The sequence below is a fragment of the Puccinia triticina genome, chromosome 18A (genome assembly GCF_026914185.1).
Source record: "Puccinia triticina chromosome 18A, complete sequence".
Taxonomy (NCBI): domain Eukaryota; kingdom Fungi; phylum Basidiomycota; class Pucciniomycetes; order Pucciniales; family Pucciniaceae; genus Puccinia; species Puccinia triticina.
The window spans coordinates 4,032,955-4,174,343 of NC_070575.1; the positions used below are offsets into that span (position 1 = coordinate 4,032,955).

The 141,389-nt window shown below is 46.9% G+C and overlaps 19 protein-coding genes across 19 annotated transcripts in view; 13 read left to right on the forward strand and 6 right to left on the reverse strand.

Moving 5' to 3' along the window:
* Positions 1-803, forward strand: part of PtA15_18A441 (uncharacterized protein) — a gene marked incomplete at both ends in the record, with an annotated part of 2,634 nt that extends 1,831 nt beyond the window's left edge. The window contains one exon of the mRNA XM_053164979.1: positions 751-803. Coding sequence (XP_053028935.1) covers positions 751-803 — 53 coding nt within the window. The remainder of the gene's footprint in view (positions 1-750) is intronic.
* A 9,926-nt stretch (positions 804-10,729) lies between these two features.
* Positions 10,730-13,733, forward strand: PtA15_18A442 (uncharacterized protein; the record flags this gene model as incomplete). Its single annotated transcript, XM_053164980.1, has 4 exons — positions 10,730-10,797; positions 10,883-11,916; positions 13,156-13,540; positions 13,667-13,733. 4 exons carry the CDS (start codon positions 10,730-10,732, stop codon positions 13,731-13,733), a joined length of 1,554 nt encoding a protein of 517 aa, XP_053028936.1.
* Positions 13,734-28,919: 15,186 nt separating this feature from the next.
* On the forward strand, positions 28,920-30,033 carry PtA15_18A443 (uncharacterized protein; the record flags this gene model as incomplete). The annotated part of the gene is made up of 3 exons (XM_053164981.1): positions 28,920-29,013; positions 29,605-29,897; positions 29,947-30,033. The coding sequence occupies 3 exons, from the start codon at positions 28,920-28,922 to the stop codon at positions 30,031-30,033; spliced, it is 474 nt and encodes a 157-aa protein (XP_053028937.1).
* Positions 30,034-37,554: 7,521 nt separating this feature from the next.
* Positions 37,555-38,143, forward strand: PtA15_18A444 (uncharacterized protein; the record flags this gene model as incomplete). The annotated part of the gene is made up of 3 exons (XM_053164982.1): positions 37,555-37,684; positions 37,786-37,907; positions 38,018-38,143. 3 exons carry the CDS (start codon positions 37,555-37,557, stop codon positions 38,141-38,143), a joined length of 378 nt encoding a protein of 125 aa, XP_053028938.1.
* Positions 38,144-43,747: 5,604 nt separating this feature from the next.
* Positions 43,748-49,809, forward strand: PtA15_18A445 (uncharacterized protein; the record flags this gene model as incomplete). The annotated part of the gene is made up of 13 exons (XM_053164983.1): positions 43,748-43,847; positions 43,934-44,592; positions 44,724-45,018; positions 45,088-45,280; positions 45,364-45,548; positions 45,621-45,778; positions 48,042-48,359; positions 48,453-48,708; positions 48,772-48,986; positions 49,060-49,239; positions 49,309-49,362; positions 49,437-49,493; positions 49,576-49,809. The coding sequence occupies 13 exons, from the start codon at positions 43,748-43,750 to the stop codon at positions 49,807-49,809; spliced, it is 2,904 nt and encodes a 967-aa protein (XP_053028939.1).
* A 2,397-nt stretch (positions 49,810-52,206) lies between these two features.
* PtA15_18A446 (uncharacterized protein) lies at positions 52,207-53,839 on the forward strand (the record flags this gene model as incomplete). Its single annotated transcript, XM_053164984.1, has 6 exons — positions 52,207-52,281; positions 52,353-52,388; positions 52,543-52,626; positions 52,749-53,322; positions 53,392-53,667; positions 53,733-53,839. The coding sequence occupies 6 exons, from the start codon at positions 52,207-52,209 to the stop codon at positions 53,837-53,839; spliced, it is 1,152 nt and encodes a 383-aa protein (XP_053028940.1).
* Positions 53,840-66,576: 12,737 nt separating this feature from the next.
* PtA15_18A447 (uncharacterized protein) lies at positions 66,577-67,242 on the reverse strand (the record flags this gene model as incomplete). The annotated part of the gene is made up of 2 exons (XM_053164985.1): positions 66,577-66,987; positions 67,057-67,242. 2 exons carry the CDS (start codon positions 67,240-67,242, stop codon positions 66,577-66,579), a joined length of 597 nt encoding a protein of 198 aa, XP_053028941.1.
* A 1,534-nt stretch (positions 67,243-68,776) lies between these two features.
* On the forward strand, positions 68,777-69,616 carry PtA15_18A448 (uncharacterized protein; the record flags this gene model as incomplete). The annotated part of the gene is made up of 3 exons (XM_053164986.1): positions 68,777-68,800; positions 68,895-69,134; positions 69,224-69,616. The coding sequence occupies 3 exons, from the start codon at positions 68,777-68,779 to the stop codon at positions 69,614-69,616; spliced, it is 657 nt and encodes a 218-aa protein (XP_053028942.1).
* A 430-nt stretch (positions 69,617-70,046) lies between these two features.
* Positions 70,047-72,011, forward strand: PtA15_18A449 (uncharacterized protein; the record flags this gene model as incomplete). Its single annotated transcript, XM_053164987.1, has 1 exon — positions 70,047-72,011. One exon carries the CDS (start codon positions 70,047-70,049, stop codon positions 72,009-72,011), a length of 1,965 nt encoding a protein of 654 aa, XP_053028943.1.
* A 5,966-nt stretch (positions 72,012-77,977) lies between these two features.
* Positions 77,978-79,938, forward strand: PtA15_18A450 (uncharacterized protein; the record flags this gene model as incomplete). The annotated part of the gene is made up of 5 exons (XM_053164989.1): positions 77,978-78,000; positions 78,100-78,469; positions 78,555-79,515; positions 79,609-79,715; positions 79,843-79,938. 5 exons carry the CDS (start codon positions 77,978-77,980, stop codon positions 79,936-79,938), a joined length of 1,557 nt encoding a protein of 518 aa, XP_053028944.1.
* A 6,465-nt stretch (positions 79,939-86,403) lies between these two features.
* PtA15_18A451 (uncharacterized protein) lies at positions 86,404-89,846 on the reverse strand (the record flags this gene model as incomplete). The annotated part of the gene is made up of 9 exons (XM_053164990.1): positions 86,404-86,512; positions 86,671-86,863; positions 86,929-87,127; positions 87,190-87,264; positions 87,349-87,411; positions 87,476-87,708; positions 87,789-88,410; positions 88,635-89,638; positions 89,705-89,846. 9 exons carry the CDS (start codon positions 89,844-89,846, stop codon positions 86,404-86,406), a joined length of 2,640 nt encoding a protein of 879 aa, XP_053028945.1.
* A 464-nt stretch (positions 89,847-90,310) lies between these two features.
* PtA15_18A452 (uncharacterized protein) lies at positions 90,311-90,978 on the reverse strand (the record flags this gene model as incomplete). The annotated part of the gene is made up of 4 exons (XM_053164991.1): positions 90,311-90,458; positions 90,529-90,617; positions 90,697-90,894; positions 90,955-90,978. The coding sequence occupies 4 exons, from the start codon at positions 90,976-90,978 to the stop codon at positions 90,311-90,313; spliced, it is 459 nt and encodes a 152-aa protein (XP_053028946.1).
* A 9,199-nt stretch (positions 90,979-100,177) lies between these two features.
* On the reverse strand, positions 100,178-101,291 carry PtA15_18A453 (uncharacterized protein; the record flags this gene model as incomplete). Its single annotated transcript, XM_053164992.1, has 6 exons — positions 100,178-100,260; positions 100,340-100,460; positions 100,571-100,676; positions 100,744-100,835; positions 100,925-101,069; positions 101,161-101,291. 6 exons carry the CDS (start codon positions 101,289-101,291, stop codon positions 100,178-100,180), a joined length of 678 nt encoding a protein of 225 aa, XP_053028947.1.
* Positions 101,292-101,622: 331 nt separating this feature from the next.
* On the forward strand, positions 101,623-103,282 carry PtA15_18A454 (uncharacterized protein; the record flags this gene model as incomplete). The annotated part of the gene is made up of 7 exons (XM_053164993.1): positions 101,623-101,648; positions 101,718-101,816; positions 101,985-102,537; positions 102,632-102,691; positions 102,763-102,860; positions 102,930-103,059; positions 103,124-103,282. 7 exons carry the CDS (start codon positions 101,623-101,625, stop codon positions 103,280-103,282), a joined length of 1,125 nt encoding a protein of 374 aa, XP_053028948.1.
* A 237-nt stretch (positions 103,283-103,519) lies between these two features.
* PtA15_18A455 (uncharacterized protein) lies at positions 103,520-105,211 on the reverse strand (the record flags this gene model as incomplete). Its single annotated transcript, XM_053164994.1, has 5 exons — positions 103,520-103,618; positions 103,647-103,880; positions 104,398-104,484; positions 104,902-105,003; positions 105,176-105,211. The coding sequence occupies 5 exons, from the start codon at positions 105,209-105,211 to the stop codon at positions 103,520-103,522; spliced, it is 558 nt and encodes a 185-aa protein (XP_053028949.1).
* Positions 105,212-120,410: 15,199 nt separating this feature from the next.
* PtA15_18A456 (uncharacterized protein) lies at positions 120,411-122,893 on the forward strand (the record flags this gene model as incomplete). The annotated part of the gene is made up of 5 exons (XM_053164995.1): positions 120,411-120,454; positions 121,090-121,156; positions 121,416-122,296; positions 122,387-122,737; positions 122,821-122,893. The coding sequence occupies 5 exons, from the start codon at positions 120,411-120,413 to the stop codon at positions 122,891-122,893; spliced, it is 1,416 nt and encodes a 471-aa protein (XP_053028950.1).
* An 8,841-nt stretch (positions 122,894-131,734) lies between these two features.
* On the reverse strand, positions 131,735-133,608 carry PtA15_18A457 (uncharacterized protein; the record flags this gene model as incomplete). Its single annotated transcript, XM_053164996.1, has 4 exons — positions 131,735-131,779; positions 131,895-132,159; positions 132,484-132,562; positions 132,639-133,608. The coding sequence occupies 4 exons, from the start codon at positions 133,606-133,608 to the stop codon at positions 131,735-131,737; spliced, it is 1,359 nt and encodes a 452-aa protein (XP_053028951.1).
* A 3,782-nt stretch (positions 133,609-137,390) lies between these two features.
* On the forward strand, positions 137,391-138,262 carry PtA15_18A458 (uncharacterized protein; the record flags this gene model as incomplete). Its single annotated transcript, XM_053164997.1, has 3 exons — positions 137,391-137,461; positions 137,863-138,039; positions 138,109-138,262. 3 exons carry the CDS (start codon positions 137,391-137,393, stop codon positions 138,260-138,262), a joined length of 402 nt encoding a protein of 133 aa, XP_053028952.1.
* Positions 138,263-138,375: 113 nt separating this feature from the next.
* Positions 138,376-141,389, forward strand: part of PtA15_18A459 (uncharacterized protein) — a gene marked incomplete at both ends in the record, with an annotated part of 5,392 nt that continues 2,378 nt past the window's right edge. Inside the window, 6 exons of the mRNA XM_053164998.1 lie at positions 138,376-138,444; positions 138,527-138,641; positions 138,703-140,357; positions 140,523-140,658; positions 140,707-140,789; positions 140,955-141,257. Of these exons, the coding sequence (XP_053028953.1) occupies positions 138,376-138,444; positions 138,527-138,641; positions 138,703-140,357; positions 140,523-140,658; positions 140,707-140,789; positions 140,955-141,257 (2,361 nt within the window). The remainder of the gene's footprint in view (positions 138,445-138,526; positions 138,642-138,702; positions 140,358-140,522; positions 140,659-140,706; positions 140,790-140,954; positions 141,258-141,389) is intronic.

The following is a 141,389-nucleotide window of genomic DNA, read 5'->3' on the forward strand; positions in this document are numbered from 1 at the left end:
CCACGGTTGCATTGAATAAATAGTTGAGGCATGCGGCTGTATTTTGCAGAATTTCCCGGTTTATAAGTTGACTTTGCGACGCAACACGGATCTACTTACCAGTGGCAAAGAGGACTAAAGTTCATTGGGGCATTTGTTAGTTTGTTTTTACAGCCGACCTGACTCGTAAACCATTATCGACGCGGGTTATTTTGTCCATTAAGTTGTATCGTAGAGATATTAAAAGTGAACTCAATTGATCTCCTACTAAGTACAACCATTAACAAAAAAAGTCTTTGTGATACTCTCTAATTCAACTTGTGAGATTCTTATAGACAAGACAACATGGCAATTCATCAATGTGGCTTTCCATTGATCAACACAACTTTTTTGACTCAAATGGCCCCACACTTGGCTGCCAGAAGATGCACATGGATTTATCATCTGGATGAAGTCTCAGCGAAACAGCTGGCCAAAGCCAACTATGAACAGCATCTTCACAAGTTGTCATTTGGAACTTAACCCTCACTTGCAATGGTCTCCAAAGAAAAGGGTGTGAAATTTTTCATTTCTAGCAGGAAAAAAAGGTATTGTGCACTTTTATTGTGGAGATAGATTCACTCCTGTCGTCATCGGCTTCCAATGCATTCCTTTGCTCCCCGCCCTCTGCATAAGGTCAAGGGGTAGAGGTAGACAAATTGGTGTTGCTCGGTGTTGCGATTGCGTCCGAAGGCGGAGAAGAGGGTTTGCTCATTGGGCTACCACACTTAGGCGTAATCGACATGGGCTCCCAAGAATGGCCAAAGCCACATCCCGGAGATTGAACTCTAGCCATGGGTAGCGGATGTAGATCTGAAGAGCAAAGATTCAGATGCTGTGTTACTGAGTTATCCGGCCTCAAATACGTATGATCAGAAGATGGTCCACATGAATCATCAACCTGGAATGCCCAACGTATCAGTTACAGTCAGCAAGACAGCCAATGTTTGATGCTCAAGGCTTTTCTGATAGCTAGAGGAAAACCTTGACGCAGTAAAAAGAACTGACATAAACGTCATGACGAGGTGAATGGCAGTTGATAGGAGAGTTGTAAGCCGTCTTCGAGATGTGGAGTGAAGGGTTAAGTGCACAAATGGCTTCTAATAAGAGGTGCAATTCGGCGGTCTGGAAATTCTGAAAGGTGAAATAATGGCAAACAAGAATGGGTAAATCTTTCGAAGCCTGAAGAATGACAAGAGATTTGAAATATACCAAAAGCTCGGTTTCAGGACTTGATGCCTGTTTCGTCGGCCACATAGACTGGACTGAGGGGTGAAGTGACTGAAACCGTGTGGATGACAATGCAAGTGGGGAAAACAAGCTCTACAGCTTGTTTCCCAGCTAATAGCCGGTCTCTAGGGCGGGCAAGTGTCACAGATTGTGACCTACTGTGTCAGGTCACAACAAGGGGTTCGCCCGGGCTTGTTGTTTGAGTGGAATCATGATACTCGGAAAGCCATCAACAGACATGCTAGCGTCAGGCTGTTTTGAATACAATCGTGGGCGAGGTCGATGGGGCCCAGCTGGGAGATGTGGATGATGATATATCCGCCGTCCAGCGAATAGAGGATGATAAGAGCGTCTGAGGCCGTGAGGAGAGGGGCGAGGAGCCTGAAGGTATGTATAGTTCCAATCTGCTTGCCAGAGGATGTCTGCAGATTGAAAACTGATCCGTGGAGCGTTTGTGTCTGGAGACTCGGGTAACAACGCACTTCAAGAAATCACAAAGAAGACGGGGAATACCATTGGTACAATTGAATTTGGTTCAGTGCTCTTACACTAGCTTATTTCCGATCAATCTCTCATTTGCTTACATTCTCTGGGGACGGAGTTTTTGGACTTTTGGGGCCAAACAACCACTTGTGAATTTTTTCTAATGATCCGCTTTGCTCGATGAGACTGGAATAGTCTGAATAAGAAAAAAAAAACCCATGATTAGTAAATGGAACAGATCAAAGATAATAAGAGAAAAGAATGAAATTACATACCATTTTCCATGGTGGTAGCCTGTAGGCAACCCAAAATTTTTGTTTGGCGGGATTGATGGTTTGCGGCCGGGATTGTTGGTGAGCTGAGAAGGCCCGACTGAGTCGGGGTTGACCAGGGCTTTCGCGCCGGGGGGAAAAATTTTCGGGGGTGAATATAAAGGGTCTTGGAAAAACGACTCCCAACTTTTGGGAAAACGACTCCCATACGTTGGCGCGACCATTTTTCGACCAGCGCTCGACGTCGACCTAGACCCTTTTTTTGGGTACGGGCTTTTTGGGAGTCATCAACCCAAAATAAATTTTTTTTGGGAGTCGTTGCGCTAATTTTTTGTATTATTTTTTATTATTTTTAATATGTATAACTTTTTTGTTCCACGTACTAGAGACATAAAAAATTGAGAGCACAGAGATTCATGCATAACTTGTACCCCCTGAATTTCTGAGCAATAGTGTGTCATCAGAACATGAGATATAAAGGGTGCGCGTAGGGCTTAGTAGGAAAATGACCGCCAACCACATAACTTTTTTGTTACACACCCAAACAGTCCAAAAATTTCAGGAAACTTTCCATGATACATATAGTCTGTGCTATCAAATTATTAGCAATAGTGTGCCATTGTAGAATGATGTATAAGGGGTGCGCGGAGGGCTTAGTAGGAAAATGACCGCCAACCATATACCTTTTTTGTTACACACCCAAACAGTCCAAAAATTTCATGAAACTTTCCATGATGCATATATTTTTTGCTATAAAATTATTAGCAATAGTGTGCCATTGTAGAATGACGTACAAGGGGTGCGCGGAGGGCTTACTAGGAAAATGACCGCCAACCATATAACTCTTTTGTTACACACCCAAACAGTCCAAGAATTTCAGGAAATCTTTCATTTAGCATATCATTTGTGATATGATATTCATAGCAACTCAATGTGATAAAAATAGGAGATATGGGGTGTGCACAGCGGGCTTTATCCGCGCACACCTTATATATCCTATTTTTATTACACCCCATGGCTAAGAATTTCATAGCAAGCCTGATATGCTACATTGAAAGTTTCCTGAAATTTTTAGACTGTTTGGGTATGTAACAAAAAAGATATAAGGTTGGAGGTCATTTTCCTACTAAGACCTCCGCGCACCCCTTATACGTCATTCTACAATGGCACACTATTGCTAATAATTTGATAGCACAAAATATATGAATCATGGAAAGTTTAATGAAATTTTTGGACTGTTTGGGTGTGTAACAAAAAAGTTATATGGTTGGCGGTCATTTCCCTAGTAAGCCCTCCGCGCACCCCTTATACGTCATTCTAAAATGGCACACTATTGCTAATAATTTGATAGCACAGACTATATGTATCATGGAAAGTTTCCTGAAATTTTTGGACTGTTTGGGTGTGTAACAAAAAAGTTATGTGGTTGGTGGTCATTTTCCTACTAAGCCCTACGCGCACCCTTTATATCTCATGTTCTGATGACACACTATTGCTAAGAAATTCAGGGGGTACAAGTTATGCATGAATCTCTGTGCTCTCAATTTTTTATGTCTCTAGTACGTGGAACAAAAAAGTTATACATATTAAAAATAATAAAAAATAATACAAAAAATTAGCGCGACGACTCCCAAAAAAAAATTATTTTGGGTTGACGACTCCCAAAAAGCCCGTACCCAAAAAAAGGGTCTAGGTCGACGTCGAGCGCTGGTCGAAAAATGGTCGCGCCGACGTATGGGAGTCGTTTTCCCAAAAGTTGGGAGTCGTTTTTCCAAGACCCAAAAAAAAATCTGGGTCGGAAAAAAAAATCAAAAAGCGTGGAAAACAGCAAGCTTTTACACATCAGCTGTATCTGCTGTGTGGACACACACGGGCGGTGTTAGTTGATGCCTGGGCCGGCCGTGCGACTATGACCTCTTCCTTATTTATTCTCCGTTGATCCGCGGGGACGCCCTCTGGGATAGCTCACCTGTGGTCAACTGTATGTACTATAGTCTACCATACCTCTGCAGACCCGCGCATACTACATAGACCGTACCACTACCACTGAAATAAAAACCCTGAGGGACCCAGGAGCACTACAGACCCTGGGAGCCTCAGATGAGATAAAAATTTGACCAGCGTTATCCTCCCCTCATCCATGTACAACGGGTGTCCTACCTCATTACGGTGACCGTGTCCCGGGCTGGCCGCAGCTGAATCACCTCCAGCCATAATGCATCACATCCGGCCATAGCTACATCACACTTGGTCCGACAACGCTAAACCGGCGCATGTGTATGCTCATCACACCCAGTTGTTGTCATACTGAACAGCTTGTCAAGACCAAACTCATCACACAGGATGCACACCCCTGGTGTGTGTGCTTCCCTCTACAACTTGATCTCAGTGCTCATTTGCTGGGTGCTCCTCCGTTCACACCTAAATTTACATTTTTTTTGTTTTTATTGTTATTTTTCTTGTCTTTTGTAATTGTAAAGGAGATAACAAACAAAGCAGATGGCAAAATTTATATGTCCTCCCAGCCCTCCTCACCATTTTCCGGAACAGCACCATTACCCCTTTCTTCTACATTAGGATCTTGTGATGTACTGTTTCCCCCTTCACCATCATCGACATGCACTCCCAGCACAGCATCCTCCTCCAGAATCTCCACAACGCCCGTAGCTTGATGTGTGGCGCGACGACTCGTATGAATATGTTGATCCACCACAATCTGGTCAAGTAAAGCCACCCATCGATTGAGTAGATCGCCACCGTCGCCGTTTTCCATTTTCTCGCACTGATTCCACAGCCAGGCTATGTCTAGGGACCAATCCTGAATGAGCAGACCGTGATCGTATAGAAGAGATTGCAATTCGCGGTTGATTAGCCTGAGCTTTTCTTCTCGGGAACAATTTCCAAGGTCCAAGCCATCTATGTGATCCAGCTCAACATCCGACTCCCCTTCCTGTAATTGATTTGCACCTGGCAATAAATAATTGCACAATAAATTCAGCACCGGACTCATGATGGAGATTATTATCAGGATGCAGGTAGTCAACTCACGTGTTCGGATGTATGTGATATAATTTCTCAGGTGGTCATACAACGCTAAGGCCCAGGCCATTGCTCGAAAAAGCTCTTGAGCAATCAGTTCAAACTCCTCTCGGATCCGATCAAGAAGTAAAACACCGTGTATCCCGCTTTGCACGTCACTGTCAATGGCCCAGGGAGCGTCTGAACGATAGTATAACCCATCATTCCAAAACCTGTCATCCAGTGGCATTTTCGAAAAAGCCTCATAAGTCAAGGGATAACTGGATTGATCGGCAACACGCTGTTGGGGATATTTGGTGATGTATTTCTCAAATGTTGTGTTGAAAGTTGCAATCAACTTGTTTACCGCAGCTCGCCGTCCTTGGATTGCTTTCAAAATCTTCTGTTGTAGTTTTGTTCCTAGATGCCGTCCCATAGTCCGCGACTCAACAATAGGCTGTCTTTCAGCACGTAACTCCACAGCTTCGGCAAAAAGGTTGGCCTTTGCGCTCCACAAAAGCAGGAGTAATTTTTTCTCTTCACCTGCGAAGTAGGGGGTTTAGTACAATATAACACAGTGTCAGAAATGTTCGGAACATACTCTCTGGTGCAGGATGGCCCCCCTCCGTTAAATCAATCCACTCCTGCTCTAGTTTTTCCGCCTCGCTCCGAATCTTATCAAAGAGCTCGTTGACTTCCTCTGCATTTGTCAAGTATTGGTATGACTCACTAAGACGCTTTCTAGAAAGGTATAGGAGTCATTACCATCAACAATATACCCACTAGAACAGTGACAATACATTACCTCATTGCCTCGATTGCAGCTTCTCTTTTACAAAGTGATACTAGTTTCTCATTACGATCTTCATGATCTGCAGTCGATTCATTTTTGAATTTCCTTTGATGCTCCCATTGTTTCCTGAAGAATCGACGAGTGTAACACCTTCTAGACGAAGAATGTGGGTTTGGCTTTCCTAGGAGCTCGGACAAATCCTTCTGAACCAGACGACGGCGCTTAAGAGCATTGTTGAACTTCCGTTTGAGCCAACAAGCTATCAAAAGAAACTCAGAAGTTAGCAATCAGCTTGATCCAACACACAAAGAACATACATACGCAGGCAATTAATTGATCGGAAGTTATGGTGCTTCAACAGGTGCGCAAGTGAACCAAGTCGATGGTTCCGAGTAGAATATCGTAAAGGGCCTATTAGTCGGGACAGGAATGACCACATGCGCTCAAGCCCCTCTCCATCCGACATTCCCCAACCAGTGTTTAGGCGAGGATTGTAATCAACCTGGCATGACCACTCATGTGCATAGGAGTGGAAAATGGATGTTGCGAACTGGATACGTTGCCGGTGCTCTTTCATGAGATCACGCTGGGGAGATTATCAATTCAGAGCCGATTTTGGTACATTGCAAATCATTGAAATAAGTTAGTAAACTCACAATACGCATGAATTTGTCAAGTGAGCACCCAATATCGTAGAGGATGCCTACCGGTCGATCTGGCTCAATATCATTGAGAACCCTATCGATTAGTGCAAGAGGGAAACATCTCTGCTCCCCTGATTTGCTTATGTTTGCCATGTAGATGGCATTATCGTGGCGACAGCAGCAGCCCATGAGGCCTGTGTCATCACAGCCTTTCCAAGTCGATTGGTTTCGCTTGTCGTCAGCAGCTTTATGGGATTCTGTACAGCGATCCTTCTGGGAAAAAGGGAGCAACTTCAGACGGCTGGAACAAGCAATAACATCAAATACGCTACCAACCTTCTCATCTGGCTTTTTTTGGCATTCGAGTTCCCTGATTTTGGCCGTCATGTCTTGGATGTTGGATGGTGGCAGGAAAATGCTTGGAGTTTGTATTCGATCATAGTCACGGCTCGCCTTTGAATGGTGCCGGTGTTGGAAATTCCCATCGAGGCAGATGATCAGTCGATTCTTGGTTGAAGAAGGGTATACTTTATGGTTGGTGGGCTCGGGTCCAAAGCAGGCTGGACAGCTTTGGCAAGCTAAGATTTGCTGGGGTGTGAGACGGAGTACTGAAAACATCAAACGGACTGTCCTATCTTCGAGCTCCCGATAAATGTCCACGGCAGCCGAGAAAGGTTTCCGTAGTTCACGAGCCTGCCCAAATTGTTTGATGAGTCCGCCGGAAGTGTAGCACAAGATTGTAAGTGACATACATTGTTGCTGTTTCGGACTTTCAGCCGCTGCGATCTTGGTTCCAAGTATTCCCTGAGGGCATTCATGAACGGAAGTGCACCAACATTGCAATGGTTCCATAATGAATTGTGTAAAATTAACAGCGGCAGAGAAAAGGCAGTAACTGGTCGGATAGGCGATCCAGGAAGATAACCGCTTTGGAGCAGGCGGATGGCATCACTAGTGCACGAACAAAAAGCAAAGTCCTCACGGCGTTGTCCTGAGGAAGGCATTGTTTCAGTGAATTGGTTCAACATATTGGTTCAACATTGAGAGGCAAAAATTTAACCAACTCACCATAAACATCAATTAGATCAATGGTTCTCCGCTGGGGCACGCATTCACATGAGTTAAATGTGTCGTATGATTCAGGTGTGGTCCAGTTTTTTGTCCGCATTTTCTGAGTCATGTAAGTCGCGTGCAAGCTGTCGAGAAGTGAGTCCCAATTAACTTGCAAGGCCTCCTGTCGTAGCCTCTCGAGGTTCGATTGGATTGCCTTGTCGATCTCGTCCGGCTCTTCGGGCCGCAAAAGATTCACCCAGTCACCCTCCTCTTTCTCGTCGGCTGAAGATTGTTGTTCATGGTTCTCAAAACTTTCTGCGTCACCCGGTCTATCGTAAAAGTTCGCTGTTGGGTCTTCTTGTGCCTGGCGAACTGCAGCTTCGTGGCCACGCAATCGTTGAAGAGCTCCAATATCTCGGTGATGGTTGGCCAGGCGGCGAAGAGCATCACCTCTCCTGACTGGGACGCGCAGTGTCATTCGTCGCTTGGTCATTTTTTTTTTGAATGGTGCTTAACAATTTAAGTGGCAAAAGGAAATAAGGAGAAAAACAACAGCACTCAGATGAACCAGTAGGTACAGAACATGAAATATTTAGAGTAGACTAACAAGAATGAGATTAGGAGTAATAAAAAGACCCAAAGGGTATTTGATCCGATTCGATAGACTTGGTGACTACCTGCTGGTCAAAAATAGGAATACAATGTGGTTAATTGGAGGTTCAAGCTACAGCGCGCAAAACGGTAGCATAGCATGATGGCTGGAACTTTACCCGGCAGCCAGTTGAACACAGACCGAAGATGATATGTTGGTAGCAATTGAGTCTGTCCAAAAGTTGTTGATATCGGCGGCAAGCGAGGCAAAAAACCAAGATCAGAGAGCGGACGCAATCGACTGTCTCCAGTTGTAGATATCAGTGAAGAGTGATCGTTAATAGCGATTGAGTAGCCGAAAGAGGATTTTGGCGAGGCGTAAACCGGATAACGAGTGATCTTGAACGGTGGGAGAAGTAGACTGCTGCTTGCTAGATGGAAATATCGCAGAGAAGAAGATAACCTCGTCTTCGTTAGATTTATCTGGGTTGGAAAACAGATGAGTGAGTCGGCAAGCGGGTTTAACGTCGGCAACGAGGCATCGAAAACTTGATGAGTGATCGGCAAAGGGTTTGGTAAATGTCGACTATGCGGTCGGGGACGAAGAGTGAATGGTGGACAAAACTGAAAATCGAAAAAACCACCCAAAGTATTTTGTCAACAATTGACGCTTCTGCACTCACCCATTCACCTGTTAAGAATGACCACTAGCTAGTTTAGGCTATAGTTCAGATAATCAGATGATTCCAAAGCTGGGAATACTTTTCTTATTTGTTATAAAAATGATTCCCAGCTTTCGAATCATCTAATTATCTCTACCATAGCCCCAACGAGCTGGTGTTCAGTGTTAAAGTACTTTTTGAAAAACATGTGATTATTCAAGGACCACTAGCCATGTAGGGCTACAGTAGAGATAATAAGATAATTCCAAAGCTGGGAATACTTTTCTAATTTGTTATAAAAGTGATTGCCAGCTTTTGAATCATCTAATTATCTCTACCATAGCCCCAACTAGCTGGTGTTCAGTGTTAAAGTGTATACTTTTTGAAAAACATGTGATTTTTCAAGGACCACTGGCCATGTAGGGCTACAGTAGAGATAATAAGATGATTCCAAAGCTGGGTATACTTTTCTAATTTGCTAAAAAAGTGATTCACACCTTTTGAATCATCTAATTATCTCTACCATAGCCCCAACTAGCTGGTGTTCAGTGTTAAAGTGTATACTTTTTGAAAAACATGTAATTTTCCAAGGACCACTGGCCACGTAGGGCTACAGTAGAGATAATCAGATGATTCCAAATCTGGGAGAAATTTTATTATTTTTATAAAAATGATTCCAAGCTTTTGAATCATCTAATTATCTCTACCATAGCCCCAACTAGCTGGTGTTCAGTGTTGAAATGCATACTTCTGGAAAAACATGTGATTCATCAAGTACCACTAGCTGGTTGGGGCTACAGAAGGGATAATTAGATGATTTAAAAGCTGGGATTTGTTTTTTTCATAACTTCTGTAAAAAATATTTCCAGCTTTGGGATCTTCTAATTATCTCTACTGTAGCCCTACAGGGCTAGTGGTCCTTGAAAAATCACTTTTTTTTTTCCGAAAAATATACACTTTAACACTGAAAACCAGCTAGTTGGGGCTATGGTAGAGATAATTAGATGATCCAAAATCTGGGAATGATTTTTATAACAAATAAGACAATTGTTAGCTTTGGGATTACACCTCCTTGTACATATAACAATCCAACCTTCCACTCCTCCCACTCTGACTTGGACCCAAAGTATATCATACCTTTTCAAGCAATGAGAATTCTGGAAATTTGACTTGAGAATAAAATCATAAACACATCAAAGTAAAAACTCCCAGCTGATCAGCTTTGGAAAATAAATAAAAATCCTCCTACAGTCTCTACACATTTTTTTCTACTGGCGCCCAATAGACCAACATAAAGCTCAATAACCTCTGACCTTTGAAGCAATTGGAAGTCTTCAAATTTTATTTCAGGTTAATAAATATGGCTCAGAACCCTTCAAATTGCCCAGTGGTCATCAGGGCGGGTACCTGCTGTGTACTGGTGGTACACCTGCTGTTAAAACCCACAAGTTAACACTGCCAATCTGACCTGCAAGTTGAATGTCAGATTCTCAGCTTGGTTGGCCACATGTGACATCAAAGTTGTGGATGCACGTTATGGCCCCCAAAAAAAGTCTGCTGGCAAGTGGAGGCCGTTGTGATCGTAATGGAGTGAGGTGCTATGTAATGAGACGGAAGAAAGCTGGCCGGGCCTGCTGGGATGTGGACGGGCCAGCCATCCAATGGCCAGCCCGAGGCCCTCGACCCCCCGAAGCCGTGGGTCTGGCGCGCCGCAGCTGTACTGTCCGATTGCACGTAATCGGACAGTACAACTGCGGCGCGTATCACACACCTTCGAGAGAGCGTATATAGCACCGCTGTCGTGAGCCAGTGCGCTGCGGCCGTACTGTCGGATTGCACGTAATCCGACAACACAACTGCGGCGCGTATCAGACCTGGTGTGCCAGGGGGCTTAAAGCCGCCTGGTGGGTCTTGTGGCGGCACCTCCGGAGAACTTCTTTGGCTTCGGTAACCTTGAACGCGTTCATGCGGCTGCAATCACGGGTCGTCCATCATCCCAATCCAGACAAGAGATTTCCACTCTTCTCCTCAAAGTGAGTTCCTTTTTTTTTATCTCATAACTCTACTTGGCTCGGACTGACTCATTGTTTGGCCAGTAAACCAGCCTGTTGCTTAAAGGAAGACCGGTCACCGATTCATCCGTTGCAGCCCTTTGATTCGTCTCCTCCTGGATCTCCGCCTGAAAATGCGACCACCCACTTTTGCACAAGGTCACGCCTTTAGTCACACTTGCCCCCAACCTTTGTACAGCACTCCAACCACCGGTTCTCAGCAAACAAGCCACAACGGTGGCAAATATCAGCATTCAAGTACTAATGCTGGCTACCAGAATTCAAACCACAGTTCCTTGTATCAGTCAACCGGTCAGCTCACCTCTAATCAGCAAACCGGTACACCCACCGGCTATCCCCCACGCCCAACTGTCAATAATTTCTCAACGGATCCAACCACCACCTATCAGCATACTTGCACCTGCCTGCCACACCCAAATTCCAATCATCGGCCAACAGATCTACCCGCCCCAACCTACAATTACAACCAGGGAAGCTCAGCGGGGCCGCACTTGAAACCGACACCCCCCAACCACATTGACCTTTCTAATGATTCTCCATCTCCCGAGAATACCACCCGGACTGGATACTATGTCTTTCCTGATTACCCGTCTATCGATTATATCGACAATTTATTGCGCAATCCCAACCTATCATATGCCGATCGCTTCCTTTTAGAAGCCGCTCAAAAGGGGAAGGAAATGCGTCAGGAAAACTTGAGTAATCTTTCTTTTGATGGATCCAGCCAACGTACCCAAGAAATAGATACTACTATTCAAGTCTCGCCTCCAGTAAACCAATCGTCCAAGTCTGCTCTTTCGCAGCCACCAATCACATCTTCCTTCGACCAGCCAGCCAGGTTTCAGACCTCCCCTCTGGTAAACCAATTCTCACAAAGCACTCGAACAACCCCATTGTCATCTGCAGCTACCTCTTGCAAGCCAACGGCCAAAAAGAATCGAATTGAAGACTCTTTGACTGCTCTCCCGACAAGCAAACAGCCGTCGAAATCTCGAATACCAGCGCTCAACCTTCCTGCCGAGAAACCTGCCACAATATCCGCGGTGTCAGACCTTCCTGCAAACAGATCAATAGCGTCGAGTGTGCCTGACTTTCCTCCTACTCAATCTTGCTCGTCTTCACCTTGTTCCAAAAACCACAACTCGCATACCAACAAGGACAAAAAAAATCTCACCAGAAAGAGAGATCGTCTCGACCCCGAACTTGTTGATTCTTTGAAGACCTTAGAGTTGGACCAATTACGCAAGAAGGTAACAACACACTCAAAGTATAAGCGACTGGTTCAAGACGATTGCATTGCACTTAGCTCAGCGTATCACGAATATCTGAAGACAGTCCATCGGATTGCAGTTGAGCGACTTCTCTGTCTGTCGCCTGTTTTGAAGTATTTGGGAAGCAAGAGTCGATTTAGAGGCTCGACCAACTTCAATAACTTCTGTGAATATGATGTCGAAGCTCGGAAGGCATTCTTCAACTGTAAGTATTTGGTATTCTTTCCCTCTTCTCTGGGAAGGATGATATCTGAAGATCAAATTCTCTCTACCAAAAAAGATAATGTCCCCCTATCCGAGCGTAAAAAAGCCTGTGGTCGCCTCTGGGAGGCAGTTGACCCTGACACCAAGGAGAAATACAAAGACACCGATTTCTTGGCTTCACTTCCCAACCCGTTTGGACGAGACGAGGAGACTGGAGCACCTCCTACCACTAAAGAAACCAAGAAGAGGGCCAAAAGATTCCGTGCTGCCGAAACCGAGCGCTGGAGCAGAAAAGTTATCCTTGATGTGAGATTTTGCTCGAAATCTGTAATGATAAACATTTGCCTATGCTGATTATCCTCATTTATTTGCAGCTAAGAAACCTAGGAGCTGCACACGAAGTGGAGGGATTGTTGATGGTGGTAAAGCCGGGCGCTAACAGCAGCCCACCAAAACTCATTTGTGGTGGAAGCCATCTTGGCGTCCAATTCCTGGACATGTTTTCCAAGGAGATGGATCCTTGCGCAAGCTTCCTGTCGTTTGTCAGCGGGCAGGAAGTCATAAGGAAGGCATTGGGTCAAACTGCTTCTGTAGTTCCATCAAGAAAGCGACGGAATGGTAAGGATGATATGCCTGATTGTGAATACGACTTAGGTATGTTTTTATTTTGCTATCAGCACACATTATTTCTGTCATGGCTCACAGAAGGGGATAATTTGCAGGCAGCAAGGAAAATAACTATCAGGCGGTGAAAGCAAAGCTAAATGCACTCATTGGTCAGTCTTCTCTTTTGGACCAAGCACAAACGTACCTACAGACTCATTTATTCTTCCCAAATCAACAGCAAACGCAACCTTCAATTCAATCCAGGCATGGCCAGGGAAAACTGCTGTTGGCCTAGAAGCTGCCGGTTTGACCCTTCGATTGAAGCTCGACCACCCTGATATCTCTGTGCTTGATTTCTGCGGGAAACCTTCGGACATGAAAAATGGCCAATTGCAACGCATTTTGACTGCATTCGGTGCTGGTGAGGTGGAACTGATCAACACCAATCCAAAGGAGGCTCCACCTGCAACTTTGGGTGCTGATTTAACCTCATCAAAGAGGGTCAAGCAATCAGCAAAGACGGTCAAGTCAAATCCAACCACCAAACAAACTCCAAAATCCTCAAAAGCCACGAGATCAAAATCGGCTAATGTCAAGCTGCGATCAAAACCAACTTCGAAACTGTCAACCAACCAAGCCCCTCCCAAGAAAAAGCGAAAAATGGCTGTGAATGCCTCCGACTCCGAAGAGGAAGAAGAAGAGGACGAAGATGATGATGATGATGACAGTGAAGACATCTTTGACAACAGTGATGACGACATCTTTGAAACCGATGATGAGGATGAAGAGGATGAAGAGGATGAAGATGGCAAATAAATTTTGTTTCCTTGGTTTTATTTCTTTTTGTTCTTGTGTTTTTATTGCTTGCTCCATATAAAAAGAGACGAAAAAATTGATGTGTAACAGTACCTTTCATGTAAATAACTCCCAGCTCCCATATCTACAATATAAGTACAAAACTTGTACATGGATTAAAAACAATGAACGATCACATACACAACCAAATCAAATTAACCCTCCGCTGGAGTGATGAGCATCATGCTGATTGTGATGCGGGTATTCCTCCCTAACTGTTTAGTATATAGTGAAACTGGCAGTGTTGTGTATGATGTAGCTATGGCCAGATGTGATACATTACGGCTGGAGGTGATTCAGCTATGGGTTGGTGATTTTTGTTTGGTGAGGCTGTGAGGCGGCCAGCCCGGGACACGGTCACCGTAATGAGGACTAGGACACCCGTTCACCAGGGGGGATTTGGTGGCACTCTCTGGAGAGTGCCAAGCTGTAATTTTATCATGTGTGATGTCTGAATTGAGTTTGATGTCAAGTGGTAATTGAGCGCCAAGTGAATTTGAACTCTTCTCTAAGTGTGCTTGAGCTCATGATGGACTAATGCATATCCACGACTGAACTGATTTTTGACTGGTCATGATCGGAAGTCAAATCTGGAAGCAACTACATTATGATTATCTGATTTGGAAATCTCACACACATTCCCAGGCAATAGTGCCCAATAGGAACTTCTAGAACACATCCATTGATTTCACTCGATGGGATTGGTTTGAATATGTTTATCTCCCCATCAGCAGCTATGTGAAAGGATAAACTTGAGTTCTTCACCCTTGCAGGGAAGAGTCTTGCTGCAAGGGATTGATAAATGTTTTGAAAAAAAATGAATGGTCAACCTTGTGTTGGCTATTTCCGGAGCTCAGAGTAATGTAAGGAGAGTGCACCAGGTCAACCAGCCAAGTGTGTGAATTTCCCTCCCAAAACAACATTTCCAGTTTGCAAGCTGGCATCAGACGTGCGTTGTTGGCACAAGCCCAAGAGCTGCATTGAAAACACAGCCATTCCAGCTGCTCTCTGAGTAGATGATGTAGTGTCAAACAAATATGGGGACTGCCCATGCTGCAAAATGGGCAATGGATGAGATGATGATTTCTTTCACCAGTTTGGTGCGCTCCGTGATTGGTCCTGGGAAAGAGAATTGAAGATGGATGGTCGCAGCTGGGTGAGACAACTCTGCTCGGAGAAGCTGATCATTGTTTCATGGATCTCCACCCTCATTCAGTACTGGGGGATGTACAAACAGATTCTATCATCCGGTTCCTTGGCCTTTTCGGATGTAATTAAGGTCTGGCCATGCCCTAGTTGAGATCACCATTGTAGTCAATGTTAGAGATGCTCCTGGCAGTTGTGTTTGGGCTGGCCTGAGCTTGCAGGAACTGTGACACAACCTGTTTCCAAAGAAGGGAAAGTTGTGGATACATACTTGCATGGAAGAGCAAATCCACTCCAGGATCTCGCAACAATACCGGCTATGCATCAGTAGAATGCAACTGTGAATATCCGACTGGATGCACCTACCTTACATATCAGGGAATCACTGTTTGGCAGTCTGCTTCAAAGGAAGTGTACTATGTAACATGTGTGGTCCCATAAACATGCTCGGGTAGGTGGCGGGGTGATTGCGAGATTTTTGAGGAGAGGTGTGATTTTGGCATCACCCATACACACTGACAACCTCACTGGAGTCCACAGTAAACCGGTCCGATCATCAGTCTGCGATTCGAACGATCCACTCTTTTCCGGAAATGAAGAGCACCTTCTGTCTTGGGCAATTCATCACTCCAATCGCCGATGCATCTCCGCCCCCCTGGAACAGTGATGTACCACAGATCGGCTTCCTTCAACGCGGTCGACTGCGAGTTCATGTATACTGCGCACCAAAACATCACATAGGAGATTTGAGCCAGACGGCAAGCGAGCACCTGGGCCCTTTGCTTGGACCAATATCCACCTGCTCTGCTCCCGTCAGCTGTAACGAGATTCCACCAAGCGATATTGGTCTTATCAAGCTGCGCGCATTCATAGTCACCAATAGCGGTTTCGAGGCTGAGCTGCGCGGTTGCGTCTTCAGCCGTTCAGAAAACATCACGCGGGTTCAACTAGCTTTTGCAGCCGCGCAGATTGAGCTGACCCCTATTTGGAACTACAACCCGGCGGTATTCTTTGAAATTCCCCATGTGGTTATCGACCAGCCTTCGGAGGATGTGACACGAAGAGCATGGGCCGAAGCAGCACTTCGACGATGTCGAACGCAGTTGAAGCCACATCAGCTCGATGCACTCGATTTCATCAGGAACAATGAATACTGCGAAACCGACCCGTTATCGCTGTGGAATGACTCTGCAAATGCCTGGCTTCGGGCCTTCATGTATCAATGTGGCTGTGAGGTAACAGGGGGGGACTTGCGAGAACGCAGCTCCCGAGGATCAATCCTAGCAGACGACATGGGTCTCGGAAAGACGTTGACTACTCTAACTTATGTGCTGGCGACGAGCGATTTGGCGATCGAGTTTCTCTGGGACGATTGGGAAAAGCAATCATCTGCTACCCTTGTTGTTTGCCCTGTTGCAACCCTATCTAACTGGGAGAACGAAATCAAAATGCACTTTGAGGAATCAGCAATAGCTTATCGGGTTTTCCATGGCCCCGAGCGGAAGAAGTTGTGTAGGAAGGACCTACAGACATCTTTGGTGGTTCTGACAACTTACGAGATGATCAGTGGTAGCGGGAATCAGGACCAGCTCACGATTGAGTCCCTCAATCTCTGCTGGTTTAGAATTGTATTGGATGAAGCACAGTGCGTAAAACGTTCCACTGTAACGGTGGGGACAAAACTGATGGCCTTGAACGATGCCAGCCTGATTAGGAATCCGAGTGCACGCCGGACCCAAAATATTCAGCAACTCCAGGCAAAGTTTGTACTACTTTTAACCGGGACGCCGATACAAAACCGCCTGACCGACCTTCAAAGCTTAATCGCAATTTTGAGGATTTCACCGTGGGACGAAGAAGCAATCTGGAAACGATGCCTGATACCTCAAATTACGGTAGGGGCACCCGAGGCGATCAGAAGCTTGAACAAATTGATGCAAGCCATTTGTTTGAGGAGAACCAAGGCCTTCCTGCTGAACCTGCCGGAGAAGGTAGAAAAGGGCATCCTGGTGCAGAACAGTCCCAAATGGGCGCAGGTTTCAGACCAACTACATCAAAGTTTCATTCGCGCTTTTGGAAGGCTGCGTACTTCTCAGGAGCGGTGGGACCCTGCCGAATTTTTCCGCCAATTGACGATGATTCGCCAATTCTGCAATCATCCCATCTTCGCCCGAGAAGATATGCTAATCCAACCAAATTGGCATTGGCAAGATTCGGCAAAGATTGTCCACCTCGTGGACAGCCTGCAAACATTCCTGAGGGGAGACCGCGGGATACGACGTCCCAAAGCTGTAGTATTTTCCAGCTTTGTGGCGTTTCTCGAGATGTGAGAGAAGATTCACTCAACCATCTGTTGTATCACATGCTGATTTCCCGAATTTGAAGCATCGGACGGGCTCTTGAAGAGAAGCACATCCAATCGGCTTGGCTCAGAGGTGACTTTACTCTCCAACAACGCGACAACAACCTGGAAAGATTTCGATCAGATGACAGCTGCAACATCTTACTTGGATCGCTGCAAGCAGCAGGCGTGGGAATTGATCTGCGGTGTGCGCAGAATGTGTATCTGATGGTAAGTCACCAGTAACTTGATTCAAAGGGCACCAAGCTGATATACATGAGGGTTGCAGGAACCCAGCTGGAATCCAGCAATCGAATTTCAGGCAATTGATCGTCTATATCGTTTGGGACAGATCAACTCGGTTTACGTGTATCGTTATTATGTACAGGGGAGCCTAGAAATGAACATATTTCAGGTACAACGGCGGAAGGGGGAACTGGCGTTGTAAGCTCTGTTATTTGCCTATTTTCCTATAAATTTTAAGGGGTTGGGGACTGATTGGCAGTGTGTTTGCAGGTTGAGCGTACCGACAGGAGGGAATGAACAGTATGAATGTGCTCAGATGCTGATGACTAACCTCCTGGGTTAAGAACTTGCAAATGTTAAACTCACTAGGGCCGTTAGAATTTACCCAACTGTTTCTAAGTGAGGCCATTCGAGCGGAGCCTGTGGATCGAGGAGTTGTCTGTCCGATTCAGAAAGTGTAGACCAGTACGTTGTAGAGTAGCAGTTTGCCGGGAGGTTGCGTGGTACATCTTTGACGTTGCAGGACGAAGATGGGCCAGATTCCTGTCTTCGAGCCTCCAGGTGGCCCCCATGTACAAACAACCGTCCATTCGTGTGGATCTTCTTCTGTGTGTAGATCACATCCAACGTGTGGGCCAAGCGAGCAAATTCCTCTGATCGCCAAGGGAGCGGCACCTTGACGAGGGTTTTCGGGGGGGTGTCTTCGGTCTCAGAAGTGGCTTTGATGTTGTCAAAGACATTTTTGACTGCGGGGAGTACCGGAAGTGTCCGAAGTGTTTCTTGTCGGTGTTGTTGGAGCTGGGGTGATGAAGAGCGGGGGTTACTTTGCGGAGGAACTTGAGTGGGCAGAAAGACGTACCTGCATTCGCATTTTAGACTTCTGCTCAGAGTGCCTCTTCCTCAATTTCCTTTCGGGAGAAAATTTGCCAAGCCTGAAGCCATCTTGCCGCCCAACGAACCAACGATGAAGGAGACCAAGTAGGATGGACGGGTTTGTGGCGTGAGCTGGATCAACGAAGAATTGCCTGAATGCGCCTGCCTTATAAGCATTCTGCCAGTGCTTGAGGATGAATCGAGCGAACAGCTGGTTCCAGTGTACATCCCAAGGGTGATCCCAAACAAAGGAAGTAGCAGGGAAGTTGGATCTGGAAAGGTCTTGACGGAAAAGTGTTTGAAAGGCCGGGTGAACTGTCTGGTTTTTGCAATGAAGAGCTTCTGGTGGAATAGGGTCTATTTGATGGACGAGGATTGAGTCGGGCAAGTGAGAGCCGACGTGGAAGTTATGAGAGGAGGGACGGAGCTGCCAATCATTTGAGGGTGTTTTGGTAGGCAAGGTGACCAGGTTAAGCAGAGTTCGGACAAAAGCTGACATGCTCCTAGCGCATGGTGAGTTGGAGGTTGGGAGGATGGTTGAATAATTGGCGTTGAGTTTTGCAACGCCGCGGGCGTGCTTTCCGCCTGGAAAGTTGGTTTTGGATGGTGGCATTCAGGGGAGGAAGGAGATGGAGTCAGTTAGGTGTGGGAAGGCGGAGGGAGGAACGAAGGCAGGTCACATTTAACATTGTGTTGTGAAGACACGGGGGTGTCGTGGGAACAATGGGCGGTGAGCCATTTCCACTCAAAGGATCTGGACAATGGGAAGAGGTGATTGTTATTTGGCCGGTGGAGCACACTGGTGTGGGTGTGGGGTCGATGTCCACCCTCATGTTCGGCCGAACGTCAGGGTGGACACAAGCCCACGGCGCGTCCAGATTTTACCACGAATGTGACAGTTGACTAACTAAACTTAGTATGACCGTAGGTGGTCTGTTAAGTGAGTGTCACACGCTGAATCGTGTCCACCGCGACGTTCGGCCGAACGTGAGGGTGGACACAAAACTGACCTACACGCGGGGCCTCTCCCAGCCCTCCGTTTATCATGTGTGTGTTTGTGGGCAGCCGATGCATTAAGCATCTGTACACTAGTGCACATGCAGGAAGGACTCTGGCATGCAGCAGCTTGTTTCCGCATCTCTGCTGGTGTTCCCTTGCGGAAGGCCGCTGCCATCTGAAATTCTTCAACACGGTCCGCCCGGGCATGCGTCACACTCAGCCCTGGTTCAGCCAACTCGACAACATATTTGTGACAATCCCAGGTTGGTGGGACATCAAGGCATGTGGGACATTGCGGTTCACCGAGTTGTGTTCTGCAGGACCTGTGGTGATTAGTTGGCGACAAGTGAATATGATTCTGCCCCATCTGAAAGCAGGCAACCTTACATGGTGGGACCAACTGACCTTTCACCGAAACCTATATAAGTCATCTTGGTGCATGGGGCTGGTTGGTGATCTGTGCCAACACATTTAACTCACTCGTCAGGGCAGACAAGCCACCTTATGCCTGCTGGCCGGTGTGTAGACCACTTTTGGGGAACGCACATTGACGGCATAGGACATAATCGAGCAGGGGTGTTATCATGTCCCACATAGATATTCACTTCAGGCAGACCACAGCAGTAGAGAAGGGGACATGAGGAGATCAGAGGATGCATGTGCCACCCTCTATCAGGCCACATGTTGGCACTGCTTGCCAGCGGGCCAAAAAACCAAGAACACCATGGATCCGGCATCTCTAGAGAGAGACCTCACTGCCATGAAGATGTTTCAGATTTGAATCTGTATCACTTGGGAACAGGATACATATTCACTTGGGAGTAATGGGATTACGTGGCTGACGGGCAGATTTGCAAGGGAATTCTGAGACAATACAGGGGATTCCCAGCAGGGGTTTTTTTTGACAGCTGATAGCTCTGGATCCTGTGGCAAATGATTGATCACATGGGGTTGTGCACTGTGTGGTGGGATCCATGTGGTCAGCACGGCAGGACTTTGCTGGGTGATAGAACAATCCAAACCTCACCCTAGTGTTCCGTTTGTCTATGGCCCTCCAAGTCGATGTCTGATTCATTCGTGGACTGGGAATTTGTCCTGGAAGCTAACAGGTCCTAGAGGAGGCGGGTTGAAGGTCAAAAATTCAGTCAATGAGAGGGAGCGGCTTGCCTCCTGCACATACCCTTTCCCGCTCGATTCCTGATTGCGTTCCATGTCGCGGTCACATTTGGAACTGCGGATTGAGGTATCTTCATGCTTTGCGCATCTGCGTACAACTTGGCCTGAAACCCATAAGCAAGGTTCCAATTGGTCCAGTCGTTATGATTGCCAGCCGTTTCCCTTTCGATCCTCTCCATTTCTGAATCAACAAGTTTCTGCTTCTCTTGCAGCCACCGAAGCTGGGAAGGGTTGAATTCAAAAGTGTTCTTCATCTCTGGTGTTTGGTCGAATGAGTAGATATTATCAGATGTTCGAATGGTGTTGGCAGTGAGACTGTGGTCCAATCGCTTCACCTGTGGGTGTGCAGAAAAGCATGAGAGGCTTTTGCCCTCCAACGCTAACCACTTCATCACTAACATCAAAAGGGGTCCGGCCCTCTTACACACGTCGGAAGGACCCCAGGAGGTCAATTTCCATACAGCAAGCGGATGAGTTAAGGTGGGTGTAACTTCATCAATTACATTTGTGCGCCCGCAATGGAATGGTGGAGTTAAGGGTGAGAGCTCATGAGATGTGTAGCAGTCGTGCTACACAGCTCGACTTGACATCTAATCGGACATACTTAAATATATCCTGTTTGATACAGCAGTACAATCACATGCGAGGCATCAAAGGGCATTTGCATGTGTCACATAGGAGTCGTCTTGGCTGTGTGTTATGTACAGGGTAGCATGATGGACCAAGGGTAGGGCCACGCGGTGCATCACAGAACTGTGTATGCAGCGGCCAAGTAACACCGCATGCCGAGTGGCTCTGTAGAGCCACTTGGCATGCTGTTACTTCACACCAACCATCCGCACCGACCTGATTCGTGCAACAGATAACATTGGTTGTGCAGGAAACTCCCCGTTCCATTAGTAGCTCATCTTGATCTATTTCAAAGCAAAAGTACCGACAAACTACTATAGTATAGCACGGTCTGATCTTCAGTATGGTGAACAAACCCGCCTACGTCTGCCTTTGTGAACCCGCGGGGTGCAAGTTCATGCAACACGAGGAGGAGGGCAGAGGAATTGTCCAGGGCAGGGTTGTGACGAAAAGGGTTTTCGAGAAGCACCAGAGTCGAGCGGCTCTAGAGTTGGCCAACTCAGTGGTTCAATCAACTGATTCAGCAGGATACCTGAACACAAGGCTCGTGAGTAGCATTCCACACCAGAATTATTGTTTCTCTGAGGTTGAGAAGCGCGCTGCTGAAATACCATCATTTGACGGATCTCCGCAGGCCTCAACTTCTGTCTCAGCAGCCACCACCGATGCCACAAAGGTGTATCTGGAGGAGGGCTTTTGCAAGCAGGTGATGATGCAAATGGTGAAGTTGGTATTTTCGAACAAACTCAGTAAACGCGGGGCAGTGGATTTCTTGAATGCTGCACGGGAGAATGTCGTGTTGCTTGGTAATATATGGAGCTCAACACTTCCGAGAAGGATCGATACCTCAGCTATCGTCGAACAAATCCCCAAGACCCAAGAGGCCGTCTTCCATCGGCTCCGCTTGAACCCCGAATTGACCAGTCAGGTATGTTGCACCAGATGCTTCAAACTGTACCCGATGGCCGCTGTACATGGCCGTGAGAAAAGATGTACGGAGCCCTTCTTATCGCCTAAACAAGGGTATTGCAAGTGGGCTGAGTCACAGCAACTCGCCCCAACGTGTGACCGGATGCTTTACAAGGTCAATTCCCGCGGACGAGAGACCCCTGATCGAACATTCACCTACGTAACTCTGAAGTCTTGGTTACAAAGACGCCTCTTGCAACCGTGTTTTGAGGCCTTGTTGGAGTGCAGTCTGGCAGCTAGCAACTGGCAGGAAGATCAACCTATGGAAGACGTCTGGCATGGTCATACCTGGCGGAATTTTCCCAACTCAGACGATGGCACAGGAAAGTATACGCATTATTCTGGAAACCTTGTCTTCAGCTTGTATCTCGACTGGTTTGGCCCCGAAGGAAGCTCAAATCTCGGCAAGCACACATCCGTTGGGGCAATAATCTTAGTATGCCTGAACCTCCCGCCAGCTCATCGGTACAAGCTGGAGAATGTTTTCCTGTTTGGGATAATTCCCGGCCCCAAGGAACCAAGACTTGAGGAAATAAACCACGTCTTGGAGCCTCTTGTTGTAGAGCTGAAAGAATTCTGGACCGGTGTCTTCTTTCAATCTACGAGTCTCCATACCTCTGGGAGGAAGATTCGTGCTGCCATCTTCCCACTAATTGCGGACTTACCAGCGCTTCGAAAGACTGCCGGATTTGGGAGTCACGCGGCAAGCCTGTTCTGTTCTTTTTGTCTGCTTACAAAGGACAACATAGATGAGACCGATACCGGCAACTTTCCTGTCCGCACGGATGAGGAGCACTTGCGCAACGCGTCTGACTGGAAGGCAATCCAAAACTTCACGGAGCGTAAAAAATTCGCCAAACGGACGGGTGCGCGATGGAGTGTCCTGAACGAGTTGCCTTATTGGCGACCCATCCAGCACTGTTCCATTGAGCTGATGCACGCGTTGGTTCTTGGGGATTTGAAAGACCACAGCATCCGATTCCTGTCTCTGCCTGCTGCTGGGGCACTTTTGTCGTCAATGCAGGAGCTTGATGAAGCATGGCAGAACGACCAGTCGTATACGGAGGCGCCTTTCAACGAGCGGGTTCGATCATCAAGAAAATCGAAGGGTAAAAGGAAACTGGAGGACTCAACCACAGAAACCGCCGCTGTCAATCGACCTAGCAAAAGGAGCCGTCGATTGACATCTGCTGTCGGTGATGCAAGTAACCTCGAGTCCTTGCAAGCGTCCCCATCCGGTGCTCACGCAAGGTCAGACTCGTCGTCCACGTCTACGCATTCCTACGCGCTTCGACTAAGGAAGAAAACACTCTACAATAAGTATTCTGAGGAGGATTTGACCAATTCTGGGGAGGATACTGGCAGTGAACACACGGTCACGGGGCGTCAACGGAACATTCAAAGAACATGTGCCCCGGTTGAAGACGAGAAGCGCCCCAAGCTCTTGCCAGAGGAATTGGATGTTGTGCGACGCACCATTATGCATACTATTCTTCCATCCTGGATTGATAGAGTCCCTCGGAACTTGGGCTCGGCAAGCCACGGCTCACTGAAGGCGGCCGAGTGGTTGATCCTGTACAAAGTCTACTATCCCATGGCTCTCATCCCACTTTGGGTAAAATCAATCAAGGAAGCTGGCACCCAGGAAAGCGAAACCAGAATCTCGGCGCTGTTAGATTCAACCTCCACATTGTCGCAGATCGCCCATTTCCTCACTCTGCCAAAGATATTGGGCAAGGACCTAAAAGAACTTGATAATTTGATCTTGGGTTATCGAAGTTGCCTGCAGAAAGGCTGGCCTGGAGAGCCCAGCAAGCCGAATTTGCATCTCACCCAACACTTCTCCGATGTTATTAGGCGGTTTGGGCCTCCACGATCAACAGCAGCATGGGCGCAAGAGCGGATCAATGGCTTGTTGCAGAGGTTATCCACAAACCACCACCCCGGTTTGTGTTTGTTTTCCTGGCTGTGACTACTCGCTACATCTACTGACATGCTTGAGTTGCTGTGCTTTCCTCAGACGATATTCCCAAGACTTTGTTGCACAAGTGGCATGTCAATTCAAACTTTGGTTTGGTACTCAACAACACACCAGCCATCAACAGCTCGTTGGAAGAGGCCAATGCGGACACGGGAACACGGGGAAGATTGATACTAGATCCGCCCATGTTACAGAAGTGGAGACGGGCGGTCTCCGGAGTAGAGGGCACACGAACCAAGCTTGTGTTGACTCAAGCTCTGCTCAACTTAAATCCAGCCGTGGAAGTCATCCGAAGCAGTCAGATTGACCGCAAAACTTTCACGGCCAGGCAGCATCACGAAGGGAACAGCCTAGTGGAGTTTCATCTGGGCAAGGATCAGCGATTTGGTCAGATAGAGCAGATATTCCAATCTGACCAAACACCTCAGCGGAGTTGGTTGGTTGTGAACCCATTCAAAGAACTACAAAGGATCGAAGATCCGTATGGGGAATATCCGGATCTCAATTGTCGGCTGGTCAAGGCCGATCACGATGCGTCGGTTGTAATAGGGGAGAATCGGGTCATCGGGCATGTGGCTATTATGCGGAACGTTGCGGGAACATTCGGGGTTGCCTCAACTACAATAAGTGCGGTTGGATTGGGGACCTCCGTCAGTGTCCTTTCTATTCAATTGTGTTTGTTTTGTGTCCCATATCTGACGGGGATTCTTTGTGCGTGTGTGTGTGCATCAGGGCTGGGAGAGCCTAGTGGAAGATTTTTATTAGCGATGGATCAAAGGGAGCCGTTGGATATTCTAGGAAGATTGTCGGGCCAGCCGGGGTGGGCTTGATCAGCATGTCTGGATTCTTGTGCAAAGTCACCCCGTAGTCCTTCCAGGTTTTGATTGCATGGGAATCTCCTTTGTCCCTATGTTGTATGCCAGCTGCAACTGTGTCCTGATCTCGAAATTACCCAGATATTTCACTCTTCTGCCTGAGTTGCAACACAATTCATACCTCTTTTTGCCGCAGTCTCACTTCTGAGGTGCCTTGTTAAACATCTACCTTACACCGCCCGACTCTTTCCCCCCACCCGAGCAACCACTTACTCTGCTACGAGGCCATTGAGCTGGCACCTGTCGATCATTACTATTAGTGCGAGCGTCATCTATGAGTCACACGACACCTGCAGATAATCAGCAGGGCAATGTACCCCCCCCTCCTGGTCCAGACGAGGAATGGATTTCTGCTCTTGTGGATCGCCTTGTGCCAGCGTTCCAGGCAGGCGGAGCCGGTTCTGCGGGTGAGTCTGGTATGCACACCGATACGGAGGGCAAGTAAAATTCTACTATTCTGTATGACCACTACAACTCCGGACACATGACAAGGTAGCTGATGGATTTTACCCGTCCAGGCAATCGTCCTGCGGAGGCACCAAAGTCGCCAGCCGAGGTTGCTGATGTGTCACAGTTAGACCCAAAGTTTGTGGTGGAGAACGCAAGGAAAGCTAGGAACGAAGCGGAGGAGACGGACGGCAAAAAACGGAGTGGACGACGTGCCAATCGAATCGCGGAGAAGGGGGCGCTAACTGAGCACTGCGACAAGTACTCACGAAGTATCCAAGGATTCATTAAGTTCTTCCTTGGCTATCCGGAGAAGCCTCAAGAGTATCCCCGCACTCCGACTGAGAAAGAGCTAGCCGATCAGTATTGGGTTGACAATAGAAGTCAGGTCATACTCACCCAGCTGGACCGAGTTCGTGAAGCTCTATCCGGCAGGAGCGCTGCCGAAATTGACCACTACGTTACGCTCGCCGAAAAAGAGATCCGACGAAACATAGTCTTACCGCCATTCACGTCAGCTGTTGTCAAACGTTCTGCAAAGGGCTGCAAGCCGGTCAGTCAGCAAACACAGGCCGATGTTGAGAGAGCCCTAGCGTTGTCGGGAATATCTAGGGCGACCTTCCAATGGGAAAAGGGGCCAGGTGATGCGTCTGGGTGGAATTCGGCCGTCGTTGACTTACTTGCAATCAAGGCGGTGGAGTGGATTCGCCGAACGACTCCTGTCAGCGACAAGCAAGCGGGCGAAGCGCCTGCGATCATCCACAGGTGGCTCCAAACAAAATCCCGAGAGCTGCGAGAATTTCAAGACATGCCTCTCGATGAGTACGACCGGATCAAGAGTGAACGAGCGGCGAAGGACCAATACCAACGATGGCGCAAGAAGGTAAGCAACGGATTCATAAAGAAATTCTGCGCAGCAGCCTCAAAGAGTGTGACACTGACCAATGTTCTGCGTCCGAATGATTACCCAGATTAAGGACAACAGATGCTCAATGGTAGACAAGATCTTCGCACAGAATTTTGCACTGGCACATATCGTGGAGCAGAAGGGCTGCGGCTCGGACATCGAAGACGGCGGGGCAGAAAACCTGCCGATTTCCGTCGTCCCTGAATGGAGAAGCGACGACCTCACCACCATTCTCCACTCCATTGACAAGATGGTCCAGGCTCAGGCGCACCACCGGCAAACCGTTGCGACCCACGCCAAGATCTATTCTCGCTCGAAACGCAACATCAAAAGGTCCAAGGGGATTGTTGGGGTCCCGCGAGGCCTGCCGCGTGATTGCTATCGAAACACCTACTGGAGTCTCCTCAGTAGGTACGAGCAGGATACTTTGTCGAAGGTTGAACCGATAGGTCTTGACGTGATCGCCGGGAAGCTGAAAGAGATCTGCTCGCCCGCCGGAACGTTGGGATCAAACTCGTCCAATCAAGGGCCAACATCAAGCCACACAGCGCCCGCTGGGCCCAGTGGAAGCGCGGGGGGCAATCCTGGATCGGGACCTGGCGCGTCAATGCAGGTAGACAGTTGAAGGGTTGTGTCTTTGGGAATGATGGGATATGTCTGTAATTCTAGTTCCGAAGAGGGGTTGGTTATACGTGACCATAAGAAATGACAAGACTTGAGTCACCTTAGTGATACGGTGGGGAAGCTGTCGTGTGTCTACCCAGCGCGGGATTCAATTTGCCTGTGGAAAATCACCCGCGGTTCCCTGTACTTGTCCACCCTCACGTTCGGCCGAACGTAGCGGTGGACATTGTGGCTGGCTGCTTGACGCCCAATTGGCGCGTGGCCTGATGGAGGCTGTCCACCCTGACGTTCGGCCGAACATCAGGGTGGACAAGCAGTGAGTACCACATCTGCCCTGAACAACCTATCCCACACACTGTTCACATGCTGCAACACGTCTCGTGGGTGACAAGACAATCAAGCACCTCGATCACACAAGGACGCAGGGGAGAGGCGACCAGCCCACCTGGTGGTTGAGCTGCACATCCGCAGCCCGGTCCATCCGCATGGATTCGTCAGTTTGCCTACACTTTTGAATGTACGCCGATGCTACATAAGTACCGTGAAACATGAATTCAGCCGCTCACGGCTGCCGTTTACTCCTGCGCGGAAGGCTGGAGATACTCTGATTTTTGGAGCCACCCAAACAGCCGCATTCCATGTGGTCAGTGAAATCCACAACACCCTCAGGTGTCCTACTGCTCAAATGCCCGTATTATCTGCTAACCTGCCACTCGTACCTTGTCATCTGGTAAGGGTGGGTCCCTGTGCGGTACCAAGCACGGGGTGCTAAATGCCCGCTGCGCGTCTTCTCCTCCACCTTCGTGGTTTCTTCTGGCTGGGTTGTTTCACATGTATGTGTCGGCATGATCCACATGCGCATATCACTTCATACTTGTTTGCCTGCATCTGATGCCTCACAGTCCACTTTGCATCAGTTGACGTACCGTGACTTAAGTAGAGGTTTAAAAGCGCGTGACAGTTCCTCGCCAGCTGCCCACCATAGCCGATGTCCACCATGACGTTCGGCCGAACATCACGGTGGACAGGGGCTGAGTAACATGGCCTTATCGGTGGCTGCAGCCCCGTGCAACTGGAACCCCATCGTCCCACATTGATCCAACTGTGAGCCCTTTAGTTGGGCATCGGGGCTATAACATCTCCTGATCGGCGCTCTGCACTTTCTACCAGTTCAAAGGATCTCATTAACAACACTGCTACCGCTCTTAGCAGTGTGCAATGCTCCATGTACCACCAAACTTGACGGCGTCAGTCCTCTCCCCCTAAGAAAGATAGCAGTCGGTCACCCTCCTACGGTCCTGCACAATCACCATGCAACATCTGAGATCCTCGCATATCAGTGTCCACCGTGACGTTCGGCCGAACGTCACGGTGGACATCTCCAGATCATGATATCCCGTTCGCCCAGGACTGTCTGAGGTGCAATGGTGTCACACGCTCGCTTATTTCACTTCGCCTGCGCAGCCATCAACCATGCCATCTGACCCATCCACCATGGGTGTTTGGCCCAATCCACCGTCCACCAAACCTCAGCACACACACGCTAGTGGTCAGCTAGTGGCCTGCGGATTAGGTTGAGGTTGGGCAGCAGGCCAGCCAGTCTTTGAGTAATATGCAGGTGCTCTCAGCATCTACAAGCGCAGAAAATTGATTAGATCCTCATTCATGAGCCGCGCGGTGCTCGGTCACCAGAATGATTCGCCAGCGCACATCCTCTCAAAGGCAGAAGTTGAATGTCACCTACAAAGGCCTCACACACTCCGGCCCCACAAAGGCCAATCGCCCGCCTTGGCTACAACCCATATATACCCGCCACTCCTCGTTCACGCCCCATTCCTCCCAGGACGGCTTCTCCTCTTCCTTCCTCCCTCCCTCAAACTCACATCCAAAACTCACTTTCTGCTGCCGCCAAGTCTAGTCTCCCCTGAAAAAGATGAGTACTCCCGATGTGTCCCACCTATCCACCCAGCCTGCCCCTGCCCCACTCCATGTTCATCGGATAGGCTTGTCTTCCACACCACCTCCCAGTATGTCGTTTCTCGCTCATGCTTACCCAACTTTTGCAACAAAGCTAATCCGCCATCGTTACAGCTGACCAGGACCTGGAACAAAATTGTCCCAAAGCACCACTCCCGGCACCTTCTTTCACCGAGTTTGCCCTTCAGAACCTCCCGCTGCCGCCCCCCACCACTCTGAATCCTGAAGAATCGGTCCTCCCAACTGAAATCCAGGAAATTACTGGAGAGGAGTTCAATCGATGCATTGAAGCTGCCGAGCGATCAGCTCAAGCAATTCTTGCCCTCAAGCTACCGCGCAGCTGCAAACGCAAGGCTCAAGACTTAGCCTCTTCCCTCACTCGAAGCAAGCGCAGTGAGTCCCTCCTTCTCCCTCCCGATTACCACCACCCCTAGTTGGTCACTGACATTCTGGACGCTCTCCAACAGCGTGGGAGGAAACCGGCGCTGTCCCCGATGATGAGGATCTCAAGATCGCGCAACCAAACAGCCCCTTGACCACACCAGTTTCATTGGGGAAGCCTACGCGGAAGAGGACAACCACCAAACGAGTAAAACATAAATCATCTGTCAAACCAGTTGATCTGCTTGCCAAGACCCCAGCAGCTTCCAGCACTCCCCCAGCGCCAATTCCGCCTGCGACTCTGACCGCCCAAGCAGGTCTCCTCACCACAACCACTACTAACCATCAGCCATCTCTTTGGGAAGATCCGCCACAGGAGACTGGCAGCGGTGGATCAGCCCCCGGCATACCCCCGCTAAACGCAAAAGAAACCGTCGAGCCACCAACACCCGGCAGCCGCTCAGAGACCGACGGTACACCTCTCTCGCCACTTACTAGAACTGCCGCCGACACATCCGGCTCTACTGCCTCAAACCTCACTCCAGACGTGGGAGTCCCCCTTATAGCACACAGCCACCTACCACTCCCAACTCATGACCAAGCCTCAGCAGATAACACACGATCTGGTGAACCCAAATCACCCGTGCCGCTTCACCTTAGCTCCTCGGCTCCTGCCAGCGGTCCATTGAATCCTACCACAACCGATCCTCATCAGCCTCAAACTCAAGGATCCGCACCGGCTTCCAGCGCACCACTTCCCCACCTGACTATCATCAAGTCCGACGCAATCCGAACACAGGTAATTGATGTTAGTCAAGAGGTTGCTGGATCCAAACCATCCTGGTCTAAGTATGTCGCGACTTGGAAATCAATGTCGCCCTTACTCCAACACTGCGCCCAAGCATTTCAGCAAACACCTCCCCCTTCCGCCTCCTTCCACTTGGGACGCACGTCATGCTCCTACACTTCGTGGATCCAGACAATTATATCTCTTGGTGAGTTTGAATGTGCATTGCTTATGCAATATTCTGTGGGTCAACTGACCATCTTCCTGCTTCTTATCCCCAGCGGACGAATTTCTCAGTCCTTCGAAAAATGAGCAATGGTATTGTCCAGATTTACTCGACTTTCCACTACTCACCCACTTTGGTGACCAGGATCACACCCTCCCACCCGGCTCATTCATTCCCACTACCAGAAGGACCCAACATCCCGAGTCCATCCTTGTCCGTTGCTTGTACCGCCTACATCACCCACCTCAACATGTCACCACCGACTGGGCCAAGATCGTCGCCGCATCGGTGGAAATGACCGCCGATAACATCTTCAACCCCGCACCGGCCAGCTCCAACCCCACGGATAATCACCTCACTACAGGTGTTCGAGCACTTGCTTACCTCGAGACTTTAAAACATTCATCATCCACTTTTGATCCGCCTGCAGACCCGAGCAACAGTTCCGTTCCGCCAACCCAACGCATGCACTCGGTTGATGTTCTTCACGACTTTCGCAACATTATCATAGACGTCATGATGGCCTACATCATTTTGCAAACACACTCCCTCAGCGAGGCGCCCTTGACAGCAGCGCAAAAGAAGGCAAACAACCGTGCCAATAGAGTTCCCACCAACAACCCCGATGACACAGTATCCCGGATTGAGCCAGCTTCATCTGCTTTGGCTCCCTTCCCGGCAGACGCAGCTCGACACCTCCAAAGTTATCAGAAGAAGCAAAACTTCCAGCCACTAGTTTATTTCATCCTTGGTGGCGTTCGCGGGCTGTTTATCACTTCGAGGGACCATCGGATAGCCGGGGCCTCGACCTGCATGACATTTATCCAAGCAATGTCCATCATCAAGCAGCACTCCGCAACAACACACAACTGCGAAGAACCCATTTGGAAATGTGTTTCGGCATACCTAGTCAAGATGTTCGCTCCTGTCTTCCGATCTCCAGACAAGATTTGCTCTCTCGCATCTGTAAAAGTCCCGACTCGATATGAGCTCGCAGAAGCCATAACGACCGACTTCCTTAATCATTGGAAGACTTTGAAACCCACTTCACCTTTCCTTATGCCACATACGGCCACTACAATTACAGGTACCTGACACTCACTGCAGATTAGACTGATCCTACCCATTTTGGGCAATTAGATACATACACGATATGATTGTCCGGTGAAAAGGTCCGCGCCTGAGTTGTAAATAGTGCTACGATTCTGCTGTGTTTGGCCTTTCGTGTTCCTCACCCAACTGTACCTCCTTAGTCTCTTGCGAATATGATCCAGAAATCTTTACCCCCATCTCACGGGCTGCGTCTCTGCCCTCAGGAGGCTTGTGTTTCCGCCAGCGCCAGGTCATCAGTGCAACATCGGATCAAAATTGGATCCTACAATCCAGCAGACCACTGATGAAGCTGCCAAACCATGCTCAATTTTCTACAACACGGAGTGGCATCGTATTTGCCAACTTCTACCACACAACACCATACAATCATGGTTCTCAGGCTTTGAGTAAAGCAGGCACATATACAAGTGTAATCATGATCGGGATGGTTTTATTGCTGGAATACAATCGCTCCATGGCACACCATTTCACCTCTGCAAGCCAACGACTAGAAGTAATCACGGTGAATCTTCTTCCTCTGGTCTCGTCTCGTCTTTCTGGAAGGGTTTTTCCAATCGCGAACTCGGAGGTCAAAACGCCTCTTTGGGTTGGCTCTCAATTGATAGGCCGTCTTCTCACGCCTATCGAGTTTCGAGGCATACTCAACCTGCAGACAACATCAAGTCAGACATCGAAGACCTTGAATACATGGGGCTCAACCACGCACCCCTATGGCAAGCATCCTGCTCCCGTTACCTGACAACTTTGTTGTGGTCCCACCAAACCTGATCGTATCCCCTCGGCGAAGAGCTTGAAAGCACTCGTGTGCTTGGGCCCGCTTAGCAGAGAACCTGATGTGACCACGCTTGGCCTACATTTCCCAGTCAGTGTTGACAACCAGCAAATCACAACTACGCAAGTGAGAGCAAACACAGAGGGTCTTGAATGACCCACACTGGAGGAATAAACTTACCACATTCATTTTGGTATCAACTACTTCAACACAGCGCACACAACTCAAAATCGGACATAATTCAACCTTAACTACATAGGCCGTCCCGAACGTGTGGGTCTCCTCGAATTCGTGTGCCAACGGGAAGTGTCCACGGTGTACCTGCCAGTTGGAACGCTCAACGAGGATAGTTGGGGGCTTCGAATCGGGATGAGTGATCAATTGGCCGCTGAAAAAAACTTGTGTGCAGGAATCATATAGTATGGCCGGCACGTGTGCCGAAGTTGACTTAAGAACTATGTTGTACTGTTGGTGGGCTGAACTGGAGACATCGTCCGGTAACTGATACGACACTATGCAAGTCTTTATATGTATCTCGTCTGCTGCACCATATATATCTTCCGGACTTGTGTTGGACATATGAACATTTCCAGTTACTTCGATCATGCTGAGGAGATCGATTGACAGCAAAACGTGACAGAAAGCAACCAAGTGAGGCAGATGAGGATGCAGATGAGCAGAAATCCCGCTCCAGTCTGCAGATTCGTCCCCCCAGGATATATCAACCTAGGTAGGCAATGGTGTGTGAAACTGCAACAAAGGGGAGGCATCCGACCTCGCTGCTTGCCTGTGTACGTCATTCAGCAGATGGTTCCCCTTTCAGGTTTTCAAGCATTGAGGATCTTCTCCACTACCCTTTCACTTACTCACTCAAACCGTGCCAAACTGCACAAGTCTCATGTTTGACAGTGTTTGGTTATTGCACTACAGGGTGCCCCATTGGCCCCGCAATCCTTTCACGGTCCAACTTCTGCTGGTGCTTCCTATGCACCGGCCCCCAACAAACACTTGCCGATTAGTAGGTGGCCTCGGCTCTGTCCACCGTCAGGTACGGCCGTACGTTACGGTGGACATCTGCGTCTCCTTGTCCTTGTCGGACTCTTCTCTTTCCACTCAGTTAAGGATGTTGCCCCACCCAGTTCAAGCACAGCCAACCTACCGACTAAGCACAGCTTCCCCACACCTTTATCACCACCCAAGCCAGAAAGTTCCCAACTTGTCATGATTAACTATCACCGCTCTCACATGCGGCCATGTACCCGCTGGCAGAAATTGCCACATCACCAAACTTAGTGGCGCTGACATGCAGGAGGCCATGATCGGTTGACAATCTTCATGCACGCCTCCAGCGGCACTTCCAGAAAGGCAACCACAAGTAATTGCACATTCTGAACAGACGCACATGTCCATTTGTCACAGAGCATCTCACCCCCTCTCCAGCAAACTCAGGTGCCAAGAAGGTCACTCACAGTCTATGGGACTGGTTCTCACCCCTTATTGCATGAGAATAGGAGCGGCCATGCACTCCACTTCTGTGGAAGCCAGCATTCTCCACCCTGCAATGAGCTTTGCACGCTGGTCAAAAGGTGCAAGTGGTGCACCTTTGATCCTTTCCAAACCAAATCTACCGGTGCTGAATGAGCACCACTCACTCCCCCGCCAGGCATATCTTGCCAGGACAACTGCCTGAATCACAAAGGCTGGTCCTGTGCTGGATGATATACTGCCAGTGCCAAGCAACCCCTCTTGCCATGCCTCGCCAAGTTGAGAATCATAATTTTGAAGTACTCCTAGTAAGACCTTGAATTCTGTTCTGTGCGTGTATCATTCTGCCAGTGAGCGCGCATGTCCCTTGACGACAAAGGAGGATGGAATGTACTTAATTTAGCTCTAGTCCAAAGAACTAGGAGCTGCCTCTCTACCATATCATTTCACCTGCAATCAAGCCAGTCACAGGATTAGCATTGCTCCAGGTGTGACTAATAGGACATGCACCTCATGCAGTCAAGCTCCATTCACAGTGTGAGCAATTCCAGATTAGTCAGAAATGTGACCCCAGACCCTTGTACCTCTGTTCATTAAGAGGTATGAAACAACCAAATTATAAAGTTCTCCTTCAGGTGAATTCTTTCGGGCCAATAACCCCTATACATGAGAGGAAAACAGCTCCCACAATGTTGTGGCAGCCGCTGAAGAAGGCACACATAGTGTTTGTTCCACCCTTGCAATTCCATTACTAGCGGATGTAAACTCAGATTCCTCCTTAAAGTCGCCTTATCATTCCATCATCACTGCATTCACCATGCTATCCTGACTTGTGTCAGGTTGGATAGATGCACGTCATACCAGGATGAGCGGTTGTCAGATAATTACTCATTACCAGGTACATTTTTCCGTTGGTTTATCAAACCTACCCCAGTTTCTGTTACTTGGCATATCAATAGACATTGGATGGTTCTGCGCTGGCTTGTTGGGTGGGCAGCTTGTAGCCGGGGGATCAGTCTGGATAATATCTCTTTTGGTAGGTACAGGATGACAGTCAAATTCTTGCTGTGTGAGTGGTTCTCAGTTCCTTCCTTTCCTCATGTTCTTTACATGGCCTTGATGAACTAACCTCACAAATGAGATGAATGTCGAACTGCCAAGCCAAATTTATATGCAACATTCATTACAGTTCTGCAGGTATAACAGCGATGGTGAAAAAGGAGAATTATGCCGTGCTGCCTTTTTTCACTTGTAAATGGATGTCTCGCGTGCGGGGTGGAAGGACCTTGAGATTGGAGGTGAGAGTGACATTGACTTTATGAAGGCAAGAGTACCGCGGTGAGATGGTATTAAGGCTTCTATTCACAGGTAACTAGGAAAATCACCAGGCAATAATTTTGGTCGGCTGTTCTTCAGCTACACTGTTGTGGGGAAGTGTTAATCTACTGTTGCATTGATCAGTCAAGGGTGAATTAGGTTTGAATGTAAATTCCTGAACAGGAACAACTGTAGGTCAGAGGGGTGCCATGAGGCGTGGATGGCAGCCATTTTGACCTGCATGTACGGAAGCCAGGCAGTTGTTGAGAGTGTTGGTGGAGTACTGCATGTCGACTGACCCGCTTCAAGGAAGGACAACCAACATACTTCAGATCTTCAATCCATGTAAATCATTTCCTTCAGCTTGAGTGGCTCACGGGTTCCTCATGCTTCAGATCAGTCTTGCCTTCTGTATCTCCACCCTCTTTCTCTGTGACACCAATCTTCCACATGAAAAGGGTTGTCCTGATCTCAAGAAATGACACCAGCAACCACTTCCGGAGTTGATTCTCCGTTTGCACTTCCCACATGCTTATCCACTGGAGATGGGTGTGGCACATGGCCATTCCACTCTCCCGATGTGCTTGGCTAAATTTGTTGCAAAAAAACTGATTTCTGCTTCATCTCATTGAAATCTGATATGTGGGAAACAATAGCTCAATTGCTTCTGTGAATTTAATTGGTTGGGATTAACTACTGCAAAACTTGAAAAGGGAGCCCATGTGGGCTTTGGCCAGGCAGCTAAATTGGTGAGGATTGAAATCTAGGCCATAAATGACCATCCGTAGATTTCAATTACCAGATGCCAGAAGATTCCAGATTACATACTGTTCATAGTTTAAGTTGCACGCAAACATACGGCTGAATCATGACTGAATTACCCATCAGGCCATTGGTTACATATGGCAGACTTCCCAACAGAAATTACAGCTTGGCACTCTCCAGAGAGTGCCACCAAATCCCCCCTGGTGGTTGTACATGGATGAGAGGAGGACGGGGACACGGTCACCGTAATGAGGTAGGACACCCGTTGTACATGGATGAGGGGAGGATAACGCTGGTCAAATTTTTATCTCATCTGAGGCTCCCAGGGTCTGTAGTGCTCCTGGGTCCCTCAGGGTTTTTATTTCAGTGGTAGTGGTACGGTCTATGTAGTATGCGCGGGTCTGCAGAGGTATGGTAGACTATAGTACATACAGTTGACCACAGGTGGGATAGCTAGGTTCATTGTTCGTTGCTTGGCTATTGTCCTTGTACAGTGGAGGACTTCCCGTCGCAATCTGGGAGCAATCTGAGAGCCTCCCAGAGTCTCAAAGCCTAAATTTCCCTGCGAAATTTGGCTCAGATCTGGGTCTGGAAGGGGTTCCCAGATTGACGGGAAGTCCTCCAGTATCGCCCTTTTTTCTTCCCCGCCCTGCAGGCCCTTCCTCCTCTTTTTCGGGGGCAGGCTTGAGGGAGGACGGTCTCCAGTGTTGTATGTACGTTTTTGTACGGCTTCCGTGTACTTAGTCCAGTCAATGTTGTTGTTTTTCTAGTGGATATCCTGGCAGCAGAGATGGTGATCATACGCGAAGGGGTTTTCTCGTTGGTGCAGTCGGTGATTGTGGTGGGTGGGCAGGCCTGTCTGGGTGGGATACTCCTGCACCTGTCAATGAGCCCATTTCAAGCTACCACAGCTTCATGCTTTGTGTCCAACACTGCTGGCCACCAACCAAAAGAAAAAAAAATTATTATCTCCAGCCCAAACAAAACATACATGGATCTAGCCAACTCCGCTAGCTCCCGGACCCTGACGAAAACGGAGGGCGGAAACGCTAGCACCCTCCTGAATCCCGGGTGCGCAAGATCCATGGGCAGATTCAGATCTCAGCCCAAGAAGGCATCTTCGGCAAACATCCCCCGGCCTGAAAAATTCAAGGACCAAGTCCCTGTGGGGCCTTTTTTCCTCTTTGAGGGACTTGTTAGAGCCTGTTATACCATGGTATGAAAATACGATGTTTCAGAACTGGATGTGTAGTTCTCTCAAAACTGCTTCTGAGGACCGTAAGTGATGGGGACCAAGACGCAGCGGCGAGCCTGATCAAAGTGATGAATCGCAACCTTTCAACCCATCCCCGGTTTTCATTGTCGGGTTCAGGTTTTTTCAAAGGGGGTGTGACTTGAATGGTTTAGCTGGTGCCGGTGGTGAGGGAAAGGTCCTGGCAAGTTGCAAGTTGCTGGGGGTTTGGTTGCTTTGGGGATGTGGCAATATCTGGAGCTCCTTGGACTCGGTCGAGAGGAAACACGCTCTCGGTGGTTATTAATGTGAACCAATGCCGCCGAATCCTGGTTGTTTCAATTTTCCGCCAGTCATCTCACCTCTTCCCCAACACTATCTGTCAATACCATTGTAAAATCTCTCCAACAACAAAACCGGCAGGAATACTTCCCTCCAAATTCTCGCATTTCCAACCTCATCTCCAACTTGCAAAATGAAGTTCACAATCATATCGACGGTTGTAGCCTTAACGATGGCCACTTCAGTTCAAAGCAAGGCATTGAAACCCGACATTTCCGCCTATGCATGCCTGAATGCGAACGATAGGACAAAGGGAATGTGCATCCTCAAGGGAGGAGATAAGAAGAATCCCACGTATTTTCGTAAGTTTATATCCCCACACCTCCTTCCTGTAGATGAAGATCTGAGCTGGAAATAACAGCTGACAGATAACCGTTATTCTTTTTTATTGCCTCTTTGATAGTCAACGACGCCCCCATTACGCCTGATGGTAAAAAGTTTAGCTGTGTGGGTGTGAAGATCAATAACGTGCCTGCGACAGATTTTGGCTGTTGTCAAAGACGCACTGCTCCGACAAATCCCGGGGTTTGTCCAAATACTTCCACTTCTACTCAAAGCTCTATTCAGCCCCAATAACCAAAGAGATCAAAATGCAGCTAACCTTTGAATGCTCTCTTTGGAAAAAATCAATGCAGAGTACTGCTGCAGGTGGCTCAACAACCGCAAATAATAAGGGTTTGAGCGACCAGGAATATCGCAAAGTCTGCACAGGTCCTGATACTTCTTACCCTTCAAACGAAAAGGGTCGCTGGGGACACTGAATATTCATTTTTCATGTGCACATACTGCTATACGCATTTACTGCCAAAGACTCTTTGTCCAGGTAGAAAAACATACTGTAGTAGATACACAATCTCTTGTTCACTTTTTGTTTGTCCTTTATTCATTCACATTAGTGGGTATCAAACATGAGAAATCCACACTTTGAAACCACTCAGTTAGCCAGAAATAAAATTTGTCACCAGCAGATACCAAAATGGGGTAGGTGAACAGCCAACATGTTTTAAAATAGGGGATATCAAATATGATCAAAACCACCATTATGTACTTGACAGGTTTGGAAAAACACACCATTTTGAATACATGTTGGTCCTTAGGGACAACTTGATCAGGTTCTCAGCAATTGGAAGGCGGAATTAGCCCTAGCAAGATTTCTTCAAGACTCAAGATGTTTCCTGGAACATCTCACATGATAACTCTCTCATCAATCCCCACTCCCTCTCCCCCCGTGATTTTCCTTTTTCCTTTCTTTGTCTTCTCAAAACTGTTCTCAATTCCTCCCCATTCTTCCCTTATAACACCAGCATAGCTGTAGTTGTGTTTTGTTTAAAATTGTGTCCTCTCTTTTCACAAGGCACTTTGATTCATAGTGTGCAATTGCATAGGCCAAAATTCACTTTTTAAAAAAATGTTGGTCCTTCACCTAATGCTGGATGAAATGTCAAACACCTGTCACATGATTACAGTTGTGGACTCAAAGTCAATTCCAGAATGTTCCTAAGCTCAGTCTCTTTCCAGAATCAAGCAATCTCAAGTCTGAGTGAGTCAAGAACAGCCCACCTCAACTGAACACCAATATAAACACAAGTGTCACCTAACAAGGAAATTTGTGCAAATTAACTTTGCTTTGGGTCCAGTGGGAAGCAGCAAGGAGAAGACAGAATAGGAGAAATAATCAGTCCTAGCTTTTAAAATTGAAGTCAAGGTTGAACAAGGGTAACATGTGTCAGGATGTAAATGGGTCCGGGCCACCCAACGCTGACCCAAGACCCAATGGGTCATGGGGCGGGCCCAGGCAGGTTTTATGGGAAATTTGGTTGACCCAAACCCAACCCAAACCAACCCAAGTTGGGAAAATTATGGGTTGGGTTCAGGCAGCCTTTTTGGTTTTTGGGTCGACCCAAAACCCCAAAATTGACCCAACTATGACTGGTGGATCATCACTTTTGCCAGTTTCTCTGCTCCCACCGGCTTCCACCTCTCCCCTCCATGCCCTTACCCCAATGGCAATATCAACTAGAGCTGCAAAATGTATATGATTGCCAGATCCTGACCCACCAATGTCGTCTGAGGCGTTAAGACTGTCTGGCGCTGACACTGAAACCAAGGAAACAGCCACCCCAACCCCAACCCCTGCAGATTCAAGAAAAACAACCAAACAGACACGCCTACCAAAAAAAAAGAAATAAAATCTCACAAGTGATGTTTGGTCTTATTTCAACAAGGAAACCAACAGTCAGTATTATTTTCAAAGTCTCTTCAAATGTGATTGTAGCAATATTCTAACATGAAATTTGAATATACATATAACAATTTTGCAGGCCCCAAATTCCATGCAGTCTGTAAGTCTTGCAAGCTCAGAATGGATGGTAAAAGTACAAATGGAACAAATCACATGTGGCGCCACCTTGAGCAATGTCCCTCCCAACTCAGCAAGCAGAAGCAATCTCTTTTGAATTTTGGTAAGGGCGCGTCCACATTTCTGTCAAGAAACTTCCTGCACCATTTTGATCAAGATGATCATTGCACACAAGCAACTGTTCACTTTGGTTAACCACCGTCTTTTCCAAGCTCTCCTGGACTCTTGGAAACCAAAATTCAAGATCTTCTCCTGTGGTACCGTCAAGACCAAGGTGATGAAGATGTACGCATCAATGAAGGAAAATCTCCTACTTGAGGTCGAAAAAACGGACCAAGTTGTGTTAACAACTGATCTTTGGACTTCCACTAACCAGACCTCTTTTATGGTTTTCTCCTGTCACTTCATCTCAGACAACTGGAATATCAACAAGCAGTTGATATATTTCAAAGAAATCCCCTCTCCCCACACTGACTTAGCTATTTCCAATCAGTTGATTTTGACTATTCTTTGGCGTGTATATCACGTCCGGCTCACGCGAGCTTTGTGCTTTTGCTCGCAAGCCTCTCCGGTGAGACTGGGCTGCCGCCCAGAACCGCTCACCACCAGTGGCTTACATAGTTAAGCTTGCTAAGCGGCCAACTAATACTAGCGCAGAACCGTGCTCCGCTGAAGGGTTGCGTACATAGTGTTGGTGGGCTGTTAGCCTACATTGCCTAGCGGAGAAAATCGCCAAAAAAAAAGCGGGGGAAGTGTTAGCAACTTACCATCCGCAGTTAACGGAAAATTTCGTCATTAATAAAGGTCTCGTGAAGTGGTATGGCTTTGACTTGTTTTGCGCTTGGTATCAGACATGACAGCTTGTGTTTTGACACCCATTCCGGCGTCCATGTTGGAAGCCCATGTCCGGTTATTCGGAGGGTCCCTGCGGGACGGTGTCCACGTCCCTTCAATAGAGGGACTAAGTTAAGTTAGGGCTGTATTGTTTCACAATTATTACTTGGAGGACTCTCATTCTTGCTGGCAAAAGGTTCATCATATGAGTCAAAACCGTGAAACCGCACACTATTACTTGTACAAGGGCACAACCCACGTACGTACTCATTTAGGTCCACCAATTTTTCATTTTGGCCGGCAGCTAACCCTTTTAACCACATAACCTGCCAAACCACATAGCAAATTCTGTCCACCAAGTGGTATGCAGTTTCAAGGGGTTGGGTGCATGCGGGTTGAGTTTGGTATCAAGGGAAATTTGTGGGTTGATTATCATAAATGGGGAGACTTCTGCTAACTTCATGCAGCGTGTTCATTTTGAGGCCCTGTTTTTTTTTTTTGTGATATACTCCATGATAAATAATCTGTTTTCTGTGAAAGGTGCAAACTGTTCCCGCAAAAATTGAGGTTTCACACTGATTTCACTCAACTTCCCCTCATTTATGACGCTTGATTGTAACACTGACAAACAGAGCCACATAGTTCATATTCTAATTATAATCTCTCTCAGCGGACTTTCAAACCATTAGAAACATTGAGCTACCTTATAATTGAGCTTTCAGCCTGCAAAACCATTATTACAACCAGCTTGGTGCAATCACTAGTTGTGAATCATGATTAAGCATACTCACAAATTTCTATACACATTTCTGCATATATTAGGAGCCAGTCAATTTACTATTACAGATATGCCAATTCTTAAGATTCCAAGAGAGTTCTCTGTGGGTAAGAATTGAATATTTTTTTCTATTGAAGGCTTTCCACTTGACAAACTTGAATTGACATCTTGTTGAATGCTTCCACTCCATTGGGATGTTCTCTAAGGTTCTTATGATCCTGCCATGGTAGATGGGTGCACAGGGAATATTGAAAAACACCCATGGCTGGGGCAAACAATTTCCAAAGAATCATCTACCAAAAAGGGTAAATTTCAGACTTGGAGCTTGGCAAACTTTACACCTGACTCATGTGCTTGACTTTATACAGACCAAAAAAAAATTGTTAGACAGGAAAAGCAATGTTATCCAGAAAGTAATCCATGAAATCAAACAATTTGAGACCCTCAATGAATTTCAAAAAATTGTCACTACAGAGATTGAAGGACTGTACAACAAATTGAAGAAGCAAATGCATGCTAGTGTGGTCATCAATCTGATGACTAATCTGTCTTCCACTACCCCAATAAGTGGTTATCTCTTCTTCATTGTAGAGGAAATCCTTACCAGACCCTTGATTGAGCAGTGGGAAATTGTAAAGAAAAACTTCATCAATTTTCAGCAGAAAAATCCACAAGACTTCCCAAACCTATTCAAGTCCAAATATTCAGAAACCTTATTTCTTCTGGTAGATCTTATTCAGTTATGCAACCTAGGTCCACCAAATTTCATCAAAGATGTCCAAAATTTCAAACAAATGTCTATAAAAATGGCGGTTTCAAGCTTGATTGAAGACTGCAAAAGTCACCGTGGTTACCTATATGATTATGTGTTTAGCAAAAAAATGTGTCCTGCAAGAGAATTTTGGGATACTGAATGGATGATAAACTATTATAGTAAATATTCTGCAGGTATGTTTTTTTTATTGTTGATATTTCCACTATCTTGGCTTTTGCTGGACTCTCAATAATCAATCTTTTTGAACTGTTCCTGGATCTTGCCTGTGGATGCATTTCAATTGTTGAAACCTGGATCAAATGCAGACATCTCTCCCCAAGACAAAATGATTTCCCATTATTATGCCACAGAAAAAATCATGCAAATTCTGAAAGATCCATTCTATTATGCAGATGAAGAAACTGATGAATTCCACAAGATACACAAAGAATTTGTTGCAGAAAGCTTTCTTGAGGATCTCAACAGGATTTCATCAAGCTTAAGCATTAAAAAAGATGAATTCAAGACAAGTACAGAAAATAAGGAAACAATTTCTGCTATTCATAATTTTCTTGAATACTTTTGGAACCCTCAAGAATTTTTTTCTCTAAATAGGGATCGGAGCATGTTTGAATTCATAATGGTCTACCAAATTTTGAATTTCCTCAATAGTCATTTTCAAGGAATTCTAATTAAATTGATGCCTGATTATTCTAAATATACAGTGCTACAAAAGCAACTCACATTTATTGGTTATGTAGTTGAATTTACAAAGGAATTGAATAGGTATCCACAAATAGCTTCCAATTTTGAAGAACCCACCAAACATATCCTGGATTTTTACAATGCAGAGATTTGTGAACTGCAACAGTGGATTGAACAATTCCTTGAAAATGTGATTGGGTTTTCAATTCAAATTATCTGTTTCCTAAACAAAGATTTTGCAGAAACTGCCTGGTAATACTCATGATGAAGTTTTACATACTTTGCCAAGTCACTTGTAGATGTGTGATTATAGATTTTAATTTGCTGGAGATTTGTTTAGAATGGAAAAAAAAGCTGATTTTTCTCCATCCATGCTTCAGAATACTAGCTTCTTCTCTTTTGGTTTTTATCATTTTTTTCAATTGAATGCTTTTTGTGTGCTTGCTTCTTGTAGTAATCTGTTTGCAAAGGGAATGATAATTTCAAGTATGCATTTTCCTGCCTCAATTCACTGCATCTTCCATTAGCTTAAAATTGAATACCTACATAAATCTGGAGGGATTATCCACTTCAGAAAGTAGCTCAGGTCATCTATGGTATTCAAAATTGCATAAGATTTTTTTACATAAAATCATAAACTGCAATTTTGGCTGGGAGATGTCACTTTAAGTTTTATGCACGCTGACATCTCCCAGCCAAAATTGGTTTTATGATTTTATGTAAATAGTGACATATGCAATTTTGAATACCATAATCTTCCCTTTGACTCTCATGACCCTCATGACATGATGATCCTCTGGAGACTAAAACCAGGGAATTTATGTACTTTAATTGGAATGTTCCATCAACTTTGGCGTTGAAAACATATTTTTTTGTGAGTCGAATCCTCCAACAGACCAAGGGTTATTGAAGTGCTTTCTCCTTGTTGTTGGAAGATGTGGTGTCAGGAGAATTCCGCCGAGGAGTTTAAATCCCCCGAGGTTTCCCCGGTCAGGTCGCTGCTCGAGCGTTGGGCACCGGCGACCATCATCGCCTGTCGATCGACGACCCACGAACAACCACTTGATATCCACAACAACCAGAACACACTGACCGATACTCGAAAAAGATGGAATCGACAGGGAAAACTCACGAAACATCAGTAGGACAACAGGATCAAGAGGCACGACAGGATCATGATCAGACTAGCGACAAGCGGGAAGAAGTGGACGAACAGCCCGGCACGAAGGAATATCATCCGGCTGAACATGACGGCCCGGATAATGAACAAAGAGCGGTTGTGGATCAGGGAGAAGCTGGGACTGAGTTAGGGGAAGGATTGAACCAAGTTCAGGAGCCGGGAAAAACGAAAGAGGAAGAAGCAGAACAAACAAAAGAGACAAAACAGGAGCCAGAAGGAAAGCAACAACAACGAGAACGAGAAGCCGAACTAGGACAAGGGAAACTAGAACAGCCAACTGAAGAAGTAGAAGAACCACCGAAAGCACCGGGGGAGAAGAATCTACATCAGCCAGAAAGCCAACAACCAATCGAAAGCCACACAAAAGCAGAGGACCGTCGGCCATCAACCAACGATCAGAATGCAATCCAAACTCAAAACAGATCACATCACGAGCAGTTCGATCAACTATCTCCTCAGGTCCAAGAACTTCTAGCCATATTTCCTCAGATCCAATCCTCTATCCTCGAGGATGTCCTGGCCGCTCATAGGAATGATGTCTCTGCCTGCATATCCGACCTACTCGCGATTAGTGATCCCACCTATAAACCTTCAGCCCAAGTCAGTACTACTTATCATCTCAAAGTCGCAAAAAAGCCGAATGGCGGCCCTGATCTACACATGAGCCCAAATACCCATTCGTCCATCTTGCAAGACTGACTGAAAACGCCTTTAACATGTTCATTTGACAGGAATCAATGGTTCAGTCGGACGAAGAACTAGCCCGTCAGTTAATGTTACTAGAAAGTCAACAGCAACAAGGACCACATATACCGGCTTCGTCAAACGGGCAGCAACAGATCGCGAACCTGCCCTACCAGCCGCGGATTAAACGGAACACGCCGCCTAATCGAAGCTTTGTCAGGCCTGGGCCTGTTCAACAAGCCGAGCAGGCTTCAGCCGAACCAGCCGGCCAGGGCGGCCTGTCCAGCGGTGGGAAGGATGAGATCCAGAAGATTGCTGAGGAGATCGGCAAGCTGGCCGAAAGTAAGCCAAACTTTTCACTCTACAAAGAGACGAAAGGAACTCATCTCTGAGTGTGCCTCTCTCTTTCAGCCGGCAAGAAGACGATGTCATTGTGGTTGGAGAAAGCCAAGGCCAAGATGCAAGAAATCCAACTGCCGAACCCGCCTGCCTCCCAGTCGGAGAGTCTGGATGACGGATACGAACACGTCAGCCGACCATCTCCAAATCCTCCTCCCGCCAATGCTTTCAATCCCTCCAATCCCACAGCACCGTCTACGACCAAGTAAGACCCTCTTGTTTTTTTCCAAGTTCGCCGAGAAGCAGAGGCTGATAGATGGTGTACCGTGATGATGTTGAGCTTCTTAGGAATGCCCGGATCACTCCTGCTCTGCCGCACGCCTCTAGGTATGCCACTACCAACCGTATCACTCCCAACACTCCGTCGTCGGCGCGATCACTCGGCGGGCCCGTATCATCGCCCCATCAAGCCTCTTCAGACAACTCGAGGGGAGTGGAAGGATATCGAGTAGAAGAACCGTACACATCTTCAAGTCAGAACCTTAGCTCTTTTCACTTTTCTTGACTAGTAGATCCTAATCCTTTGGGACTGTCCTTTCAAGTAGCTTCTCACGATCGTGAAAGACTTGCTGGCTCGAAGGCCGATGCATCCATCCCGGCCCTCGCCAAGATTTCCTCCGTTCAATCCTCAGCTGTCCTATCTCATCCACATCAGTCTAGGGTGCGAGACGACGATGAGGAATCCCTGGAATATACTCGCAATGTTAGTCATTGTCCTCTTTCTTGTGCTTAGCCTTCTCTAATGTTCTTCACATCTCTTGCTTTCTTGTGTTTCTGGAACCCATGGAAACCCATAAACAGCCATTCGAGGACGATGATTAATCTAAACAAAAAGCACAAAAACAAAGAGATGAAGGAAGAAAACAAGGATATTCCGTTTGTCCTTTTTGTTCTATATGAATTTACACAATACACGAGAATGTGTCTGAGGCCGTATGTAACCCACCAATGCACAAGCAAGCACATCTATACATCTAGATCCCCAAACCCGCATTTCCCCCTTTTGTAATCTTCATTCAGTATATACATAAATGTGTGTGTTTAGATGTATGTAAACCCGATCAATCAGATGTTGTACACCTGGCTCCGAAATATGTTTCTCTGTCGTTATCACTCATTGCTTTATTTTCTGAGCATATCTCTTTGGCACGGACACTGATCTGTCTGTAATTCCTATCATCTGTGAAGCGGATCAGGTTTGTAGCAGGCAGTCGGCGGACATCAGGAAGGAGAAATATGGATGTAATGTGCGTATGCAAAGAAATTTATCATCTGGATATGGTTTCCTGCTTTTGAAGGAAGCAATTTGGTAGGAAAGCCATTTTGGAACTATTCGGATAACAGCTAAATAAGATCCTAGCACCTTTCTCACTTTGTGGGTGCTGCTCGCCTAAACGTGCATTCTCACATATAATACCCAGAATCATCAGCCAATCTGCCCGGCGCTTATCGGCGCCTCCTTTAACTTCAGATTTGGTAATTGTCAATGGATCGGTAGATTCATGCGGGCCATTGACTCATTAACCGACGCAGGCCACCTTTTGGTTGAGCAGTTGACCGTAATAAAAGGCTGAGACGCGATGATGTTATCTTGAGTCCTTGACCATTTGTGTCCATATAGACCACCGAGTGCCAGAGAACTATCCGTGATTCACCTTGCCTCCTGATTCAGAAGCACCAATTCTCTTCGTTACGGTCCAAATCCTGACAGTTTGATATCTGATCACCCATTCCTGGCGAACCAAATCCTGACAGTTTAAATATCGACAACAAGCTCACGGCCCTTCTGGGATGGGTAGAATTGCCCAATCCAAGTGCCTCTATTGGATGGGGGACGCCGTCCCGCGGGGACATTCCGAAGGTATTTTTTTGCCGTTGTGCTGACTTGCGCGTGTTGAAATTTCCCCCGCCATTATTTTGTGAACCCTAAATCCAAGGCTTATTCAAAAGCCTGCCTGGTGGAAAGAGGTAGAAAGCGCTCGATATTGAAGATATACGCATTTTGGGGCACGCCTGTACGGCGTAGAAGCCATTGATTCGTGACCCCATCGTGATGGAGAGCTCGGTGGACAGGATCTGGATGGTGTGACACCGTAGGACACCGTCCATAATACAAATATTAACAATGGAAGGTTTTTAGCTTTTGCGTTGCATGCAGGATCTACTTGATTTGGGATGCAGCCTGATGGAGCCTCTGATCTTGGCCGAAAGAACGGTGAGTCAAGGTCCTCCGAGACTCCGATGGCAAAGGGGCTCGGAACTATCGGCAAAGCACTTTCAAACGGTCAGCTCTGGCACTGCCCTCTCCATGAGCCTGACTTACCAACACTGCGAAAATGAAAGGCGAATTTCATCACTCAAATCCCATGTTGCAGCCTCTTTCTCCATCAGAGTGCAAGTTACCGCAGGCACACGCTCGCGGAGAGGGTTGGGCGGTCATGTTCATCGGAGCATCTCACACAACTCCCGGGCTGGATCAGAGATTTGTTCGGCAGCGCTGTATCTCCACACCCACATTCGGATTGATTTGAAGGTTGTATTGAAATCCCCACAAGCCCAAGAGTCAAGTCCACCACCGCCAACGCACTGTTTGTTGTGCCTATTTCCACGCCCTTCCAGATCACGAAATGCTGAGATGTTGTATGATTCTTTAGCATCTTGTATACGAAGTCTGGCGGAGTTATACGAGGCAACATATAGATACATGCCGTGCGCTGTATACCATAGCACCTTTGCCCTACAAGCGACTCGTACAAAATAAATACATACTGCCAAATACCGCGTCGAGGCAGGCGCATATAAAGAGACCTCCAATCAGCCCTCTAGTATCGGCATCCGTTTCACGGTCCAACGTCTCTCATTTCCAACCTCGGCTCATTTTATAGGAGTGATAAAACTTCCCTTACATATCTCGATCACGATCCAATCTTTTACTGTTCGATATTGATATTGACATGACTTGCAAGCTATATGGAGTGTTGGTTGCCGTCTGCGCACTTGCGTGGGCCAACCAGGTAGCGGGATTAGCCCTCGTCCCTCTCGACAAGGGAAAGCCGACCTTAACGTTGCCGGTCCGGATCCCCAAACTGCCAGCGTTCGCCGGCGTGACTCTGTCGGGAATGGACTTCGATTCGAATAGCACAAGCCAGAATGTGCCCCAGGTCCCCAGCAAGGGCTTGGACAACGATCCTTTCACTATACCTGATTTCGAGCAAGCGATGCATTACTTGGATGACCGCAATGTCAGCTTGATCAAGCTTCCTCTGTCATGGGAAAGCCTCGCCGTAAGCAACCTTAGATCCTCCAAGTCCTGCAAGACAAGTAAATGTTCACTGATTTTCATCATCCGCAACAAAAATCTTGATTCAACAAACCAGCACAACATCACAAAGCTGGAAGTTTACACAGACGTCGTAGCCACCGTCACTTCGCGCAATGCGACAGCCGTAGTTTCGCTTGCCATGTCTACCATTCACTTTTCCAACTTTACATCGCACATCGTCGAAAAGGATGGCCCTTCCCTCAGAAAGGCTGCCAATGCCTCTTTCGTCGAGTTCTGGGGAAAGATGGCCAAGCATTTCCAACACGATCGACGGGTTATCTTTCATTTGATGGCAGTCCCCCATGGTAGCGGTGAGTCCAGACTGGAGAGCACCCTTGAAACTCGGACACTTGTCTAATTCTTCGGTCTCCCAGTGCTCCCGAGAAATTGGAACGAGACTATCCAAGCCGCCGTCACAGCCATCCGAGAGAGTGGCGCGAGAAACGTGATCGTACTGCCATCCTTTGCCGCTCCCAGCGCCAGTACCACTTTCAACACTTTCAGAGATTTCCCCGAAGACTTCGAGAGGATGCAACACATCAAAAACCCTGACGGGACTACCCATGGTATTGTATTCGATGTCTCTCAGGTAAGCGGTAACTTGTAGAACATTCGACTTCAGTCAGCTATCCGCTGAACTAACGAAATTTGCTTTGTTTTAGACATTGGGACTTAAGCAGAACTCTCAGCGATGCGGTGGCGTTGATGTGTCCGATATCGTTCAGCCTGTTGTCAAGATCCTCAAAGAGCACAAGCGACAAGCGATCGTCGGAACCCTTGCCGGTGGCAGCGATCCATCATGTACCCGCACGCTTGTCAAGTTCGTGAAGGAAGTTTCCAAGGTAAGTCTTTAGCATGTTCTTACCGTGGTTAATCCGCCCTTGGCTGATTGTTCTTCCGTTCCGAAACAGTCGTACCCCTCTCTCGCTGGCTTCATCATGTATGGTGCCGGTGCTTTTGATGAAGTAAGTTTTGCATCTCAAGGATCGTACTTCCAGCACGCTGTACACAGACACTGACCTCTCTCTCCCGTCATTAGAGTTCCCCTTGGGCCCTGATTAAGGAAGGACAATCCGACAGCTCGCACTGTGTCTCGGTGCGTATTTTTCTCTATTATCCACGTCCCTGCTTGACGGTCTATTGATGTATAACATGTCCGTCTGTTGCCACCACCAAAGGAGGAGTGGGTTGACCAGCCAAACTTCACTAGCGTTCAACCGTACTTTCCTAAGAACGCCGAAGATTCCGAGGAGACCAAAGATCTCAAGGATCCCGAACATCCCCCCCGGAAGGATCAAGCCCGGAAGAAACAGCCGCAAGACAAAGACCCCAAGGGCGATCATCCGGAGACTCAACAGGACCCTTCTTTCGATCGCGAGGAAGTGCAATCATCCGCTATCCCTGATCTCTAAGTTTCACTTCGGCCAAGTGCCTCGCGTCGTGATTTACTTGTGGTAACAAGCCAACTTTCGGATTGCATCACCTTTACTTTTTTTTCTTTCTTTTTTTCTCGCCCTCTGTCGCGTGAAGACCGAGTTTATTTTATGTTGAATTCCTTCAAGAAATTGATTTTCTGCACCCTCAGTGGACTTGTTTTATCTATTCTCAGCTAGCTTGAACCAAGATTTTCCGGTTAGATTCTTGAACGACATAACCGTCTTTTGTTACTTTCTTTTGGATCTTTCTTTCTGATCTTATGAAATGCCACGTTCAGAAATTTGGTTTTCTCCTTCTATCCATCAACTGTGACTTGGAATTCATAGCATTGATTAATGTCGCAAGCAATCCGAGTTGCGACACCGTGTTTCTCACCATGCATCACAGTTGAACTACCGAGTGATTACAATATGTGTGTTCGTAGCACAGGTAGCCCAAAGAGGAGAGCCCTGGAGAGCCGCTTGGGAAAACAGAAGTATCTCTCACAGCGTCGAAAGCGCTGAAAGGTAAGAAAGGAAACGAAACTCCTGCTGATCAAGAACATCACATTTCCTTATTTATTAAATTTTCCTGTATACGATCTATGCTGGGTTCAATATGCTGCAACCAAGACTGCTGGAAGTTACATAGGAGCAAATCCCTCCCAAGAGATGAACAACCAAGCCTGTGTTGTAGGTGAGCTGCCAGATTGTTTATCCCCGATTGGAAAACTAACTTTACTGGTATTCCAATCAGCCTTGAGTCGAGCCCAGCACCGCGGCATCAAATCAGCTTTAGGAAAAAGACTCCAACTGCTTTGTCAATCACTGCCTGCGCCCATGATAAGCGTTGAATATTGTACTGTTTATGGACTGTGCGTTCCACAGACAATCATTCATGTTGAGCAAGGGTTTACTTTCAGCGCGTCAGTTTACGCAGTTGGGGACGCATTCTTATGGCAGAGTCGATGGCAAGAGCAAATCATGCGGCCAAAAACAAGAGCTGGCGGCATATGTATCCCCCAGCATTTCGGGAGTGATCGACTGTGAAGGTACATCGTCCTGGACGCTGAACTCAATCCCCAGCGACGATTTCTGATGGCTAATCGTTTACAACACCCTAACCGACCGCAACTCCCAAGTGCTCAACTTGATACCCCACCTTGCTGGGAAGTTTTCCTCCGGCCGGTTCAACTTCTGGGGGATGGACCGAGCTGGGCATGGCGCATCCTGCGACGGAACGAGAGCCTAGCTGAGCTTTGTAACGCAGGGAAGCTGAGACTGCACAGGGCTGCAACGGGAAGGGGCCGAAAGGTGGTATGTCAGTGCAGCTCTTCACTTTTTTCCTTTTCTTCTTTTTCCCTGATGGATCTTTGCAGGTTCCTCGGCTCGAAGGGATAGCCTGTGATGTAGCATTACTCCAGATCTGGGTTCGATCTGGTCTGCGCCTTATGTAGTGCGATTGCACCATCGGGACGCCGGGCAAGTCCATTTGGATCCTCAATCACGCAACCTTGTGGTCTGTGTGACCAGTCCTTATCTTGCCCTATAAAAAGACGTTCTTGGACCTGGATAACCATTCAGAAAACGAACAATAAAGTACATACTTCCTACTCGGTCTAAATCCCCTTCCACCTCAATATAACTTCTCTTCCACCAAGTCTTCGAAGGAAACATCGGACGACTACGGCAATCAGCGCAAGTAAGTCATTTTTGATGAACTTCAATTCCTCGCCTAACTCCCAATGGTCCCCCATGCATGGCTGCAAGGCCAAGATGAAGCCATTTTGGTTATTTACGTAATCCCGTCCCGACACGAGAATCTTCAAGCGAATGTTTATGTACATATCATTGGCAAGCCATGTACCCACATTCGTGTGCATGCGTTTCCCGAGAGCGTGCTCCTATCCTGTTGGAGGAGATTGATTGCCGGCACGTGGGCCGGCCACTTAGGAGGCCGCTTTGAGCGATTGAGCGCTCTGGCAGCTGCATGGAACACGGGATGCTTGGGCGCAGGTTCGATCCCAGCTGGCTACGTCGCTGCATCCGGCTGGCTCCTCTTCAACTTTACAGTTCCTGCAACTAGGTTTCTGTAACTTGTTGCCCTTTCCGGACCGGGCGGCATGTTGAAAATGAATGCGCAAGATCCAGACAGGAAAACCACAACTGCAGCGTCTGAAGCTCGAGTGATACCGCATATTTTTTCAAAAGACAACTTCGTCTTGTGGCACCTTTAATTTCTCCCCAACTCCCAAGCACTCTCCGCCCGCCCTTTTGCTTACATATCTGCCCTTGCTGTCGTGCCTCTTGCCCACACTCAGCCAGCCAGCCAGCCAGCCAGCCCCAACGACTTGACGCGCCACCTCAACCAGCCGAACGTCTGCCCAGCCCGTCATGCCTGCAAGCAACTCCATGCCCTCTGCCAAGCCTACCCTGCCCGAGGGTCACTTTCTCTTCACCTCAGAATCGGTGAGTTCTCAGTGTCTTGTTTCTCCACACAGCCACACCCCCTAACCCAGTCTATTTTCGATCGCTTGCAGGTCGGTGAAGGCCACCCGGACAAGATCTGTGATCAGGTCAGTCGCTTCGACGTCATCATCATCAGAGCCACCGATCAAACATCCCATCCCTCCCTCCCTACTGCCCCGATCACTCCCAAGAAAAGCCTCGGATCTACTGTTTAGCGATCGAGACTCAATTTTCTAACTCTTACCGTCCGTGAAATCGTAGGTTTCTGATGCCATTCTAGATGCATGCCTCAAAGACGACCCGTGGTCAAAGGTCGCATGTGAGACTGCCAGCAAGACCGGCATGGTGTGTTCTTTTCTCTCTCAATCAATTGCCAGCGGGATCATTCATGGGGTGGGATCTGTGTCTCTACCTTCCAGATCATGGTCTTTGGTGAGATCACGACCCGATCGCCGATCGATTTCCAGAAAGTGATTCGTGAGACGATCAAGCGAATCGGATACGACCATTCCGACAAGGGCTTCGACTACAAGACCTGTAACGTCCTCGTGGCCATCGAGCAGCAGTCTCCTGATATCGCTCAAGGCTTGGATAACGGAAGTCTTGAAAACCATGGGGCTGGTGATCAGGGTATCATGTTCGGCTACGCCACCGACGAGACCGCTGAGCTGATGCCCCTGACGCTTGTCCTGGCCCATCAACTGAATGCCAAGCTGGCCGAAGAGAGACGGAAAGAGGGCGGACTGAATTGGCTCCGTCCGGATTCCAAGACCCAAGTCACGATCGAGTACAAGAAGGAGCAGGACAGCGGGGCAGTGGTGCCGATTCGAGTAGACACTATCGTGGTTTCTACCCAGCATGCTGAAAGCATCTCCACCGAAGACCTGCGAGAAGCCGTCATGGAGAAGATCGTCAAGCAGGTCATCCCTTCCCATCTGCTCGACGACAGAACCATCTACCACATCCAACCTGCCGGGCGGTTCGTGATCGGTGGTCCTCAGGGTGATGCCGGACTAACTGGTCGAAAGATCATCGTCGACTGTAAGCTTCCCTCATCTAACGCTTTTTTTCCACTAGCCAGACCAACCAAAGCTTGACATGTGTCCACAGCATACGGAGGCTGGGGTGCCCACGGAGGAGGTGCGTTTTCCGGGAAGGATTGGTCCAAGGTTGATCGATCAGGGGCCTACCTGGCCCGATGGATCGCCAAGTCGATAATCGCCGCCGGATTGGCCCGAAGGATCTTGGTCCAATTGTCCTACGCCATCGGGGTCGCCGAGCCGCTCAGTATTCACGTGGACTCGTACGGAACATCCAAAGGAAAGACCGACGCCCAGCTAGTCGACATCATCCTACGTAACTTTGACTTGAGACCCGGTGTTGTTGGTGAGTAATCTGATCCTCATATCTATCATGCGTCGGTCGCTGACCCTCCTGAACAAATCATCCAGTGAAAGAACTTGGTCTGCAAAGACCCATCTACACCCAGACCGCTGCCTATGGTCATTTCGGTAACCCCCAATACCCATGGGAACAACCCAAACAGCTTAAATTTTGATAGCCAATCAACCTAGAACTAGAGCAGCCCCTTTTTCCCGTACTCTTGTTTCCTATTTCTTATTCTTTTTAATTATTCTTTGACGTCACCCGCCTCATCCCCTCTATACGAGTGTAACCTTTCCCTCCCTCCTTGTCGATCCGTTCCCCATTGAAGCATGATATCCTTGAAAAACAACCGTCTGCCTTCATTTCGATACCCCCCTCACTACCCAGCAACTCTTGCATCTCTTTCGTCGCACACCATTTACAAGCGTCTTCTCATTCACATACTTTTTCTACAGCTTCCTTGAATGCTCGTGCCCACAGCTTCCTCTATTTTTCCCCAGCCTTCCTTTTGCTAAATTTCTTTGCCCCGGCCATTCCCTAGACTGAAATGCAAAAGTGATCCAAACCATCCACGCGATTATCTTACAACGCGATTAGACCTGTCTCTCGATACATTTCATTCTTGAAAGCATGGGCCAGTCTGGGCGTCCCTGTTCTCATACGCCACTCAGAATCATTTGCTCCGCCGCCATGAGCCCTATCCTTTCCTACTTGATGCCCACCATAGAAAACTCCTGAGATACAGTGATATGCCAAAACTATATCTAGATACTTTGGGTCCCTGTATGAACATCTCCTTCTCTGCGAAATATACACTTGACAGGCAATGCAAACAATTTCTCTCTTTGTCCGGTCTCCCATTCTCTGTTCTCTCCCTCTCAAGTTCAACAACTCTCGTACTTTCGAAATCGACATCAGGTAAGGAATTATTAGTTCCCAGATCTGCTGGGGCCAACGGAATTTGGTGTTTTGCTCTATGGCCTTCAGTGTAACGGGTGGGGGAGAAGAGCAAGAGTCACCACTTGTGGGAGAAGTAACCCCTGTAATTAGGAACAGAAAGGGAAAGTGAGAAATGGAGGAACTTTACCTGGCTCAGGGACATTCACCCAGGTTTGGGATTCTCTACTGCACTAGGAGAGGGTGGGGGCCAAGTGACTAAAATAAGGTGGCGGACTTTTGTGTGGGGCCCTGTGAAACCCAGTGGAGGCAAGGGTTTTACAAGGTTTTACAACTGTTGCAAAGCAACCCTAAGGGTTTGCCCTTTGCCATCTCACCAAGACCCTTATTTTAGGGTCTGCCTTTTTGCACACCAAAAAATTACCCTGCGCACACCAAAAAAGGTGTGCACTCCAAAGTTTTTTGGAGTGCACAGGTGTGCACTCCAGCATTTCTTGGAGTGAAAATAGTTCACTCCAAAAAGATGTGGTTTTAGGAGTATGTGGTTTTAGGAGTGAACTATTTTCACTCCAGGAAATGCTGGGTGTGCAGAAGCGCACTCCAATAAACCTTGGAGTGCACCCTGTTGCACTCCCGCCTTGACGGCCGCCGCAGACCGGCCATCGAGGGTAGACCGGTCATCGGGAGGAAACATCCCTCTCGATGGCCGGTGCTGATTATCGAGATCCTCCTGATGACCAGCACCAGTCATTGAGAGGGATGAGTCCTCCCGATGACCAGCACCGGTCATCGAGAGGACTCACCCACTCGATGACGGATACAGATCGGTCATCAGGAGGAAACAAGTTCAACCCTCTCGATGACCGGTCTATACCGGTCATCGAGGAGATGAGTCCTCCCCATGACCAGCACCAGTCATTGAGAGGACTCATCCCTCTTGATGACCGGTACAGATTGGTCATCGAGAGGGTTGCTTCCTCTCGATGACCGGTCTGTCCCGGTCATCGGGAGGAAGCAACCCTCTCGATGACCGGTCTGTCACGGTCATCGGGAGGAAGCAACCCTCTCGATGACCGGTCTGTCCCGGTCATCGGGAGGAAGCAACCCTCTCGATGACCGGGACAGACCAGTCATCGGGAGGAAGCAACCCTCTCGATGACCGGGACAGACCGGTCATCGGGAGGAAGCAACCCTCTCGATGACCGGGACAGACCGGTCATCGAGAGGGATGAGTGGGATGAGTCCTCCCAATGACCAGCACCGGTCATCGAGGGGGTTGTTTCCTCTCGATGACCGGGCCATACCGGCCATCAAGAGGGACATCGGCAGGACTCATTCCTCTCGATGACCGGTATAGACCGGCCATCAGGAGGAAACAGCTCTCTCAATGACCGGTCTGCCCCGGTCATTGAGAGGGATGAGTCCTCCCGATGACCACCACCGGTCATCGAGAGGGATGAGTCCTCCCGATGACCACCACCGGTCATCGAGAGGGATGAGTCCTCCCGATGACCACCACCGGTCATCGAGAGGGTTGTTTCCTCCCGATGATTGGGAGTGATGAGTCCTCCCGATGATTGGCAGGGATGAGTCCTCCCGATGATTGGGAGGGATGAGTCCTCCCGATGACCAGCACCGGTCTTAGAGAGGGCTGTTTCCTCCTAATGACCGGTCTATACCGGTCATCGAGAGGGCTATTTCCTCCCAATGACCGGTCTATACCGGTCATCCAGAGGGATGAGTCCTCCCAATGACCAGCATCAACCGGTCATTGAGAACTCCAGGGAAGCGTGGTCCTTGGAGTACCCCTAGCCTAACTAAGCCTCTCGAACGGAGGGTCCGGGGGACCCCGCCCGGAGGGCTCTCCGTAGGAGAGGCTTATGAGTTATGTCGTACCTTTTGCCTGAGAGTTCTGGGATTTTGTGGCTTTTTATGCCATCATTGCCTTTAGCGCTCCACACAGAGGATATTATCCAACCTCTGCTGCAGCCCTGAGGGGACATGTTAGCTGAACATCCTGGCTACAATCCCCTCTCCTCACATTCTAATTTGGATGACTGAGCTCAAGTGGCCAAGGCATCTTAGCTGGAGCTTGGTCCCTGGGGGACTCCATACTTGCCATACTGCTTTCTGCCACGCTTATGCGTGGCGGAAATCAGTATGGATTTTCAGGCCTTATGTATTTGTCAATATAACTAGATGTGAAACTCCATAAAATATTATGTGTCCTATGGGAGTTGAACCCATGTCTCTTATATCCATGTCAAGTGTACTAACCACTGTACTAAGGACGCTTGGATATGAATGGCTGCAGGTGGGTGAATGAACATCCACTGGTGTCACATGAAGATCCCTAATTGAGGGTAAGACCTGTAAATGACAGGTCATGAATGAGTGACACCAGCAGGTATGATAAAGCTAAGAGTAGCAGAACCACAACCTGACAGCCCCCCGTGCTATGAAAGGGGTTTATCATACCAAGACTCCATAATATCCTAGGTATCACGCGGTAGCGCTGGGCTCATAACCTGTGAAGCGCCAGTGGACCGCAGTGAGCACGAGAGAAGTCTTGGGAGAGCGAAGGACACGGAAAAGAAGGATAATCACCTGAGAAGCGCCAGTGGACCGCAGTGAGCACGAGAGAAGTCTTGGGAGAGCGAAGGACACGGAAAAGAAGGATAATCACCTATTGAGGTGAGGAGCGGAAATGACTAGATGAGTGGGAAAAGAAAAGAAAAGAAAAGGAAAAAATACAGGCTCTAGCGGGAATCTATCTACAAGATGTAAACCTAAGCTGAGTATGTAACCAATCCTCCAAGTTTCCCACGCCTTGCTCCATAACCCCCTTTCCTCCTGGTGTCCGGATGTCGCTGTACTGTCACAGCCCCCCGTGCTTGCTAGGCAACTGTTAATGAAATGTTCTCCAGAGCCTTGCGTATCTTGAACGGCGCTAGTGGCTTAGTCAAGAAGTCAGCTTGGTTGTCGTTTGTTCCAATGTATTCGATTTTGAAGTTTGATTCTCGTTCTATGTGATGCCGAAGCCAGTGGTGGCGGACGTTAATGTGTCGAGTTCTGTGTTGATATTGAGGATTCTTGAGTAAGGCGAGAGCTCCTCTATTATCGCAGTAAAGGAGTGCCGAGGTCGGTGGTAATTGCAGGGAAGGATGAATGTCAATAAGGAGCTGTTCGAGCCAGCGAATGTCTTGCCCCGTTTCAGAGCAAGCCCGGTATTCCGCTTCAGTTGTCGAGATGGCGGGAGCATCATCATTTTGTTTCTGACTACGCCATCCGACGGCTCCATAGTAATGGACGAGACTTCCCGAGAATGAGGCCGAGTCGACTCCACTTTCAAAACTGGCATCTGCAAAAGCCACTATTCTTCCACTCTCCGATGGCGGAGAACCCAAGGTGAGCTGAGCTTGAATGGTCTTCTTCAAGTATCGGAAAACGTGTTTGACTTGATGTTCGTGGGTGCGTGACGGATTGTTGAGGAATTGTGATAGATAGCTGCACGGAAACGCCAAATCTGGTCGGGTGCACTGTACCAGGTAGTTGATAAGGCCCACCGCGCGCCGATAGTTGAATTGCTCGGTGACTGGATTCGGGTCGATGGGACAGGTTAGTGCATTGAGTGGAAGCGGGGTAGATGCGGATCTGCACTCAGTGACTTGAAATTCTTCTAGGATCTCCTTGATGTACCGATCCTGCGCGAATGAGATTGTGCGGTTGGTTCGATCACGCGTGACTCTCATACCTAGCACCCACTTGCATGGGCCCAAGTCTTCCATTTCGAATCGGTTTTTTATGGCTGTCTTCAAGAACGTCACGTCAGGACCCGCGATGACTAGATCGTCGACATGCACGTATACAAAACAGGGCTTGGACGGATCTTGATGGATGAAGAGGCAAGCATCGGCTTGCGCTGGTTGGAAATTGATGGATAGGAAGAACTCCTTGAGCGCACGGTACCAGCAGCGGGGACTTTGTTTTAGTCCATACAGGGACTTCTGAAGCTTTAGACCATGGCCCGGTGGAACGTCAATGTTGACGCCGTCCGGCACTTTGATGAAAATTTCCTCATCAGGAATGCCGTTGAGGAATGCACATCGGACGTCCATCTGCTCTATCTCCCAGTCGTTTGCGGCAGCGATACCCGATATGACTCTGAGTGAAGTTAGTCGACCGGTAGGTGCAAAGGTGGCACCATAGTCGATTCCTTCAACTTGTCGAAAACCTCTTACACACAGGCGAGCTTTGTATTTTTGAAGCTCACCGTCAGCGTTGAATTTCCGTTTGAATACCCACACCGTATCAAGTTGGCGAGTACCAACTTTCATCGGGGCCACTACCCAGACCTCATGTCTGGTGATGTTGTCGATTTCTACCTCAACCGCCATGAGCCATTCGTTCCCGTCGAGTCGACGCATTGCTTGAGCGAAAGTCTTAGGGTCTTTGAGGGACGCAGGTTCTCCGATGATGACGAATGCCTTATGAATTGGCGGATAGCCGGCCAAGTTAGCTCGGTGTCTGCGGGAACCCTCAATTATATTGTCGGGATCGATGTCGCTGGAGATGTTCCTCGGAGCCTCGTCGTAGTGCGGAACATATGCATATCCCTTGACGTTGGACTTCAAGACTGGTATCGGTGGTAAGTCGAGTTCTTCAGATGCTGGGGCCGGTTGGGGTGAGTTTTCAGGAATTGGGGACGATTGACTGTCTTCCTCATTACTGATGTCGTTGTCTTGAGAATTTGGGTCGGGATGATTGTCTTGATGATTGTCTTCAGATACGTCTTGAATACGACCATCAGAAGGAATAGCTGGGCTGATGAGATCTAGCATCCACTCGGAGACGTCGCCACGTTGCGGTGAACTACAAAGTGATGGGAACTCAGATGGGAAGAACCGAACGTGATGGGTGATCTTAATCTTATTGGAGTCTGGGACCCACAATTTGTACGATTTGTGACCTTCTGAGTAACCGATCAGGATAGCTTCTTTGCCCGACGGGGAAAATTTGGAGTTCCGCCACTTCTTTTCTTCCAAGAAGACGGCCCTGCACCCGAAGGGATAAAGCCGAGTGAGGTCGGGAGGGTTGCCAGTCCATAGTTCAAAAGGTGACCGCATGCCGATGGAGCTGTCCGGAGACCGATTTTCCAGGTAAACTGAAGTTGTTACAGCTTCCCCCCACCAAGAGAGGTCGAGACCGGAGGTGAGGAGCAGAGCTCTGGTCTTCTCAACGGTGGTCCTATTGCCCCGTTCGGCGAATGGATTTTGTTGGGGAGTGTACGGCGCCGAGGTGAGATGGACTATTCCCCGTTCTTGGAAAAGTGTGGCGAACTTGTGATTGATGAATTCGCCTCCATTGTCCGAAACTACGGATTTTAATTTTCGGCCGGTGTAAGTTTCGGCCTGATTGAGAAAGATGGTGAAGAAGTGGAAGGTGTGGGACTTACTCGGCATCGGGTAGATAAAGCGGAATTTACTGTGTCCGTCTATTATCTTAAGGAAATAGCGATTTCCTCCCCGAGAGGCCGGAGTAATCGGTCCGCACAGGTCCATGTGGATGCAGTCGAGGATGCCGTCGACGGAAGGGAACACGCCAGGGAAGGATTGTTGTGTCATTTTGGATAAGTCACAGTTGTGACATCCGAGCTCTTTGATGTGAAGGTCGGGGTGTGCAGCCTTCAGATAGGGGAGACTGGGGTGACCCAGGGAGTTGTGAAGGACGAGGGCGTCTGACGTGACCGAGTATGCCTTGTTGGTGGCCAGCTCAATGGTGAGGATGTCGTCCCCCGTGTTACCGACGCACATGACTTGGCCGTCCTTCTCGCATTTGAACCTCGTTCCGTTGTCGGTAGGGATGATTGAATACCCCCTCTTAAGGTAGTGGGTTAAAGGAATGAGAGAGTTGGAGAGTTCCGGCACGAAGTAGGCTTTCTCAATGATCATGGGGCCGGCGCTAGTGGAGATAACCGCTCGACCTTCGCCGACTATGGGAATTGTTGATCCATTTGCCACGTACACTACAGAGGAACACGACTTGAATGAGGTGAAGTAGGATCGATGCTTCAAATAATGTCCGGTTGCTCCACTATCGAAGATGATTACGTCCGCAACACCAGAGTTGACACTCAACATAGCTTTCTTGGCTATTCGGGCATTGGCTCTGTCCAGGGCGGCCTGGAAGTAGGCGGCGGCCTTATCTGGATGGACCGCGTGACATTCTTCCTCCGTGTGGGTTGTCTCGGGATTGTGTTTTCCGTCAGCACAACGGAGTCGTACTCGCCGAGACCCGCTTGGCTTACTCGGGATTCCCGATGAGGTGGCAGCTAAGGCAGTCGAGTTAGAAGGAACTTGAGTAGTTGATTCTGCCTCTTGTTGTCTTCGGAGTTCTGCCTCAAGGTCCCTAAGAAAACTAGGGAGCTCTAGAGTGTCGTCGAGGCCCTTTAGACTGTTGAAGCGAAGCGTTCGAAAAGTGGAGAACGAGGTTGGAAGCCGCTTTAGGATGATGAAGACCCAACACGTTTCCAGAGTGGGCTTGTCGAGTTTGTCGTTGGCGACCTCAAGCATCAGATCAAAGGTGTTTCGGAATAGATTTATCGAGTCTTTCATTGTATCTTCAGCAAATCGAATCTCATAGAGACGGTCCCAGACGTTGGCTACGTTTTCGAGGGATTTGGTGGCGTAGTGCTCGTTTATGGCGTCCCACAGGGCTTTAGGTTCAAACGTTCGGTAATTTCGTCCCACAAAACGGTGAGCATTCTCTTCGTTCAGATGTAGTCGAAGAAAAGTGGTGGCCTGCTTCCGTTTCTTGTTGTAATCGGCCTCGGCTTCCAGCTTCTTGGGATCTTCGAAGATGTAATCGTCGAGCATTTGATAACCCAGAGCATTAATCATCTTCAGGCGCCAAGTAGCGAAGTTGGAGTCGTTTAGGGGGTCGGTGACCAGTTTGACAGAGTTTGAGGAGTTGTTGTCTGACATCATGGGAGCGGTGGAAGTGATGGTTGATGGGGGATTTAAAGAGGGAGCAGGGACAGGATTTAGAGCCGCTGCAATGGTGGTGTCCGCGTCTGACTCGGAGTTCGATTCTTGATGCTCAGGGGCTGGGCTTTCTTCGTTGGGATCGGGAGTGAAAGGAAAACGACCGGGAGGATGAAGGGTCGGTTTGGGGTCCTGATTTCCCGCCACGGTGGTGATATGTTTATCTCGTCTTTTCGAATTGTCGCTTGATTGCTATCCTGTTCGTCTCGGTGCTCTTAGTAGGCTGGGCTCATAACCTGTGAAACTCCATAAAATATTATGTGTCCTATGGGAGTTGAACCCATGTCTCTTATATCCATGTCAAGTGTACTAACCACTGTACTAAGGACGCTTGGATATGAATGGCTGCAGGTGGGTGAATGAACATCCACTGGTGTCACATGAAGATCCCTAATTGAGGGTAAGACCTGTAAATGACAGGTCATGAATGAGTGACACCAGCAGGTATGATAAAGCTAAGAGTAGCAGAACCACAACCTGACACTAGACCACATAATGTCTGTGGACCCGTAAGGGTGTTATGTTGTGAAGTAACAGCCGAGATTGAGAATTTAAGGCTTCACTCCGCCTCTTCCACATCTCAAAAACCGGCTGGTCCATACTGAAACGGAGCCTCGACTGGAATAGAAAATGTTACCGAAGGCAAAACCAAAGCAAGTCTCTTCCATTACGGATTGAGTTTGGTCCCCAACAGGTATCAATGTGTATAAGAAGGTTTTCGGAATGAACGATCAAAATATGAAGGCCCACATCGGCAATTTAGCTCTCAAAAAGTACGGTCAACCGGCAAAACCCTTGCAGATCGATGCAGTGGCCAACTTAGTCTCGGGCCGAAACACATTTGTGCTTGCTGGCACAGGATTCGGAAAATCACGGATAGCCGAAATTTATTTCGGCATGATACCTCTGAAGAAGAAATCAGTCATCCTCACCTTGAACCCTTTGGATTCGCTAGGTGACAATCAGGTCTACGAAAAACAGCAGGCTGGATTTACGGCAATAAACTTGAACAAGTTAAACTTCAACAAACAAACTGCCGAGGATATATCTAAAGGTGTCTACCAATTTGTCTTTCTCAGCCCGGAAATCTTCCTGAATAGTAAGCTGTGGGAGGAAGTATACTTCAGCTCGGAATTTCAAAACAGACTTGGATTAGTGGTTGTGGATGAAGCCCACATGATATACATATGGGGCCTTGTTGAGAGTCGACCTGGAAGACATCTAGCTACAATTTTAAGTCGCCTCGAGGACTTTGGGATCTTTCGACCGTCGTATGGGCTCCTTGGCGGCCATCTCCTGTCTCGAAATGACAAGCCGATTTTACTGCTGTTGGCTACATGCCGCCCTATCGCTGTCGAAGCCATCAAAAAGAGCCTCAAACTGGAAGACTCAAACGTTGATATTATACGTGGCGAGCTAACACGACCAGAAATCCGAATTATCCGTGTTCCGATGGAGCACTCTATGATTTCTTGTCATGATCTTGTCAAGGTTTTCCCTTCAGCTAATGATGTCACGAACGAAGAGCTGGTGCCCTCTCTTGTCTACAGCGGCTCACGCAACCGGACCTTAACAGCATTGGATGTTATTAGCATGGCCCGTGAGACTCCTAGCGAATCATCAAATCCAAAAAGTGGTTGCGCTCGACGATATCACTCGTGCACCGGAGATCAAGATAAGCTTGATTGTGTGGAGGATTTCTCGACTGGCAAGTTCCCAATTGTCTCTTGCACAATGGCCCTGGGGTTGGGGCAGAACTGGAAGCGGGTACGGATGGTGGTCCACATGGGGAGGGGTGATCCAGCTTCGATAGTTCAAATGGTTGGACGGTGTGGTCGTGATGGGAGGCCTGGTCTGGCCATTCTGTTTGTTGAGAAGTTCCGTCGGAATGGGAAGAACTCTGTGGCCGATTTCAAAGAGGGTACCACCCAGTCGGACGATGACCGGATGGATGCCCTGGCAATAACGCCTGTTTGCTTGAGAATTGCTTTCTCGATTGACAACTTGTATGTACACATCTTCAAAAATGCTTACCGCAGTATACCGTGTTCATCGGCTCATATCTGATTGTTTATAGGCTAGGATATATTCCCCTCCGAGTCGATGACCCGAATTGTCTGCTTGAAAAGGCACGGGAGGAAAAAGAACAGTTTGAACCCTGCTGCTGTTCAAACTGTGATGGCCCAGCAGCAGTTCGACTCATGGGAAACTTACCCTTTGCAAATATACACAACTTTGATGATCTCTGGAGCAATCAGTACAACAGTTCTCGAGAAGTAGATCCAACGTCAAAGCTCCCAGTCAAGAAATCAATATTCAGAAAGAGGAAGGTTCCTGACGCTGAGCATGGCGCACTGGAGGCTTTCCAGAGGGAACTGGTTGATGAATTTGCCGCACTTTACTACTCGCGGTTCCCCACTTCAGCAACGGTCCAGGCAAGCGACCGCTTTGGCAAGATTGACGCCGAGGCAATTGGGGCTTACTTACATCAAATCAATTCAAAAGAAGAACTACGTATTATAATTGGCGGGGAATTCTTTGACGGGCAGTTGGATTGGTTGATGGAGCGAATCAATATCTACAACGCAGTGATTCGGGATGAAATTCAGACGGGCCAGGCTACCAGGGCTAAGAAGCCAAGGCTGCAAGGAGTAAAAGCTAGTGTTCAAGAGCAAGATCTTGGCCAACCGTCGGTAACAAGACAAGAATCAACATCTACTTCAGCACCAAAGAAGCTAACTAAAAAACAAGCGGAAACCCTAGAGCGGCGGCGTATTTCTTCGGAAAAAACGGCGGCAAGGAAGCTAGAGATGGATATGAAAGAGAAAAGAAAACTTCAGATCGCGGCAATCATGGCGGAGGGGCGAGCAGCAAGCAATACCTTAGGAAGTTACATGTTATCCGATATTTCCCCGTCGTCTTCCGAATCAAGATCCCCATCATGATTATTCATCTCAATTCTTGTGCTCAAGTGTTTCTTGAAGCGGTTGAGCTGAGGATCTTTGCTCCGGATAATAGATTTAAATTTAGACATTCCATCTAGATACGCGTTACGGTTCTTGTCTATTTTTTTCCCTTTTTTCTTTGGAAATTGATCCAAAATGTCTCAATTGTTGGCCATCAATATTAACATCTCAACGGATCTCTCGGTGAGGTGATTTTCCCGAGACTGATAAATGACCTTTGAGCCGCATTCAATATTCAGGGAGTGCAACATCTCTTGAAGCTGGTAGAAATGCAAGATCAGTTAGATTATCTATTATAATAGTTTTGATAAATAGTTTGCCAGCGTACAATGAGGATATTGGGCAAGAAGATTTCCTGCAGGCGTTCTATCTGAGTGCCAATCCCACTCTTATTGTGGAAATATTTCAGCCTGTAGTTCTGGATTTCTAACCAGAAATCCTTGGGCACAAAATGATTGGGGCGACCGGTGGGAGTGACGAGGAGGTTGTGGCGAAGATACTTGCTTAGAGACCGGTTCAGGCCCCCAGTGAGAAGCATTACTGCTCGCGGTAGGTGCGTCGAGTAGTTTCTTATTTTGCTGATGGACTGAGACATCACACACCATTTCTTCCAAACAATCATTAACCTCCCAACATTGCCTGCCTTCATAGATCTCTTGGCCTCCACCACAGACGAGAAATCATGTAGCTGGATCAGCATGTTGTGGAGTTTGTGACACTCTCGGGCATCAGCATCTTTGCGTGCTTGGGCTGAGCAATATCAATCGTAGCACTGATTGACAACTGCATTCCATTGGTCGGTTGGGATGACCGGTCGATCGGAACCTAATTGTTTGCGTTCGGTCTTCATGATCACACTATGTGTCCGAATGTAAGTACATACGATTTTGAATGTTAGAAACTACATCAGACAAACAATCAGGAGCAGTCATGTGGTACAAACCGTAAGCAATAATACAGCATGGACTCAAAGACTTTTTCCATCTGATTAATCATCAAGGTGAAGTCTTTCTTTTGAATGGCTTTCTCGGCGGGGAAACCCAAGGCCTGCAAATATTGCCAGGCCCCACAGTCCTTCGAGTCACTCACATTCCCAAAGTGATGCGCAAATATTCCAGTGGCAATGTTCCATAGGGTATGTGATGCCCCTAACTGGAAGTAAACATTGTTCAGTTGGTCCTGAGGATACGCACTAGGTGACCTTTGAGATTTCAGACAGTTGAAGTTCTGGACGGTTCCGAGGTCGCCATCCATTGGCTGAAGGCGGCTAAAGAAATCTTCAACAGAAAGGCCGGACTGGCCAATGATCAACTTAAAGACTTGCCCCACGCCCTCGGCTGAGTTGTCTGATGCATTCATCAGCTTGAGCATGTGGAGTGTTGGTTTTTTGGGTTCAATCTGCTCGAGTACCGGCGGGCACATTGGGATCGCAGTCGCTCGATCTTTAGGGACTGCAAGGTACTCAAATAAAACCTTTGCAATCTGCGATTTCCAAACCATGGCGTCGGCTTGATCCTCCGCGGGCGTTGGCAAGAAAATGCGAGGTTCAATGGGCATGGACTTGACCATGTCAATTGAAGCTTGGAAGCTCTGCAAGGTCAAGTCTGACTGATCAAGCGACAAGAGAAATTCGCGATGTGGCACATGCACATAACCCCAGGTCCCTCTAAATGTGTGAGACCTGTGGCCGACCAACGGTTCATGGACCTGTTGTTCCATGTCAATGTTGTCGATGCATATAGTCGGCGCAATCGGTACAGATTTGTTGAGGCTCATGGCGACTTTGAGGTCAGCTGCGGCCTGTCTTGCAAGGGAACTCATAGCCGACAAGGCTGACCGTCGGGAAGCACTCAATCCCACGTGATTGAGGTACTCCTGCACTCGTTCCGAAATCCCACAAGCCATGAGCCTCACCGCATTGTTGAGCTGCAATGAGTTGCACCGGCGGTTGACAGCAAATGCCATCATCGAGCATACTGTCAGGACAATCTAAATGGGAGATGTCAGATTGAGGAAGGATGTAGCTGAGGGTGACCAAATCCAAAATTGCTCACCCTACGGAAGCGCATAGTGGCAGCATCATGTCTGTTGGGGTTTGGCTTGTATCCAACAATATCAGGAACATGAGTGGCATCTGAGGAATCGTCGGGGTTGACACTGGCGGCGTTGGGACCTGTGCCATCAGGCGGAGCGACCTCTTCTTCCTCATTACCCCGGTGATTTTGTCGGTTCGGTGCAGGATGCATCCCCATCAAAACATTTGTCAGGAACGGCATGTTGGTCATGAGTGTTGCATCTTGACGGTCGCGGGCTTCAGAAGAGAAGAAATCTGCTTCAACTGTTGTCGAGCTTTGGAACGACCCTTGAGGATAGGCTCCTCTGGGAGGCTCCTCGTGACGAAGAATTTCAATTGCCTGGATTCAAGGATATATTCATAAATGCAGCCAAACTTGATTAATAACCAGCGATAAACATGAGCATACCTCGCCTTGGATGAATTCCTTCCAAGCCTCCCTGCCTGTAGGAGATCTTTCCATGAACACTCCCAGCTCCTGAAGAAATCCCATTGTGGACTCAATTCCTGTTGGTTGAGCCCAATATCGGCGCAGATAAGCCAATTGAGGATTTGGCGAAGTGAGGTAGTGAAGCATAAACTGCTTCAGGGTCATTTTGTGGGGTAGGTTGCGGAGTACCTCACAGACATCAATTACCTTTTGGTCTGGGGTGATTTGTGGTTCCATTGTTTTAATAAATGCAATCGGGGTAGAAGGTAAGTATCTAACAACTGCACTCGGGATGATTGGATGCGGACTGTTGCGCCAACGGTTTGGGTAACTACTTTATACTGTTATGACTGGTTATGTGCACCTACGCACGCAGATAAGCGGATATGTTATAACATGTTTCATACAGGAATGGAATTTTCCCGGTATGCAAGCTACTGGAAGATGTGTCACACTAGTTCAATATATGCATTTGTACAGCTCAAGGAGCCCTGAAAATCCATAAGTTTGAAGGGTCATGGAGCGTGAATGGTTTGACTTCTATGGGTGTGTGTAGCGGGAAAAGATGGGGAAGGGTGAGACGAGTCTCCTGGTCCAAAGGGCATTGGTGGGGCCCTTTGGGAACACGGTCTAAATTGAAAAGGCACAAAATCCCCACCAAAAAAATTTGGAAGATGGGAATCTCTCAGCCCAGTTTGGGGACATTAGTCCCAAGTCCCTCCTTCGGAGGTCGCGCTTCGCGCGAGGGCGCTTCGCGCCAGCCCAGGCTGTACCAGGGCCCTCTGAAGGGGGGACTTGTGTTAAGTTAGGGAGTACCCGACCCGCACTCCATGGAAATTGGAGTGCACAGACATGCACACCAAGTAATGTGGTGTGCAGAGACTTGCACACCTTTTTGGTGTGCGCGGGGTAATTTTTTGGTGTGCAAAAAGGCAGACCCTTATTTTAAGCTGTGCGGTGACCACCAATGTTCCTATTTCAAGTCTTTTCTGAATAGTTTTTGGACAGACTCATTCACCAAATTCTGTAATCCAGGCTCCAGGCCCAGCAGAGTGCAGAACTTGTTGGGAATAAGATGTCAGAACTTCTTCCAGAATTTCTGCAACTTATTGGGATGTTTACAATAGACAAGACAAAATTTCTAAATAGCTATCACTGCAACATACGGAGCCTAAATCCTCAGCATGAAAGTAGGCTTGTCATATTGAAGCCTCAATCCATGAGTGTTTTGTGGGATTTAAATTAATTAAAAGCCTATAAAACAGGCAGTCTCACTTGGATAAAAGTGACTAGCTTCCTCCTCTGAAACCCTCTATGGTGGTGTGTTAGTCTTCAATGTCCCACAGTCACATCTTCCCCTGTTTGATCATTTCTGACAGTTGTGTGCCATGTGCATATGTACATGAGTTTAATTGTCATTGTGACTTCCTTTGCATGTTGTGGATCTTCTTCATGGTCTTCGACATTTGGTGTTTTGAAGTGCTCCTGTTGGATAGCCAGGATCTTGCGTTTTTTTTGTAGCAAACCTTGGTTTTGGGTAACCCTCTTCAATCGATGAATTGTGGTTTGTTTTGGTGCTGTGCAGAGGAGTACCTAAACACACTCACAGACTCACAGTGGCTCACAGTTCTGAATTCCCATCTTTGCGTCAATCCGGAGCTTCTTCAGTCTCATCGTGGTTTCGAAGCTTCAAATCGCTATGGAAGCCATCAAAGTCCCAAAGGTTTGTCCGTCTTGCTCGATTCATGTGATTCCTTTCCTCTTTGCCAGGCCCCTATCGCTCCGATCGTTGACCTTACTTTTTTGTTCTCCTCTAGGTCGAGAATGTTCGTCTTGCCAAACTTTCGCACCAGTTCAGGTCATCACCTCTTTCTTCTAGCGCTACCCACAACTCCAACGATTCACCTGGTCTCAAGGGATCGCTCTTAATCACCCCCCATCACTTGATATGGACTCATGACCTGAATCCGGACCCTGAAAGCAACCAAGCGAATGCTGGGCCTAGCCAGTCTAACGAGGCCAGCATTGGTAGTTCTCACAAAGCCGAAGATGTCTGGGTGCGCCCAGGAGTAGAATGAGCAAGGTGACCAACAAATGCTGACGTACCTGGCATCTGGTTCGCATCGTATTGCCCTTTCCCCGTCAGATCGCTCACAGCTTGCTCACAGCCGTTGAACATCTCCCCCGCCATCGACAACCGACCCTTCTGATCCGATTGGTCACCTTTGTATTTTATACTCTTTCGTTCTCGTCTCCCAGTGAGCTGGATGACGTCTGGGATTCCCTCAAAGCCTTGATCTCAAACCGAAAACCTGGCGAAAAGGAGCAATTGTATGCCTTCGTCCAAGGTGCCGCCGCCAAATCCAGTACATCATCTACAGACCCCCCGTCGAATTTACCAGGATGGGATTCTTATGACCCACATGCGGAATTCTCCCGGATGAAAGTGATTGGCGAATCCTCAAAATCCTCTGGAAATAATGCCTGGCGGTTAACGACAATTAACAAGAATTTTGACGTGCGCCTCATTCATTTCTGATCTCGTTCGTCATCTCTTGGGTAGAAACGGTGTTCCTTCCTGGAATCTTACCAACCTGGGAATGAAGCCACAAACAACAAAACAATGACCCCTCACAATCTTTCCTAGTTTTGCTCAACATATCCGCCTGTGTTGTTAACCCCATCGAAAATCAGTGACACGACCCTAACCTACGCCGTCAAATATCGTAGTAAGGGAAGACTTCCTATTGGGACCTACGTGCATTGGGCTAATGGCGTAAGTTTCTTTTTTCATCTCAACGTTGAGCTACATGAACAAAAAGGTTTACATTCAAACCTCCCTGGAGTAGTCCTCAATTACTCGCTCTAGCCAACCAATGGTCGGGTTTAAAAACGCTCGCTCCATACAGGACGAAAAACTCATCGAGGCCATTTTCCACTCCCATTCACTTCACACGGGTCCAGTGGCCATGGGGGATCAACCGTCTCAGCAGGTCGTTTATGGCGCTACCTCTTCTAATCTGATCATCGATGCCCGACCAACAACGAACGCCATGGCGAATACTGTTAAGGGAGCTGGAACCGAAAATATGGAGTATTATAAAGGATGTCGCAAGGCCTACCTAGGAATCGATAATATTCACGTGATGCGCGATTCCCTCGCTAAAGTTGTATCGGCCATTCACGAGTCACTCGTGACCGGAACTCCTGTATCCTTGGACTCGCTCAAACGAAGTGGATGGCTAAAACACATTGGGGCAATTCTAGAAGGCACCAGTCTCATCACACGGACAGTCCATGTTTACAATTCGCATGTGCTCATTCATTGCTCTGACGGATGGGATCGGACATCGCAACTTTCAGCTCTTTCGCAAGTCTGTCTAGATCCGTACTACCGAACTTTCAAAGGCTTTGCAGTTCTGGTTGAAAAAGACTGGCTCAGCTTTGGCCATAAATTTTCTGATAGAAGTGGAATCGTCATTTCTGGGCGTGAAAGAGTAAGTTTCGGAGACTCGCCCAATCATTCCAACTATTCTTCAAACGTCACACGCGAAGATCCCGACGAGAGTATCTCGGGGAGTGGAGCTTGGGTGACTTCGATACAGAAACAACTGAACTTCGGTCACTCCGTTGGTTATTCGCATGCATACAAAGAGACTTCACCCGTCTTTCATCAATTTCTCGACTGTGTTTATCAACTCCAATGTCAATATCCAAAACGATTTGAGTTTAACTCATGTTACCTCGAACGACTTCATCAAGAGCTTCATGCTGGAAATTATGGGACGTTTCTCTTCGATTGCGAGAAGGAAAGGATCGAAGCCAAAGCTTCACATTTGACACGTTCTGTATGGGAGTTATTCCTCCCCCCAAACGATATTTCGAAATATAAAAACCTGCAATACGATCCATTGCTAGACGACCCAAGCAACAGATTAAACACGGATCAAGGCGTTCTTTACCCCGAGGTCAAAGATGTGATCTTCTGGTGGGAGGCCTTCGGCTGTCCGAACGAAGAAATGAATCCGCCAAAAGTTCCAGATCCTTGTCCAAATGCGGATTTTACCCATGTCCAGCCTGTGTCCTCACAGACCGACGAAATCACGGAATCTTCTGAAAATCTGGAAAAATTGACATTTGAAAAGGTTTCAAGCCCGAGCCCTCGTCCCCCTCGAGTATCGGATGGTCTACCAGATCTATCTACCCCAAAAACACTACCCAGAGACTTGACATCAGGTTCCTTAGTTTCTAGCTCGAGCGTAAATGATGCTTCAACAAGTTCTCACCTGTCGAGCAGCTACTCGGACACACAGTTTTCAACCAGCCCGAACCCTGCCGCCGATCAATTTCAAAACGCCTTCCAACAAGCCAAGATCATGGGGTGGAGCACATGGGACCGCTTGAAGAAGGGCTACGAAGAAGTCGCAAGGGGTTCGGTGTCCACTACTTCCCCACGTACCTACCACCACCAATCGCCCTCCAGATCACCGGCTCACAGTGCGAGTGCCAACAATCGACTCTCACTCTCACCTCAGAATCAACAATATGCACTCAATTCTGAGCTCAATCCGTGGTCTGCACCCGACCCTCGTCCGTTATCATCATCTCTGAAATCTTCACCAACTCCTACTCGATCACCGAATCAACAACATAATCACGGAGCCCTCTCATTGCCTATCAATGACCCCTGGCAAGCGACAACTGAAGATGAGCCCAGGTCAATCTTGTCGACCCTTGCGCCTCGCTCCCACAGTCCCAGACATCCTCCCGTCTCGCATGACAATATCGACAACCTACTGAGCACAAATCCTGGGAAAGATCCCAACAATAACAAAACCCCACTCAGCTTCAAAAGCTCGTCCACCCATTCTCAAGAGACTAGCTGCAGGGTTCAACAAGCAGATATCGACCCTCTGGGCGTCGGCTTTACTTGACTTGGATGTTTCCTTCTACCCAGTGCATGTATGGTATAGGATACTTATTTTGTCAGTTATATATGGTCATTGATGGCTATCCAGATCAAACCTCTTTATTATCCTGCCCCAATCTTCTCATCGACTCCCTACATCATCCATCTTGCTGATTTCACCTCAAATGAATATTCATTTTTCTCCTTCCAATGGTTGTTGTTTTCTAGTTTTCAATCTTTACTCTTTCTTTTTGTTGTGACATGTTACTTTGTATTGTTAACCTTTTGACAAAGATGAAAGAAAAACACAATTGCTGCTTGTTGTTTGCATTGAACTTGAACCATGGGACATCAAACCTGATCCGGCTTATTTGCCTGTTGATCCTATTAGCTGTGACTTGTGATGCTTTTGGGCCATTCTAAGTTAGAAAGGCGTGTAGCATATATGCATGCCTCTAAAATGCCAATTCACTCCCAGAGTCTGGGTTTGACAATTGATCATGTCAAGGATTATAAGAATATTGGAGGACTTCCTGTTGATTCTACAGCTTTAGCAGAACCAGATTCAGTGGAGGACTTCCTGTCAGCATTTAGAGAGCTCTAGATGCCTCTCTAATTCCTAAATTAAGACACCTACCAAAACCACAAACAGCACACATGAGAGCAACAAACTACAGGCTTAGGAAAGAAATTTCCTTTATGCTGAAAATTCAGAGTTTGGTTGTGTAAATTGAGATCTGGGAGGCTCCCAGACTTGACAGGAAGTCCTCCAGTATGTGAAAACCTGGATTTGCTGGTGGTGACAGGCCACAGGTCCCCTGGAGGTCTGGTTTGGCAGGCCTAAATCTGGATCTGCATGTACTGCACAACCAACATGAATTCCTCCATTCTTAGTTGAGAATAACAGCCATGTGGATTGTGTGTGTCATTCATTGGGATCCCTAAAGCAGGCCATACATCAAGGTACACCCTATGTCACAAAAAACAGAAGGTACAAATCTCCAAGCATTTGCAACAACTGTGAAAAAACACAAAGCTGAGCCAAAATGAGTAAACACTTTCATTCATCCCAGTTCATGAAAATTGGAGCAAGCCAATTCTAGTCTTACAGTTTTGCAGAGGCACCACACAGGTTGCAATGCTGGGAGCTGGTTGCAATGCTGGGAACTAGTTGCAATTCTGGGAACTGGTTGCAATGTTGGGAACTGGTTGCAATTCTGGGAACTGGTTGCATTGCTGGGAACTGGTTGTAATGCTGGGAACTGGACGCAATGCTGGGAACTGTTTGATGGAATACTGGGCTCACTGTTTTTTCAAATTGTATCATGTTGCAACTTTGATGTGTCTTTTTCCTCATCAAAGACCTTAGACATGAGGATATATCACAATCTGTTGAAGAAAGAGAAATGAAAACATCTGTCATCAAAAAGCTTTTGAAGAGACAAAAAAACATCCAATATTTCTGCATAAATACAATCAATTGTTAAGAATGCTTTAGAACTGGTTTGAGGTTTCCTTTGACAAGCCAATTATTGAGCCCTTATGAGTGTAAGTCCAAATGTCCCAGTTCAGTTTCCCCTTCATAATGCAACACCCATTTCCTGCGGAAAAAAATGATGAGTTAATTGCAGCAAGAAAGGTTCAAAGTGGATGAAGGAAAGATGAAAAGATTATGCTCACTTTGGACTAGACCACCATTTCAAAGGTAGTTCCTCACAAGACTGCGTATGGACCTGAAGTATAGCCTTGAAAGCCTTTGCAACAGTGGAACCCTCATCAAAATCAAGGAGTGCAGCAAAGTATAGAGAAGGACTTATTCATTTTTGGAAGGTACATGTTTGCATGCACGTGTTTAGACAAGATTAGCCCAAGCTGTTATGGTTCATTGATAAATTTTGTTTCAATATGAATAAAGCAGAATTTTTTTTTGCTTACGCTACCCCTGCCTTGAAAGATTCATCTTCCTTCATTGTGACAATAAGCTCTGACGCGTGGACTGCCAAAGTTGAGACACATGGGACAGTGTAACTGTCCTGGGTGGTAGATTGAGTATGGGTGAGTGTTGCCGTGGCATACTGGTTGAACACACCAGGGGAGATATGTTCCCACTCCCCAGGGAGTGCCAGAGCTGAATTTTATGTGAGTTTTGGTCGGATGTGAGCCTGATGTGGATTAGTAACTCATCCCCAAAATAGTAAATTGGATGGGGAAGTTAGTGAAAAGTCAGTCACAATTGATTTGGAAGTCAACACAATGTTGTGTAGAATTCTTTTGTTTTCTATGTACAACTGTAGGAAGAAATATGATGAAATGATATTTCACCAAAGTCCAACTCATCAATTGCTCCTGTTTACTGATTTTTAAGGATAGCAAAGCAAAATTCCCATTCTCAAAAGTAATTCCTCCAAAAAAATGGGTTTCTTGTAATTCACATTATATGCCCTGATGTACAAAATTAAACTAAAAGTCAACTTGGTATTATTGGGTTTAGATTTTTGGAATGTGGTAATGTTGCAGTCATTGAAATTGAAACCCATTTTATTGGAAATGCGGGAATTAATTTGAATTTGGCTGATAAAAATGACAAAAAGCTGTTTTAATAGGGTGAAAGTCTGAGTTAAGTCAAGGTTGGATTGCGGTGCCAATTCACTTTGGCCATATATCCTGTCCTCTTCACAAAAATGATCTAGTGAATTTTGTATTTTTTTGCTTTTCAAAATTCACATGTGCACATGCAAGTTAACCTTTTTGCACTTTGCTAATAGTCACCCTGATGTACGCGCGTACATTGAGGTGGAAATATCACAGGATGGGCCTTTCACAGCCACATGAAAAGTAAAAAAATTGTTTTGAGACACCAATTGTCCCCCTGATGTACGCGAGTACATGAGGGGGAAAAAATCACAGGCTGGGCCTTTCACATCTCCATGGAAAGGACACACTGGTCATGGAGCCAAGAAAGGACTATATTCTGGATGAGTTCTGGATGAATTATAGATGAGTCCTGGATGATTTTTTGGCAAGTTATAGTTTATTTCAGGATGATTTCCAACTGATTTCCACGCTGACTTCCAGTCTTGTTCATACCTATTCAATATTGCTTTACCAAAGGCCTCCAGCACAGTTATGGAAAAAAGTTACGGTAAGGCACTCCCTGGGGAGTGGGAACATATCTCCCCTGGTGACAGATACCTTACAAGGAATACTGAGTCCCAAAGATAGCATTTGTTGGTCAAAAGGATACATTTGCGTCAGAGTAAAGTTGAATTCACATGTGATAAGGAAGGGCCTACCTGGCTTGCTCCCATCTGGATCCCAATTGAGTTCCCCCGCATTGTAATAACTGGGGTTCTGTTTCCAGTCTCATGAATCTTTCCTTCTAGCGGGTAGATGGCCTAGATACATGAAGGACAAAAAGGTTTTAAAGTCAAATTTGGCATGGATTAGTGATCAAAATCATTGAACAAGCCAAATTTGCAACACCGCCACAATCAGGATGTGTCTGAAAGAGGAGAAGTAGTAGTAAGGTGTTACCTGGATGACCGGTGCTCTGGAGTCTGTACCATCCATTTTCCCCAGGTCCCTCTAACTCTAAACCTATTTTGAGGAACTTGAATCTTGATTTTGGATGGCATGGATTAACAACAAGATGAAATACTGATTTCAAAATACCCAGGCATACATGAGGAATGGTGTCATAGAGTGATGGTCCAAGGATGGGCAGTTATCCAGATGAAAATCTGGCTGAAACTGACTGTAAAAAGCTGTAGAGATGTGCAATAGAGTTTTTATTGTATGTTTGTGTTGCTTGATAGTCCTCCTAACATATATTCATTGTACTTACATATTGGCTCACTGGCTGCTTTTTAATCATTAAATCTAGGGCAAAAATTCAGTTATTTGTAACTATTTGGTTGGATAACTAATTTTAGGTTTCTGTTCAGGGATAATTTTTTACAGAGGTAAAGCCTGTGTCTCCAAAGTTGAAAAAATGATTCATTATAACCACATAAAGCTTTGTTTTATTTGAATTGCCAATAAACAAAGATATAGGCCACCAAAATCTAACTTACAAATGAAATTAATGGATAACTCGATAATGTAACTGCCCACCCTCTCAGTCAGTGATTGGGGTGAGAAATGACTTAATCTCAAACGTAATCTGAAGTGTGAAGAGGAAAAACACCTATTAAGCAACTACAAAATTGAGTCAAATTTGAGACCTCAGGGTACAAACAGTGCGTCTTGGTTATCAAAAGTCTATGATAAAACCAATGTTTGTGCCCAAAAGAAATAGTACGACAATCAGTGTAAGATTCATGAAAGTATCTTAAATTCTAACCTGTTTTTAGACACATTGATATCTCCAATCAAGTGAGGGTGATCTGGGTCCAAGCGTGACCTCTTCTGCAATATATAAAAAGCATCTGCATCATCACGCGGGAAAAGATGAGGAAACTTCTCCTCTACCGCTTCTCTCAGCTCCCACGAAAGTGATACTGGGAAGGTGTCCATTTGACTTCGAATGACATCAGCAGATGATCCTCTTCTTCTGTTGCTTGATATACAAGTATTCCAGCTCTTCGGGATATCATTGGTGGAGTAAGACCTGTTTCTGGCTCCTGATTGAATAATATGACGCCGAAGATGATGTCCTATAAAACCTCGTCCTCTGATTTCGACACTTGCTACCTGCGATGGTACTTGTTTTCCTTGATCTAGACTGTAAGCTGAAGCTTGAGCTCCGATATCATGTCAGGACTGTTACGGCAAAAACCTGAGATAGGCATGATGGATAGTTGGAAAATGCAGTTTATAAAAGGAACTCACGATGTTTACCGTGGTATAGCGTAGGCACTTAAAATTCAAACGTCTCCAGCTCTGGATTGATGGCACCTTCATTAGCAGATGCTTGAAGGGCGTCTTCGGTTTCTGGAATGTACAATGTTTCAGAGACGATACCAGAGTGATCAGCCATCTCCAATAACATTGAATGTTCATCATCGGCAATAAGTGATGAGGAATTCATGTCAACCGTGTCATAAGAAACCGGGGAAATAATTCGATGAGCACTGGTTGTACTTCACGCGAGTGATAATCGGGGAACTAACCCTACACTGTGCAGTATGCTTTGTATATTTAAGTACGGCCAAAATTGTATCCGATGCCCATCACCACCACCGCTTATTTTCGTATGTTCCCTCCAACATAATTTTCATTTTCCTTGCCTCAGCTCACCATTCACCTACACCTGCTTTGCAAAACATTGGGTTGGCTAGGTACACAAGCTTTTCCCTCTGGCTTGAAAAACACCAAACAATAAAAAAACAAAAGGTATATAAAAGCATTGTAGCCCGCCTTCAGATCCTTTCAGGTACAAGTCTGGCCATATTTATCATACTCTGTAAAATAGGAATAGGGCGAGAAGCTGCTTAAAACTTAAAGCCACTCTGGAGGAGGGCCAGCCTCCAGGGAGGGCCGGGTCTCGACTCTCGAGTCTGGTCGCGCTTCGGGGTCGCGGCGCCGGGGACCCCCGCAGATGTTGGTTTAGACCCGAAAAGCGCAGGGAAATCTAGCTTTTGGGTCTGCCTCTATGTACACTTTTAGATCTGGGAGGTGATGTCGACGACTCGGTTGCACAGCACAGCCCAGGAAAGCACCCTCAAAGACTACCAAGTTCCATATTTCCTACGTCAAAGATCATAAACAACCGGTTTGGGACAAACTTTGTAGGTTTCATTGGTTGTCGCTCTGTCCTCGGCCCCGCCACATTTCGAACTCTCCACGGCGACGGTGACCTTTCGGCCGAGTAGATTAAGTTAGGACGTGGAACAACCACGTTCGTTTGATCTTGAGGTATGTACGTCTTCTGTCCACGACTCCACAGCATCCACATATGTGCTGTGCAACATATCATTAGCTGAGGATGCTTGTTTGGATCAATCGAAACAGGCCCAGGAGTATAAACATTCGTACGGCCTTAGAGTGAAGATGTCAGCGAGATCAACACAGACGTGAGTCGGATGGAAACATGTATGCTCCAGCAATATAACGACCCAAATCTTGATGCTCTAGACTTAAACCGCTTGCTGGTCGTTGGATTCATCATCCAGTTCAGCCGGCACCACAGATGGGATCCATGGCTCGCCCTCGATAGACTTCACCCATGAATCCACCACTTTGTACGAGCCCGAGGCGGACCGACGCGTGCACCAGCAGCAGCCAGATACGGAGCACGAGAGCTACGCGGCTCGTCTGAAGGCGCCCGACAAATCTCAGGAACTGCTGGCCTACCTCGTCTTCTTCATCCTTGGCTCCTCTTTCCTCCTCCCATGGAACTCGATGCTCGTTTCGACCACCTACTTTGGTTCCCGTCTGGCCGGTCATCGGTTCCAGTTCAACTACATGAATTGGATTACCGTCGTCTTCACTATCGCCAACGTCGTCTTCATCTCTCGTGCCACCTCTACACAGCAAAATAACGTATGTCTGTCCAGTCCAGTGTGATCTCCAGTCAACCGCTTCATTTTCTAGTCTGCTAAATTTGTAACGGGCCAACCGATTTTAGAAAAACCCCACGATTCGTATAACCATGTCTCTGTTGCTCATCACCTCTCTCTCCATCATCCTCTTGATTTCGACCCGATACATAGTATTCGATCCGAGTTGGTTTTTCGGATTTTTAATAGCTGTGACGCTTGCTGAAGCGTTAGGGTCCTCGTATCTACAAACAAGCGTCATCGGACTCTCGGCATGGTTTGGATCAACTTATCTGCAGGCCATCCTATCCGGACAAGGTGCAATTGGAGTGCTAGTCAGCATGGTCCAATTATTGGTGAATATCAAGGAACTCGATTCCGGTCCATCAAACCCTGGCGACACGGCAGGACATATCCGACAGAGCTCGTATACGTTTTATGGGCTATGTACCGGATTCTCTATCCTTGCGTTGCTCTGTTTTCTGGTATTGCTCAAACTACCGATTTACAAACTGGCCATCGAACGAAAACATTCAGCAAGAAATTCACACCAAGACTCAAGACGTGAAGATTCAGTTGAACAACCCTTACTATCCCCATCAGTCGATCTACTATCCGAAAGTTTCACTCCACTTCCAACAGGTCCCGACCTCTTAGTGGTCGAACGAAAGATCAGGCTGCTCGGCTTCAGTATCTTTTATAACTTTTTCATCACCCTGGCCGTTTTTCCCTCCATTACGGGGTTCATCCTCTCATCTAATGACCCGGACCGCGCGCATATCGGCGCTTTAGCAATCACATCGAACAGCTCTCGATTCTTGAACAACTGGTACAAGCCGACGATCTTCATTCCTCTCCATTTTGTGATCTTCAATCTGGGAGATTGGACTGGTAGAGTGCTGCCTCAACTCTTTGCCGGATTCTCGCAGCGATTGGTCAAGAAGAAAACTGCCTTGTATACGTTGAGCGCGATGCGGACGGTGTTTATTCCTCTGTTCTTGGTCTGTAATGTCGATTATAGCTCGATTATACTCTTGAGGAGTGATCTAAGTTGGTTTAATTTCCCAAGTTGATAATGCCAAACATATCCAGGTCATCCTGACCCTACGAGCAACACTAATTCCTGACTGTTCTCTTATATAGTTTACTTGCTCATATTGACTTGCTTCTCAATCTCCAACGGATACCTATCCGCACTCATCATGACTGCTGGGGTTCTCGAACCTACCTTAAAACCCAACGAAGTTGACGTAAGTTTTCACTATGTGCCCCTATGTGCCTTAACCAACCTCTCCTGGGAAGATGGGAGGAGATGGTGGCGCGATAGCTTAAGCTGATGTCCCAATTCAACACTTCTGCATTCTGATGTTCATTTAGGTGGCCGCAACATGTTTATCATTTTATCTCACCTCAGGGCTGGCAGCTGGTAGCTTGATCAGTTTTGGCGTCAAGGCAATTGTATTTATTCTGTAATCTTGTATCATTGATTGCTTATATCTATGTACTAGAAAAGAGCATTCATCAAGCTAGGAACATTTATGTACCATCAGTTCCAGTTTTTTTTTTTTTTTTACTGAATATCCATGATACCCAACAAAATATTTGTAGTGGATGACTTCCTGTTAACATTTAGACATCTCTAGATCCTCTAAATCCTAAATTGAGATACCTGCCAAAACAGCAACCACTGCACATGGAAGCAATTAACTTCAGGCTTAGCATAACATTTTGCTTTATAATGCAAATTAAGAGTTAGGGTGTGTAAATTGAGATCTGGGAGGCTCCCAAACTCAATGGAGGTCATCCCGTGTATACCTAATTTTGTTCTAAACTAGTTTCTTAATTGCTGGTTTTGCTTTGCTATTCCTGCAACCTTCTAATTCTTTGAACTATGTGGTTTACAACCTACATGTTGATGTATGTCCCCAGTGGTTATTTTATCTCAACACCTCACTTTGTATGTGTTCACCTGTTCAATCCTTCTCATAACCCTTAAAGGAGATAACTTTCCTGAAGTGCAGCCGCCAAGAAAGGCGGACCGGGTGCCCATTGGTGTGGAAAGCTGTTGTGACTCAGTGAGAGGTTGAAAATGCCTTAACTGAACAGGGCTACTGGATTCAGCATGTGTTTTAGACTGTCTAGGTGGATTGTTTGGGTGGCACTGGTCAGCTGTGGATGTGGGGGTTGCTCATGCTAAAGGCACTTGCTTACATATTTTGATGCTCTCCTTCATACTTAGTTTTCAAAACTGTGTCATGTAACTTTACTGAGTGCTACAAGTACCTACTCAAAGCTTTTTTTGTGACATATTTGTACAATAATAGGGGGATTCAAAGTTGGCCATGTGGCATGCATTACTTGCATGTACTTTTTCAAGTTGTTGTTCAAGGATTTTCTTGAACACCAACATTCAAAAAAACATTCAAGCAGGTTTGAGGGGTGTAGTAAAATGTGACTTGTATGAAATTTTGCAACTCAGTGTCCAAGAATGAACTTCAACAACAACTTGCAAAAGTGCATGCAAGTCATGCCTGGCCAAATTTGAAACTCCCTAATGTGTTGCACACAACATTATAATCCAACCAAACTTTGGTTGTGCCTGGCCATGAGCCTCATGTAAGACAAATTATCATGTATTTATCTCTCCACAGGTTTCATCTTGCTGTCAAAATATGAAAGTGGGGATTGGTTCTACTACAGGTCTCCTTCTTGCTATTATTATTTTCAAAATTGTGTGCCATATAGCTCTACTACCAGTGGGAATGTTACATGTGCAGTACCTTCTCAAAGTTGGGTAATCTTTGGTTGCAGATTGGTACAGTAATATATTGCTTATCCTTTTTTTTGCCTGGCCACAAGCCCCATTTTCAATTTACATCATATTTCCATAGTTTCAGTGAATCTTTGATTTTGCCTAGCATCTTGAATTCTTAGATAGCAGAATCTCCTGTTTCATACTGATTTGAAAAAAAAACCACCATATATTCAAACATAATTTTGATCTTTCTGTACTGAATCAGATCCTACTTCATCACCCAATTAGACCTCACCATGAAGATCATATCAGTTTTTCAAAACACAGGATTTTTGATGTGGCTTCTTGGGCAAACAATTCAATGCATGGAATCAGCAGGTGAATAAATTTGATTAACCTCTATAGAGATGGCATTTTTGCACCCGCTGGTGGGTACCCACCAACTTCCACGGGTAAGGGGTGTTCCATTTTACTAAAAATTCAAAGAATTAGCTCCACACAAGCTATGAGGACCTGCAAGGGCACACAGATAGCTTCTGAAAGGCGGTGGGTACCAGACAGCAGGTGTAAAAGTGTGATCTCTAAGCCAATATTCCTCTTTACACTGATGTTGTTTTATACAACCATTTCATTTTTCAGAATTTCACAGCTCTATTGATGCTCCTAAGGTACTTACAACATTTTATGACAGCATCAAGAATATGAGTTGATTAAATGGTGGGAATACGCCACCTGAAATCTTGGAAGAAGGAAAACATTTTGAACATGATTCTAGTGATCTTGATCCAATCAAAAAGTATTACAAGGAAGAAAACATGGATTCTGGGGGAATAAGTAACAGTTTTTTAACAAATTTAAGTAGTAAAGCTACAGCTACCGTCTTACATACCTCTGAACAAGAGCAGAGAAGTGCAGAATTCTTGGGACCTATAATTAAGTTTTCCAAACAATCCAGTGTAATTAAAATTGGTAAGCTAAATGTTTCAATTACGGGAATATTTAAACGGGTTTACTGCGCGCACGGAGGGAAACTCCTGAACAAAATTTGAAATGATTGTTTTTTTTTCCCCCAAAAAAACCACATTTTGAATAATACATCAACTCCAAACTGAAAAATGTCTATTTTGAAGATGAAGTGAGCTCAATGGTAGATGACTATAATGAAATCTACAGAAGCCTAAAGATATGGAAACTTGATTTCAATTCAAAAAAGACTGGATATTCTGGGGACAAATCAGTTAACTGGATACATGGAAAAGAAATACTAGAGAATTACAAGGCTTTGGTGAAATTCCTTGATTTGATTTCACCACAGAAGCTGGCCTCACAAACCAGTTACTTAGGTGAAAGCAATTACCAAAATTCTGTCAAGGAAAATTTGATGGCCAGCAGGAATGGTGTTTACAAAACCCTCCTCAAAACTAAAACTTACAAATCCATGGTAAAACCAAAAAAATCACATTGTCAATTGAAGATTACTGAAAGTGGAATTCAGGATTTCTTGGCTAGTTATCTGAAATTCTTATTGAAATTGGAAACAGTTTATCTTCCTATGGTAACAAATATTGATTTCACACATGAGGAAAACATGAGAGACTTTACACTGAGTAAGATTATAGTTCAAGTAATTGACTACATGCTCAAGTACAAACTGATCAAAGACCAGGATTTCAATAATCACTTTGATGATGAAGAAACACTAGATATATATGCAATAACTATGGTAATAAACTACATAATCAAAAATGGGACTCATTATCTTACTAAAGGCTCAAGCAAATTGCATAAATATCCTAGCAGAAAACTGATGCCTGGAAGCTGGTAATTCAAAAGTTTTAGAATATTCACAGAGGGTAAGTCAGCCTAAAGTTATCATGAACATATTTTGATTTTTTTTCTTCCTGATTTCAAGTTGATTTTTTCTCTTTCTTCTTTTGGGATGGAAAACAAATATAAAGTAATTAGCAACAGGGGCCAGAAAACATTCTCAAGGCTTTCTCTTAAAAGAGCAATCTCTTACATATACGGTTTGCAAACCTATGATGCTATGGGTCAAGATTTGATAAGATTCACTCAATTTTGGGAGAAAATTAAAGAATTACAAGAGCTCAAGATCAAAGCCAAGAGACCACATGATCAAGACTTGTATATCCAAAGCCTGGACCAAGTTTATCAAAAATTGATTGTTCTCTTTCTGTATGGCAATGAGACATTCTATGGAGCCCATGGCATGGGGGGAAGAGTTGTAGCATTCTTTTTATTGCAGTTTCTACATGATCACCTTGGGCAAGAAAAATTTGAAATTGAGAATGATGAAGTCAAAAGAGACTTGAAGAAGAAGATGGAGTTGACAGATTCAACTCTGGAGCTCTTGGCAGAAAAAAACAATGTTACAAATTATATCAAATCTTATTTCTTACATGAGCTTTATGAGGATCATCCAAGTCTGAAATCTGGAACCAACACAGAAAGATCCAGCATCCACTCAGGAAGAATCCTTGTGTCTATTGAAGAATATGTTAAGATCCTACATGGAAATTATAAAGATAGTATCTCTCAAAGCAATTCCATGGAAGGTTTCTTCCTGCATGGGATAATCAGTGAATCCACAGCTGAATATGAAGATGTGCTGAAGCAAGCCAAAAATCAAGTCGCCCAAAAAATCAAAAACAACCTACTCAGTTGATCTCTAGAAGCTGCCAGCAGTTGACATGTGGCAGAATCCAGTGTGACTTGCATTGTAACCCCGCATGATTACATCATACCCTTTAATGCACAGTGACTGTGCAATGTACACAGCAACTATGTATTGAAGCTTGTTTACACATTTACAATTTTAATTTTGCTGGCCACTCTACTCTTCTCCTTTTTAGCTGTGGGTTGTTTCTCCCTCTCTCTGCAGATGAATACTATAATTATGTCCCACAGCTCAGCTCCCATGAATGTGATAGCAGTTTAGCTAGTATGTATATCACAGTTATAAACCAAAGAAAATGTTTTTCTGAGTCTGATTAGCTGGTAGTAGTAGTGTGAGAAAGGGAACAAGCACAAGCAATCATTGATATTTGCTCCATTTTGTTGGTTTCTTGGAAAAGCATTCAAGCCAAGTCTATTGCTCAGAGGCAGAATTTTGCAGCATTGATGGAGAAGGAAATTTGGAAACTACAGAGCTTTGAACAATATTGGGCTGCCATGTTAAACTAATGGTAGCATGAACTATTTGCTAGTTTATTTTTACATATTTCCTGGCACAATTCTGTAAGGGTAGAAACTGCTACTGCTTGCTATGCTACAATAACAAACATTAACAGCTCTATCAGCTATTTTAGCGGTTAAATAAAATTGACAGCACTGATAGCACCAATAGAGTTGTTTCCTTTTTTCCCAAAGCTGAATAGCCCCAGCAAGCAATCATTGACCACTGATGGAGAACCCCTTCATTGGTAGTGTAGCTCTGCAAAAGTCGTTCAGATGCGCACAGTTGCTGAGGCCCTAAACAGACTCCAAAGTCCACAAAATGCACACAAGAAGTGCGCTGATGGAGTGTGCACACCAAAAAGAATGTGGAGGGGCACTTGTCTGCTCTGGGGGAGAGTGCCAGCCACAGGAAGCCAGCGGGAAGGAAGAAAGGGTTGACTTTGCCCCCGGTACACCATGAGTGCACGGAAGCCTCACCCCACACAGATGGGAGTGCACGGACCCAGCCCTCCCTTTCTGCTGTTGTGTGTGTCTAAGATAGCAGGGTTGGACTGGGAACTGTGAAAGTATGTGGAGGCTGAATGGCAACACCCCACCCACTGACCAGCCCCTCAAGCCACCTACCCACCCCACGCAATGCGCTCCTCTTCATGACTGGCCATTGGGCAGAGGAGACACTCCCCTTGGTGGCTGGGGATGGAGTGGAGTGGATATCTCACAGTGTGTAAGGGTAGTGTCTTTTGAACATCACACTGCATAATATGACACTGCCAAACACGGCCTTTGTCAAAGTCTGGAGTGCATCAAGGCTGGCCCTTATCTGACCATAAAGCCATCACCAACATTCTAGCACTCTCTAGCGCACCGGGTACTGAGAGTGTTGTTCTTGATTGCATCTGCAGATCTATCTGCCCTCAGCCACCCTAGAGTCCAAACTTACAAAGTCCCTCAAGACTTTGGGCCCCCGGGGGTAGGCTGAACTTGCAAAGCAAGCCTCTGTCAGGAGGGACTTAGACCGTACCTCCCCATTCTGGTGCACCGAGAATGGATTTTTGATGCCTCTTTTCACTTTTCACAGACCAAAATTCCTGATTTTTTTTGGCTGCTTGTCAGTGCGAGATACTATTCAAGAGCCTTGTATTTTTACATCTGTATGTACTGCAACACATATCCTCTGAGAAATTACCCAAGCAAAAATACTGGATACTTGCACAGAAACAACCGACTTGGTGAGGGAGATTGGGAGATTTTTCATGTTGCAAGAGCACAGGCCCTCATTGAATTACCCTGCCTTATTCAAGGTGTAGCTAGTTTGAGGACCGTGCTCACCACTGTGCCGGTGAGTAGAGAAGAGATGGATGAAACCAAGGCAACACCCAAACAAGCATTAGGAACAACTGTCCCAACATGCCCAACAACAAATTCACCTCAGATGTCTCCACAGAGCACCCGCCAGCCACACAGACCGGTCATTGAGAGGGTGTACATATCCCTTCAATGACTGGTCTGTACTGGTCAGGGTGTTGTACATATCCCCTTGATGACCGGTCTGTACCGGTTATCCAGAGGGTTGTATGGTCTCAATGGCTGGTCTTTGCCAGCAATCAAGGGCTCAGAGGGCTGCCTGTAAGTCAAAAAAAAAAACACATGTATGAATTTGTTGAGCACAGATCTTCTCTGTTACTTAACTTCAGTAAACTCCAAGGTTTGAGTTACTTGGATGTTTTATTTGTACGTGAAGAAGTGGTGCAACAGAACGCAGATTGTATTGGATGATAGGCAAGAAGCGCGCCTTTGTGTCTAGCAAATTTCTAGGCCTTTCAAGGAACTGTGATTGTTTGAAGCAACCACCGAGCCAGACTCGGAATCTTGGCACGCCAAAAAGGGGCAAATATAGCGCGCGAGTGCCTCCTGCCAAGGGCTATCGGCGGCTTGCTTCGCAAGACCAGACGCCCGCACCAGCGAGGGACTTGGGGTAAGTTCGGCTAGAGCCAGAGTGGCAGGATGTGTGCATTTGCGGTGTTGGCGCCGCCGGCAGGGAGGAGGGCGGAGATGGCCAAAGTGGACGCGCAGAACGTCGCACACGAGAGGTATCTGTAAGCTTTTACGGGGACCGGCGTCCCTTCGTTGCGCGAGAGGGCCGGGCGCTCGCCACCAACTCACGCGCATAAAAAAAGTGGGGGGGAATACAACACAGAGAGGGATATAAGGAAGGAAGAGCGGCGAGGGGTCAGTGTGCGGATCTCCTGGACTGGGAGGAGAGCGGGCGATGGAGATGCGACGAGGAGCGCAGATGGGCGTTCGTGGAGGCCGTCGATCTCGACGGGGGCGGCTGGGCGGGCGGGGGCGGGCCCCCGGCAGCAGTCGCAGGATTGGAAGAGGCCTTGGTGGTGCGCATGTAGAAGAGCGAGAAGTTGAGTCTGACGGCCAGGAACTTCATGTCGGCTGTCGGATCCCAAAACAGATGAGTGATGGAGTGGGGGCGTGTAGAGAGAGAGACAGGGCTTTACAGTCTTGTTGGGTCGAGAGCGCGGAGATGAGGTCGAGGACGAGCTCGGTGAACCTGCGCGAATGGTTGGCGAGGGTGATCCGGATAGACTCGAGCTGGATAGCGGAGCTCGCGTCTCCCGCGGACGCGTCCTCGTGCCCATCGAGCGAGCCGTCGCCGGCGGCGCCCGCGTCGTCGTCCGAGTCCTCCCTGCTCGCGTACTACAGAAGCCGGCGTCAGCTCGGCCCGGGCTGGCGCGCGCGGCGGGGAGCCCCGGACTCACCTTGGACCGGGCCGCTCGCGGCTGGCTCGTTTCTAGACGCGCGGATCTCGCGAGCCCGTACGCATACAGGTTGTCCTGTCGGTTTGGCGGAGAAGGGAGGGGGTTAGGGACGGCAGAGGCGCACAAGGAGAGGGGGGGGGGGGGGGGGGGGGGACGGACGATGGAGTCTTTGTACTCGAGGATCACTTTGAAGCATTCCTCAGCCAACAAGAGGCACGTGTTCTTTCGTCCCAACAAAAAACAAAAATCAGCCGGGACGAAACTGGGAGAGGACAGAGAGGCGCACCTCTTTGCCGGCGCGGGTGCTGAGCAACAGGCCCTTGGAGACCAGCCGGTCCAAGTAGGCCGAGTGGCCCTCGATGAGCGAGTCCAGGTCGCCGCCCTCGCTCATCAGCTTCTTCTCGAACTCCTGCCAGCCGCAGTCGATGACTTCGAGGTGGCAGTAGGACTGGAGCTGGCGGATGAAGTGGATCATCTCGGAGATCACCAGTCTGGCGCGGTGGAAGTCGTCCCTGAGAACTGTGATGAGGATTGTGTGTCAGTGCTTTGTGTGTGAAGAGTAGAGTGTGTGTGTGTGTGTGTGTGTGTGTGTGGCTGACAGTGCAGATGTTTGAGGGCGCGATTGACGCCGAGGATGACGAGCTTCCAGGCGCGGTCGAGCGAGTATTCGAGCCGCTTCATCTTCCAGAGCACCCTGAACATGCGCATGTACTTCTCCATGGCGGCGGCGGAGAGGACGACGTCGAGGGGGCGCTCGGTCTTGTACTCGAGCATGAAGACCTCCCAGCCGGACTCGAGGGGGCTGAGTTCGAGCATGCGGACGTCGAGTCTGTTGAGCAGGAGGCGCTCGTCGCTGGTAGCTCTGATGGCGGACTCGAGGGTGGCGGTGAGGTTGTGGCGGTAGAGGGTGTTGGCGGGCCTGTTGAGGCTGGGGCCGAGGGAGTCGATGAGCAGACTGATGAAGTCCCCCCGGCCGAGCAGCAGATAGTCCTTGACGGCCTTGAAGTGGTCGAGCAGCTTGAGCTTGATGAAGAAGATGTTGAAGAGACGCCGGGTGGCGATGGCGTAGGTGGATTCGATCGTCTGCTGTAGCCCGGCGATGTCCTTGTAGTGCAGCGAGGCCTTGGAAGAGGCTTGGGAGATGTTCAGACGGGTCTGGTGCCACTCGTAGTCCCCGCAGGAGTGTCTGATGAAGTTCAAGGATTTGCCCGTCGAGAATATCTAGAGTGGAGTTAGTTAAGATTAGTTAGTTTTTTTATTTAAGTTGGTTAGTTATTTATTTGGTTAGTTATTTATTTAAGTTGGTTAGTTATTTATTTAAGTTGGTTAGTTATTTATTTAAGTTGGTTAGTTATTTATTTCGTTAGTTATTTATTTGTTTATTTAAGTTGATTATTTATTTATTTATTGATTCAAGTTGGTTATTTAAGTCAGTGAAGTGGTACCTTGCGTGCAAAGCCTTCGCTGATGAAGCTCGGGACCATCTCCTTGCGGAAGCTGAATTTGTTCTGCCAGACGTTCCAGCCGTCGGCCGGGCAGTGGTGATCGGGGGCGTAGGCGGTGTTCCTGGCGATGAAGAACTCCTGAGCGGGGTCGAGCAGTTCGCCGTGGCAGATCCAGCTGACGAGGGTGTTGAACCAGGGGACGGAGACCTTGTCGAGCAGGTTGGAGGTGAAGAGGTGGACGAGGGGGTCGCCGTGGTGGGTGTAGGAGTGGAGCACGGAGATCATCTGCCCCCCACGGGTGTGCTTGGTGGCGGAGATGAGTGCGGCGGCCATCCTGAGCCTGAGGACGGTGGGGGCGAGGTGGAGGAGGAGTGCCTTGGCGGAGAGGGTGGTGGTGGTCGGCTGGGCGGTTAGGTGGGACTGGATGATGGCGATGGCGCGGTAGTAGAGGGCGAGTTCCTCGGTGAGTGCGAAGGCGAAGGCCTGCTGGACGGTGCCCGGGGTGCTGGTGCTCTCCGGCGGGGGCGGGTGGTCGGTGGCGGCGCGGATCTTGGTGTAGAGCCAGCCGAGCTCGGAGAGCTTGAGGAGGAGGTCCCGCTGGGGGAGGGGGATGATGAGCTGGCGGTCGGCGGGCTCGAGGAAGCCGATCCCGCCCTCCTCCCAGCTCTCGTCGTGGGGGTTGGAGGCCTTGAAGTGGATGTGCCGGCCGTCGATGCCCTGGAGCAGGTAGACCATGTCCCTGAGCAGGAGGTGTTCGGGCAGATGGGCGGGGAAGCCATGCTGGGCGCGGTACAGCCTGAGCTTGTGGGCGGCGGATGGGCGGGCGGGGTCTGGCTGGGGCAGGGCGTCGAGGGTGGGTGGTGGTGGTGGTGGTGGTGGTGGTGGTTGTTGGTGGTTCGTGAGTGCGAGTAGGAATGTGAGGATGGCTGGTTTTTCGCGTGGGAGGGGGAGGGGGCTGAGTCGGGTGAGGAGGGAGGTGAAGTGCTGGTGGCTGCTGGGAGGGACTGGAGTGTTTCTTGTGTGAGTATGGTTCTGGGTTTAGTCTTTTTTTGGTTTTTTTTTGTGCTTACGCTGTTTTGTGATCTGCTGGATGATGTCTGCTGGGGCTGGCTGTGCTGGTTCGGCGAGTGTGCGCTGGTGGTGCTCGGCCTGGGCGGTCTGGCCGGGGGCGGTGCGCCGGATGAGCTCGAGGAGTGCCTTGGGGGTGGCCATGATGAGCAAAAGTGGGCAGTACTCTTCAGGAAGAAGAAGAAGAAGATGGAGCCCACCCCGCCCAGCAGCGAGCTCGCCAGCCAGCTCGACCAGCTCAGCCAGCTCGCAGCCACCGCCTTCGAGCAGATGTAAGCCAACCACCCCACTTCGACACAACCTCACACTGACAACACCCTGCACACAGCCAGCACAGCTACACCTCACAACACCCCCCGCTCCACACCCTCCTCCGCCTGCGCGAACAGCTCCGAGCATTCCACGCCCAGCTCAGAACCAGCGGCCTCGGCGCACTCCCCCGCACCCCACCAACACCAACATCCACTGATCACCAGCTCCAGCAGGACTTCCAGGCACTCTACCACCAGCGCCAGAACCAGCGCCAGGCCGCAGCCATCGTCCTCGCCGTCATCCCCCAAACCCAGGAGTCACAATAAGATAATAGCTTGCTGCAATAGAGATCATCATCACGCTTTCTGCTTCGGCGCCTGTCCGCCCGACCTCACCCGCCGGTAGTAGTAGCTGCCCAGCCCGCCCAGGATGAGCACAGCCCCGAGGAGCACCAGCGGGCTGCCCCCCTCCTGGCCCATGCCCCTGAACAGTCGCGAGGGGGGTCTGGCGGATTAAGGCATCAGTCCTCAGCATCTGCAGCAGTACAACTACATATACAAGCTGCCAGACTCACTGCTCGGCCACCAGCGATCGCAGCACCCCCGCCTCGTCCAGATGGGCCAGGTCATCCGCACCCCCGATGTGTTTCTGGTGGATAAAGATCTGTGCACCACCCCAGAAAAACATAAATAGATCAGCAAGAGAGCGGGCCCCAGCCGAATATAGTGTGTCAAGAACACACGTTCGGCACCGTCCGTTGCCCCGTCAGCTCGCCCAGGTACGCCTGCGTCGCAACCCCCGCCTCACCCATCTCGTCCAGCTCATACACCACCGGCGAGCTGGCCTTGCCCGGGAGCCCGGCCAGCAGCCGCTTCGCACGCCGGCTGTGCGGACAGTAGCTCTTCGAATACACCAGGATCGCATGAGCGGCGATCGCTTGCTGCATTAAAACACGACGTCAGTCATCATATCATCATAGTAAACTAGGTAAATTACGTACATCCACTTCTTGCTTGACTCCCATCCTGTGTGTTATTCGTAGCGTCCAGAACTGGCTGCAGAGTCACACGATGTACTGCGAACCCATCGCTTCGAGTGTCGTCGGGGACACCAACCGGGGGACTCAGCATCCCCGGCACTCACTACACCCCCCGTATATCATGCAAATATCTGCACTATGTACATATCATCATCAGTTTTGATGTTTGCAGAGAACCACAGATACAACAGCACAAGCACTACCATAGTTTACAACAGAATCCCACAGGTGGGGGCCAGAGGCACTTACCTGGTATGCCTGATGTTGGACCAAGAGCAATGCCCAAAAACATAATTTCCCACATTGTATGTGGCTGGAGCGCTGTAACTGCCATTAAAGATTCCAATTAACGGCCTGCATCTTGACTATTTTTTAATGCACAGTTTGTATCATAAAAAAGGTGTCTGCCTGCCCTCACTTCATAATAGATTTCAAAACAATCAACTCATGATTTGTTTTCAATATCACATCCATCACAAGAGAGAAACCAGTAGAAGATAGCCAAGATCCTGCATTGATTCTTAACTCTGAATGTAGAGGATGATTACAGCACAAGCACCGTGAAAATCAACCAAACTCTGGCACCAAGATCATGGGAAGCCTTTGGTCTCCCTTGGGAAGGGCATAGGCAAGTCAGAACTTTGATCTGATCTCCGGATATAAACATTCTTTCAATTTGTGAAGACCAATACTCAACTTCTGGACAATATAGTCTTACAATTAATCAACTCTGTGGAATACATATGTACATGCTTGTACCCCCTTTGCTCAAACCTCATACATACACAGTTTATCACAAAAATTTCATGCTCCACACAGAACATGGATCAAACTGATGTACATACAACTTTGTCTCCCAAACAGTAAAGCCCCAGGTATGTATGTAAGCATGTATACTTTGATCAAACACCTTTTGTCACTACCAGTATAGGTAAGGTGCCTTGACAAAACACATTGGCTTTGTATTTCTGCTTGTTCTGGATCCATCAGCAGTACATGACATATCTTCAGAATGGGTATTTTTCAGCTTGGCTTGCACAGATGGACTTGTTGATACATCCAAGTATCATACAGATTTTCAAGTAAATGTAGACTTGCCAAAGCATAGTTTTTTAACTAAGAGATCAGTGTGGATTCCAAATTGGAGATATCAGTAATCCTACCACTTCTTTGTTTTCACTTGGTCAATTCACAATTCATGATCATGGGAAAATTCAAAGCTTTAATCTTTACACCATATTATTTGATGATTCCCAACCAAGCACAGATGATAGAAAGATTTCATTCAGCTGAATCACCCAGATTGAACACAGATTGGAGCACAGATGGTCATTTGAACAACCCCTTTAATTTTGATGATCATGTGAACAACCCCTTGGATTTAGATTACTACTTAAGTCAACCTCTAGATTTAGACAGTTTAAATTTAAACAGGCTCTTGGATTCCAACACGCCTGACCAATCTCTCAATCAACTTCCCCAATCATCTTTACCAAATTTCAGCTTTGGAGATATCCATCAAGAAGAAACACATGGGATTCCTCCCCATCAGATCTTGCCCAGCGGATATACTTCCAGCACACATGAATTTCCCACCCTGTATCTTGATCAGGAACACAGCCAGCTGCTTCCTAACCAACATAATTCCAATGAACTCCAAATCCCTAATGATCATCAATTTACTCAGCCATCAACTTACAAAGTGAATGATCTGACTTCAGCACAGAAAGAGATCCTATTCTCACCACAGAAAATGGATTGGGTGCCCAAGAAAGATGACAAGGAGGATAGATCTGAGATCACAGGAGAAACTAGCTCAGCTAGGCACAATGATCAGGTGTATCAAACAAATCATGATGGTCAAACAATTAACTTAGGCCCAGATGAAATTTCACACAACACAGAAGAAGAGCTCAGAAATCTATTGAACTCCAGATTATTTGGCTTGACACACTTGAATGATCCCAGAGGATTACAAGCAGAAAACTACAAAGAGAAATCAGCTGCAGATTATTTTACCAACTACATTAATTCTAATTCAGTCGATGGATCCCAATTTCAGCCCAAGAAACTTTTCTGGATATCAATAAAAGAGGCAAAGGAATTCCTGATCAAAGCTGATTGGGTTGGCCATTTTACTGGAGATCGGATTCCGCAAGCAGAAAGGCGAGCACTTGGGAAACTCCTGTTGAAATTATCAATACAGAAACTGGATTTGAATGACTATCCTATCTACAGAAACAACATCATGATTAAATTCAGAAATCAACTTCAATCATGGATGTTCTCAGAAACAAAAATCAAAGACTACAGTGATTTGGATCCAGCTAAACTTATAGATAGATGTAATCAAATCCTCACATATGTTGCAAATGTAACCAGAATATCCTCATTTCTCCTTATCAACTATATATACTTATTTGGAGAGCGTACTGATGATATATTGAAGAAGGAGGACGTGAATAGGGTCTTGAATTTCCTGAAACATCTTTGGGAATCAAACAAAAATTGCAAATCACTTAACAGAGTGAAATATGCTTACATAAGAAGGATGAAAGATTTAACTTCCCCAGATGCTGAAATACCTAGAAGCTTGGAGAAAGGCTCTTCTCTGTGGTATTTGACTGCAAGGTCTATTGTCAGATATTGGATCAAGAACAGTAAGGGTCAAAAAGGAATGATCCATCTGAAATGTAACAGGGGTAGTGGTTTCAAATACCAAGCTATGTTTGAGCTTATACGCAATCATCCCAGCCTTCAAGTGGATCCAAGTTTTGCAAAAAAAAGAACACGGATTGACCCCAGTCTTTCTCAATTCCTTTTCCCCAAAAACTTCAACATTTATAAGCCTGGATGTCAAGGAAACCCAACAAGTGAAGAAGCCTGGGGAAGCAAGAGTCCCCAGCTTCAAGTAGATACCAGTTCTGAACAAGAAAGCATGGAGATTGAGCCTCCGCTCCCTGAACTCCCTGCTCCCAGCTACCCCAATAATCCCAAGAACCATGGAGAGCAAGAAAAACCAAGGGGAAATCACCAAAAATCAGAAATCTCAAACACACTAGCTGAAGTTGAAAAATCAAGGAATATATTCATTATGGATAGCTTCAGTGCCAATTAAAATTTTGATTCAAAGATTGTCCCAGGTTGGATTTTCTCCTTGAATTTTACTAATTATTGGACACCACTATCCAGGTCAATCCAGATCCCTGTTAACTTAAATAGATTTCAGACTACCAGACACACATAACTTGTCTTGCTTTTTTAAGCTATCTGGAGAGCTTTTCAATTGCTTGATTGTGCAATTAAAAGAGAATCAGCTTCAACATTACTTTTCTGTTCTCTCTTCTTAAGCCATATCCTTCCACTCATGCAGACATAGACATCCTGAGTGTTTCCAGACTAGTTTTTTTGCATTCTACCTGGTACATCTCAGCCACCAGGAAAATAAAATAGTCAGTTGATGAAAAGTGACATTACACCAGCTCCAGCCAGCTACCCACCATCTATCCAATATCTATCGACTATCTACCCCAATCTCCCAACCATCTCCTCAACTTCCAAAATTTACCAAGGAAGTCCTGTTCATTTTTTGATGAGCCCAACTGATCCTCAGTTCTGTCCAGCTGATACTCAGCTTTGGTACCCAGCTCATACTCAGCTTTTCTGCCCAGCTCATACTCATCTTTTTCACGCAGCTCACTCTCAGAATTGGAATAAAGCCTTTTGACCAGTCCTTTCTCAGGTGATGCTCAGCTTTGTACTAGTCCTGGCGCAGCTGATGCTCAGATTTGTACCAGTCCTTGCTCAGCCTTCTGATATTCCTGTCCCAGCTGATGCTAAGCTTTGGCCCAGTCCTGGGACAGCTGGCCAGCAGATGCTCAGCTTGCTGAGTATCAGCTGATCCAGGCCAGGTAAAAAGATGGGAATCAGCTTGGACAGGATCAGAGCTGAAAATCAGCTAGGCTAGGGCCAAAGATGAGCATCAGCTGAGCCACAGCCAAGGCTGAGCATCAGCTGTGCCAGGGCCAAAGATGATCATCAGGTGGCCAGTTCCAAAGCTGAGAATCAGCTGGGCCAGGAGAAAAACTGAGCATCAGCTGAGCCAGGGTAAAAGTTGAGCATCAGCTGGGCCAGGGCCAAAGCTGAGCATCATCTGATTTTTTCATATTGAGTGCTTTGATCCTGACACCTATCATGTGAGCCCCAGATGTGCTGGTGGAGAGGAGCAGCATTGGAGCAGTGTTGGAGCTGAAAACAAAGCTGTGTCATTTCACTTGCCATCAAGTGACTACTTTTTTTTCCTGGTGAGCTTTTATGTGATTTTTAAACTGGCACTCCTACAGGGCCAATCTTTTTACAATTAATGTTAGCTGACAGTATTATAAGGAAACAACTGCAAGATTTCTGTCAGAAATTGAGTGGTTTTAAGCTGTAAGCTGGATCTTGATGATATTTAATTCCTAAGAAGAGATCATCCAGTGGACCAGCTTGGCCAATGGTTGTACATGACATCCCTTTGTGTCAGGTATCTGTGCACGGGTCCGGGTATGTAGATCTTGACCAAAAATGGCAAAGTTTATACTTCCTTGGGTCCATGCAGGTTCCTGTGGATGCACAATCTTGCACAAAGTTGATGGCTGGGAGGAAATTCTTTCCAGTTTTTTTTGCAGCACAACAGAGGCGTACATTCCACTAAACTGTGTCACATCCCAATTTATGAATCAGGTAAGATGGGTGCAGCCCGCGTGGTTTAGGGTAGTGTTGGCCTGTCAGGGAAGCAAGATGTGGCAGTTTTGATCATCAACAACCATTGCTTACACCAATGATCCTGGCAAAACCCCAACTAACAATTTTGCAGGAGTGACATAACAAGGATGAAATTTTGGGCCTACCTGCCCATCCAGTTGCTCAGGTCCATTTTAAGCCTTTTCAAAGCAAAGGCACCTGGAGAGGGAATCCTATACATTCTTACCCTGGGTTTACCTATTTGATTACAACAAATACAAAGAAAGGGAAGAGGACTACATCTCCTCCATCCCCCTACCCATACCCGGGGAGCTTGAGAAGGAGAAGATAATTCTGGTATCCTCAAAACATACCCAGAACATTTTCTCAGTTGATGGCGCCACTTCCAGTCACATGCAGAAAAAGACGAACTTAACTAAGTCCCTTGAGACTTTGGTGCTGAACTCACGAAGTGAGCCTCTGTCAGGAGGGACTTGGACCCTACCTCCCCAAACTTGCACAGCAAGATTGGGTTTTGGGTGCACTATGTACATCAGTTCTACTGGTCATCTCCTGTAAACTTTTGTGTAATTATCAGCTTGTTGGAAGAAGGAGGTGCAGGAGAAAATAGTAGTGTTTTTTCCAGTTCAAATGATATTCAACATGTGTAAGTATAGAAAGACCTATGGAATCTGAGTTGGTGAGCACAGACCCATTCAGTGCAAAATCCAATGTTGCAGTGTTATTGAGATTTTTTTCTGGAGTGGAAGGAGTTTTGTGAAATGACTCAAATTATGTAGGTAGGTTGGATGGGCATATGCCAGCCTTCAACCTCAGAAATTTCATTCCAAAAATTTTTGTTGTGGCAAGGAATTATAGAGGTTTGAATATTCCACCCAGCCAAACTTAGATTCTTGGCACGCCAAAAAGGGGCAATAGCGCGCAAGTCCCTCCTGCCAAGGGCTATCGGAGGCTTGCTTTGCAAGACCAGACGCCAGCAGCGAGGGACTTGGGTTAAGTTTGAGAAAAAGAGAACTGGCAGTGGGGGGAGCCTTCAGCTGAACATGAAAAATTCCCAAAAAACCAGGAAAAACTTGGGAGAAAGAGAAGATATTAGGTGTAGTAGATAACCCTGATACAACCCTTGATTACCGGGAGTGGTGTTTTTTTACAAAAAGGGAATTAACCATGGTACATGCCTCAAAGTGATAATCCCAAAGTAGAATCCCTTCAGGGTCTCTGTCTCACAGAGGGAGTTCACTTAGCATAGAGGACTTTATGTCCTCCGGAAGGGAAGAGACTTTTGCTAAGCTTACATGCAGAGATGCAAAGTTTTAGGGCACCCAGGGGCTGATGCAGGTTCCATAAATTAGATTGAGGAGGACTGACATAAAGGACATCTTTCAGGGGTTCTTACATGTCTTCATCACTTTTTGATACAATCAATAGTATCAGACAAATTTCCAGGCTTCTAATTAGCCAGGTACAATTTATCAAACCTCTTGAGAATTTCCAGACTGCCAAACATGTTTCATGATGTTTCATGATGTTTCATGATGCCCACTATATTCCTATACTAATGCACATGGGAACATCCTACAGACCTACCTCTTCTCATATCTCACATATATATCCCAATTTTCAAATTCCTCATTGATGATGGCAAACATGAAGGCATTTGTTATTGCACCATTTTACTTGATACTTCTCACTCAAGCACAATTTATAGAAAACCCACATTATGCTGAATCACCCAACTTGTTCAAAGAATTTAACATGGATGATTATTTGAACATCCCCTTGGATTTTTCTGGTGATATTACTCTTAATCAACATCCAGAAGTCTTGGTACCACCTTCCAGCTTTGAAGATATCTATCAAGAGAAAACATATGGGATTTTCCCCCATCAACGCATTCATAATGAAAATGATTCAAACTCCTATCAAACATCCATGGTAGCACTTGGATCTGAAAGAATTCCTAGACAACATCTTCATCATGAGCTCCAATTTCCCCATGAAAATTACTTAAATTTACCTGACACATTTTCACACCAGCAAATAACATCATGCATCAAGGAAAGTCACACAAATGATAAACCTCTCATCATTTTGGAAAGTAGCTCAAATCCCACTGATTATCTACTAAGAGGCACACATGAAACAATTAATGGAGAAATTGGGTTTTTACCAGCTGAAATTATTCACACAAAATACAAAGTACCCAGCAATATTTCACCCAGACTATATGAATTTGACCATTCAATTTATCCCAGCCAACCAACTGAAAACAATTCTGATCAAGAAGATAATTATTTGACTGATCCCCTCAACAATTTGTTACATAACTCCAACTCAGAGAGGCAGCCCAATAAACCTTTCTGGATTTCAAGCAAACATTTTGATGATTTTGTGAACAAAAATTTCAATTTCCGTTGTCCCCGTCAAGATTTGTTCAATCCTAACCGTGATGAACAGCGAAGACTAGGAAAAATTCTTTTGATCCTATCAATCCCAAGATTGGACTTGAACGATTATTCTATCTACAAAAATGACATCATGATTGAACGCCGGATGCAACTTCAATCATGGCTGGATTTAAGAAAATATGGAAATATTGGCATAGGTAATCTCAAAAGGCAATGCAATTACATCCTTAAATATGTTTCAAATGTAACCAAAATATCTGCATTCCTCATTATCACTTATATGCACCTATTTGGGGAGCATACAGATGAACTAGTCAACATGGAAGATGTGCAGGGGGTCTTGAATTTTGTGAAAGATATCTGGGAACAAGATAAGAAGGATATGAAACCATTCAAAGATGGAAAAATCAATTACATAAGTAGGATGCAGCATTACACTAATCCAGATTATGCAATACCTAGGGGCTGGGAGAGAGGTTCTGGTCTTTACTATTTTACTGCAAGAGCTATTTTCCAATGTTGGTACCAGAAAATTTGGAACAGCAAAAAAGAAGGCCTGGAGCTTTTTGATGCTGATTTCAAATATACAAAGATGATTCAACTTCTCCTAGATATCCCACAGCCAGAACTAGATATGTCAAATTCTCTTCAAGAAACATCAATGATTGACCCAAGTCTTTCAAACTTCTTGTTTTACCAAGAAATCAGTCCTGAGATTCAGAAGAAATGTAAAAAAACCAACAAAAGAATAAAAACAGTCCAACCAACAAATTAGAGCTTTCAGAGTCACTAGATGAGAGGATTCTTGCATTATGAATTCAGCTATATTGGCATCAATAATAGTCACATCAATTATCATTACACCCATATGATTTCAAGAGATTTTTATGCCCAATTACATACATCATACATTAATATCCAACCTCTTTTTCATCCCTATATAATTCAGATTACTCAAACCCCATATCTTTTTCAAAAATCACCTTGTGACTAGCTCAAAAATTCCATCATTTGATTTATGAATTCATACATAATTAGGCCCTCTTTTTTGTGTCATAGTCAAACATGATAGATATGGTGCAAAAAATTCACCTGTCATGAAAAGCACAATACTTATCTTGCTTAAATCCTGATTTTTGCGGGGAAAGATCTCACATGATGCACAAAACAATGTCTGTGATGCAGCAAACAGGACCTATTATGGTACATTTTTATTATGGTGTTCAAAATTGCATAAGATTTTTTTTTCCATAAACTTTTGGTGTATAAGTTTATGGCAAAAGGAATATGCAATTTGAACACCATACATGTAGATCTTGAGTGGAGCCAGATTGATTGATTCATTGTATTCCTTGCTTGTCCCTTGCCCATCTGAGGCCCCATTTTCAATGCATTCTTCAAACCGTATCAGATGGACAAGACCAGGGATATCAGAGGGCTGTCAGTTTGTTGTGTGTTTATTGGCCAGAACCCACTTGATTGAGTATCCAAAACAACCCTTGTAGGTGCCTGTTTGTGCATCTTTTGGTGGGGCAGATACGGTCTTCATCTGTGAGGTCTGAAGAGGATATTGGTGTGTAAGGGCTTCTCATTGACAAAAAGAGATAATCATCAATGTTTTATATAGATCATAAACAGGACCGGGAAGAAAGGAAATTGTACAACAGGAGAACTACATGAACACGCAATACGAGCTGTGACTTTTTTCATTGATTTCTTATATTTTCCGGGAAAGAGAATTGCAACAGGATAGATGGATGAAATAGGGGAGATATCTTGGGTGATATATATGTATGTATTGAAGTGAAGGGAAGAATTGAAGGAATATGATAGATTTGATTGAGAAAGAAAAACAAGTAAAAGAATAATAACATTCATACATGAGCGAAAGAAAATAAGAAAATGGGAAACCTTATTGATGAGAAAGAACCGGATCATTCCAATTGAGATGAACCGGGAGAGGAGGTTGGCTGGCATACAAACCATTGTCGGCCTGAGATGAGATCAAGAGAGAATGATGTAGCATCGGGTCACATGGCCAAGGCAGCTTGTAGCTCCTTGAGCTCGGCATCTTCGTCTTCTTCTTGCTGTCGCTGAGCGACCGACCGTGCGGCTATCAAGCAACCGACAGTCAAAAGGTAATTTAGCGTCTCATGCCAGCGAAACACAGGGGAGGACAAAGGAGCACTTACCGACAGGTCGCTCGGTCTGGCCGGGTGAGTGCAATGGTACACTGTCTGCTCCTACCAGTCGGCTCTTCAACTCGTCCTGCTCAAGCTCTTCTAACTCTGCCTTGATTTCGTCCTCATCCAACTGAGGTTATGGGTAACAAAAGGAGCGAATAAGCCAATGATCATAACACTTATCCACATCTGTATGGCTCCCCCAGATTATTGTTGGGTGAGTGAGAGGTAGAGACTGACTTCTTGGCCCATGCCGACCGGGTTTGAAATCGCATCGGAGATCTCATTGGTCAAGTCCATCTGTTCTCGAATCGAGTCCATTGTCGCATCCACCTTGTCGATATTACTGAAAATGGCCCAGACGGGTTCATCAGTTTAAGTTCAATCAGTATATGTCGAGATGAAATACGAACAGGTTACCGTGGATGCCCTTCAATACATCGGCCCCACGACGCATGGCTTGCATGGTCTCCAGGTTCATGTTTGCCGATTCTATCGCATTGACCTGCGGGTAAGGGAGTGTTTCCAGATGAGAAGCAAAGGCGGTAAGTGATGCGTTGAATTGTCCATTAGGTGATATCTAATGTCTCTCACCTGAGTCTCCAAAGTCATCCGACGACCGGCTAGTCGGTCAAGTTCCTGTTCGTACAGTTTCTTCTGTCGGAGGGCAGCGGTGGCTGCGCGTTTATTAGTAGATGCGTTGGCCTTAGCTTTCCGGAGCTCATCTTCAATTTTCTTACTGTTTCAATTTTCATAAAAGAACAAAGGGAAGAAGGGGAGGTGAGTATATCGATGTGGCTGAGAGGGCAGGAACATCAATAGGGACCTACTTGAGATGGTCCTCCTTCTTCTCCAGCATAATCAGATGCTGGCGGAGTTCGACTATCGTCTCGCGGGCCTTGTCGCGCTGATTGCCCGAGCTGGCTCCGCGGCCGAGTAGCCATGAGGCCCAAGAAGACATTTGTCGATGAGGCGGGGTAGGGGATTAATTAGAGAGACACCTGTCTTATCGTGTTTAGGGTTGTCGGGTCTTCTGGTTTGTTCGATTGATTTGTTGGTTGGGTTTGGATTTCTTGATATTGATGATTCTGGAAAGTTGGGTGTTGGCTTGGCTCTGGGAAGTCTGGCGGGGCTGAACCGAACTTTCCGACTGGGGAAGTGAACGGGCAGGACTCGTGACTAGAAGTAAGGGAAAGAGGTGTGAAAGGTCAGTGACAGGGCTCTGAGGCTCTGACAGGCGAGGCCGTCCAACAGGCACTCCTCAAGCTCATCCATCCATTTTCGAACCCACCATGGCGTCATCAACCGGCCAGCCAAGGTAAGTTCTTCTTCATACCCCGAATTCATCTATCCAACGGATCTGATTGTGACAGTGTTTTTTTTTCAGGCACCCGATCGACTTGGACGCTCTCGCTACCTACCTGCAGAAGCACATGTCCCAGGTGAAATTACCTATCGACATCAACCAATTTGAGTACGGCCAAAGGTCCGTTATCTTACTTTTAGGTTGCCTTCATTTTTTCCATTCTGGGCAGGTTTCCATCTCCCAACATAAATTTTTATGCCAAATAAAACCTCATCACACATAGTAATTGAGAAGTCGAAGTCTGCAAGCTCACTCCATCATCCCACTTTTCACAAACGATCCACGCAGTAATCCGACCTATTACATCACCGACCAGACTGGGGCTAGATATGTATTGCGGAAGAAACCCCCAGGTCAATTGATGTCAAGCACGGCTCACGCAATCGAGCGCGAATTCAAGATTCTCTCTTCCCTTCCGGCTGATTTTCCATCGCCCAAAGTTTACGCTCTATGCCTCGATACTTCGATCATCGGAACATCCTTCTACCTGATGGAGTTCATCAAAGGACGAATATTCCAAGAGGTCGACCTTCCCCAGATCAAAGACCACGGCGAGCGCGTGGCCATCTACAAGAGTGCGATTTCCGTCTTGGCACGATTACATTCGTTCAAACCGGCTGAAATCGGCCTTGATTCGTACGGCTCTCAGAGTGACTTTTATGAGCGTCAAATCAAGTCATTAGGAAAGATCAGCGGGATCCAAGCTGCCACCAAAGATGAAAAATCTGGGGAAACTGTCGGCGACATCATCAAGAAGGATGATTTGTTGGATTGGTATAAAGCCCGTAAACCCCCACACCAAATTACGATTGTCCACGGGGACTATAAACTGGACAACTTGGTCAGTCTTTTTTCATATACAGCATTTATATGACCAGACAAGTATCATCTGCAAGGATTGATCATGTTTAATGAATTTATCCTCTGAGCATTAGGTGTTCCATCCCACCGAACCTCGTGTCATCTCAGTCTTGGATTGGGAGTTGTCTACCTTAGTAAGTCAACTTCACGATCAAGTCCTTCCTAATTTGTAAGAAATTTATATTCGATCTCTGAAACATTCAAGGGTCATCCGTATTCCGACTTGGCCAACTTGCTCCAGCCGTGGTATGCACCTTCGAGTCTCTCGGTGGGATACCAGCCTTCTCTCCTCCTTGGATTTAGGTACTTCAAGCTTTCCGACTTGATCAGTTTTGAAAAACAAGTGCTAATCTGGTGTGAGGTAAATTGCAGGGATTTGCCAATTGACCAGATGCCCATTAGGATCACTGCTGATGATCTATTGAAGAAGTATTGTGAACTCACTCGAAAAAGTTACCCGCTCATCAACTGGGAGTGTGCCGTATCTTTCGCCTTTTTCCGGGTACGTATCCCAGATGCAGCTTGGCTATGTGACTCAAGCTGATTTGAACATAAATTGCCATCAGCTCGCTGTGATCGCTCAAGGAATTGCTGCACGTATCGCCAAGGGGCAGGCTAGTTCCGCTCGAGCAAGCGAGTACGGAAGTAAGTTTCAGATTATCGGCAAATACGCTATAGACACCATCGAGATTTATGAACAAAAGAAAAGCAAAGTAATGGCATAAGAACAAGTGGACGAAGAGAGCTTTAGGTGACTCTATGTATCTATCAGCATGTAAGATTGTATAAGCTATATATTGCAACGGCTAGTGTTTGTATTTACGTATTAAGAAGATCACTGCATGTTCGACGCTTTTATCAAATTCTCGTTATATGAACACTGTATCCGTTTTTTTCTCTTCACAAATCGCAACCCTCGGTTTCATAGTCTATATTGGGTTTCCTGGAGTCAATACAAAGAATTAACTCCCAGCCAAAATCAACATTAACTGTACCGAGCGCTCCGATTGTTGATGCCCCTTATAATAACCTCCAACTTGCTGATCGAACTCTGCAACTAACTAAAATAACAAGTATACATTTTCTTACTTGCAGTGGTTGCAAAGTCGTGGATAACTTCGACCTTTGAACGACCCCCGTAACAAACCCACAGAAAACTCGCTGAATACTCGCAATGATGCTACGGCCAAACACCAATCTGAACCCTGTTGGCAACTTCAACAACTGACCGCTACTGCTCAACTGTATCACTTCGAAACGTTCATCCCAATTTTTACGAAAGCCCCACTCAAATTGCATTGTGCTGTTCCACAAGCTTGTGCTCTACGAGATACCAAGGTAAAAAGACATGCTGCAATTCCACGAAACAAGGAAAGCTATTTTTGAATCACAAGTTGTTAGACAAGAAAGAAAAAAAAGCGGCTAGCTGAAGAGGAAATAAAGTGGAGGACTTTCCTCGGGGATTTTGATGGAAGAGAAAAAAATGGAAATCATGACTAATGATAGTAGTATTTTGAAGAGTAGTGGTTTGTAATGCCACGCTCGTTGTAAAAATGGGATAGATTTCGCTTATGAATTTAGCCATTGAAAGTGTTCTCTTGTGGCGGAAAAGGAAGCTTGAATTTTTTGTCATGCTTCAGCTCTGATTTGAGTTTTCCTTTGGGCAGAAGATCTAGTTGATCCACAATGCTTATGTGTCGAAGTCCACATGACCCAGTTCAGTTTTACCGTCGTAATACAAGTCCCATCTCCTGTTATAAACAGGGATGAGTTGATTTTCACCGGAAGCTGGCATGGCAAAAATTGGACAAAGGAAGGTTGATGGTAATGTAGTGCTTACTTTGGGCTTGTCCAAAGCTTGAAAGGCAAATCCTTGCGAGACTGCGACTCGATCTCGAGTAAAGCTCGGAAAGACTTTCTTTTCGCACTGTCGAATTCCAGCAGGATACCAAAACATAAAGAACAGCTGGCCCATTTATTTTTCACGAAGTCACGTGGTTGAACAGAGCGCGTATTTGGGTAAATTTCTATGCGAATATGAATAAAGATGAGGTAACAGAAAGAAGAAGATGCAACGTACGCTACGCCAGCTCTTAAGGAACTATCTTCATTCATTGTGAGGGAGAGTCTTGATGTATGGACTCCCGAAGTTGAGACATATGGAACGGTGTAACCGGCGTGCGCAACAGACTGAGCCCGCTGGACATTAAACTTGCCGTGCTGTTTATAAGAATCCAGCTTTAGGAATTAGTATTACAGACCTCATCCAAATAGTCATTTTCTGGCCAGGTATGCGTTTACACCAGAGAAAAGCTGAAGTCAGGCAGGACGGGCAAAGACTTACTTCATTTACTCCCAACTGAACCCCAATTGAAGTCTCCCGCATTCTATGGAATGGGGTTGTTTCACCAGTTGCATGAATCTTACCATCCTGTGGAAAAATTGCCTGTAAATAAAATGGATTAATAGTAAATAGATACGTAAAAAACCACAGAAATTAGAGACAAAAGGAATGATCGCCGGGGAAAGTGTAAATCGAAATCAGCAGGTAAGGAAAAACTTGTGAAACAGATTGAATCTGGTGGAAAATGAAAGCACAATTGATAGGAAGGGCTTACCTTGATGACTGGTGAATTACACAAGCCCATATGCATGCTCTCAGGCTCCAGCCTTATATTTATTTTGACGTGTTTGACCCTTGATTTTGGGTCCTGCGAATGGACTACCAGTCGGAAACCTATTTGATTGTCGAGGAATTTTGGGCGTTACAACTTGAAGGTGTCAGCTCTTGGTGTGCAATCACTCGAATAATTCAAAAGTTGAAGCTTAGAGAGAGCAAAGTACCAATCAAGCAGCTATGAAATGGTATCAAAGGCGAGACTTTAGGGTACAAGCAATGCGTCTTCGTTATCAAAATCCTATGATGAATCCGGTTTCGGCGGAAATAAATGAAAAGGAAGATTAGTGCTGAGGTCGAGTCTTTGAAGACATGAGTTCAAAGTTAAAGGCGCAAGTTTCTTGAGTTCTGCCTGTTTTTGGCTACTGTGACATCTCCAACTAAGCTCTGCTCTACAAGTGAACGTATATGTGAACTATGCAAGAGATGGAGAGATTGGAACTGGTTTAGACTTTACAAAAGTGATGATTAATGGTCAGGAAAAATTGAGATCAACTGGGCAAGAAAAGAGATACTTGAAGACCTATGTCAGGAGGCAGCTGGAGAGCTGCCCTTTTAACCTGGTGCCTGAGTGAGAGTCGTTGTAGGGAGCGGCCGAATCATTCCACCCTGCAGCCCTGCTGCTTTTGAGATGTCTGGCATTTGTTTGTTCCCTCTTCCAGAGTGTCAAATCTCCTGAGAACTGGTCCACCTCTATATATTTATGCTGTGCAAGTTTGCAAGAGCTTGGTGATCTAGGATAGGCTCTCCGGTCAAATTTTCTTTTTGGTTCAGTACTGGTTTCCGCTCTGGATATCAATTTGATGTAAATATTGTGTTTTCCGAATAGCTTGGAACAAGATGGTTTTTTATTTTTTATTTTATGCATTGGAGGACTTCCCGTCAATCTGGGAACCCCTTCCAGACCCAGATCTGAGCCAAATTTTGCAGGGAAATTTAGGCTTTGAGACTCTGGGAGGCTCTCAGATTGCTCCCAGATTGCGACGGGAAGTCCTCCATTTATTCCAAGTGGCCAGATTAACTTCTGGCTGAAGTATCCCACCACTCTCATATCCCTTACAGCTTGTGTAACGGGTCCGGTTCTTGGTCGGCCCCTCCGTTGGGGCGAAGGGCAGTGTCCGTTTGCATTGGTAATGAGTGGGCTAGGTCAACAATGAGCTCCGGTTCAGAATCTGAACTCAGTTTTTACTGAACCCTGCTTCAAGATCATCTTCCAGAGGATGATGGCTTTGAGTTCTGGGCTGCGTCTGACACCTGTCAACTCAAAACTTAAAAATATGCAATCTTCATGGATCCACCATCCATTCTGCATTCGTGGTACTTACTTCTAGTACTCGTGTCAAGGAGGTAATTGGAGAACAATATATGTTTCCGCATCTCCTCTAGGGTGTGTAGGCGAATCTCTGATCTGCTCAGTCCACCCGAGTCAAGGGAAAAATTGGGTAATTCTAAATCTAAGAATCTGATACCCAATAGGCTAGAGAAGTAACTGCAATGGATATTGTTTGAGTATTAAAATTGAGTGGGGAGCGCGCGGTAACACCATCATCTCAGGAGGAGAATTTCAATTTGAGCCTGAGCTCTTGACGCAAAAACCCCAATCTCAATTCAAATTCGTAAACAAGACTCAAAAACAAAGATCTAACTACAGCAAGCCTGTCCTCATGACAATGGGTGAAGAAAAAAGAAAATTCAAAACTGGTGACAGGATCTAATCCTTCCAAATCAAGTTTAGGTACGAGATCGTTTTCTTTGCCAAATTGAGTTCTGACACGTTGTATCCCCTAATATACAGTTTGTAGCAAGAGGATTTCCAACGCCCCAGTTCACATATATCCAGCGTGCTGACTCCTAGAGCATGTCTTAATGACGCCCCACCCACGCGGAAAGAATGACCCATTACGCCTTCGAAACCGTTTGCCCGCAGGATAGCTTGGATCCGCCTAACAGTTCCAGACCTGGTTAAGTGGTGACAATTGTCTGCCTCGTAAAAACCGAAAAGTGACGTGACGGAACCCTTCGCTTCTATCAATCGCCTTTCTATAGCTGCTACCGGGCATAACATATTATTCATGCTATGTAAAATGAGTGCTTGTGGAGTCATTGGCCCGGCGGTCTTGGCGTTTCGAATAGTCAGGTACATGTTCCTTCCCAACGTGGTTTGCATCTGTCGGACATCTGATGTCAACAATGAATTCGAAATCTCGAGGTTTCCGAGAGGCCTGTCGTAAGTAATTTCCCCCAAACGAGCCATCCCCCAGAACGCGACCAACGCCAGGTCCCAGATCGCTTGATCTGCGTTGGTACCTGCGGAGAGAGTCTTCGCCAGACACAGCAGGTGTTTTAACATAATTGCCGGTTTCTTTGGTCGGGCAGGGAGAGTCGCGTCAATCTTCAGGGAAGCTTTCAGGATAAGTTCGACCCGTTTATCGGAGACCGTCGGAAAGTCCCGCCGGTGGAAAGCGTGCCAAGCTTTCAGACCAAAAAGGTAGTGTTTTACTGAGTTCGAATTTATCTTGTGCCTATTGCTCTTGTGATAGTTCCGGCCAGCCCAAAAACAAAACTCTTTGACATCTTCGGCGCTTATTGGTAAGGTAAAATCGCAGGAGGATGTGTACTTCTTGAACACCAGGAATTTCTTCACCGCGCAGTTGTAACCGATTAATGTAGACATACGCCAGCCGGAGAGAATGTGTTCGTCTATAGGTTTAGTCTCTCTATGTATGGAACCGTCTTTCAGAAAACAGCTAAGCTTTGATCTCCATTTGATGTCTTCCATTACTGTGGAAAAAGAAATTCAAAAAAAAAGAAAAACGGAGAAATCGATTTGATAAAGATCGGGTCACGCCGTAAAACAATTTACTCTGGAAAATTATCAGGATATTGGTGATGAATGGAAACACAGGAACAATATCTTCTGCCTTAAATACACATTCGTCGCGCATGGTGTGGTGACGATTGACCCTGACAACTGCACGCATCTACACGCTTGAAGGGACTAAAACAGACTTCAAGTCGTCAGGCAAGTCAAACAGGACCCGGTTACACTCCTTGTGTGAGCCCTTCAAGCCTCGCGATAATGCGTCCGCCATATTATCACCCGACTTGACCCTTTTAGCCGTTAGATCAATCTCTTCCTCGAGTAAGAATTTCTGTATGACTTTCCATTCTGTATTTACTTGTCGGTCGCCTGACTTCTTGTTCTCAATGACCGCAAGTGTTGTGTTGTTGTCAGTCCAAACCAGGAGGTTAGACCCTTTCCGAATCCTCCCCGTATTTTTCAGCATCAACAGTCCTAGGCGTATGGCGACGGTTTCTAGCCAGGCTATATTGCTACGCTCTAAAGGTTGCCTGTTGTCTTGTAGAAGTTTGAATTGGGACCAAAGCATACCGATTTTGATGCCGATACCGAAACTAGTGCTTGCGTCCCCCACCCAGTCTATGTTCACGGGAGTTCTTGAAGGAATAAGTCTAGTGTGTTTAAATGAGATCAGGGTTTCGTACCAGATATGTAAATCTTCAAGGACGTCCAACGGAGCGATCCTCCTCGCAAACCAATAATGCCAATTGGCCATCCATTTGTACAGGCTATTTAGGTAGGCTTTCAATTGAGGAAGCATATAAGTCACGTGATTTAGGCGCCCCGCCAAAATTTCAACTTCATTGAATGAGAAAAGGCGAACTTCCACCAAGAAGAAAGCTATCTGATCTATCCTCTCTTCCAGTTTTGCTTCCGGCAGCCGTACCGTCTTTTCTCGACCGTTCCAAATAAAACCAATAAATTTTTGTTTGTCCGAAAATTCTGAGCATTTTTCGTTATTTGTTTGTACTCCTAGTTTGGTTGAATAAGCAACAATGTCCGACATTTTTGATGGAGAGTTCGACCTCTTTATGAACAAGTTATCATCCACCCAGCGAAAAACTTTTATTAAGTCGAATTCATTTTCCATTATTTCTTTCCATGCATCTGCTGGTCTTCCAAAGGATCCGCAGCCTGCCACCCCTCCAAAAGTTATTCGAGTATCGATGTAGAAATTTTCGTCCAGATCTTGTACTACCAAATAGGGCCATTGCGAAGGGTGTGTGGGGATTTGCCTGTATGCCTTTTCCCAGTCAAACAGGGCGAGTAAAACTGGTGTGTCGAAAGACCGAAAAAATCCTGCCACTGTTTTAAAATCATCCCACGTGGTCGTAAAGTTGGCAGGGTCTACAAATGAGTTTACCGATGGAATTAATGGATTGTTCCTTGGAAAAGAAAGATCATTTATCGGCCTAACGGATCCGTCATTGTTCACTACTGCGCCTAGAGGACTGCTCCTAAAGAAATCGAATTCCTTAGATAGTTCTTCTCTCGAGAAAGGTCCAAACATCCTTCTCGACGCCACCTCTTTTGTGAAAGATTTGGTAATTTTTTCTTGGGCCAAACTGGCAGACCTACCATTCACAAAAAATGTCCGTTTCAACTTACAATTTCAATTCAAAACAACGCGGATGGCGTAGCTTACTTGTGATTTGGAGGTGTGAACCACTTTAACTCACCTACACGATGTTTTGGTATTCCTTGGTCGAAACCAATACGGAATCCTTGAATCACATCATGGTACATTTCTCGCAAACCGGCTTTCTTCAGGGCAAAATCCCAGAAGGGAATATTCATTTCGCACTCGACTCTATCAGGAGCCATTTCCCTTAATCTAATACATTTCCAATGTAAAAAGGGACAAACAAAAAGAACACAAAAGTTTTATCAGAAAAAATCACAAAGATCGTTCTAATTGAGGAAGACATCTTCACAATGAAAAAGCTTAAAATAGTCTCAAAAAACTGGAAACAAGATGGACATGTTCATAAGAACAGACAATGCCACACAACCTACTTATTAGAAGGATTAGTGGGAGGATTTGAAGCCGATCGTCTCTCGGAATATCCTTCTATGAAGTTAGATCCTTTGTAGCCGGATCTTGCTCGCTTTTTCGAGTCACTAGATCCTCCTTGATTTGCTAGACTGACGTTCCCCAAATTGTTAGGTTGATTTTGCTTTGCTTGACTCATCGCTACGATATGCTTGTTTTGGAATTGTGGTACCGATTGATTCACGTTATGAAAATTGTTTGCTTGTAAATTCAATCTCGGTTCGCCTGTGACCGGGTTTATGTGACAAGCACCAAGGCCTGGGGCGTAGTAATTTTTGTCCCAATTAAGCTCGCGATAATCACGACAAGTATCATAGCAATCATCCATGATCGATTTTTTCAATTTAGTGATATCAGGTATCTTCACTACCCCTTGGTCGTTTACTCGATGTGCAAAAGTCATTGCTTGCATCCGAATATCGTATCGAAAACCAACCATAAAACATTTCTTGTCCAATATTTCATCGACGTTTGCCTTATGTTTTAGGAGTTTAGCTGCAAACTTTTGATTATGATAGAAAAACGCTAAAGTCCTATAGAAGTCGTGGTGATTAAAAGTCCAATGCATGTGTGTCATGTGCCATTCCGGTACAAACGGAAAACCTTTATAGCTAGAATTGTTGGATTGATCTTCGGTTTTCAGCCGTTTCTCTAGATTCCAAGCATTCACATTTTGTCTCCAAACCTTGTTAAAAATGGTCAAGGGGAGAGGACCTCTAAGTTTCTTTATATTTTCGTCCAAAAACGGAGCATACCCCACATTATTGTGGGCAATGTTATCGTCTGAATCTTCCGCATAAACAAGACCGCCATCTGTCATTTGAGCATCAGGATTGTTTGGATTGTTATGTTCTATTACACCTTTTCGCGCAGTCGACGAAGAAATCGTTTCACCGCCAGGTTTAATTTCGACCACAGCTTTAAGGATAAGATTTGCTAGGGCTGCATTTCCTGCTGCTTGTGCTTGCAACGCTTGTTCCAAGAGCACAGACTTGGTGTCTAAAGTTGCGTTTGTTGCGTTCATAACATCTATTACGAAGAATAGGAAAATTTACGGTTGATTAATATCTAATAATGTAGATAAGACTCAATGTCTGTATCATATCATAATTATAGGGAGCTTACTCGGAACTGATTTCATGTATTCAATGAAATCTGGTTCTTCGCCTTGCCTATCCTCCTCACCTGGGTCTCCCAATGGATTAACCCCATCACCATCCTCCTCCGGTTCGTCGTAAACCAATTCTGGTTGAACAATAGTCTCGACGGGTCCACTTCCCGGAGTCGTACTGATCTGCGGTTCTGGAGTAACAGTAACAACGCAAAAATATCATCAACCCTCTGGAGAAAATTTCTGCACAGTCTGGTTTAAATGACTGATTCTTTCCCAATATCCTGGAGTATACTCGACAGGTCTCGATGGTACTAATGAAAACTTACCTGTTATTCCGTCTTCTCGTTCAGCTAAAGATTTTTGAACTGCCGCTTCATCCGATTTGTCTCTATTATTGATCTTTGCCTTCTTTGCTGCCGCGGCTACTGCTCTTGAATCGACCATAGTTCAACGTTTCGAATGAGAATAAGGTTTCACTGAGTTATCTAAAATTAAGTTTTTAAAGAAGAGATTGGGATGGTTTCCGAAAATAGTTATTCCTCCGTTGGTTGCGAAATAACTGAGGAATGCGAGTGAGAAGAGTGGTGCGGTGGGGGGATGAAAGACTCTGTTCCTCAGAGTTCATTTCAAATAACCGCGCCACTCGACTCTGGCCATCCAGACGCTTGGGCCGCGTTTCTCTTGGCCTGCGGTCTGCATGTGCTCAGTCCGCATTCCTTATGCTCATGGACCTAGGTACCCTCCCTGAGTTCCTCGGTCGGGTACCTCCAAAAAAAAAAAAAAAAAAAGAAAGGTTCCAAGCTTTACGGAAAAGACAATGGAGGACTTCCCGTCGGTTTTAGAAGACCGGCAAAATGTGATTTTCCATTTCTACTTTCTATTCTCAAGCAGTTTCTCTGCTGAAAAATGGAAAATAGAAATAGAAAAAACTGAAAAGCCAGCTTTCTAAATCGGCAGGAAGTCCTCCAATATCTTGCAATCAAACTCATTTTGCCCTTGGGTAATCACACAGCAGTCTGAAATGTGTACGCAGTGCACTCACCCCCGGCAAATTGGGGTCATGACAGCCATACAGGTTGCATGTGTTGTAGCTCGATTACGTACAAAGTTACGTCTCACTACAGTTATGTCATGAATGACATACACGATGGTCTCGACGCGACATCTCTCCGCTTTCCCATGTCACTTTTCCATTACATAATGAAGACTATAAATAACCCTGTATTTCTAGCCTCATTATGTTTTTCCCTCTTAATGTAATCTATTGATTAGTGTCTTTTCCCTTGCATTTACATACTCGTGCCTCTTTAGGTTATGAGCCTTCTCCGCATTATTTAGAGGCAGTACATTTAGAATCTTATTCATCAGCTCGTGTGTGTGTCTTTATTTGCCTGTGTGGTTAGAAGTGATCTTTGCCTGTGTGGCCTAAAAATTTTTCTTTCGTCTGTGTGGCGGTGTGTTGCAAAAGTCTGTGTGGCTATTATCATTGACCTGTGTGGTTATCCTCGGTTACTCGCCTGTGTGGCTCTCGACTTTTCTTTCCGTATCATACAACACCTTCTCAGCTATTTTCCAAGTTTCTCGTTGGGGTATTCCTTCCCAGACCCCATCCATCTTCAATCAACCAAAACACCGCTTATTATCATCTCTATATAAACCTCCACAAAATACCACCTATTTTCCCTTTTTTCTCATCCGCTCACCCAACCATTATCTTCCTGCACAACTTTTATCTCTTGCCGAAATCTTTTCCCTTTGAAACAACTTCCTTTTCTGAGCACCATTTTTTTTCCAAAAAAAAAAAAAAAAAAAAACCTTTTATTCAAATCTTTTCTCAGTGCGTTTTCTGGTAAAATCTACACCTAGCTCCTATCCCCACCTGCTCCTCTCTTACCGCCATGTCTGTTCAACGTTCCCCTCTCAACATCACTACTCGGTCGGCTGCTTGACAAAATGCTGAAGCGCGTGGACAGTCGGACGATGGCCACGATGAAACGTTCAGGCAGAATGACCATGGGCGCCGAAACGTCATGGAAACTGAGCCTGCTACGCCTCCTCCTCCACCTTCTCCTGTGTTCCCTGCAACTAACCCTTTCGGCACAGCGGAACTCAGGGCCAAGGCTTCGCTAGTCCGGGATGCGACGGCGAGGTTTTCTGCGTGCACCTTGCGGCCGGATGGGACCAATTTTTGGGTGTGGTTGCGGGAGTTGGTGGAAGTGGCGTTCTCCTATCTTCGGGATGAGAAATTTTACACCAGGGATCGTCGGGGTCATCCTTTCGAACGGGCTTCGAGAGGCATTCTTCTGGGATCAGTGGACCCGTCGATTCGACAGGATCTGTACGATATACGCCGGAGCGATGTGATGTTGGCTCAAATCAAGGATCGATTCAGCACTATCAGTCGAGCTGACCAGCTTGCAAGATGGGACGCACTGATCAACATCTCATCTGCTGGGGTTACATCAGCGAGTCAGTTCTCTTCCTCCCTCCGTGATTGTTTCGATGATTTGGTCGCCTCTGGGGTCACGCTCTCTTGAGATGGCGTTCTAGGACTAGTCCTGCAATCTGCTATTCCTCATGGGACCGATCTGAGGAATGAATTTGATCAGCGAGTGGACATGGAGCTCTCCTGGAACAACAACGCGATTCCCCGGTTTGATCGACTCATCGATCTTCTCTCGGCAAGTCAATCTCGACTGAATGCTCGGGACAGGGCTGTTCCTCGTGGAGCAAATCCGGGAGGGATGGCCGCTGGCTTACAACGGACCACTTCTATCGAAAGCCACCCGGACAACGCCTACGGACTGGCTGGCGGACCGGAGCGGCGCCAGAACAATGGCACACGGGCCTGTTTTCGCTGCCATTCAACGACCCATCAGATTGCAGACTGCACTGAACCAGCTCGGCCCTCCAACCCCCGTTCCGGTTATCTCCATCCTGTTTCCGGCAATGCTGATCAGTTCCAAGCTCATTACCTGATTATCACACCCCCTGTCGGATATCGACAACCTGCTCCTTCGGCTCCTGCTCGTCCTGGCCCACCTCCGGTTGCTCCAGCGGCAAACCGACGCGTTGCGGACAACTATCGACCCAATTATCCGACCGACTCTAGGGGACAATCCAGAAGACCGGCGGCAAGGGGGCGGAAGCAGAAGTTCCAGCTGAAGAGCCACCGGCGGAGGCGATGGAGTACGAGAATCAGGACGCCCCCGAGCCGGAAGTCAGACGCGTTGAATTTGTATACCCTACTGGTGCCCCTGAAGCCTTATTTGATACTGGAGCTACGCATCATCTAACTGGTGACAAGTCAGCGTTAACACATTTTAAATTACTGTCACATCCCATACCCCTAAAGGTAGCCACTAACGGTGTTTCTCCATTTGTCACAGCCACGGGTTCACTGACTTTTCGTGGTCTGAATTCAACGGTCATCGAGCTTAAGCATGTTCTCTACTGTGAACATGCGGGCAACACTCTCATTTCTCCAGCTGCTCTTCGACTTGCCGGGCACTCTTTTTCCTACTCCAGCAAAACCGATTCCTTTTACATTTTCTTTCAAACCTCCCTTTGGGCTAAGTGCACTCTCAATCCTTCCACCCGCAAATGGCTTTTTCCTTCCCCTCTTCATGTATATACTGTTCCCGCCCTCCGTTCCATTTCTCCTGCTACCGGTGTTTCCAACTCTCCGTTGCCTTGTACTACTGTGTCCGCGCGTGCTGTCGCTACTGAAGTAACAGAACCATTCGTTTTCGCTGTACCTGATACTGTGCCTGGCAAACCTTTGCCAAATACCCTAACGGCAGATGAGCGTTTTCTTCTTAATCTTCATCAGAAATTGGGCCATGTAAGTCTTCGCGTCATTCGAAGGATGATTAAGATGGACGTGGTGTTGGGTTTACCGCGTGTGTTGCCGGCGGGAGTTATTCACTGTTCAACTTGTAAAGTCTCTAAGAGTGTCGAGCGCAATACTCTTTCCTCTGATAGACCGCGGGTTTTCTCACCAATGGATGCGTGGAATGTGGACCTTATAGGACCGTTTGAAGTGACAGCCATCGGGGGGGGTAAATACATTCTGACAATTCGAGATCTTGGTTCCGGATATAGTGAAATCAAAATTCTTAACTCGAAATCAGAAGCAACGGCAATCCTCATCGCGACTATTACAAGGCTGGAAAGACAGACAACCAGGTCTTTAAAAATACTTCGATCTGACAATGGTGGCGAATTCAACAATGCAATTCTAGCTAAGTTTCTGGAGGAAAAGGGAATTCGGGCGGAGCGGGCCATCGCTTATCATCACTACCAGAACGGTACCATTGAACGATTTAACCGTACCCTGCAGGATATGGGCCGTACTTTACTGGTTGGTAGCAACTTGGGGAAATCGTTTTGGTCGTTTTCGTTTACATGGGCTTGTCATCTTCTCAATCGAATTCCAAACAGTGCGAGTGGGCCACTTACTCCGTTCGAAAAGTTTTTTGGCCAAAAGCCCAATCTAGACACGGCTTGAGTGTTTGGGGATTTAGCTTATGTTCACGTACCCGCGGAAAAAAGGAAGAAATTAGATGAGCGAGCAATTGCGGCGAGAGTAGTGTCATATCTGCCAGATTCGAAAGGCTGGTGGTTCTGGGTACCTACGACAAACACTTTCATCTCCTCCGCTGTAGCAACGTTTCTCAACCACAAATCCCCAGTTCCACATCCAACACCCTCTCTCCCTAATCCCTCGGCATCACTTGCGAGCATGTCGGATCTTCGGCTAGGCGATTTTAAGGATGAAATGGTTGTACAGGAGCAAGATAAAATCGTGGAAACCGTTTCCTTGATTGTTCCGGATTTCTGTGCTGTAGGTATCCCCAACACGTTCAAGCAAGCAATGAAATCAGTGGAAAAAGAGAAATGGTCTGCAGCTATTAAAGAAGAAATCGACAACCTGGAGTCTCTGGGCGTTTGGGAAGTTGCGAAGGTACCGTCGGGAACTCAGGTTATGTCGGCGAAGTGGGTTTTTGCGAAGAAAACAAACTCGTCTGGAGAGGTGGAACGTTTTAAGGCTCGTTACGTTGCACGTGGGTATTCTCAAATTGCTGGCCTACAATTTAACGAGACTTTCGCCCCTACTGCTACTTTCGTCTCTATGAGAATCCTCCTGGTAATAGCAGCAGTCAATAACTGGCCCGTCCACTCATTTGATTTCGTTGCGGCATACCTTAATTCCCCCATAGACGAGGAACTCTGGGTTTCGCCTCCGGACGGATTGGTAGTCAAAAAAGGGTATGCTTGCTTGTTGAAGAAAGCACTCTACGGTACGAAGCAGGCGGCGCGTTGCTGGTGGCAGCACCTTTCCGGGACCTTAGCCAATATGGGTTACAAGGCTTCTCAGTACGATAGCAGTCTGTATATACTGAAGAAGACTGGGGGACATGCCTGTATTTGGATCCACGTCGATGACGGGATAGTAACGGCATCTGACTCGGCTATACTTGAACAATTAGAAAGAGATCTGTCAGCCAGCATTAAAATCAAATGGTCGCGAAATCTTACTGATATGGTGGGACTGGCCATAACCAGGGATTCCAGCGGATTTAGTCTATCACAGCCGAAGTTGATCGCGAAAATCCTATCCGATCACTGGGACGGCGCTAGCAGCAGTCGAACGCCTTTGCCGACGGGGAACCTGTTGACGACCCATGCGGGTGAGGGAGTCGAACCAACGTTATATCTTTCTATACTGGGTGCTTTAAGCTACGTAGCGCTCGGAACAAGACCTGACATATGCTTTGGGGTCAATTTTCTTGCGCGGTTTTCGCAGAATCCATCGCGAGAGCACTGGAAGTGGCTGAAACATCTTATAGCTTATTTGGCGACGACAAAATCCTTATGCCTTCTGATTCAACCGCGGAGGGAAGCCCCGGCCCTTTGTGGTTTCACTGATGCAAACTGGGGGGGTGAGTTTTCACGTTCAACCTATGGAATGATCCTGTTCTACCACGGTTGCCCTATCTCTTGGTTTTCGAAAAGACTAGCTACTGTTGCGTCGTCAACTGCGCATGCTGAATATATGGCGCTGGGCCACTGCACCAAACAACTACTATGGGTACGATTTATGTGACCAATGGCTTACAGGTTATATCTATTGCGACAATACCGCGGCGGTTAAAATCTGTTCCAACGACACTTCCAACAAACGAACCAGACATACTGACCGGGAATTTTACATTACCAACCAAGCGTTCTTCGAGAAGAAAATATCTGTTTCCTGGGTTTCTACTAAGAATCAATTCGCCGATGTATTTACGAAGAATCTTCCTCCTCTTGTTCATCAGAACCAACAGCTAGTGATCTTAGGTGTCTCGTCGAGTGGGGGGGTGTTGTAGCTCGATTACGTACAAAGTTACGTCTCACTACAGTTATGTCATGAATGACATACACGATGGTCTCGACGCGACATCTCTCCGCTTTCCCATGTCACTTTTCCATTACATAATGAAGACTATAAATAACCCTGTATTTCTAGCCTCATTATGTTTTTCCCTCTTAATGTAATCTATTGATTAGTGTCTTTTCCCTTGCATTTACATACTCATGCCTCTTTAGCATGGTCCTGCATGTTACATAAAAAAATCCCGCGCCCTTTGTCACACACCATTTACAGGACTGGCTGTCATGTATGTAAGGTGAGGTGGAAAGGTCTGTGAAACCCTCTGCAGTCACTGTGCATGTGACATGTTGAAAGTGTGAACTGCATGTCAGGATCCGGACAGCTTGTCATGTACACCTGACAGGACTTCCATGACCTGACAGGCGTACAGGACCACGTAACCTGTATGCTTCTCATGACCCCAATTTGCCCGGGGTGACTAGATAATTTATATTTATCAAGAAAAAGGAGGTTAGCCTGGTCACATCAAAGACACAGTCATCGTGCAAACTGTGGAAAAAATGCTAGGAAGCACGCTCAAGTCGGTGTTTTTTTGGTCGGCAGGTGTTTTACGAGAGGGCCCGGGGGCGTGCGCTGTCCGGTCGCTTCAGGCCAACGCTTTCCCTCTAAACGGTGCGCACTTTTGGTGCTGTGTGTCGACCCTAGCTTAACTAAGCCTCTCGAACGGAGGGTCCGGGGGACCCCGCCCGGAGGGCTCTCCGTAGGAGAGGGAGGGGCCGCTTCGCGGCCAGCCACAGCGAGCCTCCCACCACTGCCAGGGGGGACTTGTGTCAAGTTAGGTGTCGACCGATGCCCAAACGAAGTGAATGCGAAGCCTGGGTCATTGTGGAGGCCTGGCCAGGATTATGCGCGACCTTGGACAAGAGCCTCATGAGCTGAATCAGCGGGAGCTGGTGATCAGGTTTGATACACAAGGAAGATGCAGACTATGCAGACATTAGTGGGCCCAGTAACGGAAAAACTGATGACAACTGGTGACGGAGAGCCGGCTGATGGACTTTTGACCCCCCGGGACGCCGATAAACTCCGATGTAAACCAGGTCTTGACTGTCTCTCCGGTTGTTATTCTCGTTTCTCTTGTTTTTTTATTTTATTTTATTGGTGTGGGCTTGATGTGGGCTGGATGATTTTACACTCACGTGCACAATGGCCCTTCTGATTGCCATCTCGCCTCATAGATGCCGCCGTTCATAATCCCTACGCGTATAAGTACCCCTCGATCTCTTACATGAAGATGGATAGACATGTTTCCAGTCGTAAAGGTTTCCTAAACAAGGCACCTTTCCAGCCCCAGCTCCTGCGTATGTATGGCGACACTTCTATGTATACCTTTCTAAGAGTGAAGCTGAGTGGAGTGCTTGATTTGACATGCTTGGCTTGGCTGATGGCAAGCTGACAGCCTGACCGTGGCTAATCCCACTCGACATTACAAACTGTTCTTGATCGACGGATTAAACCATGTTTTGATACCCTGTAAGGAAAAATTTCTTCATTCTCTTGAGAAGCGAGTTCGCAATTCTGCGCCGCTTGTACTTTCGGTATATTTTCCCAATTTACAGGGATCAAGTATCTAAAATATGTAGCTTCTGCTGTGTATGGACCTGACCTGATAATGACCAGGTTCTGGGCCAGCATGGATAACAGACATCTCCCAGCGCTGATCGGTCAGATTGCTCCAGACTTTCAAACCCCCAGCTTCCGCCCGGCTTGCAAGCATGGGGCCACGGGCACATGAGCAAAGTGAGAAAAAAAAAAGACTCGGCCAGCGTGAAACCGAAAACGGGCACCACGAGCGCATTCGACAAGTCAAGTGGGGTGGCTGGTGTTTTTTTCCCTAACGGTGATGTCGGTTTTCCGCGCCATGCACTTCACCACAAAAGAGGGAAAAGCACTGGAGAAGCACAGTATCAGTGGAAATCCCCTGCCAAGGCATCTGCAGCTCATAAGGAAGCGGAGAACTGTTGTTTTTGATCGTTTTTTTTTCCGATGTGAGAATGCCGTCGAGAGTATCGACCGAATGTTTCTGATTTGGAGAACAAAAAGAAAGAGAGCATTCTCCGGCCATCGAATTCAGCAGCAGTCGAGAGCTGAGCTTTTTTCGTGCTTTGCTTTGTTCGCCCTTCCGCCATCCACGGCCAGTCTCCCAGTTCCTCGACCCCGGCTAATTAATCACTAATCTCGCCATCTCAGCCCAGCCATCGAAGAAACTGAAGATATACATTTTGATCATGAACGGCATTTAACGCGAGAACCAAGCTATCAGCGCCGAGGCCGAATCAAAAGCTCAACTAGGGTGACTTGAAAATCGGACAAAGAAGAACTATATTCAAAGCAATCTTGCCCAAATCAAGAACAATGGGAGCCATCAAACAAAACCAAAGCCTCAACCAGCCGGCCCCACTCATTCCCATCTGCTCCTCTGTCCTCAACTTCCTGGCCTAGAAAACTCCGGCACACAGAACTTATCATCATCATCATATTCCTCTACATTCCATCAAGAAAGTCTTTATTTATTATCCGTCGTCGTTCGTTGAAAGCTTGAAGCTGATATATTATATATACAAGCACTCTCATCCAATCCACTCAGTTCGGTCTACCCTCCCACCCCACCCTCCTTTTTTTCTTCGGCTCTTGTTGCTACACCCTTCGCTCTTCATCTCTCTCTCTTTTTTTTAAGAAGAAGCGTGTCCGCCGGCCGGTGCAAGACATCATGTCTCATCTCCCGCCTCAGCCAGCAGTATCAGCTAACTCGAGGTTAAATCCAAGACAGGGTGAGTTGCGTTCGATTGGAGCGGCTCGTGGTCCAATCGAAGATTCCAAGCCAAACTATTTCTTTACTTCTCTTCGTCGTCCGATTCCCATTCCCATCACTCGCCATCCCACTCATTTTTTGTCCGCGCAATCAGAAGCACACCTGCGGCAGCGGCCGGTTCCAATGCACAGAAATATATATTCGTGTTTTTGACCTCCGCCCGTTTGCCTCTTCATTCCGGCGTGCATTTTTTATCACTCCAAGTACTGGAAATCTTGGGGGGGCTCGTTGTGGATCGAAGATATATTTCAAATCCAATCCCGGATGCTATCTAGTTTTCCACATTGACATTTTTACAAGTACTTCCACTAACCTTGAGCCCTTTTGCCCTTTCTCATTCATCCTTTATCAATCTCTTAATCTGTCTTTCGGATTTTGGCGGATCTTGAACGTAAGCGAGATCTGCTATAACTTTAACCTTCCTCTTTCAAATTACTTGCAGTTCAGCCTCAACATCTTCCACAGCTTTGATGAGAGCAATTCGTGATGATCTTAACAACTTCCGTCAACCTTCACCAGCTTGTTGAGGGTGTTTCCTAAATCTGACGCTTGTTGCTTTTTTCCTCCCTTTTTTTAGTCAACAATTCGACTCAATCCTCACTGCCACCCTTCTCATCGACTACTTCCAACCAACCTTCGACTTCGTTCACCCAATCTCAACCTCCCCACACAACTGATACCAATTCTATACCATCATCCTCACCATCGCCGTCGCCGTCACCTTCGCCGTCGCCATCACCCACCTCATCAGACGCTCCATCCCCAACCGCCTCCGCAACAAGCGATCCAAGCCCGACAGCCACCTCTTTCAGTCCCGCTCCAACCTCGACCTCATCTCCTACTGCCAGCAGCACTGAAAGCAACCCTCAACCCTCCCCAACCTCAACCGCAACCAATGTGCAGCCGACTTCCTCATCTTCCTCCCGGCCGGACGAGCAGACCAGTTCGGCTGCATCCTCTCCTCCAATACAGACGTCTACTAGCGAGCCTCCTGCTCAGTCCAGCTCCTCTAGTCCTCCAAGCTCAGTCATCAACACTTCCTCCGCGCCCGTTTCGTCGCCATCGCCTTCATCCCAACCCGCCCAAAATACTTTCTCTAGCCAGCTGCCAGCTCCTTCCTCTCAAGCCTCATCTCAGATTGTGGTTGTGACTAGTAATGTTTACCAGACAAGCGCCGATCCTAATGGTGGAATTCATACTTTGACCTCATACGTCGAGGTTACAGTTGACAGACCAGCGACCACGGTTTCGGCTCCCGGAAGTACGTCAATTGCCCGACTCCACAACGGAGACGATCATCAGCCAGGCTTTTTTGACAACCGTGGCGCCGTGATCGGGACGTTCTTGACGGTCGGCCTGATTGTGCTCGGCGGATCGGCGGCTATCATCTGGCGACTGGCTCGACTAAGACGCGCCCGGCTGAGGGCCAGGGAGAACGAGGATGCCGAGCTGAATTTCAACAAGTTCGTCGGGAATGATGACGATGGACGAGTGGCTATGCTACCACTCGACACTGAACACGACGACTTTCAGAATATCCCGCTCGACCGCGAACCTCAACTCCCGCAGATCAGTGAACCTCTGCAGCAGCTTGAACCGCAGTTCTCCAACCAGCAAGTCAGAGATCCAATGTTTGGTTATCACGACAATCCCAGTCACTCTCACATGCAAGAAGTCTATCCAGTCCGGTTAAGCAACCGCACCAATCTCACCGGTCGGTCGTCCGACTTGGATACGATGAACTCCGAGGAGTGGGGTCGTTACATCAATACTCACTTTTCAACGTAAGTCTATAGCTTGCTTCACATCAGTAGATGTAATGAGCTTGAGGCGTTGTTTACTGAAACATCTGTTCATCATTTGGGATGATTCAGTGGAGGCGGCCGAGCTTTTGGCGATGGACTGATCAAGCCGGAGCTCGTGAGGGTTGACGAAGAGGGGGCTGTGAGAGCAGGACCACCGATCGTCATTTCGAGTGCAGAGCCTGGCCCACAAGAAGTAACAGGTTTTTCGTCGTTCCACCCTCCACCCGGTCCCCAGCCAGAAATCCAGACGGTTGAGCAAGAGACCTTCACAATGGTCAGCCCGCCCCAATTTGCATTGGATGACCAGATCCCCACAGCCGATCAGCGTCTAGAGCCCACCGTCCTGCCCGGCTACAGTCGGCCTCGATCTGATGAACAGCGCGATGAACTATCAAGCTTAAGAGACGAGGAAGACTACAGGTAAGCTCCTCCTCCATACCCTATTCTTTTTCCTAAGACGGGCGACTCGTTCGGACTCTTAACTGATTTGTACCTTGTTCCAGTCGACGAATCCTCAGAGTCAGCAATCCCGATCGTCAAGACCAGGACGACCAGCCTAGCACACCACAGACATAGTCTTCAACATCAGCGCCCGACCCCGGTCTTTCTCTTTCACCAAATTCAAGAAAGCAGGACAGTCGAAGAAAATTCTCAACCACCTAGCCATTGTATCATTTTTTTTTTCTATAAGTAAACATTCAACAGAATAAGTCCAACAGTTGGGTACATGTAAATACATTCAAAAAACCAAACGGACAATCCTTCTGATCAAATCAATAGTGTAACACGTGAAATTATAAAACATTCAAAGGCGGAACCTGCTACTTCACTCAATTCAACATAGACATATATCACTTGTCAGTTAGCAGTAATAGTACTAGTTGTCCTAATATTATCATATCACTATAGAAACCTAATAAATTATTACATCGTGGCCGCTGAATCAACAGAAAATGTTTCCTTTCCTTCCACTCATTTTGATCTCACTCACTTTTCATCTCAATTACAACTTGAAACTTTCTTTTGATTTTATGATCATCAATCACTTCATTTAATTTGCTGTTGAGTACAAATGAAAAAAAATATGTAAATTTCAAAATTGTGCTGGCAAGGCAGGGAGCTCTGAGAACAGTTCTGATTTTCCAAAGCATAGCAAAGCCACAGAATATCTGGCTAGTTTGTTAAACTGAATTTCTCTTTGCCAACTACCCTGTACATACTATTGCTTCAAAAAATTCTTGACAAGCACTTTCATGGCACACAAATCAGGACCCTATAGAGCCCATAGTACCATGATGTGTGGTGCCCAGGGCCCCCCTAGGCAAGGTACCTGTTACCTATTTTTTTCATGGGGGGGGAAGGTAACAAGATGATTACCAAGAGCCTATGGTCCCCTTGCAAGTCAGGTTATCTGGGTCACGCAGGTAACTGGAGAGATATTTTTAACAGAAACTCCCGGTCACAACATTCCCACTAAACCTAACCCAAAGGCCACTTTCAAGGGAGTGGAGATCAAACAGGCAAAATTTTTCACACCAATCCGTTTCCATGTGTTGGAATATTTAAAAAGGAGATCCATGTGGAGCCGCTTGGCCATTGAACCATGCTGTTTTGCAGTAAGTGGATTTGATAATAGTCTTGACATCCCGGGTGGTGGTGTCTTTCTTGTTGCCGAGTTGGAGGGATTTTCTTTTTTTTTGTAGAACTGACACCAAGTCATTTTGGGTGCAGCTGGAATTATTATCTGAACAAACAGGGATTCCAAAAACAGATTGACAGGAACTCCAACTTTTGAGAGTTCAGAAAGAAGTTGGAAAAAATTATTAAACCTAGTTCCAAGTTGTGATAGATTGCCTGGGGATTTGGAGTTCTTCAGTTCAAATTTTCTATTGAGGATGTCCAATTCTTACTCTGATTGCCAAGAGACAAGTAGTGGAATGACCCATAAGGCTGTGCCCCAAAAGCGGGGCTCAGGGCATTCCCCGGGGTCCGGGGCATTGGGATTGTCCTTGAAAATGCCCTGAACCCCGGGGCATATGTTTTTTTTGCAAAGGGAGGATTACCTGGGGGATGAAATGTCTTTTTTTGGGATTTTATGATTTTTTTGTCATTTGAGTGGCCATCAGGTGTGTATAAGTTGGTTTTCTTATGACCTTGAGGGAAAAAATTAGATGCCAAGCAAGAGAGACAAAGGAGACAGGTTGAGATGCGCAAGAAAAAACCCCAAGGAAACGGGTGGACTGAGAGAAAAGCAGACAAGTTGAGACGCGCAAGTAAAACCCCCAGGAGAAATGTTCGGAAGCCGCGTGAGCCGCGGGGATTGAGAGAAGATTCTGTGCTGTAATCCATTTGCAAATGGTGGGATAGGTTTTCTGTTGACTGGCCTAGTAGACAGGGGGATCTTGCTCCCCTGTGGTTTGGGATCCTCACGTAGCGAGTGATCTCGGCTTCAATCCCCTCAATTGGTGGGGTTGGTAGGCAGTTCCGGAGGCCAAGGCATTTGTGCAAGTGCTTTGGCCATCTCAATACAGCCCGATACCACAGATTTTTCAGCAGTGCAAGAAAAACTGTCATGACCCAGGGCATAGTTGGGGTCTGGGGCTCGGGATGACCCTCATTCCCTGTCCTGAACCCCGGTGAACAACCTTAACCAACCATTCTCCCGTTTGGAGGTCAAAGTTCTTGAGGAAGGAGCTAAAAAAATTGATGAAGAGCGGTGTAGGGACTCCAAAGGGATGGATGAGTGGTAATCGAAGTTCCTTTTAGGGGGAGATAAGTTGTGAATAAGTTGAAAGCCTATTACAATTTACGTGTGGTTTGAAAGAGCTGCCCCTCTGATGGTACTATGCAAATAACCAAGAGTCTTGTAATCAATCTTTAAATGGTGTGGCTGATTCCAAAGATAGCTCTTACTTTTGTATAGTAATCTCTATCTGACCTAGATCACTTGCATTAATAGTTGTGGTGAATCTTTTGTAACTTGGTTCAATGTGGTGGTTGCAATAAATTTTGATATATGTTGTAAAATTTGTGATGTTAAATTGCTGACACTATGTTGTTTTAATAATTTGTTACAAAGTAAATATATATATATATATGGGTTGGATGTTGGATGTTGGTTGGTTTGTTGGTTGGTTGTTGGTTCTACTATTGTTTTTAACACACACTAAAGTTCTCTACACTACTCCACTACTAATAACCACAATAAACAGACCTTACTAGGCTGCTACAAACTAAAAACTAACCACAGTGACCAAACCTCTATAGGCTGATGATGAAAAAGGAAAATTATAGTGGGGAGAGGCCCTCTTTTTATGTTGGAGGATGAGGGATTTCTTCTGCAGGAAGCTCCTTGTGAGGGATTTCTGCTGCAGGGGTTCTCACCTACACAGCCTTTCTACACAGCCACAAATACAAACAACACAGCTTTGATGTGCTAGACACACTTTAAATCCACAGGCAAACATCTATGATATACAAACTAACAAACAAATACACAGCCTTCAGCAGTAGATTCTGGTGAAGGCTGGACCAGATCAACACTGGGTCGCTACGCTACGCTACGCGTTAGCGTAGCGGCAAAAAGCGTCCATCTATTTTGCATAGCGTTAGCGCGCTGTTAGCGCCGCTACGCTGCGCTAATTTTCAGCGGCGCTAACAGCGCGCCAATTCTTTGTTAGTGTTAGCGCGCCGCTACAGTCGCTACGCTACGCTGCGCTGCGCTACAGCGCTTTTAGTGGGAAAAAAGCCCTTTTTTCCCGCTAAAGGCGCTGTAGCGCAGCGTAGCGCGCGCTCTTTTGCGCCCTGCATGTGTAGCGTTAGCGCAATTGCGCGCATCTGCGCTAACGCTATGCTATCAGCTAAAATAGCTGCGCACCGCGTGCGCGTAGCGTTAGCGCATATGCGTGCAATTGCGCTAACGCTACGCTAAAAAATAGTGCATTTGCAATGCGCTACGCTACGCTAACCACTATGGTTAGCGTAGCGACCCAGTGTTGACCAGATACACCCTATCTCCACCTCCAAAAAAACATGGCCTCCTGATAGATACCTTCTAACTCCACCTCCAAACAACGCAGCCTCCTGATAGATACCTTCTAAATCCACCTCCAAAGAACACAGCCTCCTGATAGAATCTTCCCTGAACAAACAAATACAAAGACTCCAGCCAAAGATGCTGTGCAGCCTGTGTTAGATACCTTCTAACTTCACCTCCCAAACAACACAGCCTCCTGATAGATGGTTCCATGACCAAACATCTGCCTAGAATGCAAGTACCCTTGCCTGTCCAGAATTATGGGGGTCTGGGGCTCTCCTCCTCTGCCTCCCGTTCCTTCCTTTCTTCCTTCCCTGTTGAGACAAGCTCCTATAAATCTTTTAATAAAATCATTCCACCTCCCTGCCATCTTACCTGGTCATGGTCCTCCGTTCAATCCCTGGAGAAATCATCCATCATATGTAATCCTGGTCTGCTGTTCCATCTGTGATAAAACCCACAAAAAAATACCTACCAAGACTGGCACAAATTGATAGCAGAATAACAATGGGCTGGAGGGCGTATTACTGTTCTTGTGCAGTTTCATTCTAGGCAGAGGCATTAATTATTGGCCAAAGAAGATAATGGTGATGGGTTCATTTTTCTTCACCTTGGGTGAAATTCTAAGGTTATCCTTTGTGTTGAATGGAACATTGTGCTTTATCTTACATTAGTCATCAGACATTGCATTACATAAATTAAGTGACCTTGAGGTTGGCTGTATTTTGAATTCAGATATCACATTTACCTTGGATTATGGGAAAACATTTTACAAAAAAATTGAGAAATAATGTCCCATTCACCATTTTGATGTGTATAGGGGATAGCAGAGAAGCAAAATAGGCTTGAAACTACTGGTGAAGTAAATTGGATTTTGTTTTTGAATGTCTGTAAAACCTCAAATGATATTTTGGGATAATGAGAGTGAATGTGCAAATTTGTAAGCCTTTGGCAATGTTGGCTGGAATTGACGCAAACATAGAAATTACATGATTACAGTGATGTGGATCAAAGTAATTGTTCAATTTGGCTAAGTTATAAATCTGAAACCTTGTGTTATCTTCCTGCAGCGGCAGAGCCGCCTTGGCCTCTAGTTACACATTAAATATCTCAGTCATTATACATAGAAATTACATAGTGCTCATCATTACTTTATGTAAGAGTCTGAGATGACTCTTCACTCAGCTCTGGGTTGCAGACAGGGGATCCACCAAATGGATCAAGAAAGGGAGGGCTCAAGACAAGACCAATGTCTTGGAGAGATTTTCTAGAACCCAACAATATGTATTCCTAGCTCAGTAGAAGAATCAGCACTTTATCTCTACTCGTACAATTGATGATGATGAGAAATGGAGGAGGAAGAAATGAAAGGAAAGCTTACCTAGCTCAGTAGAAGAATCAGCACTTTATCTCTACTGAGCTAGGAAGGAGGAGGAGGTGACGAGACTAAGTAGTCGGGCGAGTTGAATTGTGTGATCTTCTTGTGATTGGTTTGTGAACCCGCGAAGGCGCGCGCGGGCTCGCACTTTACTTCATCATTACATTACATAGTGCTCATCATTACTTCACTTCATCATTACATTTCATCATTGCTCATCTTCAGACCTTATTACTTTGTGCTCATCATGATTTCCCCCTTGTTGTATTTCCTCACATATATACTCCCCTCTAGATGTTGTATCCCCACATGCATTTTCTACCCCATACTCTCTGTATGACCTTTTCACTACACCATTAGATTCACCTTCATCAGTACATATTTCACCACATCATTAGATATCATTGCCACTCACACATCTTATACACTTTTACACATACCAGAAATATATCCCCCTGCATATATCATTCAAATTTGCACATCACCTTTTATCTTTGCCTCCACTACTCCTCCTCTCCTCCTCATACCCTACAGGTACAAGTAGTCAGCTCATAGTATTAGTCAGTCTAAGATTATAGTAGAAAAGCCACACTTTTCTTCTTTTTCTTAGTGTTACACTCATCCCCAGTAGTATTAGTCAGAAAGGCAGCTCTTATATCGGCATCCTTGGCATAGCTTACATTAGTACTAGTGTAGTTATACATTTCACTTCCCAGCTCTATTCTCCCATTTGAGTAGTTCCACACCGTCTGAGCTGAGTCAAAGCTCTCTCTGCTTGGATTGCTTGGCCAACACCTAAAAATCCTGCGCAGAAGGTTCCGCACATTGATGCAGCACTCCCTTGCCCACTTCTGTCACCAAATCTCTGTTTTGAGGCTGGCAAATAACTGTCTTGTACTGTTTGCCGTTTGCCCCTTCTACCTTGATCACTTCTTCTTGCCTAACAGGACAAGGGTTACAGGGGTCTCCCCGGGGTATAGGTCAAGAATTTTGCCGGATTGAATTTGCAGATTGGGCGTCATATTGCATAATAAGTTCCATATTGAATATGAATTTTGCAGTGCAAATGCACTTGCTTGCATAGCAAGCATCAAATTCAAAATTCATTATGTTGCATGGATATGCATTGGGCAGATGTTTCAAAATCTGTATGTCCAACTGTATGCATTTGTCAAATTCTACCCCAGTGAAAATTGGTGACTGGAAATTTTTTCGATCACACACGGGATTTGAACGTGTGACCTCTGCCAAAAATTCCTCTGAGCCACCAACTAACCACTGAGCTAACAAACTTTATCTATCCTTTTGCTATTTTAGGATATGGCTACACCACACCTCCGCGACAAATGCTGCCAAACAACAACAGCAATTGCTGAGGGCCATCTTGGCTATCAAAAACCCAAAACAAACAAGATATAATTAGATGAATACAAAATGCAAGACCAAAAAAAAGGAAACTACAATTTAACTGAAAGCCTCTCAAACAGGGGATTCCAAGTCAACATGGATGTTCTCCAACATGAAAGCACTTTAGATTTCACACAAACCAGAGAAACAAACAAAATTGAGCATTGAAGTGAAGACAAGGGTGAGAGCTGGGAGCCAGGGCAAAATTAAAACACTTTGGAGAAAATGTGGACCAAGAAATCAGTATATGAAAGAAACCAACAACACACAAGAAGAAATCCAGACTTACAATTCTCCAGATGATACTTGCAGTATAAAATTCCAAAGCACCCCTTCCAATTGTAGAGATAATAGAATCTAGATGGTTTTTTTGAGGAGAGCTGCAAAGCGTTGGGGTTGTACTCTGTTAATCTAGAGGAACCAGCTCCAATTTCAAGCACCACAATCTTGGCGCGAAACTGAGAAGCCAAGTCTTGAAGAATTGCTGAATTGCTGAACTTGCTGGCCCAGATATCAACATCATTACTAGTTGTTGGGGTTGAATGTAGATTTCCAAATCGTGCATCATGGAAGCAGTCCTTGATTTTTGAGTAGCTGTGTTGACTCCCATATTTCCAAATGCTGAGTGCACGCCACAAAGAGTTTCCATCATTCAAAAGGAAACCAACAGATAAATGCCAGTGGTTGTTCTGTGAATCTATGACTTCATAAGACAGAGCCTCCCTGGCTGCATGGCACCTTGCCTTACAGTGTTTCTTGTGATGATATCCTGCCAATTTAGTCAACACAGGTTTGAAATCAACTTGCCGCAGGTCTTCTTGGCAGGCCATAGTGATAGGTTCTGGGGAGGCCTTCTTTTGCAACTTTTGAGAGGGAAGATCTGCTGGGGATGCATCTGGTGACAAAGGTGGTGTATCCCCTAGAAATCTTTTTGGTTTGATGACAGAGTTGGTGTTTATCAGCTCCAGGGGATCTGTAGGTGGTTGATGGAATTGTGGTTTCCACATAATTTCAAAGTTGTTAAGCTTGGGATTATAGAAGAGGTAGAAGGTTGGAAGATGTCGTTTTGTATGCTGAAAAGGCTTGTACTCTTTCCATTTTGCTTGTTTTGCACCCAACTCAATGACAACAATCACTGCCTGTGACAAGTTTGCAGTTGTAATGTAAATAGCGGCGTCTGGTTTCTTGCCCTCTATTGTTCTAAGATGTGAAGTGTCAATTTCATCAATGGTAAAAATGTCATCTCCAGCAAAGAGAGAAAAGTTTTTTCCTGATGGTAGTCGCCCGGTTTTTCTTTGTCGGAGTTGACCATCCATCTCGCCAATTATCTGCTTCCTGACCTGGTTGTAATAGACTTGTACACCATGCAACCAGTATGAAACTGCATGAAAGAAGCCAGTGAGATCCGGAACTTTTACATCCTCTGTGGACTCAATAACCTGATGTGAAATACGCCAGCCTTCCAGAAGTCCAAGTGGTGAAGCAAATTGCATGGTTCCATAGGGTAGAGTCTTGCAGCCAACACCATTTTCCAGCTCTAATCTGGCATTGGCCACATCCCAATAGCCTTCCACCACAGGCAAGCCATGTTTCTTCTGCAATCCCAGAATCCTGATCCTCTTCTTCTTTGTTGGCATGGCTGGCATTGTGGCTGGCTGATTCCAGGGATATGTTGATGCTGCTCCGGGCTGTGCAGTTGAGCTGAGGTTTCCATGAGTAACTCTTGCTGGGATCACAACAACAGGAAATCTTTTGATCTGGCCTGTTTGGTTTTCATCTCCACTGGTTACTTGATTTTTTTTGTCTCTGATAGTTGATATGACTGATTTGTGCTCAGCAGGTGGATCGGTCGGATTTGTTGGGCTGGGGCTAGTTGCTTTTGCTCCAGGATCCAGATTATCCAAAGGGGCGTCTGCAGGAACACTTGGCGCTGGAGGCAAATCATCAAAAGAAACTGTTTTGAAGACCTTCTCCTCTTGAACTGTAGGAACTGGAGCTTGAGTTGCATTTCCTTTCTCTGGTGCTGGATCAGGAATATTGGCTGGAGGCTTGAGTGAAGATTTTGTAGGTTGGAGGTCTTTCTGAGGTGTTTTGGGTGAAGGAGATCCTGGTGCTGATCCAACATTGGTTGACTTTTCAGAAGAGAGAGTCGAAGCTGAATGGAGGAAATTGTTCCAGAGGATCTCATAATGATTTTGTCCATTGTACCATAGATATATAGTCTTCTTTGGCTTGCCCTTGTGTGGTTGGTGCATGCAAGTCTGACTCAATTCATTCAGAACAACAATCTTAACCTGATAGGCCTGGGCGAGTGCAGCCAAATGTTGATCACCGCCCCAAAATGTTGAAGACCTACTCTTCACCAAGAACATTGGGTAGACCATAGTTTCATGCACTGGATGATCTTCCATGAGGTCCTCCTTTGACACATAGGGTGAGTATACATCCTTATTACCTTCCAACTCTCTAAAACATGCATCTCGAGCTTTTCCATGCCCTTCTTGATCATCATGAACCCAGCTTGCAACCGCACGAAAAAGATAGTTTCCGTCACCACCAATGAAACCTCCAGAGCGCTTCCAACCATGCAGGGCCCCTAGTAGATATGTCTGATTGGGGCCAGGGATGTGTTTGAGAGTGGCTGAAGAGTTTCTCCAGAGATTTTCCCTGAGCAAAAAGTCAGCAAATCCACGCCAGCCTACAAGCTTGTTAGGGTCATGAGCCGCAACAATCTTCTCCAGGGCTCTCTTGCTGACTTTTCCCTCCAGCTGGAGGATATTTGAACTGGCAGGTTTTTCAAGAGGTTTGGATGGCAGTTTAGTGTTGGATGATGGATGATCCTTGCTCTTGAGATCCTCAATGTCCTTGTCAACTTGATCAGATAGTTTGGTCATAGGAACCTTTTCGGAAGTAGCAGCGGGTTTTTCGGTTGATTGTTTATCTGAACTTGCTGATTCCACCGGTGGAGAGTTGTTGTCAGGATGAGGGGCTGGAGTGAATGGCTGGGAACGCCAAGCAGTGCTAGAGCCCCATGTTGGAGGAGGACTTGGAGTTGGAGTCAGCTTGCGATTTCCCCTTCTCCAGCCACCCTTGCCATGGCGGCGATTTTTCTGGTCCAAGAGCGGCATCCCCAGGCTGTTGATCCAGTTTGCTAGGAGAACCACCACTTCTTCCTGGGTGGAAGTATTCTTTTTACAGTGGTTGCATTGGAGAATAATGTTTCCCTTTCCCCCAACAGACGTCAGTGATCCTACAGGATAAGTCCTTTTCCCCTTGCCTTTTGGAAGTTTTGGGGCACCAGGAGCATGACACCATGGGCAAGGACAGATCCTCCTTGGCCTTAACTCCCAAAGGTCGATGGGCCGCCGTTTGAAATAATTCATTGGGTCGTCCTCATTGGTAGGTGGCTGCCAATTACTTCCATCTTCAAAAAATGCAACATGAGTTTAGTTTGCATTGGCAAAGGAGAGAGAGAGAAGAGAAAAACAAGAGAGGCTCACATCTATCCCACCAAGGGTCTGGCACTTTCTCTCTATCAAGACTGGTTGGCCTTTGGAATTTTCCAATATTCCAACCAATGGCATTTGCCAGATTGACAATTACCTGTCGGTGGTGTTCCTGAATCCCTTTGCGATTGTCATGCTTCTGAGGGACTTCAAGTTGAACACGTCTGACCATAGCTATCATCTTGTGTGCATAATCAAAATATTCTGAGACTGGAATTGCCTTCCATTCTAGTGCCAGCCGCAGATTTGGGTTGTCTGGGGTTTGGTCATAGGCCCGAGGGTGAAGGTAGCCAGCTCTTCCAACAATTTCCAAAGCTTCATTGGCAGACCTAGCGTAGACGGTTGCCTCAAATCGCAGTCCACATAGATGAGCAGGGTCATTTTTTTCCAAGATCTCGACTTTTCCTTCACAGAGGTCAACACGAGTATTCCAAGTGACGGCTGTAGTTGGAACATACTTCATGTCTTTCTGTGATGTTGCTTTCAAGGCGTGGGCAAGGGTGGAGTAGACCTTAATTTGTGTGATGGCTTCATGATCTGGGATCAGGTTGACAGTTCCGTATCCTTCTCCAAGTTCTAGAAGCAGCGGATAACATGTTGATCCAAATTGAGGGAGATCAGGTGGACGTCTGGTCAGTAGTATCTCATTGCGGAATCGATCAGTCCCAAGGTATGGATAATAGGTGTAACCAATGTCAAAGTGATTCTTTTCCTGATGAGGAGCCAATGATCTCGGGACACCTCCGCCAAGATTGTACAAAACCAGACCAAAAGGGCACTTCATTCCATAGGAAGCCAGACGCAATTCAGGGACTTGAGCTGTGGTCAACATTTCTTCCAACATTCCTGCTGTGCAGGATGGCGACCCATTGTTGAGCACCGTGGGATTGTGTGACTTGTGGGCAATGATGTGATAATCATCAAAGAGTAAATCCAGAACCCGTTGCTTAAATTCAGGTGGCATCCTGATTGCGCATCCACCAACACCGACATATGTATAATCTTCAAAGATCTCGTCATCAGATATACCCAGATTGTGATGCGCCAAAGTGACAAGCGTCATTGAGCCAAAAATCTTGGTAAGGAAGGTGGGAGGAACAGAAATCACCCAGGAGTCCAGGTCATAATCCTCACGCCATGGAACTGGGAGACTGATTAAGCGTCTATGGACACCAACCAGGTTGTCCTCCTGTTTCACCCACCAAGACATAAGCATCATCTTTGCTACATTTATCAATAGCTCAAAAAACTATTCCAACTTACAATTTTCTGGCCATCATTGTCCTCACTGGGAACCTCTGACCCACGCCTGCCAGATCCAACAGAAGTTCTCTCCACACTAGCCCGCCATAGTGGGTTATTTTTGAGCCAGATGTCAAGCTAAGTCACAAAAATAAACACGCATCAGTGTGATTGTATCACTGCTCTGCCATTTGTCTGCAAATGAGGTCATGAGATATTATTTGCATACTGGATCATCTTTGCCTTCATTTCCTTCCCTGCTCCCTGGCCCACCCAGCAAGCCAAGAACACATCCATCCTTTCCCTCAGGTGGCACAAGAGTAAACAAAAAGAAATATAAGCCACACTAAAACTCCCAATCACCACTACTTGATTCTCACCTTTTTTCGATCAGCAGCAGTTCCAGCATCAAGGCGGCTCTTGCCCTCTTGTTCCTGTTGACTTGTATCAGACAAAGCTTCCTTGGCCTACAAGTATGTTAGCTAAATGTGATGATTGCTCAACAAGAGTTTGGGAACCCACCTTTGCAGACATTGGCAGACTAATGGGGCACCCATGCACACCAAGCAGATTGTCCTCCTGGGTCACCCACCCAAGATATGAATATAAGCCTAGCCAAATTTAAGTATGCCCCCCCCCCAAAGAAAAAAAAACTCACAATCCACTGGGCCTCATCATCATCACTGGCAAATTCTGACCCAGGCGCATCACCCTCAGGCCCAATGGCAGTCCCCTCAAAACTAGCTAGCCCCAGTGCGTAATTTTTAAACTGGTCAAGAAGTGGAACTGGATCAGCTTTATTGTACATCTTGTATCATGTGTGCAAATGAAATCATCAGAAATTTGAATATGCTTACTGCATCCGCTTCACCTTCATTCAACTCCCTGTGTCCTGATCCACCCATCACATCAGGCAAACATCCATCTTTTCCCTCCTGTGGCACACAGCCAAGCTGTAACAGCAAACAAAAAAGATGAGACACCACACTCCCAATAACCACTGCTCAGTCCTCAACTTTTTTGGATCAGAAGAAGTCTTAGGATCAAGGAACTTCTCCCCCTCATGTTCCTGGCAAGTCCTGTGAGTTGATTCATCCTTGGACTCCAAAAATTAACCAATCAGCTGATTTTGAAGACCCCTTATGGCCAGGGGCTTGTGAACTCACCCATGCAGACTCCCCATCAGTTCTGGCAGCTGGAGGAGTTTTCTTGGTACCCATTGATGAGATGGATACCATGCCTTTTCCAGAGTAGGTAGGCAGCTGGAGGAGTGCTTGGATTTGTGACCTTCAAGTTGTTGGAAATTCACACAAAGATGGATGAAAATTGGGAGATGTATGAAAATAATGTGGATGAAGCGGAGGGAATGTGGAAAAATTTGAAGTGGGAGAAGGGGGATTTCCAAACTCACCCTGCTATGCATATTCACCAAAGACAGTACCTCTGCCCACCAAAAAGGGTCTGTACCACCCGTATTGGGAACCCAGTGCAAGATTTCACTACCAATTGGGAACCTGAAACCACAAGGGAGGGGGGGGGGGGGGGGGGGGGGGGGGGGGAGTTTTAGGGTCAAATGCCTGCATTACAACCCTGCAGATCTTGTTTGTTGCAGGTCAAATGCCTACTCTCCAATAAAATACAAAATGCCATTGATCACCAAGTAAGTGGTGGAGGGTATGGCCATTGACAACCAAGTTAATGGTGGAGGGTTAGGGTAACTGCAAGGGTAAACAACAGTAACCAGGTACAGACATAATTGGAATGTGAAACACAGCCACTTTTTTGACCAATTGGGCTAGCTAGATCTGTGCTGTGTTCCCCCATAATTTTTTCATGAGTCAGATTAGCTCCACAAGGTGTGGCTTGGTATTCAGAAAAAACAACAACAGATCTTGGGGGCTCACAGATTTCAAACACTACCCCAATAGAAACTTTCTATCATAATCATGCTCAATTGGGGCTCTGTGTTTTTCTTTTTCCTATATGGGTGGGTCTGTCAGGCAAACCTGAATGTAAACCATAAAGAAACCAACAAAAAGATAAAAACAGTCCACCAACCAAATTAGTGCTTTTGAAAAGACTAAAAAGAGTACCCTTGCTCTCCGCATTTACCTAGATTGACATCAACAAGGTTCACACCAATTGTCATCAAACCCATATGATTTCAGGAGATCCTCATGTCCAATTGAATGCAGAATCCATTGATATTCAGCCTCCCCCTCATCCCTATATAGCTCAGATGATTCAAAGCCCATTCCATTTTTAAAAATCATCTCTTGACAAGCTCCAGAATTTCATTATTTGATTTATGAATGCAAAGTTGAATTTGTCAAGATTTGTCCAAATAAGCAAGATCGGATCCTCCAGGTGCTTGATGAGAAAGATATCACTCATCCAAACATGTTCCTTTTGAAGAGCATCACCGCCAAAAAGATGACTTAGTGGGGCTTGAGTGATGGCATCCTTGCTCAGCTTCATGGCAATGATTTGAAATTTCAAAGCCACTTAAATTCTCAATAGTCAATCTAGACACCACTTAAATCCTTGATAGTCAATTTAGCCCCTTATTTCACTCCAGTATTCCTTTTTTGCATAATAGCCAAAGCTTTAGCCCAACTTGTGACTGTTGTATAATCTTATCATCCTCCTCTCATGTGATTATTACAACTTATCACTTATAATAGTTCATCATTACCATACCCAGTGCTTGTACAGCCTTTTGTTGTAGACTCCACCGCTTAGCTAAATTATTGGATGCTGATTTGCAGCAGTTGTAGTGCCCATTTTTACAAACATCTTAACACAACACTTAGCCTTAAATGTCCTCACAGATCAAATTTTGGCCATTCCAAGCCTTAAATGAATGCATATCTGCAATTTTACCTTACATACAAGATTGAAGACAATTTATCAGATCAACTGTGTGATTCATTTGGCCTGGTGTGGGCCTTGAAAGGAGCAAAGGGTTGGAAGAGATTTTCAAGTCTGGATGAGAATATAGCCTCGGCCTGATGCATTCAGTAAGATTTCGAAACATTCCAGGATGAGGTACAGGTCTGGTAGGGTTAGAGGCTGCAGACTAACTTCGGATCGAGCATTGACAACTGTTCGGCAAGTTTCCGGTGAGCCCCTGCGGTGCTGAGCAGCACTTCCGTCGGGTCATAAAGCTTTTCACGGATCTCCTGCAGAAACAAACCAGGATCAAGTCGTAAGAGCTCCATGATCAAAGCAAAATCTTCCCTTGATAGTTTGGCTGGTTGGCCACGTTTCTCCTAATTCATCCGGGTCTTTAATCACACATCGAGTTTTGTTGTTTAGGCCGAGCCATCGAGCAAAAGACTGCCCGAAATCAAACACCCAAGAAGCTTGTCCTGTGGGTCGTTTTGCCAGCCCCTGACCCGACACCGCGCTTCCGTTTGGCCGTAGAATCGGGGGGGGGGGGGGGGGGGGATTGTTTCCTGGTCTTGATTCGGCGCTGTATTATTTCCGTCCTTTTCTTCTGCGATGTCATCCTTGCCTGATAGCTTTTCAGTCTGCAAATCACCACGGAATCGATACACTCTTGCAAATCTCAAGTCCGTGATCATATTTTCAGCCTTGTTTCCCAATCAATTTCGAAATCCAACCTCCCAGGCATAAACTCGGCAATCTCGTGATTTGTGGGCGCGGACGATACTGGCTTGGGCGGTTGCATTTCTGATTATTGGAGGGAAAGTTTGACAAGGATTCAGTTTTTTTTTCGTTCCTGTTTTTTTGTTGTTGCAATGTTTTTGAAACGTATAAATGAATAGACTCACCTAGAGGAGGAGCGTGCACCTCCTCCAACCTTCTCTTTTTAAGGGCTCGGAACTCGTCCTCATCGATCTCGATCCTAGCATCAATCGGCTGAGCTTTGCATTCAATCATTAGGTTCGTTCCGCTGGGTATTGGCTGTCTTGCGTTTGGTGGCCTACCGGAAGTCTCTTCCACTGTGAAGATACCAGTCGCGCTACGACAACTCCAGCCCCCCCGAGCTACCCGAGCTGCCCCGCCTCCCCGGTACCCCCCTGGCCGATACTAGTCGCGCGACTAGTATCTCGACTCTGGCCCCCAACTTCACCAACAACCACAGCCCCTCCTCCACCAGCAGACCACCCACCGATCCAGCCCCCCCGTCCCCCCAAACTCTACTTTGACCCCGACCCCCCGGTACCCGCCTGGCTGATACTAGTCGCGCGACTAGTATCTCGACTCTGGCCCCCAACTTCACCAACAACCACCACCTAGCCCCTCCTCTACCAGCAGACCACCCACCGATCCAGCCCCCCCTCCCCCCAAAGTCTACTTCGGCCCCGCCCCCCCGGTACCCGCCTGGCCGATACTATTCGCGCGACTAGCTTCTGGATTCTGGCCTCCTACTTCACCAACAACCACCACCCAGCCCCTCTACCACCCCGATCACCTACCACCACCTGCGACCCAGCTTACCCGGATCACCTACCGTTGGACGATGATTTTTACACCAGAATCGACGCCCATACGGTCCTTGGCGCCCTTGGTGAGTCAACCAAAACAACAGGTAAGTGTTCCATCCTTTGTTTATCTGTAGTTCTGTACTTCTGTCTCACTGGTTGTTTATTTTTTTTCTTTCTTCCCCTCAGACGAAAATCCTTCCCCATGGGACCCAGCCCGCTACCCCTGCCCCAGAGACCCCGCCAGAGGCAACTGCAAGAAGCCGGCACAGCCTTCAAGAGGTGCAGGAAATCATCGAAGGGAGTAAGTTCTTTCTGCCCATGCCTGAAAATGTTTGGTGCACTAACCTACTTTTTAACATCAGTGCAAACTAGACACCGGTATCTCAGCGAGGCCCATGCCGCCATCTATGGCTTGGGCCCTCAGATGGATTCCTACCACGAGCTATACATGGACGCCATCCAACGGTTTATCACCTGGAACCAAAGAAGGATCATGGAAGCCAAAGCCGCCGGGAGGACCTTCGTCACTGGCCCCATCGATGTATCGCCGGAAACTTGGCGGCCCCCCTCGAAATCCTCTGCCGCCTCCGAGTCGCCGACTGCAATTTGCAGAAGGACCCCGCCTCCGGCCCTCGACGCCGACTTGATTTGGGACACTTTGCGACGACCTCAAAACCTGAAGGCGTTCCCGACTTTTATACTCAACCCCACCACCCGATTCTCACTTGTTGAAGATGAAGAGGACAACGGCCATCCCCCCCAACAACACCACTCCGCAAAGCGTCCCCTTTCTTTTCCTGTTGCGCAGGTCAAAAGAATCAAATTCAACGATGATTCCTCCGACTCCGACACTTCTGGCAGCTTGCCGGACACCTCCAGGGAATCGACCCCTGAGCAAACTGAGGATGCATCAGCGTCGCATGTAAGAAATCCAGCTGTTGCTGCCTCCGCCACCTCTGCTGACTCCGGCCCTTCCCCTTCCTCCTTTGAGCAGGCTGGCGGGAATGTCTTGGCCCCTGCAGAGGGGCCGGCAGCGACGTCCGCCGACTTCGGCCGAGCGCCTTCGACCGGCCAGAATGACCTGGCCCCAGAAGAGGGGCCTGCGGCCCCAGCCACGACCGCCGATTCCGGCCCTGTGCCTGCCTCCGCCGACTCTGGCCCAGCGCCTCCCTCCTCCGACTCCGTCCCTGTGCCCTCCTCCTGCGAGCAGACAGGCCAGAACGACTTGGCCCCAGAAGACGGGCCTGCAGCCCCAGCCTCGTCCACCAAATCTGCCGCTGCGCTTGCCTCCGCTGGCTCTGGTCCAGCGCCTTCCCCCGCCGACTCCGGCCCTGTGCCCTCCTCTCGCGAGCAGACAGGCCAGAACGACTTGGCCCCAGAAGACGGGCCTGCAGCCCCAGCCTTGTCCATCGATTCTGCTCCAGCGCCTTCCCCCGCCGACTCTGGCCCAGCGCCTTCCCCCGCCGACTCTGGCCCCTTCCCCTCCTCCTGCGAGCAGACAGGCCAGAACGACTTCTCCCCAGAAGAGGGGCCTGCAACCCCAGCCTCGTCCATCGATTCTGCCCCTGCGCCTGCCCCCGCCGACTCTGGCCCAGCGCCTCCCTCCTCCGACTCCGGCCCTGTGCCCTCCTCCTGCGAGCAGACAGGCCAGAACGACTTGGCCCCAGAAGAGGGGCCTGCAGCCCCAGCCTTGTCCACCAAATCTGCCGCTGCGCTTGCCTCCGCCGGCTCTGGCCCAGCGCCTTCCCCCGCCGACTCCGGCCCCGTGCCCTCCTCCTTTGAGCAGCCAGGCCAGAAAGACTTGGCCCCAGAAGAGGGGCCTGCAGCCCCAGCCTTGTCCATCGATTCTGCCCCTGCGCTTGCCCCCGCCGACTCTGGCCCAGTGCCTTCCCTCGCCGACTCTGGCCCAGCACTTTCCCCCGCCGACTCTGGCCCAGCGTCTTCCCTCGCCGACTCTGGCCCAGCGCTTTCCCCCGCCGACTCTGGCCCAGCACCTTCCCTCGCCGACTCTGGCCCTGTGCCCTCCTCCTGCAAGCAGACAGGCCAGAACGACTTCTCCCCAGAAGAGGGGCCTGCAGCCCCAGCCTTGTCCATCGATTCTGCCCCTGCGCCTGCCCCCGCCGACTCTGGCCCAGCGCCTTCCCCCGCCGACTCTGGCCCCGTGCCCTCCTCCTGCGAGCAGACAGGCCAGAACAACTTGGCCCCAGAAGAGGGGCCTGCAGCCTCAGCCTCGTCCATCGATTCTGCCCCTGCGCCTACCCCCGCCGACTCTGGCGCAGCGCCTTCCCCCGCCGACTCTGGCCCCGTGCCCTCCTCCTGTGAGCAGACAGGCAAGAACGACTTCTCCTGAGAAGAGGGGCCTGCAGCCCCAGCCTCGTCCACCGATTCTGCCGCTGCGCCTGCCCCCGCCGACTCTAGCCCAGCGCCTCCCTCCTCCGACTCCGGCCCTGTGCCCTCCTCCTGCGAGCAGACAGACCAGAAAGACTTCGCCCCAGAAGAGGGGCCTGCGGCCCCAGCCTTGGCCGCCCGCTCTGGCCCTGCGCCTGCCCCCGCCGACTCTGGCCCAGCGCGTCCCTCCTCCGACTCTGGCCCTGTGCCCTCCTCCTCCGAGCAGACAGGCCAGAAGGACTTTGCCCCAGAAGAGGGGCCTGCGGCCCCAGCCACAACCGCCGATTCCGGCCCTGCGCCTGCCCCCGCCGACTCTGGCCCAGCACGTCCCTCCTCCGACTCCGGCACTGTGCCCTCCTCCTTCAAGCAGACAGGCTGGAAGGACTTCCCCCCAGAAGAGGGGCCTGCGGCCCCAGCCTCGTCCGCCGATTCCGGCCCTGCGCCTGCCCCAGCCTCGTCCACCGATTCTGCCGCTGCGCCTGCCCCCGCCGACTCTAGCCCAGCGCCTCCCTCCTCCGACTCCGGCCCTGTGCCCTCCTCCTGCGAGCAGACAGGCCAGAAAGACTTCGCCCCAGAAGAGGGGCCTGCGGCCCCAGCCTCGGCCGCCGGCTCCGGCCCTGCGCCTGCCCCCGCCGACTCTGGCCCAGCGCGCCCCTCCTCC